The following is a 103,925-nucleotide window of genomic DNA, read 5'->3' as shown; positions in this document are numbered from 1 at the left end:
GTTCTGTTCCTTTCTATCTACTTTGGTGTTATAAGAGAAGAATTGAGTGTAACTCTGCATTCAGTTATTCAGAAAATTGCAGTCATTCTATTAATACTTTATGACATTCTTTATGCTAAAGTTCCCAGAGTGCTTTACAAAAAGACTGCACAGGAATTAATTAATCTATAATTAAAATGCAGCTACCTCTGGGGAAGAAACACAGCAGCTATTCTGGGCCAGAAATATACTTTAACTGTTACTTTGGAGAATAGTGAAGAATATCTTGTCCAGTCGGAAATCGCAATGAAAATATAAGTAGACAGATTGTAAATATCGGTATCTGATTTGGAGTTTAGCCAGAACAATGACATGTCCTGCACAAGGTGGAACTTTTCAGAGAAAAGTTAGTTTTTAAAAATTGATAAATCTAAGGTTACTTCTATATCATGTTAACTAACAGATGATTACATCAGTGTAACACACTCAAGCATTTAAATCTTTAGGTCAGATATTCCAGAAAGGGGAAGAGCTATTTCCTAAGCATGCTCACTGATCTTTACTGTTATGCAGGATGTTGGTAAGAAACATCAGGTAACTCATTGCAAAACTCTTACATTCTTAATATAAAGATCTGTGTATAATGGAAGACAAACAGATGAAGACAAAAGCAGTGTAAAATATTTTATTTTCAATCATTTTTGCATGTCATAAAGGATGTTATGCAGCACCCTGTGACATGTTTTCACTCTTATTCATGATTACATATGGCCACATTCTCAGATGGTGTAAAAGGATTTAAATGGAGCTATGCAAATATTTAGTAGTCAAGGAGTTGGTGCATAGATTTTAAAGACAGGAGGGTCCATTATAATAATCTAATCTTATCTACTGCATAAAACAGGGCATAAAATTTTACTGGTGACTTTTGTTCCATCTAGCCCAAGAAATTGTGGTTGCACTCCGTTATAGATTTTACAAGGATGTAGTCTTATTTTAACAAATTCATGCACTGAAGAATTTACCTCATCATTAGTCCACTATTCCAGTGCTTAATTATCTTCAACGTTAAAATATTTATCTTATCTGCAGTTTGAACTTTGACTTCAACTTCCACTGTTGGACCATGTTATGCCTATGTCTGTACGATGAAGATACTCTTTAATAGCTGATAACCTACAAAAGAGAACATATCAGCAAATGGACTCAATGTTGTCTTTAACTAAAATACGTTAATTGAATAGCTTAGTCTCTGACCATAGATGTGTTTTTTTTCAGATTTCAAAAAATTCCTGTAGCTCCTGTAAGGATGGCCTGAGTTCATTCTGCTTATGATTGTACCTTGCATTTGGGTGTAGTAAGAAGCCTGTATCAGATGTGTATCTGTTAGTCTGTATCCACAATAGCAATGAGAAGTCCTGTGGCACTTTAAAGACCAATAGATTTATTTGGACATAAGCTTTTGTGGGGCAAAAGCCACTTCATCGAATGCGCTTATACGCAAATAAATCTGTTAATCTTTAAAGTGCCACAGAAGTCCTTGTTAGAAAGCATATTGAATGACTGCACCCAGCTTAACATATGATGAACTTATTGTTCATAAGTGATCCTTTCACTGATTTCATTTACTACCCAGCCGATCTTTGTGTTGCCTATTATCAATAATGATTTTGTATTTTTTTTTCCAGTTGATAAAAACGGCTTCTTCTGCCTCTATTTAAAAATAAGTATTGTATGGCCGTGGCTACACTGGCACCCGCCTTTCGAAAGGGGGATGGTAATGAGCCACTTTGGCAGATGCTAATGAGATACTTCCATGCATATGCAGAGCCTCATTAGCATAATGGTTTTGGGAAGAAGGGGCTTTTGAAATCCAGGGGGTCCTTTTGAAAGGTCCCTGTCTACAGCAGGGGTGTGCATTTCAAAAGCAGCACTTTCAAAATGCACGTGGCTGCCATTATGCTAATGAGGCGCTGCATATGCATCCCTCTTGCAAAAGGCGGGTGCTAGTGTAGCCCTGGCCTACCTGTTTTTTTGCTGTGTGCACCTATGCCTTTTTAAATCTTTGAAAAACATGCTTGACACTTATCATTTGTCCCACCAAATAATAAACAGGCACTAAGTCATTTAGGCTTTGGGAAGATATCTAATGGGATAATTACAGGACTTGTATAAGGTCCACTACCTTTTTTGTTTTAAAGATGCTGGTACTCTGCCAGCTCCTCCCCCCAGTTCCTCCTAGCCAATCCCATGGCTGGGGCTGCCAAGGTGCTGGTATTTGGTACCAGCAAATACTGGCACAAAAAAAGCACTGATAAGGTCCAATCTTATTTAATATCTTCACTGATTACAAAGAGAAAAAGTCAAAAGCACATTACACTTGCAGATGATTCTAAGTTTGAGGATTTGACAAACACTAGAGAAGATGTTGCCCACAAAGAAAGGGAAGCAGAGAAAGGTTTAAAAAAGAAAAAGGCAGAAAGTAACAATGAGATTCAACATGGAAAAATGTAAGCTAAACCCCAGAGAAAAATGACCTGAAACCTAGATATTCAATGGGAAATACTGAGGCCATGTCCGCCCTACAATCTTTAGTTGATCAGGTTAAATCAGCATCGAGCCACCACAGTGAGTATGCATACATGGATGCTTGTGCTGTGTGTACTCATACCAGGACCACCAGTGGTGAAGCAGTGTGGGGCAGCATGGGTAGGTATCCCAGTGAGCAGCTTGCCATTGTTGAATGCATAGTCCTTTGTGTGTTGGGGCATGGATGACTGAGAGTGAGAGATCAAATTCCCATCAGGCACCTTTCTCCATCCCATAAGTCCATCCCTATGCCAGGATGTCCTAGCACCTCCTTCCTGCACTCTTATCCCTTTATTTTTTGCTTCAAGAGAGAGCCCTGGTGGCCTCCATGAAATCTACTAGCCCTGGACCTAGAAGAGTTAATCTGGCCCTGAGTGTAAGACCTACACCTTGGCACCTCCCCTATCTTCCCTGCCCTGGGGCTGGAGGTTGAGGGGAGTGAGGTGATTGTCTTTTTTAACCCTGCCTCTCAGTTGGGGGCCACATGTGTAAGGTTTTTTTTTCCATCTCTCTTGAGGGCCAGGTCAGTGAGAGGATTTTTTTCTTCTCACTTGTGTGTGGTCCCAACTGATCTTTCTGAGGGTCAGTGCATCCCCCCCACCCCAAAAAGTTTCCCCAGACCTGTTTTAGATGATATCTGATTTCTAGGGGTAGCAAAGGCACAGAGATCACAGCTGCTGCTACAGTCCAAAAGCCATTCAGGCCTGTACACTGCTACCCCAAGGGTTCTCAAAATTCATTGCACAGACACCCTTCCAACAACAAAAAATACCCCATGCCCCCCTGAAGGGGCACCAAAGCCTACGCCAGATTGAGCTCCACTGCCCCAGATGTGTGTGGAGCAAAACACTGAGGGAAGAGGGCAAAGCCCAAAGGCTTCAGCTCCAGCCCTGATTCAGATGGGCCCGTGATCTGAGCCCTGCCACCCAGGGCTGAAACCCTTGGGCCATGGAGCTCAGGCTTTGGTTTTAGCCACAGACTCCAGCAAGTCTAGGCCAGCCATGGTCTCTCAACCCACAGTTTGAGAACTGCTGTGCTAGCCTGTTTATTGCAGTAGAGCCTCCAGAGAAAGAAATAAGGCTGTCATCCTTAGAAACTTTCAGAAGAGGACTGCGGTGAACCTTTGTGAAAGTTTCATTGAGCTCTCTCAGGAGGATTCAATGTTCACCTCCATGCACGTAAACAAACTGCTCCACATTCCAACCTCCTGCCTAAATGGAAATGAAAAGCAGATGACTACTCAACCTCTCACTGTAGTACTGTGACATCCCCTAGTACTAGAAAATGAGTGAAAAATCAATAGCTATGTGTGTCCTACCTACTACAGGTTGTACCTACTTTGCTTAGCATGGTTGGGACCGACAGGAGAATTTGCCAGACCAGGGGAGGTCCAGGGCTTCTGACCCCAGACAGCCCTGTACTCCCAGGGCTGCTGCAGCCCTAGCCTCCAATCTACCTCCTTCAGGACTCTGGCTCCAGCTCAGTCTTCCTGGTGCTGCCACAGAGCTCCAGCCCCTGCCTCCCCGGCTGCTGCAGAGCACCCTGGGGACTCCAGTTCTGTGCTCTGGTCCTGCAGGCAGGCAGAGGGCTCCTTCTCCTCCTCAGATCCATTGCCACAGAGTGGGCGGGGGGCTCTGGCTCCCACCCCATGTTGCCATAGGGCCAGCAAAAGCTCTGGTTCCCGTTCCCCACACTGCCACAGGGCAGGGGAGAGCCCCAGCTCCCGGCTCCGCTGCTGAGGTGTAAGCAGAGGCATAACTTGACCCCATCCACACACTTAGTTCCATGTCCCCCATCCCCTCTTCAGTGTTCATGGCAGGGGTCTATGGCTTGGGATCCATGGAATAATCTAGGGCAGTCTGTGGGGTACTGTAGTAAAAGCAGCAGTTCAGTGGCTCAGCACCAGAGTGGTGGCTGGCCTCCCAGGTCTTCTGGAATGCCTGCCGAAAGTCCTCCACTTTCTCACAGCCCAGCTGCTGATTCCTGTCACACCCTTTCCCTTGCATCCCTCCACGCAATCTGCTTGTAGATGCCAGTGATTTTATGACTGCTTAAGCCTCGTCCCTCCACGTGCCTGGATATTCAATACCCTGTCTACTCCAGCCATAACTGCATCTGGAGTGTGTAACTGGCCTGATCAGGTTGGCACTTGCACTAAACAGAGGACAGCTGCTAAGTGTGCTTCCCACACTGGGCAATCAGGGAAAGGCTTCCAGTCTCTGTAACCTCTAGGTAGTGGAGTTCACAACTGTGACTGTGTTGGGCATTGTGGGATAGCTGCAGGAGCACTGTTAGGATCAACACAGGTCATGCATTGTCTACATTTGCATAGCATTGACATCACTGTGTCAACCATGGCTCAATGCCTGTTGGTGAAGTGGTGTTACTGGATCACTGTAACAGGGCAGTTATGTCAGTGAGAGACTCATTTAAGTGTACACAGATGTACAATTAAGTACATGCAAGGCATCTTACATCACCCTAACTTTGGAGTGTAGACCTGGCCTTCAAAAGGAATAGTTATGCTGCTTCAAAAGGAATAGTTATGCTGAGCCATATATGTAACTTTGTAAAGTAAAGTTAGCAACAAAATAGGCTAATGCAGTTTTGTGGCATACATGCAGAGGTATCACAGTCATGCAGAAACAATCGTATAAAGTCTCTGCTCAGTCCAGTACAATGCAGGTGTTAATTCTGTAACTTTCAGTCATTGATGTTTGTAACAGTAGCTTTGCTTTGTAGATGTAGCTTTGTTCTATAGGGTTGTATTTTGTTTCATGAGCTGATTTCTTTCTCTGAAGTGAGCTTTCCTTTGTGTGAGTGAGGAAATTGTGAATGTGGGTGTGTGCAAAACGGAATCAGTCCCTGAAGCCAGACTGTCTGGATGACCTGCTGCCAGCAGAACCTTGATGGCCAGAGTATAACAGGAGCTGAGTCCTGCAAAAGAATCCACCCAAGAACGAGAAAGAAAAGATCAAGAAACGATCAAAGCCCCATCTGCTGTTAGCTAATGACTTATGGTAATAGAAACCTGGGCAGTGGTAATGGCTCATGTTCATACAACATTCTGGGGCAGTGGGACTGGAAAACTGCTATGGGACTGAAACTTATAAAAGATGGATGGAAAGCTATAGGAACCCCCTTTGTTTTGCTTCTTGAAATCAGCACGCAGCTGTTAGTCTTGGCTGGCTGGGGAGGCAAGAGGAGGCCCAAGATTGGGTCTGTAAGAAAGAGAAAAATCTCAGAGCTAAATTGTACCCCAGACTGCACAGCCACATAAGGGCCTGAGACCTTCCCCAGCACCTGTGTGCAGCCATGAGCACTTGGAACTGGGAGTGTAAAAGTAAGCACTAATGGTGTTCCTCCTCCTCCTCCTCCCACTCATTCAGGTGAGACGGGTGGGAAAAGGATAGAGCCGGTGATCCCCTTACCCTCTAGCCCCCAGGGTGTTGACCCACATAGCTAAGGAGACGTGGCAGGGTAGCTGAAACGGGGTCTATAGCAGATTGTTACCTCTCTAAAGCAATATAGGAAAGAGGTATGTGGTGGAGTGTTCATCCTACACTTACCCTGAGGGGGTAAATGCAGGCTAAAGGAAGGGGGGATATTTATCACATAGGCCACATTTGAGGGGAACATGTGGTTCCACTAATTCCCTGACTGAACAAGGAGGGATCCCTGTTGCAGAGGAATGACTTGGACGGAATTCATAAAGACAGGAAGTTGGCATGAGAAAAGGGATAACTGTAATGCGAAGTATTTGTGGTACCTATATGGAAGGAGGGAGGGAAGGGTGTTTGGGTCCTGTAGAACCAAAGTAGCCTACAGTAACCCCTCCTGCCAGGAGGAGGAAATTTGTGGGTATGTAAACATGAGGGGGGACCCAACCAGATAGGAAAGGCTTAGGGGAAAGGTAGTAAGATACAGAATGGAACAAACTGCAGCTGCTGATTAGAGGACCCCTGAGCAAGAAGCTGGAGTAGCAGGTGAGCCCAGGTGCCTCTACCAGCCACCGGGGAAGTGGTACCAGTTGAGCAGTGAAGGGAAAGACTACCTGAGCCTGTTTGGAAGAAGAGGTTTTGACAGCCTGGAAGGGAAGAATATAGGAGACTTTGGTAAGCCACAAACACACAGCATCTTGCCTTGCTGAGAGTTAGAAGGAAAAAGGAAGGCATGTGGCAAGAGGTCTCAGACCCCAACTCAACTAATCTCCAAATAAGCCAGGAGGAAATGCACTGGGAGAGAGTAAACCTCCTGACAAATTGCTGCTCATATATAAGGCAGATTGGAAAACAGCAGCGGAGAACTATGTAAATATCAGCTGGAATATTTACATTAAAGAAGAAATTCACAAATAAGAAACAAGAATTTGGACTACAGAGAAGTTGACCTTGAAATAAATTATTTTTCAGTGTATGAATATCAAACACAAGCAAAATAAAAAAAAAAAAGTATTTCTGTTAAAAAAATGTAAAAATTAACTTCAAGCAATAAAGATATGTATTAAATTACTAACTCAGATAGGGAAACAGCCGTGGACAATTAACCAAAGTACCCATGATGAAAATTTGGCAGTCCTCTGATAACATTAGGTTAAAGGACTTACTTGAAGATTTTAAATACCTGATGAAAACCTTTCCCCAGAGGTTATAATCTAGAGGGCTCTTGTTCAAGAAATACAATAATGCTAGTAAGCGTGCACCAACCAAGCATTTTAGCATTTTGTGTCTGAATAAAAATTCTGACCCTAAGGAAAATAGCAATTAATGGAGGAAGTAGACTTGAAAGGATATGTGTATGTTTGCACAAAGGAAGCCTTTTTATTGGCTGACTGAATCTGAACTGTGTAGTCTTTGTAGACTTTGAAACAATGAGAACGCAGATGCAGGCTGTTGTATAGATTTGCCAACAATTGGCCATTAACAAGGTCTTCGTTTTCATGACTATAATCAAACCTTTTCCTCTGAACAGAACAACTTTAGACTGAGTGCCCTAATATATTAAGCCTGCTATACTGAATTTATTAAAACAGATGTCTGTAATTTAATTGGTGGCTACTTCATTAGAAAACATCTGGTGTATCTCAAATTTCTTTTACATCCAGAATTTAAATTAGATGCCGGTGTTTGAATATGGAACTGCAATCACTTTCCAACATAACTGATTTCATCTACTATATTTGCTTAATTAAGTCCACTACTTGAGTAACTTCAATGAAATAATAGATAGATCGCTCTTGTTTCACAATGTAAGAACACAAATTAGAACCAGCATTATTTGCTCAAGTAACATAGATTTTTTTCAATCCTTGGGTAGACAAAGTTTGTTATTTACTATATTTCTGAGTATGCAGTTTCTGGTGGATGACTGTAGAGAGCTTATATTCTTCCTGAAATCTTCCATGCTGTTAGTGCCACACTAGCTTTCAGCCTATGGCCAAAGCACACTGCACTCTGAGCAGCCCAGGACCAAGTGTAAATTTTTCTTTTAAAGCAATTAAATCAGCTTTGGGTTGTTTTAAAAGTTCAGGTAATTTTAAATTATGTTGGGTGCCTAAAAAGTTGGTGTACTCATGACCCTAGATGTGCATACTGTGCTAGTGCACCAATCTAATTTTACAAAACCCCTATTTTTCTTTGGATATGACCCTGAATTCAATGGGCAAAGTTCAAGATTGACATAAATGGTGGGGAAAGTTACATATTGGGCGTAAGTAGTAAAGCAGTGTAACTTGTATTGTTCTTGTGAAACAGGTAACGTGCACAAATTGCAGAGCAGAAGGATGCATAATCAGGAAGAATAAACAAACAGCAGCAGGGAAGGGAGGGATTCTGGTTTTGTGCTGCAACTTTTTGGATTTTCCTGCTGTGTTCCCTCCCTTTCCATTCTTTCAGAACATTGCATTCATTTTGTACTTGCACTGTAGGCCACATGAGAAAAAGCTGCATCTCTGCTATTTCTAAATTGTTCTGGAGATGCCATGGGAATCGCAGCCGTGTACACACTACTGAATTTGGCCAACTGTATTTAAAATATAGCTTTGAAACACCATGGCAGCATTGGGGGATGATTGCCACTGGCCCCACCCCTTCTGGTGTGTGGAGGTGGGCCCCCCCCTCCCACCTTCCCTCAGGGCCTGAGGTGGCTGTCTCCGCCTTTTCCCTCCCTGCTAACTCCCGCTCTGGCCCCACTCCACTTCTTCCCCTGCCCTTCCCCTATTGCACCTGTTCCTCCAAGACCTCTCCCCAAGTGACATGACCTAGAAGATTACTGGGGGGTGGGAGATCTTCATGCAGTAGCAGGGTTTGGACCCCACCCTCGCCTCTTGTTGTGGTGAAAAATGGAGCAATGTGGCCCAGCCAGTTATGCTCCCCCAAGCCTGGCTCCCAGCCACATCACTTGAGGGAGTGGAGCAGGCTGGGGACAGGGTGTTCTAATTCCGCTGCTTCAGCAAAGTAGAGTGACCCAGCTGTGAAACCGACAGAAAAGAGAAACAAGTGGTTGCTGGGGTGCAAGTGATGATAAAAACTAATGGAGAAGCAAAGATGCTCAAGTCTTTAATAATGCTGCAGAGTGAGCAGGTCTGGGCTTGACCTCCAGAGCAGCACGTACACAATTCTTTACGAGTCCCCACTCATTCCTTTCCATCTTCTGGGACTCCTCAGTTTCCCCTGCACTCTACTCATTCAGCAGCTAAATGCTCTGCCTCAGTGCTCCATTACTGAGCAAACATTTTACTTCTACATTCAAGAGATAAAGCAAAGTGCAGAATGTGGCTATGACTGTGAGACTATAATCTAATTAAGGTCTAACTTGCCATGAAGACACCTACAGGACACATTTAATCTGCCAAAGGCACATTTGACCATCATTTGCACCTACTTCGCTTGTTGAAACATTCCTTACTGCTGTCCAGGTATGCTATGTTTCTTGAGCCAGGGCTGTAACGTTTAAGCTGGGTCTCTTAAGAATACTATGGGTATTTCCACATTCCCTCACTATAATCTTGTAGTCTGGCAAGAAAGTCCCCAGTTGCAGCTTTCTGTAAAGGCCAGTGTCACTGAAGATGTGTGTGTCATGCACTCTTTCAGACTATCCCACTTTCAGACTATCCCACATGGGTGATCTCTGTGTCTCATTCTGGTGTCAGCTCTGCACACAGTTCCAGGAAATGGCTTTATGCATCTGAAAGTTCTGTAGTCACTGTTCTTCATCCCATGCCTGCATAAGAATGTGATCTCACCTTGGGTTTTAGGCTGTTGCTTTTGGTCTGGTTTCCCTAGCCCAAAAGTGACAGTCTGCCTTATCAAGTTGCTCTGTGAGTGCTACAAGCAATGTAAAATTGCTGCTATCCATATCACACAGAATGTAGTCTTAATCTTTCTTAACGATTAACTGCACTGATAGCTGATAACCATGATTACAATTTTTCTGATTTGTCAACCTTGATAACAATTTTTGGATCTCTGTCCTTTATATATTGAGTCTGTTCTGGTAAGGAGATGATCTGAAGAAGTGGGTCTGTCCCATGAAAGCTCATCACCTAATAAATTATTTTGTTAGTCTTTAAAGTGCTACCTGGCTACTTTTTTGTTTTGATGGAATACAGACTAACACAGCTATCTCTGTGTCACTATTCAACATGCAAAGCACTACATTCAGCCATTTGGAATGGAGATCTGTCAATTACATGAAGAAACTTGTCCACATCCAGACAGACATCATCTTTGTCTCCAAATGCAAGAAAATGGACATCGTACCCAAGGGACTGACAGTGAAAAACGCATTACAATCAATGTAATACACCAACAACAGTGAGAATCTACGGCACACACTCTCTAAGAAACTGAGGAACTACTTTATCAAAATCCTTTACAATAAACAGAAGATTAAGAATGAACTTTCTGAACTTGAAACTCTCATCAATAATTAGGCATCCATGCAAGATCCCACAGAACAAGATTTTACCTATACAAGACAAGAAATCTACAAAACACACTTCCACCCCCCGCAAAAAAGAAAGGACAATAAACTATCTAAATTACTTCATACCTCAGGATACTACAGCTACAACAACCACAGCTCAATAAACAATACTGTTAACCTTTCCAGCTACAAACTCAGCCCAGAAGAAGAGTCTCTCTTATCCTGGGGTCTTTCTTTCTGCCCCACTTCCTCCAAAAACTTAACACAATTCTGTGTGTGGTGACCTCGAAGCCTTCTTTTGCTGTCTCTGTCTAAAGGAATTCTTCCAACACACCTATGAACATCAGTCTGACTCGTTTGATCCCTTCCCCCACCAACACCAAAAGAAGAACTCTGTGTGGACTCCTTTCAGTTCCATCCCCACACTATAACTGGGCTAGAGTAAATAAAAGAGTAGAAGTGATGCAGAAAGCAGAGATAGCTATCTGGACCTGTTGCAATAGGAAGAGAAGAAAAGAACCCCCTCACTTCAGAATTGTTGATTATTGTTAAAGCCTGGATTGTTTTAGGAGTTGTCAGATGTTGTTCATGAATTATCAAGGCTTCACTTCACAGTAGGTCCTTCTGTGACTATGTTATTCCAAAAGTGTTCATGCAATGGCCCTGGGCCTTAAAATGTAAGACACTTTAAATGCGGCACAATTTTCTACATCTTTACAGTTTCACAGCCAGCTATAGTCATAGTATTGAGGGATAGCTCAGTGATTTGTGCATAAGCCTAATAAACTCAAGGTTGTGTGTTCAATCCTTCAGGAGGCTATTTAGGGATGGGGAACAAATAGATGTTGGGGATGGTGCTTGATCCTGCTACAAGAGCAAGGGACTGGACTAGATAACCTCCCAAGGTCTGTTCCAGGAGATGTATATCTCCAATTTTTCTAATTGAGTGGCAATCTAGTCTAGGGGGGAGGGCACTAGACTGGGAGGCAGGAGACCTAAGTTCTAATTTTTAGTAGGAAAAATAGAAGTGGGTGGAAACCTGGGCTGCAGCAACCATAAGATCATAGATTTCAGGATCTGGACAAAAGGAAGGAAGGTGAGCAGTAACATCCAGACCCTTGATTTCAAAAGAGCAGACTTTGACTCTCTGAGAGAACTGATGAGGAGGATCCCTTGGGGAACAAAGATGAAGGGGAAAAGAGTTCAAGAGAACTGACAGTATTTTAAAGTCTTACTGAAGGCACAGGAACAAACCATCCCGCTGCATAGTAAGAAATGCAAACATGGTGGGCAACTGGCTTGGCTTCACAGGAAAATCCTTAGTCAGCTTAAACTCAAAAAGGATGAATATTAGAAATGGAAATGTGGACAGTTGACTAAGGAGGAGTATACACATATGGCTGGATAGTAATAGAGAGGAAGCCGTGCTAGTCTATACACTATCAAAACAAAAAGCAGTCAAGTAGCACTTTAAAGACTAGCAAAATGGTTTATTAGGTGAGCTTTCGTGGGACAGACCCACTTCTTCAGACCATAGCCAGACCAGAAATATTGAGTCCATTTTTGGTTCTCTGTGCCTTAAATATTGAGTCTGTTCTGTTCTGGCTATGGTCTGAAGAAGTGGGTCTGTCCCACGAAAGCTCACCTAATAAACCATTTTGCTAGTCTTTAAAGTGCTACTTGACTGCTTTTTGTTTTGATATGGCTGGAGAATGCCTGGCAGTAATCAGGAAAACAAAAGCAAAATTGGAACTGCAGCTGGCAAGGGATGTGAAGAGTAACATGAAGGGTTTCTACAGGCATGTTAACAATAAATGGGTTATCAGAGAAGGTGTGGGGCTGTTACTGGAAGAGGGAGGTAACCTAGGGACAGATGATGTATGAAAACCTGAAGTACTCAATGCTGTTTTTGCCTCAGTCTTCACGGACAGAGTCAACTTCCACATGACAGTCCTAGACAATGCAGTATGGGAAGGTAGAGGGCAGCCATCTGTGGGGAAAGAACAAGTTCTGAGCCACCTAGAAAAACTAGATGTACACAGATCCATGGGTCTGGATTTAATGCACTCAAGGGTACTGCGGGAATTGGCAGAGGTGAATGCTGAACCTTTGGCCATTATCTTTGAAGACTCTTGGAGATCAGGGAAGATACCGAATGACTGGAAAAAAGCAAATGTGGTGCCCATCTTTAAAAAAGGAAAGAAGGACAATCCACGAAACTATAGACCAGTCAGCCCTGGGAAAATAATGGAGAGAAGCCTCAAGGAATCCATTTTGGAGCACTTGGAAGAGGGGAAAGTGATCAAAAGTAGCCAGCATGGATTCACCAGGGGCAAGTCCTGCCTGACCAGTCTGATTAGCTTCTATGATGAGGTAACAGGCTCTGTGGACATGGGGAAGTCAGTGGATGTGATATACCTTGACTTCAGCAAAGCTTTTGATATGGTCTCCCACAACATTCTTGTCCCTAAGTTAAGGAAATATGGATTGGATCCTTGGACTATAAGATGGATAGAAAGCTGGCTTGATGGCCGGGCCCAAGGGGTAGTGGTCAATGGCTCAATATCTGGATGGCAGTTGGTTTCAAGCAGAGTGCCGCAAGGCTCAGTTCTGGGGCCAGTGTTGTTCAACATCTTTATTAATGACCTGTATGATGGACTGGATTGCACCCTCAGCAAGTTTGCGGATGACACAAAACTAGGGGGAGAGGTAGATACGTTGCAGCGTAGAGAGAAAATCCAGAGTGACCTGGATAAATTGGAGGACTGGGCCAAAAGAAATCTGATGTGGTTCAACAAGGAGAAGTGTAGAGTCCTGCATCTGGGGTGGAAGAATCCCAAGCATTGTTATAGGCTGGGGATGGACTGGCTAAGCAGCAGTACAGTGGAAAGTGACCTAGGGATTATGGTGGATGAAAGGCTGGATATGAGTAAACAGTGTGCCCTTCCAGCCAAGAAGGCTAACGGCATACTTGGGTGCATTTGGAGGAGCATTTTGAGCAGATCTAGAGAAGTAGTTATTCCCCTCTATTCGGTACTGGTGAAGCCACATCTGGAATATTGTGTCCAGTTTTGGGCCCCCCCAGTATAAAAAGATGTGGATTTGCTGGAGCAGGTTCATCGGAGGGCAACAAAAATGATTAAGGGGCTGAAGCACAAGACCTTTGAGGATAGGCTGAAGGATTTGGGCTTGTTTAGTTTGCAGAAGAGAAGACTTAGGGGTGATTTAATAGCAGCCCTCAACTTCCTGAAGGGGAGCTCTAAAGAGGTGGGTGAGAAAGTTCTCGGTGGTGTCAGATGGCAGAACAAGGAGTAATGGTCTGAAGCTGAAGAGGGAAAGGTGTAGGTTAGATGTTAGGAAAAAATACTTCACCAGGAGGGTGGTGAAGCATTGGAATGTGTTGCCTACAGAGGTGGTAGATTCTCCATCCCTCAAGGTTTTTATGTCCCGGCTTGACAAGGTCCTGGCTGGGATGACTTGGTGGGGGTTGATTCTGCTTGAAGCAGGGGGCTGGACTAGATGACCTCCTGAGGTCCCTTCCAGCCCAATGATTTTGTGATTCTATGGTTTCCAGACTCATTTCTTTCTTTAAAAGTTTCTGCCACGCAACCGTTACTTAGAAGCTCAGCCTAAAATTGTTCTTCATCTTCAGTTTAATCAGAACAGCCTTCCATAAGCAGTGTAATAATATTTGATAGGTATATGTAACCCCTCTAACAGTGGCAATTGACAGCAAGCAGGGCTGGTTCAATATCTAAGGGGTTCTTTCAATAGTATAACCAAACTGTCTAGAGCCAAACTTCCCCTCTGGCAAGCACAGTCTGAGATAGAAATAGCCTGTTTAATAACAATAACCTAGCATTTATCTAAGAACGCAACATACACAGTATTTATATACAAAGAAAAACCCATAAACAGACACCCTCCCCAAAGTCTATTGCACAGAGTCCTTTGCTTCAAGTTCTTTAGCTCAGCCACCCAACTCATAGTCTAACCACAAGAAATTTCAGCATCTACTGGAATAAGTTTAAAATAATAAAAAGAGTTTCTTTATGGAACCTATTTTAGCTCTATCATTGAGACAGTGGGGAAAATATACTGAACCAGTCTTATATCCAACACTCAGCAGGGATGTAGCCTGCTGATTCAGAGTCCTGCCCTCCTCACTTAACCTCACAGAAGTTTGGTAGTGGAGCCCTCATCCATTAGAGGTTCCTTAAACTGACTGTGTCTCTCTCCTTTTAATATGGGTTATACACAGCAAAAGTGTCTTTTCTGTGTTCCCACAATGACTGCAAGCATTGGTCATCATATTTCACAATTCCTGCATTTAGTATTAACATAATATGTGAGCACACAATAACCAAATTGATTATAATGGGAAAAACACCACTGCATCAGTTGACTATCTAGTAAACCTAGGCAAATAGGAATGAACTGTATTAAAAAGCACATGCTCAGAGTCTCATACGTTAAACTGAGAGCGTCTCCCTCTTTTGAGCTAGGTTAAGCACAGTCTTTTTTTTTATTTGCACAATAATTACAAACATTAAAATTAGTATTAACGCAACTTTTAAAACTAGTAATAACACCTCAACCACGGGATGCTATTTCAGGAAGGACTGCTTGGCAGAGATGGCGTTCACCTTTTGAGGAGGGGAAAGACCATATTTGGACACAGACTGGCTAACCTAGTGAGGAAGGCTTTAAACTAGGTTCGACAGGGGCAGGGGAGCAAAGCCCACAAGTAAGTGGAGAACATAGAAACCTGGGAGATGGGTCAGAAATGGGAGGCAGCATGGGGAACAATGTCAGAGTGAAAAGAGGGTCAGGGCAAAACAGGGAGGTAAGATCAAATCAATATCTTAGATGCCTATATACAAATGCAAGAAGTATGGGTAATAAGCAGGAAGAACTGGAAGTGCTAATAAATAAATACAACTATGACATCTTTGGGATCATGGAAACTTGGTGGGATAACACACATGATTGGAATGTTGGTATTGAAGGGTACAGCCTGCTTAGGAAGGACAGACAGGGAAGAAAGCGGGGAGGTGTTGCCTTATATATTAAAAATGTACACACTTGGACTGAGGTGGAGATGGATGAAGGAGATGGATGTATTGAGAGTCTCTGGGTTAGACTAAGAGGAGTAAAAAAACAAGGTTGATGTCCTGCTAGGAGTCTGCTACAGGCCGCCTACCCAGATGAAAGAGGTGGATGAGGCTTTTTTTAAACAACTAACAAAGTCATGCAGGGCCCCGGATTTGGTGGTGACGGAGAACTTCAACTATCCAGATATATGTTGGGGAACTAATACAGCAGAGCACAGACTATCCAGTAAATTCTTGGATTGCATTGGAGACAATTTTTTATTCCAAAAGGTTGAATAAGCTACTGGGGGGGAAGCTGTTCTAGATTTGATTTTAACAATAGGGAGGAATTGGTAGAGAACTTGAAAGTGGAAGGCAGCTGAGGTGAAAGTGATCATGAAATCTTAGAGTTCACAATTCTAAGGAAGGGAAGAAGGGAAAACAGCAAAATAGAGATAATGGATTTCAGGAGGGCAGATTTTGGTAAACTCAGAGAGCTGGTAGATAAGGTCCCATGGGAAGCAAAACTGAGGGGAAAAATAGCTGAGGAGAGTAGGCAGTTTTTCAAAGGGACATTATTAAGGGCCCAAAAGGAAGCTATCCTGCTGTGTAGGAAAGACAGAAAATATGGAATAAGACCGCCTTGGCTTAACCAGGAGATCTTGCATGATCTCAAAATAAAAAAGGAATCACATAAAAAATGGAAACAAGGACAAATTACAAAGGATGAATATAGGCAAACAACACAAGAATGCAGGAGCAAGATTAGAAAGGCTAAGGCACAAAATGAGCTCAAACTAGCTACAGGCATAAAGAGAAACAAGAAGGCTTTTTATAAATATATTAGAAACAAGAAGACCAGGGACAGGGTAGGGCCACTGCTCAGTGAGGAGGGAGAAACAGTAACAGGGAACTTGGAAATGGCAGAGATGCTTAATGACTTCTTTGTTTTGGTCTTCACTGAGAAGTCTGATGAAGGAATGCCCAACATAGTGAATGCTAGTGGGAAAGGGGTAGGGTGAGAAGCTGAAATAAAAAAAGAACAAGTTAACAATCACTTAGAAAAATTAGATGTCTGCAAGTCACCAGGGCCTGATAAAATGCATCCTAGAATACTCAAGGAGCTGATAGAGGAGGTATATGAGCCTTTATCTATCATCTTTGGAAAATCATGGGAGACAGGAGAGATTCCAGAAGACTGGAAAAGGGCAAATATAGTGCCCATCTATAAAAAGGGGAATAAGAATAACCCAGGAAACCACAGGCCAGTCATCTTAACTACTGTGCCAGGAAAGATAATGGAGCAGGTAATTAAAGAAATCATCTGCAAGCACTTGGAAGGTGGTAAAGTGACAGGGAACAGCCAGCATGGATTTGTAAAGAACAAATCATGTCAACGCAATTTGATAGCTTTCTTTGATAGGATAATGAGCCTTGTGGATAGGAGAGAAGCGGTATATGTGGTATACCTAGACTTTAGTAAAGCATTTGATACGGTCTCGCACGATATTCTTATCAAAAAACTAGGCAAATACAATTTAGATGAGGCTACTATAAAGTGGGTGCATAACTGGCTGGATAACTGTACTCAGAGAGTAGTTCTTAATGGTTCTCAATCCTGCTGGAAAAGTATAACAAGTGGGGTTCCGCAGGGGTCTGTTTTAGGACTGGTTCTGTTTTATATCTTCTTCAACAATTTAGGTATTAGCATAGAAAGTATGCTTATTATGTTTGCAGATGATACCAAGCTGGGAGGGGTTGCAACTGCTTTGGAGGATAGGGTCATAATTCAAAATGATCTGGATAAATTGGAGAAATGGTCTGAGGTAAACAGGATGAAATTTAATAAGGACAAATGCAAAGTGCTCCACTTGGGAAGGAACAATCAGTTTCACACATACAGAATGGGGAGAGACTGTCTAGGAATGACTACAGCAGAAAGGGATCTAGGGCTTATAGTGGACCACAAGCTAAATATGAGGCAACAGTGTGATGCTGTTGCAAAAAAAGCAAACATGATTCTAGGATGCATGAACAGGTGTGTTGTGAACAAGACAGGAGAAGTCATTCTTCCACTCTACTCTGTGCTGGTTAGGCCTCAGCTGGAGTACTGTGTCCAGTTCTGGGCACCACAATTCAAGAAAGATGTGGAGAAATTAGAGAGGGTCCAGAAAAGAGTGACAAGAATGATTAAAGGTCTAGAGAATGTGGCCTATGAACAAAGGCTGAAAGAATTGGGCTTGTCTAGTTTGGAAAAGAGAAGATTGAGGGGTGACATGATAGTGGTTTTCAGGTATCTAAAAGGGTGTCATAAGGAGGACAGAGAAAACTTGTTCTTTTTGGCCTCTGAGGCTAGAATAAGAGGCAATGGACTTAAACTGCAGCAAGGGAGGTTTAGGTTGGACATTTGGAAAAAGTTCCTAAGTGTCAGGGTGGTCAAATAGTGGAATAAATTGCCAAGGGAGCTTGTGGAATCTCCATCGCTGGACGTATTTAAGAACAGCTTACATAGATGTCTACGAGGGATGGTTTAGACAGTACTTGGTCCTGCCATTGGGGCAGCGGGCTGGACTCGATGGCCTCTCGAGGTCCCTTCCAGTCCTAGTATTCTATGATTCTATGAACTTGTGATCCAGCACTAGTCAAGTTGATTACAATGAGCAAAATGCCACTCCATAAGTTGAATATTTAACAAACTTAAGCAAACCAGGAACAAATTGTATTTACATGGGCATACCCAGGGTCTATCCTCACTTCTAGCTAGTTGCACAGGACACATTCCTTCAGCTCATGCTTACACATAGAATGCTTTTCATGCATACATCTCAAAGCCCTTGATTGTTAAAGGTATTTAGGCTTTGTTGTGCTCAGTGCTGCACTATTTAATGGATTTAGGAGCCTAATTCTCATTTTCAAAAGGGATTTAGGCACTCAGGAATCCAAATCCCACAGACAGTGAGTGGTATTTAGGCTCAGGCATGTACTGATATATGATCACATGGAAGAACCTACTAACCTGGAGATCTCTGAGATACTGTGGGGAAAGAACTGCTTCATGGGAAACCCCTGGAGATCTGTGGGTTGGACAAAAGGTATGCTCCTGATCAAGGGGAGCTCTGAGTCTCCCATTGGGGATCTGCAGCCTAGAGTTGCCCACCTTACTGGGAATAGCAAAGACTATTTTGGGAGGAAGTGGGGAGACTATAACCACGTTAGGTTTTACAGAGACTCTCCCATTTAAAATCTCATCCTAAAACTGAGAAGGTGCTGGTTGTTCCAGCAGGGAGGTGGTTGATAGTGATAGATGTGAGTGGTAAAGCGGTGGAGAACCAGCCCAAATGTCAGAAGGAACATAGTGCCAGCCAGGCACATCCCAGGACAGGACACAAGAGGAGTACCCTGCCAGGAAGGAATCACTGGGAAAGGACAACTGAAGCTGGAGCTACTATAATCATTTCCCAGAACTATATGGATCTTGGAGTGTTGAGGGTGTGACTTTGCACTAGAAATTCAGGAGGAAAGCTGTACCTAGTTAAGTGAGGTTGTTGCGGTGTGGACTTGCAGTGAACAGCATGAGAGAGTATTGGAAAGCTTTGTTGGGGTATGTTTTCTGGTGATAAAGACAACCAGAATCACACAAAAGTACCCACCAGACCAGAACTCTGCCAAGGCTTCTTGAGCTCTGAATCTAGATGGATTGCTCAGAGTCTATCCTTTTATATTACGGTATCATTGAGCTCAGAGGTCCTTATGTTGGATGTAACCCTGCTTTACTGCTCCCTTCCCTCTCTTGTTTTCCTCCATTCGTCCCTCTGTAAATAAGTATTTCCTTTGCCTGTGTGTACAGGACACATTCTTTCTCTGTGAAGTTGTGTAGGTACTACTACATGGGGCAGTTAACCACACATAGGTGTGTGGGTTACATATGTATGTCTTAAGTTGGTGAGATAAGGAAGAAGGGAAATTGTCTGCTGTGTTCCTGCATGTGCATTGTCTTGACCAGAGTTGCCCCCCAGAGCAGACTCCATCTTGGCTATGAGGGTAAGGCAGACAAGTGTCTCTTTTCTGGCCAGAAACTCCTGTTGCAAAGGGGACCTGACTCTGTCCACTCAGATGTACTTTACACCCAAAGTCTGGTTCCTCTGAGCAGCAGAGGTGGGGAAGGTGCTGGGTCATCACCTGCTCCAACCTCTACTCAGCCAAGGCACCTTCTACCTGCATTGGGTGGCTGCTCCTTCCAGCCCAGCTCTGCGGGTAATTCGCCGCCCCGGCCTGGGCGGGAGAGGAAAAGCAGCAAGAACTGGGGGCGGGGGAGTAGTAGGTGTGGGTGGCGGGGGGGTGAGGGTTCAGAGGCCGAGACTGGCAGGGGAGGTGCTGCCTGTCCTTGCTGGGGTGTCTGGGTGCGGGCCGTGGTGCTACGGGTGGGGTAGGTGACCCCCCCCAGAGAGCCGTTGCCAGAGCTAATCACTGCGCCTGGCCTTGGGGCTGGTGTGGGGCGCAGCTGGTTGGGGCCTCGCGCGCCACAGAGGATGTGCGAGCGCCTCGCCGACGTTCGGGGAAGCTGCGCGCCCAGCACCCGCCTGTCTCGCGGGGCCAGGGGTGGGACTGTGGGGGCTCCAACTTTCCCTTTAAGCCGAGGAGGCGGAGCGGCGGGTCCGTGTCGGCCGAGGCGCTGGTCGGGCCTCTCTTTAAGGCTCGGCGCTGAGGGGCAGGGGAGACGCAGCCTGTACCCGCGATTTCTATCCCGCGGGCCGCAGCGGCCTCCACCCCAGCGCTTCTCCCGGCGCCGCGGCGCGAGCGGAGGGGGCCGGGCGGGAGGGGAAGCGCTGCCTCCGCTCCGCCTCTGCGCGCAGCCCGCTGCGGGGATGTGCCATTGCCATGGCGAGGCGGCTCTTCCCCGGGGCCTGGCTCAGGAAGCCCAACTACGCTCAGGTAGGCCGGGGCCGGCCGGCCTGAGGGCGCGGTAGCGGGCGGGCGCAGCTAGAGGCCAGGCGTGCTCCTGGGGGTACATGAGTGGCGCCTAGCGGGACAGGCGCGCCGGTGGGTGTTCCGGCCGCTCTTGCCTGTGTAGTGCCGGGTGCGGGGTACGTGGACCTTCCCGCGAACCAGACGGGGCTGTAGCCGCCTGAGGCGGCGGCTTGGCAGGTTAGAGATCCCAGGAGTGAGGGCGCGGGCGGGCCTGGCTGCGAGACTTCATTAGGAAGGGCTGAAACTGGAGCCTAAGCCGCCAGGCGCTAAGCCTGAAGTACCAGCGGCAGCACACCTGTCCCGGGCTAATGCGGGCATAGCTCACCCCATCCTGTCTCGGGACCGAGGTGGAGAGGTTTTGCGGGTAGTGCCCAACGATGTTGGCTGGGCTCATTGATTCTTCATCAGGCCTCCTACCACACTGCCCTGGATCTCTAATCAACGCTGTCCGCCGCCTTAACCAGCTCTCTTAGCACTGCATTGTTGATGGTCATGTAGTGTGTAATGCCATCTCTGCGCACAGGGATCATCAGACGCCAGGGAAAGGGGCTGGCGTGTGGCTTAATATGTGTAACAGGTCCCACTGCTGTTCCAATGGGTAGTGACATGCATAATAGTAGCGATGATTTTGAGCCATCTTGTATTCATGTGAAATAATTTTTTAAATCTTCTATTCAATTGAGAAGAAAGTGTCAGGGTTTGATAACAGTTTAGATTTAATGTAATTATTTTGATATGTAGGCAGCAAAAGGGTTCATTTCTGCAACATCTGTTCTAAAGGCAACCCATTTTATTGTATTTTATTGAGAAGAACTCTATCTCGTATAGATAGCATATGCATGTCTGCGTGCATAATTTTTGTACGTAGTGTAGGCAGCATAAATGTGTGTTATGGCTATATATATATATATTACATAAATTGAACATATTCTTTCCTCATCTGTAAAACTTGAGTAATAATCACTATTCTTGAACTCAAGATCAATTGTTAGAAATGGTCTCTGCCTTAAAAATACCTTGTGACATGGAGTCTCTCATTGAAATCCACAGGCTAACTATGAGCTCAGTCTAGGAATGTCTTTAGACATATAGGAGATTTCAGTTCAGTGGGTGGCTTTTGCTTTTTCTGTTTTGAGAGAGAGTGAATAGAGCACTGGGTTAACCTTCTCTGTGCTGTTATATTCTTTCCTCATTTTTAAACCTCTCAGTCCTAAACCATCTTCTTAATCTCATTGTACTGAAGTTTTTTCAGTCTCTGGTCACTTTAATTGCCTTTCTTGGATCTTTATATTGTAGTTTCATTGTCTCTCCATAAAATACAATGATTAAACCTGAACATAGTATTGATTTCTCTAATGATGTTCTTTTGGTTTCCAGTATTGTCAATAGCCTTTTCATCTAAAATGGGAAAGAGTTGTCTTTAAACTGTTTCATTATGTGCTAGTAATAAAAAAAAAACCTGGACTGTAAAATACATGTATAAATAAAATCAGACACTTCTACAGGCTTCCAAACTGGGACCTTCCAAGCTAGTAGCCTCCTCTGCACTAATATAACTCAGTCTGATCACCATTAAAGCTCTGTGTACCCCTGCTCCTTGGGATGGAAAAACTTTGGCTTTTGAAACCACGTTGGCCAAAAACATAGTTTTGAAATATATAGAAAATGTAAGGGTCAGAATGTTGATTGTAGAGTCTGCAAGACAGTTCTATGGCTCTGTTCTGAGCAGGTTAATGAGAAGGGATTTTTTACTGTGAATGTATTTTGCTATGTTAAGATATGTGCCTTCTGCCATTTGATGCATGTGTAGAATTGGCAGGAAGCTATCATTATATTGGCTTTTACTTATGATTATGTGATGGCATTTCCACATTATATAGCTTGTCCTTCTGAAGAGCCCAAATATCTCATCAGACTTTACATAAATGATTAATTTAATCCATTACTGAAATGTAGTTATGTCTGGAATGGAGATTAAAAGATTCTAAACCAGTGATGTCCAATAGTAATTCAAGGACTGTCACACTTGTGGTTGTCCTCCTCCTTGTCACCATGCCCTCCACTCCCCACTCCAAATGCCCTCCCCATAGAGTCAGTCTCCCTTAGCCCCACTCCAAATAAATGTCCCGTTAACTCTCTCTCTCTCTGGCTGGGTTTTTACAGAATCAGAAAATGTCTGGGATTTTGCTCAGCTCCTGCAAACTCTTTCTGCAACCCCAGAGGAAGCCCCCTCCACCCATGTATGCCTCAGCTCGAGTTACACCTGTTCCAGCTAGTCGGCAGGGAGCAAAGTCAGAAATGGAGTGAACAGGAGCAGAGCTAGGAGGTAGTAGGAGGGCTCCCCATCCATTTGTTTAGGGAAATAAGATCTGTCAGGGCAGGTTCAGGCTGGCAGCTCAGCCCCTCCAGCCAGCAGTGTGTTTGCTGCCCAGCTGTGAATTGGGTGGCCAGCCCCAGCCACTGTTCTCTCTGGCATGGTAAACGCCCTTCTTTAGAGGGGTGGGGGTGGGGGCCACATTCAGGCTGGGAGCTCAACCCCTCCAGCCAGCAGCGTGTTTGCAGCTAGGCAGCCCATTCGCCCAGGTATTGCCACTCACTGGCAAGGTAAACATTCTCCTTGTGGGAGCTGGTTGAGGTAGAGTGCTTGCAGCCCAGCTGTGAATGAAGCCAGCCTAGGGTTGGGGAGAAGTATCTCCCAGGGAGACTGCATTGCTTCAGTTACCACATAGAGCTGCTGTGGCCTGGTCGCTGTGCAGTTACTGTCAGGGTTTTGGACATTGTGGTCAAATTAATACTGAGATTTTTCCTAAGCGATGGATTCCAGGAAGCAGGAGGGAAGAAAAAAAGTGTCCACTTTGGATGGTAGAAGAGTGCTCACATTCACTATGGGCAATTGGATTCTTTTCCACCTACTTCCCTAGGTCTATGATGATCTAAGGCTCAGACTCTGCCCACCACTGGTGGGCTTTCAGCTTCTCTTCCCAGCAACTAGGATGCTTCAAGAGCAAGTTTGCCATAGGCTGCTAGTGGGGATCAGCCAGGTATGTTTTGGTTCATTCTCCTAATATCTCTGTGAGATGGGAATTATTATTAAATTTATTTCACAGATGGGGCAACTAAGACTGAGAGAGAGCCAGGCCTCACAAGTGCTGCAAACCTGTGTCTGAAAAATATGTCTTGGCTAACTCCATTTTGCTGCCAGTGTCCTTTGAAAGCCACTCTCAGTCTTGGTGTGCTGTTTATGGACTTCTGGTTCAGTTGAAAGAACTAAATGCTTGGAATAGAATTCATCTCCAGATGCCTCAGCTTCTGCTCTAAGCACCAGGCAGGGAGCATGAAATTTCATAATGGGGGCACAGTGCAATCAGCCTCCCCACTGCGACTTCTGCTGGCTCCCTTCTTTGCTCCTTCCGTTGCCAATGGAGCATGGCGCATAACTTATGGGAGACTGAAGCTCACTTCTGGGGCATTGGACAAGCTGGGGTAGAGACCCTGCTAATTGCAGGGACAAAAAGTGGAGCCCAACATAAAAGAAGTTTCCTTACCCTCCTAAACTGTATGCTCCTAAATTGACCCCCTTTGGATTGCCAATTAATTTCTGATAGTCATTGCCAATAGATAGACTTGATCTTGGAGCTTACTAGGCCTCAGAGAAGGGTTAAATATTTACATGGAGTGGATTACAAATCATTGTCTGTGCGTGGTTTTTAAAATAGGGGTTACAAAAAGAACGGTTTGATATTTTTTAAGGACTGTCTCATATCCATGTGCATTGTGGCTCTTTAAGTACTGATTTTTTTATCCGAATTTGACAAAATGACTCATCTTGCTATTTTGGTTGCAGACCCCTGCATTAGATAGATTGCGGGGGGGTGGGAGGTGGGAAGCTGCTAATTGCAGGGACGAAAAGTGGGACCTGAAATAAAAAGTTTGGTCACCCCTGCTGTAGAGCTTCAGATTTAAAGTCTCTTATCCTTTTAAAAAAATCCCTAGTTATGGTTGTGAAGTAAAACTTGACCGGTGTGTTATACTACGTAGCTGATGAAGCAGTGTCTACCTGAGTCTGCAGGAGGTCTGAAACAATGGCTCTGAAATATGAAGAATCCCATTAATTTCCATGGATGCTAACTTGGAAGCCAATAAGTAATTTAAATGTTAACACTTTGGGCTATGGCCAGGTCTACATTAGGGAATTAAGTAGAATTTAAGGGTCTTGGATTGATTTAAGAAACCGTCAGTCTTCACCACAGCGTTCAACAGAACAGTCTCTAAGGTCGTTCTTTATTTTTTTTTTTTTTGTAATGCCAAATTCAGCAGGAGTAACTGTTAAAAGTTGATTTTTTACAATGTTGACCTATACAAGTGCAGAAGGAAGCATTATTAAAATCAATTTTATTAGCCTCTGAAACTATCCCACAATGTCCCTCTGTTTGTTTCCTTTCTGGACGTGGCTTTCTCTCCTCTGCTCTCCAGAGCCGTGTCTACACGTGCACGCTACTTCGAAGTAGTGGCACTAACTTCGAAATAGCGCCCGTCACGGCTACACGTGCCGGGCGCTATTTCGAAGTTAACTTTGACGTTAGGCGGCGAGATGTCGAAGTCGCTAACCCCATGAGGGGATAGGAATAGCGCCCTACTTCGACGTTCAACGTCGAAGTAGGGACCGTGTAGTCGTTGCGCGTCCCGCAACTTCGAAATAGCGGGGTCCGCCATGGCGGCCATCAGCTGAGGGGTTGAGAGATGCTCTCTCTCCAGCCCCTGCGGGGCTCTATGGTCACCGTGGGCAGCAGCCCTTAGCCCAGGGCTTCTGGCTGCTGCTGCGGCAGCTGGGGATCCATGCTGCAGGCACAGGGTCTGCAGCCAGTTGTCGGCTCTGTGTATCTTGTGTTGTTTAGTGCAACTGTGTCTGGGAGGGGCCCTTTAAGGGAGCGGCTTGCTGTTGAGTCCGCCCTGTGACCCTGTCTGCAGCTGTGCCTGGTACCCTTATTTCGATGTGTGCTACTTTGGCATGTAGACGTTCCCTCGCAGCGCCTATTTCGATGTGGTGCCACGCAACGTCGAAGTTGAACATCGACGTTGCCAGCCCTGGAGGACGTGTAGACGTTACTCATCGAAATAGCCTATTTCGATGTTGCTACATCGAAATAAGCTATTTCGATGTTGGCTTCACGTGTAGACGTAGCCCAGGTGAGCAGGAAATAAGTGACAGGAAGCAGTGGTCATCAACCTGAGAATTTTGATTTGATTTCCTTTCTTCTCTGACCATTGTGGTGAGCAGATGTCAGGAGCACACCTAGTAGCCATGAGTTTACAGGGTCGCAAAAGAGCCCCAGCATGGAGCCATCAGGAGATCCTGGACCTCATTGCTGTGGTTGGGGGTGGGGAGGAGCTATCTTCATGTAGCTCAAAGCTAGTACAAGGAATGCCAATATTTATGTGAAGATATTGCAAGGGTACACCAGGGACTTTCAGCACTGCCATGTTAAAATCAAGGCGCTAAGGCAAAATTTCAAAAGTCCAAAGAAGCTAATGGTCAGTCTGAGGCATCTCACCAGAAATGCTGCTATTGTGATGAGCTGCATGCTATTCTGGGGACACAGGCAACCTCTTGTCCCAGAAGATGCATGGATTCCTCAGCATGTGTTGCTTGACAGGATGATGATGAAGTGGGTTCTGCATTGTTGGATGAGGAAGAGAGAGACTACAGCAGGGTGCAGTCAAGTGCAGAAGCTGACCCTGAAAGCCTGTTTCTCTAGTTGAAGCCCATCCCCTTATCTCAGGAGGAGGCTTCAGAGGCAAACCAGGATGCTATGGGGGCACTTCAGGTGGGTATGTTTTTAACTAATGATAATAGTATGGTGCATTTGTGTCTCTGGAGGAGAGAAGGGTCTATGCCTGTTTCTCTTAGAACAGCTTGTTAATATTTCTGGTGATGGAGCGCTGATCCTGTTTGAACATCTCATTGAAGATCTTAGACAAGCACTTTTTGGATTCTCCTTATGACATTTTTATGGAGACCTGAGCTGGTTCTGCTTCCACAGTAAGAAACCTTACCACACCAAGCCACCAGTAAGTAATCCAGAATCATGGCCCCACAGAGCATTCTTGCAAATTTTCCAGCATGGTACCCAGACAGAATGAGCAATCTTTCCTTATCCCATTTTCTTAGTCAGAGGAGGCTGATGTCTCAACTGGCAATCTAGAACTCATGGGAAGTTTCATGAGTCACTAATGATTTTTTACCTATGACCCACCCAGTGCAGGACAAAACTCTCATGCAGCCTGACTGGCTTTTAAAGCATGGTGTGGCAGCTGCCATGCCTCTCCCCTCACCTTCCCTCCCGGGCCCAGACCAGTGGGTGATCGGACCTGGCCCTGTTTCATGTGCATACATGCGTTTGACTTTTAATTATATATAATTTTTTTTTTAAAACTCCTGGTGTAACCTGCTTTTAAAATCCAGGCACTCCTTTAAGAAGCCCATGCGGCAGCTCCTACCCCAGGTCAGCATCCAATCAGACATGTGGCAACCCAGCTCTGCCCTGGGCCAGGGGGCAATTGGACCCTACCCTGTTTCACATGTGTGCCTTCAGTGATTTTTCTTTTAAATCGTGGCACAGCCTGCTTTAAGACCCCCACCACAAGTCAGTGGCATGCTGCATATAAACAGTGGAAGGGGCGCTTCCACATTATTTTTCCCGTGAATTGAAGATGGCTTACCATTGTGTTAAAGATAAACATCAGCTGCAGAAGAGCTTAAATTGTTCTGCTTGTGATCATGCATTCTTCAGCCTGAAGAGTCCACAGGGTGACCTTGCTGTTGCAGTATGTTCTTCCATAGAGACAGGCAGCCGTTCATTCTGTCAGTATGCTCGTGGTTCTAAGTAAAGATAAAAATGTTGCTATTGACAATGCCCTTAATATTTCAACATGTTTTTTTCCCTACTATATGCAGGAAACAATCTTCCAAACAAGAGTTGGATGAATAGAGGCACCAGTCCCCCTGAATTTAGATTGTTCCAAATGCAGAGGAGAGAGAAGACACATCAGGAAATGATGGTAGATTATTTTGAAGCAGCAGGAAAAGAAAAGAGGAACTGAGAGAATGGAGGAGAACCATGTTGGACAATCAGACTAAAATGCATGCTTCGGTTCTGTCAGTAATGAAGAGGCAGATGGAGATCATGGAAGCACTGCTACAAAAGTTGAACTCTATACCCTCTGTGCAATACGTGCCCCATAACCTGCCACACTATCCATATTCATTCCCCTCACCTGGTTGGGGCTTTGTTTCTCTGGCCACTTCAGGCACCCCTATTACATGCCACCCTTTTTACATTTATTCTCCTTTCCTGCTCAGGCCTCTGCATGCTGTGTCCAGTCTATGTCCCACCCCTTGCATACCACCTCCCTCCCCACATTCTACCCTATCCCCTCGTTGGGACCCCAGAATGAAGGTGTGGGTGGAAGGTCACAGAGATCCTGCACTCTACTCCTAGGACATCACCCACTAGCAGAAGGCTAACATTCCAGAAACCATAAGTTTATTCTTTTGTTTTCCCTATACCGACCACTCTGCCATTAGGGCTCCCTAAATAAAAATGTTTTAGGCTGGAAAAAGAAAGTTCAGTTTATTAGTTAATATGCTGTGGGGTCCATGCTTTGTGGTTGGGTGTAGGGGTGAAGAGTGATATGCAGTTGGAGGCAGTTTCATAAAGGGGAAGGAAACAGCAGGGATGTGGCAGGGAATGCTAGTTAACAGCAGGAGTTCAGGACCCTTCACACTCTTTCATAAACTTGATTTTCGAGGCATCCCTGATTTGCATTGGCTCTTTCTGTGCTTTACTGTTTGCCCTTGTGGACGGTTGCTGATAATTACCAGCCAGGAGATCTGCCTTGCCCCCCACAAGAAATCTTCCCCTTTCACCTCACAAATGTTATGAAAATACAACAGGCCCTAATAACAAGGGTAATATTTTCTTCCCTGAGATCTAAACAGGTCAGAAGGCACCAGAACCTGCCTTTTAAATGGTCAAAAGCACATTCTACCTCCATTCTGCACCTGCTCGGCCTGTAGTTGAAGAGCTCCTCACTGGGGTACAGGGTGCCTGTGTATGGCTTCATGAACCAAGGGAACAAAAGGTAATTAGGGTAATCACAAATCAATATGGGCATGTTGATTTACTGGTCTGGGAAGAAAGTACCGCTCTAGAGCTTTCTAAACAGACCAGAATTCCTAAAGATTCATGCACCCTTCCCAACCACCCCACCTTGATGTCAGCGAAATGACCTTTGTGATCCACCAATGCCTGCACCACGATATAGAAGTACCTCTTGTGTTTAATGTACTCTGAGGCCTGGTGTTCAGGTACCAGGCTGGGGATGTACATTCCATCCATGGTCCAACCGCAGTTAGGGAATCCCATGGCAGCAAATCCATCCACTATGTTCTGCCTATTCCTCAGAATTGCTGTCTTTCACAGGAAAAGCTTAGTGATTGTTGTGGCTACTTGCGTGACAAGCACCAGTGTAGATTTGCCCACTCCAAATTGATTTTGCGCTGACTGGTAGCTGTGTAGCATTGTAAACTTCCACAGAGCAATTGCCACACGCTTTTCAACTGTCAAAGCAGGTCTCATTTTAGTATCGCTGCACTTCAGGGTGGGGGACCGTACTTCACAAACTTCTATGAAAGTGGACTTTTGCATGCAGAAGTTTGGCAGTCAGTGCTGATTGTCCCATGCCTGCAAAATGATACAGTCCCACCAGTTTGAGCTGGTGTTCTGGGTCCAGAACCTGCACTCCATAATGTACAATGACTCAAGTGGTGTAAACAACTCAGTGGTCTTACTCTCCAGATCTTGACGTCCATCAGTTTACCCGCATCAGTCAACTCATTCTCCGTGGGCATTATGTTCGGAATGTACTGTATTGCAGTGTGGGAAGTCATCACAAAACACTGCATCAAACATTGAAGCAGCTTGGGATTCATGTTATTCTTGGTAATGGTGTGTGGCAGTCAATGTAAAGGCAGCCTGAAAATTCCCTTATCTGTCTCTTTTCAGCAGGTAGTCAGAGAAATGCAGTCTGGAATGATGACATCAGAAACCCAGAACCACTTGCAGTGACTTTTTTTTTCCACACAAGGCACTGACACATAATCCCAAAATGCAACAGGTCTGCAGGAACTGTGGGATAGGTGTCCACAGTGCACTGCTTCCACAGTCGAATTTAGGCAATCTGACAGGGATGCACTAAGTCAACTTTGTGAACAGTTTTGGCCACTCAACTTTGACTTTATAAAATCTAGTGTTAAAAAATCGACTTTAATAACTTTGACTTTATTCCTAAATGTAGACGTACCCTATTTCACAGCTTGTCAAATGCTCCTGCATGTTTGTAATTTATTTTTAAAGGAAGTGTACTTAGTTTTCAAAAACTTCAGGGAATGCTGATCTTTATTTTTCCCTAAAACTGGCCCATTTACCTGCAAATCTTCTAACTGCAATAACTGTATTGCGAAGGTGAAGAGAATGTCAGTCATGACCCTACTAGTTTGTCAGCAATAGTGTAGGGAAGAGCTTTTCTCACTTGGATATTTATCAGTTACCAAGAGAAATACTTTGAAAATTCTTCAATCATATCACGTGCAGTTCTAAATAATACTGTATGTGGCAAATTTTGCCTGCTGTCTTTTTAAAAATCTTAAATGCAAGCAATCAAAAATCAATGTGGTAGCAGAAAATTACTGTATGTTATTAATCTGTTTTTAATCCTTGATTTATTTTCAGTCTTCTTTATTTACCAGAGAACATCCTGTTTTTCTATCTTTTCTTGTAGCACAGTGTCCATCTCTCACTTGTTCCCCATTGGTAATAATTCAAGAGATAAATAGTTCAAGACTCATCATCATAGAGTCTAAAGCAAATGTTCACCATTTTTAGAGAAAATGTGAATGCCTCCATGCCCTGTCAACTAAAATTCTCCATTATTCATAATGTTATGTGTCCACACTAACCTAGCTGAAACAGACTTTGTCTTATAAATCAGTTACTGCAGAAATGAGCAAAGAACAAAGGAAATTCTTAGTGTGGTCAAATATCTATATTCATGAGTTGGAAGCAAAACAGCTGGAGACTGCAATACACAACTGTGACCTGTGTTCTATGTAGTCTATTTAAAGAAGATTATATAGTGTGGTGGTAAAATGCTTTGTAGAATTAACTAAAGTGGCTACTTAAAACCTTACAGCAGAAGACTATAAAGTAGTTACAGGAAAACAAGCTAGTAATTCTTCCAGATAGCTTTGTTTGCTACTACCCATGTCCTCGGGAATGCATCCAGCCTTGAATTTTGCCAGACGTGGTTTTGCCAGATCTGCATCGCAGGGGATTACTATAATTACCATAGCACACACAATGCAGGGAAATGTAAAAATGATGGCAAGATATGTGTGTATGCCTTTTTAGGTCACAAATGTTTTCTTTTGTGTTTATGTTCTTTTGGACAAGAGCCAGGGGATTGTGGTGTGGAAGAAAGAAACAGTGTTTGCTAACTCAGAATTACTTTCTTCCTTTCTGGCTCATGTAAAAATTCTTGCCTGCCAAGAGTCCAAATCATGTAATGGTTATTCAGAGTTTTCTAGGATATTGCTACCTGTCCATATGAAACCTGAACAATCATCCGGGCAGTGAACATATTCAGACAAACTTTCTGCAAGACCTACATTTTTTTTCTTTCCCTCAGTCACTACCAGATTTCCTAAAACTATGTTCTGGCTTGGTTCTGTTTTCTGTTTTACTGTTGATTGGCCATTATGCTAAAACATTTAAACAAACAAAACAAAACAAAACCCCAAACACGTAGCTGTTTGCTGGAATAAGTTTTGCTTAGAAAAGTAAGGCAATAAGGGTTTTTTTTCTTTGTTTGCATTCACTTGCATTTCCAGTCAGTTGTGCCATTCTGATTTCCACAGTTGGTGTGAGGAAAAATACTGAGGAAAGCATGTTACATATGCCTTGCAAGAATTTGTCAGTATAATTCAGAAATTATAGAACTTCTCTGTATAGGGGAGTTTTGCAGTAAAGAAACCTTTAACAGTCCTCAAGAAAGCAGATTTTAGGATTGCCATGGTTCACGGGTGAGGAACTGTTTTTGGAATGGAGTCCACTGATCTGCAGACAAATCAGTTAGGAGCCAAAGAAGTGAGAAGCAAAAGAAAAAACAGGCCCTGGCTATATAGGGGCCAGGGCTATGGGGTCTGGGCATGAGGGAGGGTGCAGGGGTGGGCTGGGGATGAGTGATCTGGGCTGGGTGTGTGTGCAAGAGCAGGCTGGGTGTGTGGTCCAGGTGAGAGGAAGGGAGTAGGAGGGTTTGGGGTGTGGGGTCTAAGAGGGAGGGGGAGGAGCAGAGTGGGGAGTCTGGGAAGGAGGGTTCAGATTGGTGGGAAAGGGTAGGAGTGAGGGTCTGTATGGCAGGGGACACAGGAGCTGTCTGGGGGCATGTTCTGGGTGACGGGTGCAGCTTACTTTTGCAGCACGATGAGATGCACATGCCTCTGTACCTCCTCCTCTGATCTCAGGTACTGCCCTCTGCTGCTCTCGTTGACTGGAATTCTGGCTAATCAGAGTAGTGGTAGGAAACCTCCAGGCAGGCCACCCAACCCACTGCTGCTCCTCCCTGGCTGGGAGAATAGCAGCAACTGTTTCCCAAGCCGAGAGCTGCTTCCTGCCCCTGAGTTCCCATAAGACACTGCAGTCTGGATCCAGATGGTGGCTTGCCTGATCCAGTGAGACTCGGGGTCCAAACTTTCTACCCTGCTGTGGGCCAGATGTTATGGATGAAAGCCCTGAGCCTCAGAGTCCAGATCCAGACAAGCTGGACTGAGGTTCAAGGGTTCCCCACCTTTGCCTTGCATTGTAAGGATCTATTGAAATCATTCTTAGCTGCTTTTTCCAGTAGTGTTACATAATTACCTCAAGAGCAGGGTAAATAAACAAGTTGCAAAGCAGCAAATGATTCAGTATTTAAAAATTCAAGGAAAGAAAGGGTCTTTCTGTAGCTGAACCACAGAATACTTTTCTTCCCAGACAAACAGTGCATCCAGCATCCTATTAGTTGCCGACTTGTTGCTCAGCAACTGTATGCCTTCCCATGAGAATCCTTCAGCTTTTGTTTAACCACTGTAAATTACTCTGGCATCCTGCCTAAAGTTCCTTGTTTAAAAAAAGTTTGCAAACTGTATTGATCCTAAAGTTGTGTGAGCTGTTGTTTTTGTACAGATGTGCTACCATGGAAGACATTCAGTCTGTTAAAGTCATTCTTCCTAAAATATACTTCTAACGTGAAAGATTAAGTTAAAGATGGACAGCAAAACTGAAGCTGAGAATGGAATTAAGTCTAAAGTGCATGTTGAACAGCTCGTACTAAGCAGGTATGGGAGTGTTTATGTGGTAGCACTTTGAAATAATTAAGTCGTGGTGTACACTAGACCTTACAGTCGACTGCAGATATGCAGTTCTAGCTATGGTAATTGTGTAGCTAGAATCTATCTGTCTGCAGTCGACTATAAGTTCTCTCCTCACTGTGGGGCGTTGAGAGGAGAAACACTCCCGTTGACCTCCCTTACTCCTCGCAAGAGGATTGTGAACCCCAGAGAGATTGATTTTTTTTGTACAACTTTTCCATGTGCACATAATTGAACTCCAGGAGATTGACTCTGAATGGATCGATCTCCCATTAAGTGTAGACATCTTAGGAGTTTATTTTCTGGCCAACCTGGGAAGTAGAATTCACAGGGAGTAACTGAAATCCAGTCTTAGGCTGATCTGAATTGTTGTTGTGTATAAAATATCTGGGTTATACAGAGAAACTTTGCCCTAGGTGGTACCCTGAAGGAACTCATTGTATACCTAGTATTATTATACATAGCCTTATACTGAATAGTTTTTCACCTGATTTAGTTCTGTGAACATCAGTACATTCCAAGGCTGGGTCTACACTAGTGAGTTTTGTTGACTGAAGGGTCCTTCTGTCAACAGAACTCAGGGTGCATCCACACACTTGAAGCATTCTGTCAACAAAGTCTTGACAGAACTCCGCATTTTCTTCGACAGTATTATCCTTCAAAAATTTGAGGCATAATGATCTCTGGACTGAGTTGTGTTGACAAAACTGCGGTACAGACACATCTGTCGACAGAGAGGACTTCCGGTTGCCGGGCAGCCCTCTTTGCAGAACTGCCATTCTGCTTTCTGGCGCTAGAGGGCAGTGCAGTGTCGAGCAAGTTGTGTGCAGATGCAGTCTGTTGACAGAGGTTTTGATGAGATTACCCTGTCAACAGTAACGTGTGTCAACAGATGCTTCTAGTGTAGACATCGTAGGCATCCTTCAGTCTGCATAGACTATGGATTGCGCCCTTTAAAGTTTCAATTGAGGTCTTCATTTACAGCATCTGTTGTGACTATAAAGACCCACACGAGAGTGACAGTCCTTGCTGCATCTCTTGCAGATGTAGTGGGTGTCTGGCAAGTCCTTATTGTGCTTTCTGTGCGCTTGCTTCTCCTCTGCTAGCTGTCTGATCTTCAGCTCGCCCTTCTGAAGGCCCTTGTGTAACCCCTGCCTCCATCTGCTGCGGTCGTCTGCTAGATCTTCCCAGTTGTCCAGCTCGATGTCTACCTCTCTGAGGTCTCTCTTGCAGACATCTTTGTAACGCAACTGGGGGCGTCCGGGAGAAAGCTGAAGAGTTCAGGAGACCCTCCAGGAAAATCTGTGCAGCAGCCCTGGGGGCGTCGATGCGACATCCAAATGGCAACATCTGAGGGATACAGTTTACAACACGGTCTTGTCAGTGTTTGGAAGAAGAGCTAGAAACACGAACGACTGGTTCGAAGCTAACTCTGATCAGATGATTCCAGTCATTGAAAAGAAGTGTGCTGCACTCCTGGAGTACAAACGCTCACCGAGCCAGAGTACCCAGCAAGCACTTAGAGGCCAGAAGAACAGTACAGCAGACAGCCAGGCGCTGTGCCAACAACCACTGGCTCCAGCTATGCAGCAGCATTCAGACCTGTGCCGACTTTGGTAATCTCAGAGGAATGTACGAGGGTATGAAGAAGGTATTAGGACCCACCCAGAACAAGATGGCACCTCTGAAATCCAAATCTGGTGAAGTCATCGCTGACAAAGCCAAACAGATGGAGCGCTGGGTTGAGCACTACTCCGAGCTGTACTCACGCGAGAATGTTGTGGTTGACGCAGCCCTCGATGCCGTCGAGCTCCTACCAGTAATGGACGAACTGGACCAAGAGCCGACTGTGTATGAACTGAAGACAGCCATCGACAGCATTGCAGCTGGAAAGGCCCCTGGTCAGGATGGTATACCACCAGAGGTAATCAAATGTGCCGCAGACACACTCCTGGAACCCCTGCATGAGCTACTGTGTCTGTGCTGGAAAGAGGGTGAGGTTCCACAGGATATGTGTGACGCTAACATTGTAACGTTGTATAAGAACAAAGGAGACAGAAGCGACTGCAACAACTACCGTGGAATCTCCCTCCTAAGTGTCACTGGTAAACTGTTCACTCGCATCATCCTTGGCAGACTCCAGAAGATTGCTGAGAGGGTGTACCCCGAATCGCAGTGCAGATTCCGCGCAGAGAGGTCTACCGTTGATATGGTCTTCTCTCTAAGGCAGCTGCAGGAGAAGTGCAGGGAGCAGAGAAAGCCACTCTACATAGCCTTCATCGACTTGACCAAGGCTTTTGACTTGGTCAGCAGGGATGGTCTGTTCAAACTGCTCCACAGGATAGGCTGTCCTCCACGGTTACTCAAGATGATCCAGTCGTTCCACGGAAACATGAGAGGAACCATCCAATATGACGGCGCATTATCGGATGCTTTCAGAATCAGGAGCGGCGTCAAACAAGGATGCGTGCTTGCTCTGACATTGTTCGGGATCTTCTTCACACTCCTCCTGAAGCATGCCTTTGGATCTTCAACAGAGGGCATCTTGCTGCACACAAGATCTGATGGGAAACTGTTTAACCTTGCAAGGCTGAAAGCGAAGTCTAAGGTGCGAGAAGTCCTCATCAGGGACATGCTGTTCGCAGACGATGCTGCTGTAGTGTCTCATACAGAAGACCAGCTTCAAAAACTGCTGGATCGGTTCTCCAAAGCGTGCAAGGACTTTGGGCTTACCATCAGCCTAAAGAAGACGAACGTACTCGGTCAGGATGTTGCTGAATCCCCATCAATCAGCATTCACAACTATACGTTAGAGGTCGTCCACGAGTTCATTTACCTCGGATCCACCATCACTGACACCCTGTCGTTGGACACTGAGCTAAATAGGAGGACTGGAAAAGCAGCCACAACTCTGTCCAGACTCAGCAAGAGAGTGTGGAATAACAACAAGCTGTACACTCACACCAAAATGCAAGTCTACAGAGGCTGCATCCTCAGCGCCCTCCTTTATGGCAGCGAGACTTGGACCCTGTATGCCCTCCAGGAAAAGAGGCTGAACGTCTTCCACTTGCGCTGCCTCAGGCGCATCCTTGGAATATCATGGAAGGACAGAGTGACCAGCACACCCTCCTCAGGCAGCGTCGACTCCGCTGGCTTGGCCACGTCCACAGGATGAACGATGGAAGGATTCCAAAAGACATCCTGTACGGTGAGCTAGCCTCTGGCAAAAGTGTAGACATAGCCCAATTGTATTTAGATATCTAGCAAATGAATGTTAATATTGCTGAATTCTAGTTTAAAAACAAAAGAAAGGGCTTGTCTTCACAGCATTGTTGTCTTTGGAATAATTTGAGTGTTGTCTCTTACCTGACTCAGATCTAAACACATGCATCTCTAGCTGAAGTCACATGGCACTTTAAGTGTGCTGTACATGGTCTGTTAGGAGGCAGGGAGGGGTTGATGCTAGAGTGAAGCTGAAGTTTGTGCTCCTAATGAAATGAGGACTTAGCTTACAGCCCATTCAAATCACGGGAGGTCCCCCAGGCCTTCCTGAAACTCCTGCACAGGTTAATTGTTGTCTATCCTCCCTAATGTCTGATCAAAATGTTATCTCCATCCTGTATTAACACCCACTTTGACACACGGTCCTTTGCACCTGTAGCATTTGTTCTAGCTCAGCTATTCAGTCTCTGAAGACATTATACTGCTGGGAAGTGACTCTGTGAAACTCTGGCAAGCTCATTCTGCTACAGTTGAGGTGATGTCCAGCCTGCAGCTCTACACTGGGCAGCTTGATTGCCTCTTGGGAAGTTCATGAGTGACCATGGAGGACCAGGAGGAGGACCCAGAGCTGAGCTTGTTGCTAGCCACGGAGTTCTCAGGTAAAACAGAACCAATGGGAGAAGCCACAGTCACTCCATTCTTGACCAAGATTCTAGGGAGGACATACTGAAACAGCATTACATCAGCCAGGTCAGGCCTGGATTTACCATTTTTATGGCTGGGGGGATATGATATAAAGGACCTGTTTTTATGTTTGTGGAACCAATATATACAAAGGTATGTTATACGGTAGAAGACAGACTTTAAAAGATGCCATTTATAGCTTCCCTTTGGGGTTTGGGTATCATCATTATCTTACTCATATCTTGTGTCCTGAGTGTAGGTTTCAGGTAATGCTGCCTCATTGTTTCTTTCCGGACATTGGAAAACACCCCACTGTGAACTGGCATCCAGTAAAGCCCACCCAGTAGGGAATGTAGAGATAACAATTGCCATTTCCCCACATTCCTTTGGTCTCTAACGTAGCTTCACATCAGCATGGGATCCCAGATGGATTCCAAGCATTTATTTGCTTTTCAGGCTGGACATCTTCCAGTGCCATCATACCTTGAAATAATAATATTAGCATCTCTAGCACTTTACTCATGGCCCAGGCTTCTCTCCCTGAAAGCTCCCCAAACAGTTTTTAATTTAACTTTATGTGAAAACTAAACTTGTTAGTGCGGTCTAGAATTCTGGAATTTAGCAGCTACTAAGTGAAGAGCCTTACTTACAGCCTTCGCTTGCTCTCCATGAGGTAAGTTTTCAAATAGTATCCTAATGTAACAAAGAAGGGTAAGAGACTTTTTTTCTTCCTTTTTAGACCTTAATCAGGAAACTGATGCATTGTTTCTTTGCTTCACAGGCCCATGTGCATCCCAGCAGGTCACTGACCATCAGTACCTGAGCCTAGAATCAGAGATACAGAAGGTAGCTGTCATAGGACAACTTTTTGATGGAGATGCATAAGAATTTTGCTTTCTGAGCTTCAGAGTGATGCTGGAGCAGGAACAGCTATTCAGGCTACAGCTAAGATGATGCTGGATTGAAAGGAATGCAAGGTGGCAGAATGTGTTGCCCATAACTGTGCCATGTGTGAGCAAGACTGCCAAGGTGAACCACCACAAAAGGTTGAATGCCTTCTTAACATTATGGTCAGTAAATGTCACTGCATTTGTCCAGGTTCATCTTCAGCCTAATCTTGCAGCCATGAACACCAGGGCTTTTCCCAGTGAGTTCTGGGTGGGAGGGGTTAGTGAAATAAATGTCCCTGGTCAGTTTAACCTTTTTAGGCTACTTCTGTGCCCTGTACCCTGACTACGTGCACTTCCTGTACCAGTGACATGACCCTGTACCTGTGATGTGACCTTGTGGACATCACATTTGCTTAAGGCAGCTGGATCGATAGTATAGTGCATTGTTAGAGTAATAAAGTTAAATTAGCTCCACTGACTGTGAAATTTATTATTAAATGCTTGAAGTAAATGTACTGATAGTATTGTTTAGTTTGAATAAATTCTTTGTTCAGTCCCTTTGTTTCTGACTTTTGATTGTGCTAGGAAGAGAAGGGTACTTAACAAGACAATTTTATTTTGACATCATAATAATAAAGGCAAATTTAGAGAAGGCAGTCCCATGTAGAAACAGTGACAGCAAACCAGCTGCCACCTAGCACTCTAAAACCAGCAGCTGGTTAGGTATGAACCATTTATTATGGTATTGATCATTCTAAGTGGAATCCATTGCTTTCCATCAGAATGCAGACAATGAGCATTGGCAGAAGCGGCATAGTAAGTTGCTTGGTGAATACTAATTTCATCCATTTGACCAAAATAGATAGCTTTCTGACATACACAACAGCTGTTTGAAAAGAGCTTCCAAGAATAGCACAGTTTTGAGAACCAAGGGTATATCCTAAGTGGTTAACTGCCTTCATTTGAACCATTGTGGTATAAATTTCTCCCAACTCGGAGGTGGCTCAAGTCAGCTTCTGCAATATGTCTGCTCTCACTTGAGATAGGCCAGCTCAAGTGGATTATTTCTTGTGTACCAATTTAAGTTAACAATGCAGTGAAGACAAGTCTTTATAAACTATTTTTGAAAGGAGCAATAGAAAAAATTATACACCAAAGCTGAATACTATTTGTTACAAATATTGAGACTCTAGCAGATTTACCTGGTGTCGCTTGGGTCCTTAATTCAGTGAGGTTTTTTTTATTTTGGATTTCTTCTTTCTTTCTTTTTTTTTTTTTCAAAAAAAGTGTTAAAATTTGTTTTTTTTATTTTTAGTACATTTTTTTAAAATGAGAATTGCATCAAGGATTTTTTTTCATCTCTATAAACTCTTATCACTGCTGTGTTTTTACTTTCGTTTTTACTTTGCTTTAGTCAGTTTGGTTTCCAGTAACGGTTTTTTCTAGTTTTCAAACCTTTAAGCATTGATTTTCAAACCTTTAAGCATTGAGACAAAAGAGAGCACTACTCCAGATTTCTCCATTTTTTTTCTGTAAAGTTTATTGAGAAGCTATCCTGTTCATAGTTACACTGTTTTTCTGGGTCATCTTGCTTCAGTCTCTTACAACATTGCTGATCATTTTTGAGGAATATACTTGATTTGGTGATTCTGTCTCTTTTTTCTTTTTGTTTTCTTGAGAAGCAGTCCTGTTCCAGGCACACACCAGTTTCCTAGCATAACCAAACTTTTATGTTGCTTTATCCTATGATAAGAGGAAGCTGAATACTGAACTTGGTGGTGCTAGCTCTTATCGCTTAGGAGTTCGTGGTTGAACAGACAAACTCTTTAAAATATATAGTAGATATTTAGCAGAATGAATTTTGTAGTGGAAGGAAATGCTCCCTTAAATACATATTTGTGTAACTTGGTGACAATGGTGAAATTTATTCCTGTAAAATAAACTGTTGATGACCATAACTGAGTGTAGCCTCAATATCCAAATACCACACTTTTCTGAAATTTAGTTTTTGTACCGTTTCTCTGATGTGACTGTACCTTTTACTTTGATTGAATTTCTGTTTAATATTCTAGCTAGTTACAGAAAAATTAGGTCAAAGATGATGATTCTATGGATAATCTCAGGAAATTGTGTTGTGAGTGGTGCCTTAAACTGCACTGCAGACCCTTTGTTGGCATTGTTAAGCAAACAAACAAACAAAAAAAACCATAAAAAACAAAACAGACCAACATTGTCATGTTTAAATGCTTAACTGTAGGCATCTCAGGCCATATTTAGATATCTTAATAAAATATGGCCTGAGTTCCAAAGAGGCTAAGCTCTGACCCAAGTCTGTGGGAGATGTAAAAGTTCAGCATGATCAAAACTTAAGCCACCTTTATTTAGATGCCTGTCTTTGAAAACAATAGATATAGTATTGACTTGAGGTAGGCTTGGCAAAACGATGAATTCTCTGGTCAAATAGCATTAACAAACCACTTATTTGACTACAGTCAAATATTGTCAATTACAGTAAACCCCAGATACGTGTGATTTTGACTTGCGCTTAATTTGCGTTAACATGAGTTAAGTGCAAGTGAAATCCTGGGGTTCCCAGTGGCTGGGGACTGATGGGAGCACAGCTCCTTTGCCAGCTCCCTGCTCCATCCTCCAGCTCCCCCAGCTGGGGGAAGCTGGGGAGAGGCTGTTCTGCTACAGCTGTCCGTTCACTCGACTCCCCCAGCTGGGGAAGCCGGGCAGGTAGACAGCTGTGCTGCACCAGTTTCTCCCTGGCTTCCCTCAGCTGGGGGAAGCTGGGTGGGCAGCTGTGGTGCTGTGTTTCTCCCTGGCTTCCCCCAGCTGGGATAAGCTTTGGTGCTGCAGGTGTCTTCTGGCCTGGCTTCCCCCAACTGGGGGGAAGCTGGGGACAATCTGTGCCTGTTTCCCAGAGGGGTGGGGAGCCTTGAGCCAGGCTCCTGCCTGGTTCCTGACTTCCTCCTGGTTCCTGGCTCCCTGCAACTCTGGGAGCCAGGAAACTGACCAGCACTAGGGTGCTGGTCGGTTTCCCAGCTCCCATAAGCCCAGGGGAGCTGGGATCCAGGTTGCTGTCTGGGTTCCTGGCTCCCCCGGCTCCCAACTTACACAAAATTTGAGTTATGTGAGAGTGTGCAGGAGTGCAACCCTCACATAATGCAGGGGTCTACTGTACACAAACAAGAAAGCCCTAAAGTGGTCAGTAACTTAAATTTTGGATTGCATCCTCATGCCCTTTTTTCTTTTCTTCGGAATGCCATTTCATTGTTGCACTTTTCTGAGTTAAAATAATTCTGTTAAATAGCATGTATGGGTTTTTTTTGTTTAATTAAGCATAAATATCCACCTAAGGATAAGCTTAATGGTGATCATAAGGTCTTTTTGTTACTGTTCTAATACATTAGTGCTTTAGCACAGCAACAAAACAGGATGGTTCAAATTTGTTTGCCAAAACCATGTTGTATGTCACCAATGCTCTTCTGCTTCCATAAAGTGCAAATATCAGAGGTGATGGGACTCTCTTGACGGACAGGTTATTAATATGGGTATTTAAATGAGTCCCTGAACAAGGAGGTGCGTGAACCTCCTATGCACAGATCCCAGGACCCGAACAGAACCCTGCTGGAACCCCAAGACAAGAGAGTGCCACCCCAGTACGCTTTGCTCCCCGCTAAGGCCTCCTGGAAAGAAGTGGCTGGCAGAGACAAGGAGACCAGGACAAGGGTAAAAGTTGAAACAAAGTAACTAAAATTTTATTAAGCAACACAACAAGATCAAACTATAATTAGTAACGTTGCTAAAGGGCAAACTTAACTAAACACTACTAATAATAGCCATGACTTACAATTGAAACAGTATCCATTATGTTTCCTGTATTGTAGTCCTTACATTTGTTTTATTGATCCGCAAGGCAAAGAATTGATTATTTGAATGGGGATGAAAAGGGCGGATGGGATTAGGAACAAGGGTTAAAGGGTTTTAAAAATCCCCTCTGTCTCCCTCCAAGGCCAGGGGTGGGGGTGGTAAGGGGTCGATACCTGAGAGCCGGTTGGGGCTGTCCCTCTTCTGGGGCCCCCCGGTACTCCCTGGTGGGTTCAACTGAGTGTACCTGGGAGGCCTATGCTCTTCCTCAGGTCACTAAGGGAAGATGGACAACTAGGGGAGGCAGGGAGGCAGTGCCTTCTCCAGCAATTTATTTTAATAGAGATGGGTAGATAAAAAGAGATAAAGGAGGTTAAACCTTCACTTTATTTTAAAACAACAATTACAATAACTAGGAACCTAATGATTACTATTAATACTAAGTATTCAAGAAATGTGTACCTAATACTTATTAACAAAATTATTAATTAAATGTGCTTCTAGAGAATTTGGAATAGTATCCCAGCCTGGGCTTACAGGCCCGGCCTCAGGGGGTCAGGCCCCCAGGTACTTCCCCTTCCCCATCAGGGAGGGTGAACAACGGAGGAGCAACCCCCTGCTCCCTCACAGGGGGTCCCGGTGTCCCAGGTGGGTATGTATTAAGAAGTGTGTGTATGTTAAGGTAGGTTTACGTGTCTTGTCCGGTAGTAGTCACAATCAGGTGAGTTGATGTCCAGTCCGGTGTGTGAGTTCAATCCAGTGGTGACGTGGTAGGTAAGTTGTCTCAACGTATGAAGCGGCATGGACAATGTTAAGGCTGGAGCAACGACGGTGGTGTTGGCAGACGCCTGATTGCGCCTCTGGGTACGCAGTACCCCCCACCGAAGTCGGGGGCCAGTTCGCCACCCGGCGGCCTGGCTGAAGGGTCTGGTTGTCGCTCCTAGATGCAAACGTGAGCTAGCGAGCGATGGGGTGTGCTGGCGTGATGACGCCGCTTCGGGCCGCAGGGCGGCCCGGGCTCCAGCTAGAGATGGCCGGCGCTGCTAAGTATGGCAGGCACGGCAGTGATTTAGCTCACTGCCGCAAGTGCGGCTGTGATTCAGCTCAGTGCCGCAAGTGCAGCTGTGATTCAGCTCTTCTTCAGCTTTGCGCCTGGCCTCGGGATTAGAAGACGCCTATTGGTCACGCTCTCCCATGTAGGGGCTGCAGAATCCTTGCCTGCAGTACCCAAGGGCCCTCCCTGAATGCCAGGACCAGCCTGACTTATATAGACAGAGTTCATGCATGATTCATGAGGTGATTATCATATGAAAATTCCGAACACCTGTTTTCAACCAGGTCCTCCGGGCCGGGGAAGTTTCCAGAAACTGCCCACCTGTGCCCAGTCAGGAACCCGGAATTCAAATCCATGATCATGAATTATTCATGAGTTCAAGTTACTGGGGAAACCAACTGACACAGAGTGACCGTTGCAGGGGGCTGCTAAATGGCAGACTACGTATCTTTAGATTCTACCTGTACCTGCATTGATGTTTAATGGCCAAAGGCTTGTTTCCCCTGGCCCACAGGGACGATAATGCCCAAGGGATAAAAATCCCTGACAAGAGGGTCTTCCAAGAATGTTCAGTGTTACCTGCTCTGCAGGAAAATATGGTTTTACCTCTACTTTCTGTGTGACTTTATACTATATTCTTTTGTAGCAAACTACTCTGGGTTATGTTTCGTTGCTGAGTGTGGAGCTACGAGAGTACTGCAAAAACTTTCTGTTAATGTTTGAATTTGAGTGTTTTAGGGTCCTTCTTATGTTTGTGGAAGATAGTGCAGAATTACTGATACAAAAGGTTGAAGAAGCAAGTAGTGTAAACTGATAAAGTCATCAAAAATAAAAGCTAGATTTTTGAAGTTAGGTCATACAGAACACTGAATTTTGAATATTAAATGGGCACAATTTGCCACTGACAAATTTCAGGCAGGATTTGATTTCTGAATTTGTACAATGAATAATTTAAAGTTAATACACATGAGAGAACTGATTTATTCCTGTATAATCTGTTGCTGTGACGTGACATCCCAGGAAGTATGCTGCCTGGCAGGGGCCAGTATCTCAGACATTTTGGACTGATTGTCGAGGACCTCTGATTACAACCATCCATGTGGGCACTAATGATTCTGCAAGGTATGACCCTGAGCAGATCAAAAGTGTCATACGTTGTTGGGCTCTCGGTGTATGGGTGAGGGAGTTTGTAGTGTAGGTGGTGGTCTCTTTAGTTCTTCCATTCTAAGGCAGGGGGCTAGGCAGAGACAGATGAATCCTAGAGGTGAATGCCTGGTTGTAAAGGGGTTGTCACTAGGAGACCTTTGGGTTCCTTGACCACAGGATGCTATTCCAGGAAGAAGGACTGCTACGGAGAGATGAGGCCCATCTATCAAGGAGGAGGAAGACAATATTTAGACACAGAATGGCTAAGATAGGTTTGACAGGGACAGGTGACCAAAGTCCACAGGTAAGTCATAGATGTGGAGACCTGGGAGATAGGTCAGAAATTGCAGGGCACATGGGTTGTAATATCAGGTATAAAGGAGAGAGAGGGCAGAACTGGGGGGAGCAAAATCTAATCACTATCTTAGTTGTCTGTATAGTGGTGTGAGAGGTATGTGGAATAAGCAGGAAAAACTTGAAATGCTAGAAATAAACACAACTTGGCATCATAGTTGGTGGGGTAGTACGCGTGGCTTAAATACTGGCATAGAAGAGTACAGCTTGCTCAGGAAGGGTAGGCAAGGGGGAAGAAGAGAGAGGGTATTGCTTTGTATAATAAAAATGTATACCGTGGGACTGAGGTTGAGATGGAATAGGAGACGGATTTATTGAGAGTCTGTGGGTAAGAATAAAAGGGTTAAAAAACAAGGGTGATGTCCTGGTTGGATTCTACTATAGACCACCTAACCAGGAAGTAGAGGTGGATGAGGCTTTTTTTTTTTTTAAATAACTAACAAAATAATGCAAAGTTCATGACTTCATAGTGATAGGGGACTTCAACTATCCAGATATCTGTTGGGGAAAATAACAGAGCAGGGCCCAGATTACCCAAAAGCTTTTGGAACATACTGGAGACCTTTTTCGTAACAGAGGGTAGAGAAAGGAATGAGGGAGTTGGCTGCTCTAGTTTTGATTCTAACAAATAGGGAGGAACAGGTTGAGTAGAAGAAAGGTTGGGTGAAAGTGATCATGAAATGATAAGAGTTTAGGATTCAAAAGCATGGTAGGAGGGAGGAGAGTAAACTAAAGACAGTGGATGTCAAGAAAGCAGGCATTAGCAAATTTGGGGAGCTGATAAGGAAGGGCCCTTAGGATGCAAGATGAAGAGGAAAAACAACTAAAGACAGCTGGCAGTTTTTCAAAGAGACATTATTAAGAGGAACAAGAAGTCCTGACTCATGCAGCTGATGAAGCAGGTCTTTCCCCACGGAAGCTTATGCTCTAAAATATCTGTTAGTCTATAAGGTGCCACAGGGCTTCTTATTGTTCTCGCAGATACAAACTAATACGGCTACCTCTCTGATAGTTATTAAGAGCGTAAGAGCAAACTATTCCACCGTACATAAAAGATAGGAAGTATGGCAAGAGATCACCCTGGCTTAATCAGGAGATCTTCAATGATCCAAAAATCAAAATGGAGTCCTAAAAAAATTGGAAACAAGTTCAAATTACAAAGGATGATTATAAACAAAACAAGTGTGTAAGAGCAACATTAGAAAGGTGAAGTCACAAAATGAGCTCAGTCTAGCTGGTGACGTAAAGGGCAAAAAGAAAACATTCTACAAATACGTTAAAAACAAAAGGAAGACTAACAACCTTGTAGGACCATTACTCAATGAAGAGGGGAAAAACAATGACATAAAATGTAGAAATTAATTCTTTTTCAGTTTTCCTCAAGAGATTTGGTGGTGATTGGATGCCTAGCATAGTGAATGCAGCAGAAAATGAGGTAGGTTCAGAAGTTAAAATAGGAGAAGGACAAGTTTCAAAACTTAGGAAAGTTAGGTGTCTTCAAATCACCAGGGTCTGGTGAAATGCATCCTAGAATACCTCTTCAATCAGCTTGAGTATTTGAGCCATTAGTTCTTATGTTTGAAAAGTCATGGAAGACAGAGAAGATTCCAAAAGACTGGAAAAGGGCAAATGCAGTGTTCATCTATAAAAAGGGAAATAAGGATAACCCAGCAAACTTCTGTGCCAGGAATGAAAATGGAACACACAATTAGAGAATTCATTTGCAAACATCTGGAAGATAACAAGGTGATAAGTGACAGTAAACATGGATTTGTGAAGAACAAATCATGTCACACCAACCTGATAGCTTTCTTTGATAGGATCCACAAGACTTCTTAAAAGGGGGAAGCAGTAGACGGTGTATACGTTGACTTCAGTGAAGCATTTGTTACAGCCTTGAATGACCTTATAAATAAGCTAGGGAAATACAGCACAGACAGGCTACTATAAGGTTGGTGCAAAACTGGTTAGATGACCGTTCGCAGGGAATAGTTATCAGTGGTTCCCAGTCATGCTGCAAGGGCATAACAAGTGGGGTTCTGCAGAGATCAGTTTGGGACAAGTTCTGTTCAATATCATCATCGATTTAGATAATGGCATAGAGAATATGCTTATAAAGTTTGCAGATGATACCAAGCTAGGAGGAGTTGCAAGTACTGTGGTAGGATTATACGCTTGAAACTCTGTAAGACAAGTGTCCCTAATTCAGGCACACTTGTGTTTTGGACCCTGGCAGGAGGAGGAGGAAGTGGCTCCCCCTTATCCCTAGCTTCTCTGGGAAAAGGAAGTGCAATGACTTCTCTGGAGGCTTTTCCTCTGCTGCTCTCATAGCACTGTGGGGTGGTGCCTAGGAGCAGCAGGGGTCACAGAGCTATGTGTGCATACCTGGGAACAGAGAGCCAGGTAAGCATCCCACCCTCTACCCCTCATGCTCTGACACCATACCTCCATCCCCCTCATGCACTCTCCCTCCGAGATCCTGCACTTACACCCCAAATACCCTCAGGGTCCAGAAAATTCCATAAAACGGTATACCCTATTTCCAAGGGGTTTTCGGAATACAGAAGTTCAAGTGCAATTCAGAAGGATTTGGAAAAATGGCCTTAAGTAAATAGGATGAAATTCAGTGAGGCCAAATGCAAAGTACCCCACTTAGGGAGGAACAATTAGTTTCACACATACACAATTGGAAGTGACTTGGATGGAGAACTGCAGAGAGAGATCTAGAGGTCATAGCGGACACCATGCTAAATATAGGTCAACAATATGACGTTGCAAAAAAAGGAAACATCTTTCTGGGATGCATAAATAGGAGTGTTGTAAGCAAGACATTGTGCAGATTAAGGCCCCTACTGAAGCATTGTGTCCAGTTCTGGGTGACACATTTCAGAAAGATGTGGACAAATTCCAGAAGGTCCAGAGAAAATCAACAAAAATTATTAAAGATCTAGAAAATATGACCTATGAGGGATGATTGAAAGGATTTGGTTTGTTTGTTCTGGATAAGAGAAGACACAGAGAGGACATAATAGCCGTGTCTACACGTGCACGCTACTTCGAAGTAGCGGCACTAACTTCGAAATAGCGCCTGTCACGGCTACACGCGCCGGGCGCTATTTCGAAGTTAACTTCGACTTTAGGCGGCGAGATGTCGAAGTCGCTAACCCCATGAGGGGATAGGAATAGCGCCCTACTTTGACGTTCAGCGTCGAAGTAGGGACCGTGTAGTCGTTGCGCGTCCCGCAACTTCGAAATAGCGGGGTCCGCCACGGCGACCATCAGCTGAGGGGTTGAGAGACGCGCTCTCTCGAGCCCCTGCGGGGCTCTATGGTCACCGTGGGCAGCAGCCCTTAGCCCAGGGCTTTTGGCTGCTGCTGCGGCAGCTGGGGATCCATGCTGCAGGCACAGGGTCTGCAACCAGTTGTCAGCTCTGTGTATTTTGTGGTGTTTAGTGCAACTGTGTCTGGGAGGGGCCCTTTAAGGGAGCGGCTTGCTGTTGAGTCCGCCCTGTGATCCTGTCTGCAGCTCTGCCTGGCACCCTTATTTCGATGTGTGCTACTTTGGCATGTAGATGTTCCCTCGCAGCGCCTATTTCGATGTGGTGCCGCACAACGTCGAAGTTGAACATCGACGTTGCCAGCCCTGGAGGACGTGTAGACGTTAGCCTATTTCGATGTAGGCTTCACGTGTAGACGTAGCCAATAGCTCTCAAGTGCCTAAAAGGGGGAGGAGGAAAATTGTTCTACTTAACCTCTGAAGGTAGGACAAGCTGCAATGGGGTTAAATTGCAGCAAGGGGAGGTTTAGGCTGGACATTAGGAAAACTTCCTAGTAGTCAGGATGGTTAAACACTGGAATGAATTGCCTAGGGAGGTTGTGGAATCTCCATCAGTGGAGATTTTTAAGAGCAGGTTAAATAAACATCTGTCAGGGATAATCCAGCTCACTGGTGTCTTCATCTACCACATGTGGTGAGCAGGGCAGTGCAATGTGGTGAAGTGCAGCTCAGGAGAGCCGCACATGTGGGGCACCCCTCCAGTCACTCTGTGCACATGCCCCACCACATGGTGGGACAAGTGCATGGTGGCAGCAGCAGAGGTGGCTCCTCCTGCTCCGGTGGGCTGCAGCTGCATTCTGGAGCAGTTCATGTGGTGGTGGCTGCAGCTGCGTTCCAGGGCGGCCTGCGTAGCGGTGCCTGCAGTTGCATTCCGGAGCAACTTCCATGAGTAATCTGGGGCAGCAATGCCTTACATCCCTTTTGGACACCCCGATCTAGATGGTGCTTAGGCCAGCTCTGAGTTCAGGGGACTCTGCTTGGTGATCTCTCAAGGTCCCTTCCAGTTTTAGTATTCTTTGATTCTATATTATGTGCACTGAAAAATCAAATAATTTGATGAACTTCCCATTTTATCCATTATCTGTCCAGTTTCAGTTGAGGATGTGGAATTTGCTGACTGCTTGTCTTGGCTTAGCAGAATTTATGTTATAGTGACCTAATAATTCCCTGGCAGAGTTATCTTGGCTTTTAATGTGAATGCATTTTTAAAATATTCAGTATTCAATGAATACATGGTGCATACACATTAAAAATTTTGGAGTGGACCGTGAATGATGAGGAATTTGAGATTAATTAAATCCTTCAGCCTGAGTATAGTGTATTAACAAAGAATTCATTTTCCCAAGCATATTCTCAAGAGATAATCTGGACTCCAAATATGAAATGATCTTATGGTGTTCCAGGGTCTACCATTCTCAGTATCAAGAAAACCAAATTGTAAGGAACATTGGGAGAAGCTCTTTGGAGGAGCAATGTGAGATACGTTACGAAGGCCTCGAGTAAACTTTCTAAAGAGCTGATATTTAATTTGAAGCATTTGATTTTTTTTTGATCCAGTGTAAGGGCAGGGGGCTAAATGGGATAATTGCTCTGGTGTCCGGTGATTTAAGGGGGCCTGGGGCTCTGTCTGCTGCCACTCTGGCAGCTGTGCCACACTCCAAGCAGTGCTGGGGCAGGAGGGAGCCACACTGCTGGCAGCACTGAAGGCCAGCTGCCTTCAGTCTTGCCCCTTTTGGGAGCTGTGGCTCCCACTCCACCCCACAATGCCTAACGGTCTGAAGGCTGTCGGCTCCGCTGGGTACTCATGTTTCTGCAGTGTCGCTTCTTTATCGTGTCGCGTAACATTGAGTAGAAATTGTTACGTTTTCCTTAGGTAACTCCGTGTTGTTCAGAGCCTACCACTGTTGAGGAGGAAAGCATTAAATTAGACTAAACCATCTTAAAGTGTCCATGTTTTAAAATAATTCCATAAACTTTTAAAAGAACATTAAGGTTAAATAAACAAATATCAGTAAACACCAAATTAAGATGCATGTGCAACTTTAACAATGACCCCTTGCAGTATGTATTATATTTATAGTTGCACTATTTTAATTACATTCAAGCATTATATCTAAAGTAGCGTAGTATCTTGCAGTTTTTTTTCTACAACCATGGTTGTTGTTGTTCAGAACAAGTGAAGATGGACCTTTTCAGTTAGATGTACATATTTTATGCCAAATTGCAATTATCAGTCCACAGCTAATTTGTGGATTTATGTTCATACTTTAATAAAATTGCAAGTATATTTTTATAATGGGAAAAGTGTGCTTTATTTTTCTACCTTTCTACTTGGTCAATAGGGGTCAACTGATCTTATTCAAACTTTTCAAAATAAATTCATATCTGGCCAGAGGCCAGGCTAGGAAAGTTTCTTAAATCGTGTTGTTAGGCTAGTGACCAGTTCTGCAAAATCAGCTGTAGCCACTACTGTTCCCAGTACAATAACATTGTATTTTAATGAAGCAGCGGTCATTATGACCATCTAATTTGGTTTAAAGTTCAGAATCCCTCAGATGATTCTTTTTTGAAACTTTGCTACACTTAGGATGCAGATGTTTTTTAAAAAAAAAAAACAAAAAATATAGGTCCAAAGTTCTTAAGCCCCAACTGTTTTCTCTAGCAAGGACTCTAGCCTCCAGGCTTAAAATTAAGATAATGATTTAAAATCAATCATTTTCAATTTTTTGACAGTTCTAATGCTCATTAAGGTTGAGGGAACTGGCTGTTCTGGAAACTGAAATCCTCTGTTTATTCACAGGTCAGATACGATGCAGGCAGATAAAGTGTGAGCTTTCTTACACTGGCCTATTGCTGACCTGAGCCCTGATTTGGAAGGACCACCTTCTATAAGGGTAAGAGGCAGTTCAGTATCCTTACTACAGGTAGTTCTCTCCTAAGCCTTTTTGTGAGAGATTTCTAATAGTGATTTACTTTGAATTTTGTATGTGGTGAGCTATTATAGTGTTAATGACTCTTCTAGTTTAGAGAATATATATGACTTAAAATATAAACCCATGGTATGAATTTATCTCAGCCCGTTGACTTGGGTTATAGAATTTAAAATCTTTTCTGGAAAAATGATATTCATTATGTGGTTTCTTGAACCATCCTTTGAAGCTCTTGGTGCTGTGTAATTAACTAGATGGACCATTTTTCTGATCTGATTTGACAGTTTTTGTTGCTTCTGTTGTAAGCTGCAGTTTTCTCTATTTATTTTGAGGAGGCAGAGAGGGAGAGAAACTAGATGCAAGTAAAAGGAGTCTGGAGTATTTGAGTTGTTCTAGGCTACCTGAATCTTTAAAAGTCAGCTGTATTAAGAGTTGATTTGGTTAATGTTATGCCATGCTCCTTTCCACTATTTATATTAGAGGTGTGTAACATTTTGCTAAACTATAGGATGAGCATCCATACTACCCCAAAAACAATTTTAAAAAACTCCCAGCATTTTTTCAAGCATCATAAGCAACAGTTTTTTTAGTCACTATAAACCATGGTATTTACCCTTTTTGTAGAAAATTTCAGAGACTCCAGTACAGGTTGAATCTCTGTGGTCCAGTAACATCTGTGGTCTAACAGGATTATGGATATTGCTGGAGCAAAGAGCTCCTGGATCAGAGAGCCTAGGCAGCTGTGGCAGGATCAAGGTGGGGCTCAGCAGCAGAGGCTGGCCAGTGGCTAGAAGGGGAGCCACACTGGTGGCCTGGTCTGGCAGTAGAGCTGGGCTGGGAGCACTGCGCCCATAGAGGACCCCAGCCTAATTTGTTGATAGACCATGGGAATGCCTGAAGTCCATGACTATAGGGTCTGGAATTGACCTCTCCTGATCTGGCAATTCCCTTATTGAGGATCAGTCAAGTCTCCAGGGTGCTGGACCATGAGGTCCAATCTGTAGTTACAAATACTCTGAAAGCATGTTTATATTTTTAACAACCATTTGTAGATACATATTCTCTTTGTATTTAAAGAAAAACTGCACCTATTTTATTCTTTCCAGTCATCTTGAAGTGTAAAGTGTAGAAAATGATTCTCATAATAAATAAAGCATGTTTCATGAGTGACTGTCCCATTGAAGTGATTTTGTTTGCAGCACTGGCAGTTTACTAATAAACAGTTGGACTCTAAGCGGGTTTTTAACTGTAATATTTCAAATAACTTAAAAATGAGATTTTGTGAACAAACAAGTTTTGTCCTGTGTTTGCAACATTTGTGACAATACCGCAGAGCTATGAGATTGCTCACTGTAACAAGGGCATAGCTTCCTGGGTTTGTGGAACTTAAACAAAAGACATGAAAATGGTGGGATATCAATGGCATTGTGGGATAAAGAAAGTTGCAAGTTGAGAACTTGTTCCATTTCTCCCTCACATCTGCGTGTAACTGCTTTCTACTCTACAATGGCCATGTCTACACTAGCAAGTTCTTTCAGAAAATCAAGCCCTTTTTCAAAAGAATATGCGGAGCGTCCACACACATAATGCGCTTTTTCGATCTGAAATCCAAAAATGTGGCTTTTGTTCTAGAAACCATCTTCTGCTCCGGGATCAGGAAGAGCACCTCTCCTTTTGAAAGCTTCTTTCGGAAAGAGTATGTTAGACACTCCGCAGGCCCTTTTTTTCAAAAGAGCAGTCCTCATGGCACCAGATTTTTTGATCCCAGGTCTGTTCTTTTGAAAGATTGGGGGCTGTGTGGATGCTCTCTATCAAAAGAGTAGATCGATCTTTCGATCTGCTTTTTTGAGTGTGGACACACTCTTTGGAAAGAAGTTTTTTTGGAGGAGATCTTCCAGAAGAACTTCTTTTGAGAGATTGCTATAGCGTAGATGTAGCCAATGTTTTTTGAAAATTTCCCAAAAGCCAGCATGCCTGTCAGTCGCTAATGGCACACTGGGATACATATTGACAGTACACTGTACTTTGCATTAACACAACTACTCCTGGAGAGTATAGGCAATACTGTCACAAGTAGCCTTGTATGTACAAGCAACATGCTAGCTGCAGTGGACTTACGTTGAAGTAAGTTGCATTGACTTAAGTTGGTTGTGAAGACACAGCCTGATCTATTTTAGGTTCTTTTGACAATTTTATCCAATATCTTGTGGGCCACCTTCTGTCTCCATTTGCAATCTAAAAGTCACCTGCTTTTCCATTCATTATGCTATAAAATCCTGTTGGTTGTTATAACAGTTATTTTTATGGAAAAGTAATAACAGCAGAATACAAAAGTAAGGACTGGCACTCCTCCAAATGACAGGAGAGGTGTCATTATGAGAGTGGTTTCTGTACTGCATCTTGCATTCATGCTCCTTTGGGGACATGATACTTCCTTACATCGACTACTGACAGATGTGTGTGGGTGTCAAAATACGTTTTCTAATAATCTTTAGATCTGTATGGAGTGAGTGTGTCAGAGCACCTGAGGGAATGTGTACTCTGAAGCTTGAAGCAAGTTACCATGAAGAAAGGCGGGGTGGAACTGAAGGTGGAGTCTTTTAAGAGTGGCCTCTTCATGTGTAGAGGCTGAAATGTATTCCTTCTAATATGTAAGAAATACAATAGCTACATTTTGAAAAGTTATTTGTGTGAATGTGTGTCTGTAAAAATCATAGTGTTTGTCTGTTTCTTTGTTGCTATTGAGTATTCTAGAAAACGGTGTTTTAGAGTGGGGGAAATACATCTTTAAGAGCCAATAAACAACTTCAGATGGAATCTTTGAGACATAAATATTGAGTTGCTTCTCTGGAGCTCTTATTCTGAAAAAGGGAAGTGGGACCAGGTTTTGGGCATTTGTGGAATATGTCATTCTTGTGGCATAGTGAGTGTTGTTTAGGTGATCATACAGCTTCAATGGCATATTGTCATGGTGATGAATGAAAGCAGCAAATGTGTTCTTGGCTCCTATTTAATTGTCAGATATGAGGTGAACAAGACTTCATCACAGGGGTCAGCAACCCCAGCATGGACAGTCAAAACCAAAAGGGATTGTGAAGAACTACAAAAAGATCTCAGAAAACTGAGTGATTGGGCAGCAAAATGGCAAATGAAATTTAATGTGGGTAAGTGTAAGGTAACGCACGTTGGAAAAAATAACCCAAATTACACGTACAACATGATGGGGTCAAATTTAGCTACGACAGATCAGGAAAGGGATCTTGGAGTTATAGTGGATAGTTCTCTGAAGACATCCATGCAGTATGCAGCGGCAGTTAGTAAAGCAAATAGGATGTTAGGAATTATTAAAAAAGGGACAGATAATAAGACAAAAGATATCATACTTCCCCTATATAAAACTATGGTACGCCCACATCTTGAGTACTGCGTGCAGATGTGGTCTCCTCACCTCAAAAAAGATATATTGGCATTAGAAAAGGTTCAGAAAAGGGCGACTAAGATGATTAGGGGTTTGGAACGGGTCCCATATGGGGAGAGGCTAGAGAGACTGGGACTTTTCAGTCTGGAAAAGAGGCGATTGAGGGGCGATATGATAGAGGTATATAAAATCATGAATGGTGTGGAGAAAGTGAATATAGAAAAATTATTTACCTTTTCCCATAATACAAGAACTAGGGGACACCAAATGAAATTGATGGGTAGTAGGTTCAAAACTAATAAAAGGAAATTTTTCTTCACACAGCGCACAGTCAACCTGTGGAACTCCTTGCCCGAGGAGGCTGTGAAGGCCAGGACACTATTAGGGTTTAAAAAAGAGCTCGATAAATTTTTGCAGGTTAGGTCCATAAATGGCTATTAGCCAGGGGTAAAGTATGGTGCCCTAGCCTTCAGTACAAGGGCAGGAGATGGATGGCAGGAGATAAATCACTTGATCATTGTCTTCTGTTCTCCTTCTCTGGGGCACCTGGCATTGGCCACTGTCGGCAGACGGGATACTGGGCTTGATGGACCTTTAGTCTGACCCAGTATGGCCATTCTTATGTTCTTATGTTCATGCGTGCCAAGAATGGCATGCAAGCCGATCTTCATTGGCACATGAGATGGGATTTCAGCCCCAGCCCTACTCCCCCATGCAGCTGGGAGCTTGCTCAAAGCCATGCCACCTGTGGATTAACAAAAGACCAGCTGATGTTGCCAACAGCACCTGAATGGTGAAATTCTGCATCTTTGTTTGTTTATTAATGAAGCTGTTGTAAGTGGGATTATTAGTATCACTTGCACTTGGACAATGCATAGAGGTCAGAAGATTAAATTTTGGCGCTCCACCTCAGAAAGGTTGCTGACCACTGCTTCATCATCAGACTGAAATTTCAGGGAGAAATAAGTCATCAGAATGTAACTGTGCAAACTACAAGTTGGTTAGAACACTTTGGATAACAACCCATGATATGGGTTCTGTGGGTAATGACTGCAAACCACTGAGGCCCCCAGGTCTTTCATCTGCAAAACTGAACCTTCTTTGGCACGCTGAGCTCTTCAACACTATGTCATGGTATTGGTTCAATACCTGGAAAAAAACATCTTCTAAAGAGTCCTCATTGACTTCTGCAGCACACTGAGCTTTCCTTTGCAGTCTTGTATCCTAGCTATGAACTGAAGAAAATTTTTTCTAGCTGGAGACAGTACTGCTCCATAACAGTTAAATTATATTTACCTTTCACTCTCATCTCCCTCATCCTCCAATTTTGTAATGGGAACCTTTTGAAATCACTGAGTTGTACATCTAGTTACTGTTATTGTCTTAAATAGCTAATCAAACTGTGGGACCCTGTGCGAGAGTAGAGAGTGATACTGGACTCTCTTTTTTTTTTCTTCGACCATAGTCTTGTTTATTTATATGGCATTTACAAAGTCCTCTTTCTCTGATGAACACAGCAGAAACCTAACCAAAGGAGATCCTTCATTGGTTACATCAGGAAGCCTCTTTAATTAGCAGCAGATTCCAAAATTCCCTCTCTAGCTCCTTCCACAGTGTAACCAGGTGCAACTCACCACCTTGATGCCTCCTGCTGGTCACATGGGGATTAGTCTGTCCAGCCTCCAGAGTGCCTTCTTCTGGCTGGTGTCTCACTCGCTGTGGCCTATAAGCCTGTTCTCTACATTATATCCAGACCCACATCCTTCTTTGACCACAGAGCCCTTCCCTCAGGCAACTGCCCTACTGCAGTGCTCCATACTCTGAGGGCCTCCTCTTCTTGGGAACCCTTAGGCCCCTATACCCACCTTGCGTCAGTCACCCACTGCCTGTCTTCATCTAATCCCTTACGCAGGGGCAAACTGCAGTCTGAAATGGATGCTCATGATTGGCAAGGGTTTGGACTGCTGCCTGCCACTGCCCTTGCTGCCTCTCTGCCATCTTAGTACCCTCAGGCCTTGCCTCAGGCCCTGCAGCCTGGGGCTTGCCTGGCTAGAGCTTTAAATATAAGCTCATGATATAAAAAGTGAGGAATGTGAGAGTTACAGGGTGCTCCCTCAAAGTATAGAATGTCACAGTGTGTTCACATCAATCAGTGTTGATGAGATTTAATCCAACCCATAACAACTTCAAAATGTTTGGCATTATTTCTTCTTGTGGAGTTTATTCAGCGACAAAACTATTAACTAAATTGACATTTAAACGATCACTAGGTTTCAGAGCTAACACCTAATAATAGTTTAAATATCAATTTAGTTAACAGACTTCACTTCATTAGTTTTTACTAGGTTCACAAATTTTCCTGATAACTGTAGGGCTTAATGATTTAGGTTTTAAGCAAAATTAAAATTTTAGATTTGAAGGGGAATATAGCAGCCACCACAGACAAGTACCAATTAACTCTTGCCTTTTCAGAGGTATAAATGAATGTCAGAACATAGTAAAATAGTACTTGTTTCTACTCAAAATGCTGCCATAAAGTGTCTTGGTTGCTCTTCTGAGCATGATGTAATGCACATTCAACTGACCTTTCCAAGTTCCCATCCCACTAGAGACAGAACAACATACTTTTGCCCAGAGTCTCAATTCCTAAAGTCAAGTGGTAAGATCAGCTTTAATTTCTCATAGATTGAAAAAGGAAATAAAGTTTTCCTGCTTTTTCAACTTCCACTCATTTCTTAATGTTGAATGAACTAGTAATTGAATTGAACAGCACTGAATAAACTGAAATTAAGACAATATTTTAATCTGTCATGGAGGAAGAGACTACTGCTGTTTTCAAAGTTGGTTTAGCACTGCATCAGTCTCTTTTGTTCCAGGGGATTAGCCACTAGATTCTACCAATTCATTAGAATATGTCACTAGCAAATATTTCCTAGTTTAAAATAATTTAGGTTCTTCTTTGAGTGGTCCCCGTGGGTGCTCCACAATAGGTGTCGGGCTCGCCCGGCGCCGCAGATGGGAAATCTTCCAGCAGTTTCTCCTGGATTGCGCATGCGCCGGCACGCGCCGCCCCCCTGCACGCCCCCAGCCGCGTGTGCGATCCGGTCCCCGCCAGTTCCTTCTCAACCACCATCGGCTGCAGACGGAATCCACTCAGGCTAAGGCCAGAGTCAGATTAAATACTGGGTTTTTTCTACGTGTCATTTGTTGTTTTTGGTTATTAAACAAAAAAAAAAAAGAGAGAAAGCAAAGACAAAGAGAATATCAGCAAAAAAAAAGAAAGAGAGAAGCGGAGAAGAGAAGAGCAGGCGTGAAGGCCATTTAGGCCGCCCGCTGCCCCGCAGGCCAGTGATCACTATTTGGGGTGGAAAGGCACGGATTAAGTGCTAAGTACGCTATTAACAGTAAAGGACTCACCGCAATGGCCTCTTCAGGTTTTAAAAAGTGTGAGTCATGCCGTGAAGCTATGCTGGCCTCCGTGGGGCATAGCGAATGCATCCGATGCCTGGCGGAATCACAGGCTACCCAGAAGTGTTCTCATTGTGTTAAGCTCACAGCCAGGGCCAGGAAGGACAGAGCAACGAGGCGTAAAATGCTCTTGTTGATAAGGCTCTCCAGCCGGACTTGCCGGAGAAGCCTCACCCAGAAGGGCCCTCTGGGTTGCATAAGAGGAGGGCAGTTTTCTCTGACCCCCTCAGTGCAGAAACGGAGGAAACTCTCCCTGGCTCAATCCTTGCCAGTGTTTGCAGCGAGCAGGACGAGCGGAGCACACAGCCCCCAGCCACATACTCAGGCAAGTGGCAGCGCGGCAGTGCACATGGCAGAGGCTGAGCCTCCGGTTATACAACAGCCGGCACGCATGGCGCCTAGAGCGTCAGCGAGGCAGGCACTGGCCCCCACGGCATCAACGGTGCAGGGGTGCCAGGCACGGAGTCTGCAGGCACTGGAGGAGGATACCCACGCGGCACCGCAGCTGACGGTGCTGAGCACGGCACTGACAGTGGGGCCGAGATCCCTGGCACGGGAGGGGGTGGTGCCGGCCCCGCAGGGGAGGGGCAAGGCAAAATCAAAAGCCCGGCACTGCAGTCCATCTCCGGACAGGGCTGCGCTGCTGTTAGCACGAAGCCCTCCCCCTGTGATACATACGCCGCACCGAAGGCCTGTGTCTCCACCAGCCCATCCGGAACCTCCTTCTCCGTTCCTCCAACCAATGTCACCCTGGCTTGGGCCACCTTCACCATTTCTGGGATTAGATCCCCTGGAGTACTATCACAAGCCAGTTTCACCTCTATCTGTGTCGTCGCGGAGGTCTCGCTCTCCCAGACATCAGGGGTACGCACCCCGTGAGTGGTCTAGCTCTCCATCCCTGGACCCTTGCCCATGCTGCCATGGTCGTCCTTATCATGCTGGACACAGACACCACATGCCTACACCCAGGGGCAGGTCCCCCCTGGCCGCTCAATACCCCTGTGGGCACTCCCGATCGGGGACGGAAACACAGTTGTCTCAAGGGGAGTTAATTTTAGAACCCCGAGACTTTCCTTCACAATCCTCCAGCGAGCAAGTGTATCATCGACCTCAGGAGCCCGAGGGTTCGAGGGAGGTTTACCCTAGTGGTTCCTCCTCATCCTCCCCAGATGAGGCCATGGCCCCCGGGGATGTCTCTCCCCTGGATGACCTTAAACAGTTTCAGGAGCTGTTTAAAAGGGTGGCTTTCACGCAAGACATTCAAACGGCAGAGGTGCAGGAGAAACATCACAAACTCCTGAAAAATTTGAGACCCCCGGCGTCATCCAAAATTGCTATTCCGCTGGACGAAGCCATTTTGGAGTCAGCCACTACTATATGGCAGACTCCGGCCTCTGTTCCGCCTACGAACAAGAGAGCGGATAAGAAGTACTTCGTCCCGGCAAAGGGCATGGAGTTCCTCTTCAGTCACCCACAACCAAATTCTTTGGTGGTCAAGTTGTCCCAGCAGAGGTCAAAGGCTTCTCAATACAAATCGGGGGGATCGGACAAAGATGCTAAGAAGCTAGAGCTGTTTGGCGGGAAGGTATATTCCTCTCCTACCCTGCTTTTGAGAATGGCAAATTATGGGCACACCTAGCAAACCATAATTTTGATAATTACTCCAGGCTTACTCCCCTCATGGATTCACTTCCAGAAGACAAAAAGACTGTGTTAAAGGCGATTATTCAAGAGGGCTACGCAGCATCGCGGATGGGAGTCCAGATTGCCCTGGACGTGGTGGACACGGCGGCACGTTCAATGGCTACAGCAGTGGTTATGTGTAGAGAATCCTGGCCCCAGACGTCGGGTATCCCGAGGGACCTACAGGCAAAGATCGTGGACCTTCCCTTTGATACACACAAGCTGTTTGCAGACTCAACCGACTCGGTCCCTCACTCCAGTAAGGACTTGAGAGCTACACTTAGAGCCTTGGGCATTTTTCTCCCCCATACAGGAGGGAAAAATTTTATCCTCAGCAAAGATGCTACGCTTACAACCACAGCGTGCTCAATATCAACGGGGCTACGGCCAAGGGCGCTATCAACAGCAGCAACAGTACAGAACTCGTAGGTCACGTTCTCAACAAAGCCGTACACCCTTGGGTCAGGCCCAAAGGCAACAAGTTTGACGGGTATGTCGGGGGCTACACTATCAATACCCTCGCTCAATGCCACTCTCATCTCATGTTCCATCATCGCCTCAGACCGTTCCACTCCCAATGGCAAAAGATCACCACAGACAAATGGGTGCTGGAGATCATAGCCACGGGTTGCGCGATCCCCTCCCAGTCGCTTCCACCGACGAAGCCTCCCACCAGGCCTCACCTCAGGGATGCTGCCATGAGGCGAGGCTCAAGCAGAAGGTGAATCACCTTATGTTCATAGGGGCGGTGGAAAGAGTGCCGGAATAATTCCAGGGGAATGTTTTTATTCACACTACTTCCTACCAGAGAAGAAAACAGGAGACTGGAGGCCCATCTTAGATCTTCGGGGCCTCAACCATTACTTGAGCAAGCAACGTTTTCAGATGATCACAGTCGCCTTGATACTCACGGCACTGGACGATGGAGACTGGGTTGCAGCACTCGACTTACAAGATGCTTACTTTCATATAACAATCCACCCGGCACACAGACGCTTCCTCCGCTTCACGATTGGCCAGGAGCACTTCCAGCACAGGGTTCTTCCGTTCGGCCTCTCCTCGGCCCCCAGAGTCTTTACCAAAACCCTGGCAGTGGTGTCAGCCTACCTGCACAGACAGGGGGTGTTTATTTTTCCCATATCTGGGCGACTGCCTGCAAAAAGGGGCCTCGAAGGCAGAGGTCTCGTGCATGATACGCATCACAGTGGACACGTTTTCTTCACTGGGCCTAGTCATCAACCTCGCAAAGTCAAAGTCTGAACCCACACAACATATAGAGTTCATAGGGGCACGCATAAACTCTATCACAGCAAGGGTGTACCTACCCGACGCCTGCTTCCACGCCATCAGTTCGCTGGTGCAAGTCATCACATACAGCCCCACGGCGCCGGTCTTAACGTGCTTACAGCTGCTGGGCCACATGGCGGCAGCGACGTTTGTGGTACAGAATGCCAGGTTGCACATGTGAAGCCTGCAGCATTGGCTGGCGAGCCTTTACAAACCGGCATCCCACAGTGTCCACAGGGTGGTGTCGCCCACAACAGAGGTGCGCAGATCCCTGGCGTGGTGGGAAAACCCCGAGAATCTGCTAGTGGGGGTGCCTTTTCACCAACCTCAAATTTCTATTTTTCTTACTACCGACGCCTTCCACATATGATGGGGAGCACACATCGGCGACAAGGAAACGCAAGGGCTATGGTCCCCTGCGGAACAGACACTGCACATAACCATACTGGAGCTCAGAGCAGTGTTCAACGCCTGCAAACATTTTCGAGATTACCTACATGGCAAAGTAGTCGGGATTCAATACTGACAATACCTCCACTATGTTTTACATCAATTGACAAGGAGGAGCACGATCCCGTGCCCTATGTGCGGAAGCAGTCCGATTGTAGAATTGGTGCATTGCCAACAACATAACGTTGAAAGCCTCGTACTTGCTGGGTGCTCACACCGTGAAAGCAGATCAGCTGAGCAGGCGCTTCACAATCACGCACGAATGGCAGATCCGCTCCGATCTGCTACGGCGCATTTTTCATACATGGGGGTTTCCCCAGATCGATCTGTTTGCCACCCAGTACAATAAAAAGTGTCCCCAGTACTGCTCCAGGGCAGGAGTGGGGGCAGGGGGTCCCTGGGGGACGCATTCATGTTTTCATGGAGGGGCTCCCTACTTTACGCGTTTCCCCCGCAGTGCTTATCCACAAGGTCTTGCACAAAGCCAGAAGGGAGAGAGCTCGCATGATACTCATAATCCCGCTTGGGATTGGCAGCAATGGTTTCCCTTGCTTCTGCACATGTTGGACCTCCCACCTCTCCCTCTACTGGTGGCGCCAGACTTACTCACGCAGGCTCAGGGGTCCATAGTGCACCCGCACCCTCAGGGTCTGCACCTACAAGCATGGCTAATCCATGGCTCAGCTCCTTAAAGAGCACGTGTATGGAGGGAGTACAACAAGTCCTGGAACGTAGCCGAAGGACCTCCACCAGGAAGACCTACAAGCAGAAATGGACTCGATTCACAGCCTGGTGTTCCGCCAAGCAGTTAGCTCCCCTTGACGTTCCTATACCTGTAATACTAGGATACTTATTGGACCTCAAGAGAGGCAGACTTTCTCTATCCTCGCTAAAAGTCCACCTCGCCGCTATATCAGCCTTTCGGCATACAGAGGAAGGGCCCACGGTATTCGCCCATCCTATTGTTACCAGGTTCTTGAAGGGGCTGGTAAACCTGTACCCCCCTCGGAAACCGTTTCCACCATTGTGGAATTTGGACTTGGTGCTCAGCACACTATCGGGTCTACCTTTTGAACCATTAGCCACAGTTCCCATATGTCTCCTTATGATAAAAACAACCTTCCTCCTTGCAACTACGTCAGCCTGCAGGGTGAGTGAGCTCGTGGCAGTCATGGCAATGCCGCACTGCACAGTATTCTCAAAGGAGGCGGTAAGCTTAAGGCTGCACCCAGCCTTTGTTCCAAAAGTCTCTTCAGAGTCCAATCTTAATGAGCCAATAGTTTTACCCTCGTTTTACCTGAAGTCTCACAGCTCCGGCAAGGAGGCATGCCTGCATCTCCTGGATGGGAGGAGAGCGTTGGCCTTCTACATAGACAGAACTAAGTCCTTCCGTAAAACGGAGAGGCTCCTAGTCTGTCTCGCTCCCAGGTCAAAAGGAGAAGGTCTCTCTTCACAGAGAATCTCAAAGCACATTGTGTCCTGTATAAAAATGTGTTACGACCTTCAAAATGCTCGTTTGCTGGCCCCACCCAGGGCTCACTCCACCAGGGCGGTGGCAGTGTCAACAGCCTTCTTCAAGGGCATTGCGTTAAAAAACATCTGTAGAGCGGCGACCTGGTCATCTTACGACACCTTCACTGAGCATTATGCCCTGCCTCAGGTATTCGAAGAGGATACCCGTCTGTCGACAGTAGTCCTCTCGGGGGCAAGCTGCACATAAACCGATTATCCACCTCCTTACTTGGGTTACTGCTGGGTAGTCACCTATTGTGGAGCACCCACGGGGACCACTCGAAGAAGAAAGAGAAGTTACTCACCTGTAGTAATGATGGTTCTTCGAGATGTGTCCCTGTGGGTGCTCCGCCACCCGCCCATCCTCCCCGCTTCGGATCTTTGTCTAGTGTTTTTCAGGAGCATCCGAGGCGGTTGGTCAAGGAGCTGGTGGGGACCGGATCGCGCACGTGGCCGGGGGTGCGCAGGGGGGCGGCGCGCGCCGGCGCATGCGCGATCCAGGAGAAACTGCTGGAAGATTTCCGATCTGCAGCACCAGGCGAGCCCGACACCTATTGTGGAGCACCCACGGGGACACATCTCGAAGAACCATCGTTACTACAGGTGAGTAACTTCTCTTTATAATTTCTAATTTAATTTTAAATGGGTTAGCATTAAAAGAAAATTATTTAATTTAAATTAAAAATTCCATTTAAATAAATCTTATTTAAAATGTTATTTCTAGATTTTTACAAATGAAGATAAATTTAGAAGTGTGACTTGAGTGTACCAGATGATAGCCTGCATGTTCAGACAGCCTGAAGCAATAACTTAAAGAGGTATGAACTGACAAATACTAACAAAGGCACATGAAATACACAAACAAAAAGCCCAAACTAAACCAATAGGAAGACTTGCTTACTTACCATATCCACAGTTATGGGTCACCAGTGTAGTAAAGATGAACTTTGGTTGTATGTGTGTGGTCCCTCTACTGCTCCAGACTGCTGGCCAAGCATACCTCGAATGCACTTCACTGTGACCACAAGATCCATTAAGGGACAAAGTCACCAGGGTAGGTTTATTATCAATGAAGCAAGGGAGTACCACCTAGCAGACCTTGAGGCTACTAAGATGTGTGCATATGACAATGGGTGCAACTCAGTGAATGGTGTGACTTTCCATTCCCCCCTCGGCTGTACAAAGCTACTCCCTCTGAGATGCATATTGATACCCTGATGTAAACAACTTAATATCGCTCCCAGTGTCACCTTGTACATGAGGTGGGTTGATCAAATCATCTACTACAGGTTGAACCTCTCTAATCTGGCTCTCTTGGAACCTGATCAGTGCCAGACGAGAGAATTTGCCAGACCGTGGAAGGTCAGTATCGTCTATCAGCATTACTAACACTTTCACTGGGTTCTAAGAAGAAATTTAGGGCTAAATTACAGTTAAATAACACTATAGAACACTGAGAGCCACAGCGGGTGGCTGGAAACAAATTTTAGGGGACCATGGGAAACTTGGCCATGTGCATGATAGATGTTCATCCAGTTAACTAATATCGTGCCAGATTAGGGATATTGCCATATGAGAGAGTGCTGGATTAGAGAGGTTCAACCTGTACATACTCTCATCTTGACCTTTTAGAGAGGTCAGTGTATTCCTGTTACCTTTGGGGAACATTTTTGTTCCATCCTTGTTATTGAGGTGTTCTGATACCAGGGTGTGTCTGCGTAAGTACTTTGTAACTAGCACATCCCAGGAATATGTATTTCTGCAATATCCACCCTGTTCTTGACAGATTCTTTGAGCAGCTCTTGCCTCATAAAAGGCCTTTAATACAAGGGCTTATGTCTCAGGCCATCATCCTTGTCCATACTTTGTTTCTAAGCTTCTAACAAGTAAAAATAAAACTAAATAGATTACTGATTGGAAGATACTTAGAAAAAAAATGTTATAGCAATGTTTGTTTTGCTTAAAGGAAAAATGCACTGGAATGTAATTATGAAAGCTAATGATCTTTAAAGTAAAATTAGTACTAAAAGCAGAGGGGTATTTTGAATGCTTATTATAAAAATATATAATCTACTTGTTTACATTTCCAGCAAATTCTGCCTTTGTTCTCTTTTCTAAGATCACTTTTTAGATTGGGGTAATTTATAGTAAGATGCTTTAAACAGTTTTGTAATATCCTCTTTCAGTGGTTTAAATTAAAGATACAATCGTTTACAGCCATCCAATATTACAATGCTCTTTCTCCTGGAATTGCTATCTGCAGCCAAAACTGGTATTCGTATTTGATGTGGGTGGACTTTGAAGGTGTCTGGTTATGAGAACAAGAACCTCCAGAAGCAGAATCTCATGTCCTTTTCTACCTCTCATTGCCATGCTTATGTTTTCCCACCTCTTTTCCTTGCATGTCTGCCTAGTTTTACTGTTTTGCTATACAGTACGGATTTCTTGTGGCTAAAGAATCAATAGGCATTTTAACATTTACATAATGTGAAGGTTCATTCTTCATGTTGCCAAGACTGGTCTTTGCTGCTCTGTTCTTTGCAACACTTTTTGTGGTTCCTGAGCGCAAGGTCAGATCATGAGCACTCCAGATTGGAAGGAAAAAAGTAAATGGCCAAATAGCCAGATCAGCATCTCCTGTTTTTTTGTTGATATGGTGGAAGCAGCTAAGAAATGAAAACATGGCGACGTAGAAGACAGTCGGAGATCAGAATAACATCTAGAACTTTCCATCAACCTCCTTTGAATGCAATTGTTTAGCCATGTAATGAAAAGTATTCATAATGCATGGGAATTAATTCCTTCTACACCCACCATCTTCCATATACTGATGATGTAATATTTATTTTTAATCTAGGTTAGGTTCTATTTGTCATCCACTTCTGTTCTGTTGAAACTGATTTTGCCAGAAGCAGTGACTTACAAGAAACCTTTTTTTTTTTTTTTTTGCAGGTGGACTGATGTAGGAGGAAATAGTAGAAATTTGACACTATAAATTTTTTTAGAATTTGTTAAACATTTACCAATTCTGGTCTAATTTCTCCAATTTCTGTGGTCAGAGTCTTTATTTTCCTCCTATATCTGGCATGCAGCACCAGTTCTGTTTGATGCTGAAACTCAATATTTTAAAATAAAAAAGATGACTGGATTTGAGTTTTCGTACAGACTGAATGGCAAATGATGCGAGGATGCTAGAAGCAGTTCATTTTGTTCCTGAGTTAATTACCTTTTATGTCTTTGTCTTTTACATCTTCAGGCTCGCTTCTCATATATGCGAACAAAATATCTCTTCATTTCTTGGTTAGTAGTATTTATTGGCAGCTGGATTTTATACGTTCAGTATTCCACTTATACAGAGCTATGCAGAGGTCATAACTGTAAGAAAATTATAGTAAGTATATCTGTATGTCATTTGTTAAGCTTTTTAATCACCTGTGAATCTACTTTTGAATTATTCAGTAGTTACCATCAAAAGTAGTACTGACTATTATATTTCACAATACAATAATCTTAATTTCAGTTACCTATATCTGAAACCAATTATTTTTGTGTTTTATTTTCTTATCAGTTAAATCTCCTGAACCACTCTGTGATCCAACTCATTTGGGGCAGTTTTGTTAAGGGAGCATCTATCATAATTGACATGTTAATTTTAAGTGAGTGATTCCCCTGGCCTTTTGTGCATTTTAAGGAGTTAAGAAAATTATGTGTGCTTCTTGGGAATCCGCAAAACATTCTGGTGGAACCCTGGTTATATAAAAGAGGAGCATCTGGCAGTGTGTTCACCACAGGGACCCTGCAGATTTGGAACTTTCTCCTTCACAATCCAGCATAATTTTAGTTTTATTAGACTTTTTAGTGCATGCTCTCCATTTGTTTTTTTCCAGGTGCCAAGGATTGGGAGGATTTAGGTGAATGACTGTAACAATCTCAAATAAGATTTTGGTTGCTGGTGTATTCTACCTTAATTATTAGTCCAAAGGGAGTTGCTAGAATACTCTAATCTTATCTTTATACTTGAATTTTTAAAATGTTGGTGTGCCTACAGCAAACAATAAATATCCCTTTATACCGAAGGAATGTATAGATTAAATGAAATTATCTCAGAACGGTAAAATTTGAGGATTCCATGTAAAAGTTGAGTTACATGTTAGCATATCCCTTAACCAAAGGCATTTGCAGTGTGCTTCTGATATTTTTGTCCTTCCCCCACCCTCCCAGGGGGGTCAGGCACATTATCTGATGCTATCTAGTGTGTAGTTTTTGTTTTTGTTTTTGATAAATCTTTTATGATTGAGAGTAAAAAGTCCATTTATCCAAAGTTTCCTTTTATTCAAATCTGCGTCCCAGTTTGAATCGTTTACCCAGTAAGTCCATGATCTTGCAAACTGCTCTATGTGGGCAGACGTCTGAACCTGCAGAGAGTGCATTAGCTGCAATGTTCTGCTGTATTCTAGCCTATATATAGTGTCTTTATGCAGATGTAGAGGTTCGCCTTTGTGGAGCAGCTTGCAGAATTGGGGCATATCTGAATACTTTTGGACCCCCAGAAATAATTCAGAGTTTATATGGCTTTTTTTCATTTTACAGGACAAAAGCCTAGGTACTGGAAAAGATAGCAGATGTTTTGTTTCCTTTTTCTGTTCTTCAGCTCTTTTTAGAAATTATTTACTCTGTCTTTCAGTGTGATAAATATAAGACTGGAGTTATTGATGGATCAGCATGTAGTAGCCTTTGTGCTAGAGAAACTCTGTATTTTGGAAAATGTTTGTCAACAAAACCCAGTAACCAGGTATGACTTTTTATGACCTAATATATGATTCTTTATCTAAACTAGGTTTGGGCTTTTTTGGGAAGGTGGGGGTGGGGTGGGGAAGGGCAAAATGTTAAATAAGCCTTATTGTAAATGACTTGACTTGAGTTACATTTTATTTATTAAAAATTTTGCTCACTGATCTGTTAAAGGGATGGCAAATTTAAACTATGGATCCTGTGGCACAGAACTCATAGAATCCCATTCGAAAAGAAAGAAATCTGAGTAGTCAACCAGTATAGAACTCTTATCTTAGAAACAGCAATTCAGAATAGTAACAGAGAGAAAACCGTGCTAGTCTATATACTATCAAAACAAAAAAGTAGTAAAGTAGCACTTTAAAGACGAACAAAATAATTTATCGGGTGAGCTTTCATGGGACAGACCCACTTCTTCAGACCATAGCCATACCAGAACAGACTCAATATTTAAGGCATAGAGAACCAAAAATAGTAATCAAGGTTGACAAATCGGAAAAAAATTATCAAGGTGAGCAAATCAGAGAGCAGGGGGTGGCAGAGGAGTTAAGAATTAGATTAAGCCAAGTATGCAAAAGAGCCCCTATAATGACTGAGAAAATTCACATCCTGGTTCAAACCACATGTTAATGTGTCGAATTTGAATATAAAAGAGAGTTCAGCAGCCTCTCTTTCAAGACTGTTGTGAAAATTCCTCTTCAGTAAGACGCAGACTTTTAAGTCATTAACAGAATGGCCCACTGCATTAAAATGTTGGCTGACTGGTTTGTGGGTCAGGAGTTTTTATGTCTGTTTTGTGCCCATTAACTCTCTGTCTGAGAGAGTTTGAAGTCTGTCCAATATAGAAAGCATCTGGGCATTGTTGGCACATGATGGCATATATGATGTTAGTTGAGGAACATGAGAATGTGCCTGTGCTTCTGTGAATAACCTGGTTAGGTCCAGTGATGGTATCTCCAGTATAGGTATGTGGACAAAGCTGGCAGCGGGCTTTGTTGCAAGGAGAAGTTCCAGGACAAGTGTTCCTGCAGTATAGACTGTGGCTGTTGGTGAGAATCCTCATAAGGTTGGGAGGTTGTCTGTAGGAGAAAACAGGCTTGTCACCTAGGGCCTTCTGGAGTGTGGCATCCTGATTAAGGATAGGTTGTAGGTCTTTAGTTATGAGTTGCAGCGGTTTGAGTTGGGGGCTGTACGTAATGACCAATGGTGTTCTGTTCTCGGCTTTTTTGGGCCTATCTTGGAGTAGTTGGTCTCTGGGTATTCGTCTGGCCTGTTTGATTTTTATTTTTACAATACTTTGTGTGAATTTGGGGTTTAATTCACATTTCTGTTTCAATTAAATATGATGATTGTCACTCAATCTTTTTTAACGCTAGGTGTATTTGCTTAGGTCAGCAAATCTGATATGAATTTTGTGTGAGGTGGAATGGGGATATCAATTTAGATAAATAGTGTAGTCCAATAAATGTATAAATTTAGTATTTCTTAGAGTGATGATTGGCATATCATATGCTCTTCATAATAACTGTGCGACACTCTACTTCTCTAATTTTACAATTGCCACTTTTAAAATCCTGAAACTTTAAATGTACGATAAACCTGCACTTGTTGTGGACCCTGCACGAAAGCAGCCCTGAAACTCCACTACATTAGGGATCTGCAACCGAAATAGCTAGAAGTCATATTTTTTCAATTACAACTTCAATCCTTCAAAAGCTGCAATGCTTGTGAATATGAGACATTCCTTAATAAATAACATCAAACCGTGCTTTTTAATCACCCTATTTTAATGAAAGCGCACACTGAATTATTTCTACCAGTTAGAAAGTTGAAACCCCCCCTCTCCAAGCTCTACCTGCCTCAGCCCCCAATCTGCCCTCAATCCCCAGGCTTTACCCCTGCCCTTCCCACAACCTCTTCCTCCGTCCCCAGGCTTAAACCCTCTGAACCCCAGCCATCCCTGCGCTGCCCCCAGGCTTAACTCACTTCAGCACACAGTACAGCTGCAGCCTGCTGCTGGTGCCACCTCCACCTTCTTGATGGGCTGCATGGCTCTGGCAGGGGCAGGTTTGACCGTCCCTCCCCCTCCTCTCCCGCCGGCTGACTTCCAGCCACATGGGGCGGCTCCCTGTGCAGCCGGCTTTCACTCCCGGGCTCCCTGCTGCTCCGACTGCTGAGCGGCTCTGGAGCTGCCACCACTTACGCAGAATTTATTTTTAAATCAGTAAATTTCCTTTAAACGGTGCCGCAAGAGGAGTCAGCAGCGGCAGGGCTTGGAGCCATACAGGGCTGTTTAAAGAGCCGCTTGTGACTCCGGAGCCGCAGGTTGCTGACCCCTGGTTTAAGTGATGGTTGGTAGCATTAGCTGGTGTTTTGTTAATTCACGGGCAGCACGGCTTTGAACAAGCCCCCAGTTGCATGGTGGAGGAGGATGGGGCTGAGCTCCTGCCTCATGTGCTGATGAAAATCAGTGCACATGCTGCTCTTGGCACCCTTGCCCTGGAGTTGCTGATGCCTGCTTTATAGTTGTACAAGATTTCATGTCTTCTGCTATCATGAGTTGGAACGCTGGGCTTTCTCAGGGGAACTGTAAGCAGTCGGCATCCAGACAGCTCCCTGTACAATGTGCTACTTTAAAACATGTTTAAGAGGTAGAGCACTACCTCTCAAAGAGATTTTAAAAAGCAACAAGCCCAGGATCATCTCCACTGGTGCTAGTGCCCTGTGTAGCTCCACACTGGCATTTCCCGTTACCCTTCAAGGGGAACAGCCACTCACTGAAGGTGGTGGGCGGGGAGAAGCTGTGGGAGGTCCAGGTTGCCAGCTTTCCATGCCTGGATGCCATTTGTTGCAATGGTTTCTGGTCCAGGAAACTTGGCAAACCTGGAGCATCAGAACAGCAGGTGAGAGATGCAAGTAGCACAAACGAGGGCTGGGGGACCAGAGGGTAGCTGGTGAGAAGTGCCACTTTGAAAGGAAAAGTGTGCTTCCGTCCAGCTGCCGGCTGAACAGATGCCCTCTGCTCCTCTGGAGTCCTCCAGTCTGTGCTCTCATACCACTTCCGCCCCTGCTGACTGCGAACTGGATGCAGCCCCCAGGGGAGGCAGGCAGAATTGGCTGAGGGATGGATGAGGGCTGCCAGAGCGAGTGCTGCCTGGCAGCCATCTCCAGGCAGATTCAGCACACGGCACCACTAAATTTGGGGCACCAGCTTGATGACCCAAATGTAGTGGTGCCCTACACAGCTGTGTATGATGCATATGCCTAGGGATGGCTCTGAACGGGCTGATGCTCCATAAAAGCATCCTATGCACAGTGTCAGCAGCTCCTCCATTAAAGCTGAAAAGGGGCATTTTTGGTTTAGTGCTGCAGGAAGGCAGAGATAAGCATGTGGTACTGGAACACAGGCACTCCGTCAAAACCTGTAACGGATCTGGAGTGTCAGCAATTTTGGAGGGAGCCCTTTCGCCACTGACTCCTCTTGCGGCTCTGGAGGCAGCCGCCGCTTAAAGGAAATTTATTGATTTTAAAACTAAATTCTGTGTAAGGAGTGGCAGCTCTGGAGCTGCTCAGAAGTTGGGGCAGCAGGAAGCCTGTGAGTGAAAGCTAGCTGGGCAGGGAGCCGGCCCATGTGGCCAGAAGTCAGTTGGCAGGAGAGGAGGGGAAGGGGCCAGAGCAGCGCAGCCCATCAAGAAGGCAGAGGTGGCAGCAGGGAGCAGCGGGGGAGGCCGTGGCCAAACTGCACTGAGGTGAGTTAAGTCTAGTGGTGAGGGGAGAGGTTGGGAAGGAAGGAGGTTGGAGCTCAGAGGTGTTAAGTTCAGGGGTGGGGGGAAGTTGTGGGATGGGTTGGTAAAGCCTGGGGATTGGGGGTGGATTTGGGGGCTGAGGTGGATAAAGCCTGGAGAGGTGGGTAACTTAACTTTCTAACTGGTAGAAATAATTATCTGTGTGCTGTTCTTACAACTAGGGTGATTAAAAAATGCAGTGTGATTAAGGGCTGTCTCATATTCTCATGCACTGCGTTCCTTGAAGGACTGATTTCATAACTGAATTTGAAAAAATGGCTCTTCTCGGGATTTTGGTTGCATGCCCCTGACCTAAACAGTAAAGCTCTGCTTCTTAATTTATTTATTAATGAAGGTGTTGTAAGAAGGACTGTTACTGACTTTAAAAAATTATCATCAGGTCTTGGCCTGTACGTAGCGGTCAAAAGGTCAAATCTCAGCACTTTGTTTCAGAAAGGTAGCTGATCCCTGCTATAGAATCTCATTGCCTTTTTGTTTTTCCTACATAGATGTATTTAGGAATCTGGGATAATCTACAAGGTGTCATAAAATGCCAGATGGAAGACACTGTTCATTTTGATCTTGGAACTGAACTAGAACCAAGAAAAGAAATAGTTCTGTTTGATAAACCAACTAGAGGAACTACTGTTCAGAAATTCAAAGAAATGGTATATGGTCTTTTTAAGGTAAGTATATGTCAAAGAAGAGAAAATAAGCATAGATGCTGATTCTCACAATGTTTTTATTTAATTTTTTCCTGACTCTTTTTTTGTATGTTTGTTTTTTCATCAGGAAGGCTACATCAACACTTGCCCCCTTCTTCGAATGGGGACATGATAATCAGGGTGATGGGAGATTACTCATGAAGCACTGTGATGCATATGCAGCACTTTATTAGGCAAATTCCCCCCCTGGCATGCCCCTTTGGGGAAGCACTTCAAAGTTGCCGTGCGGGAGAATTAGCCTACTCACAGCACTTCATTAGTAATCTTCCATCAGCCTGATTACCATGCCCCCGTTCAAAGAAGGGAGCAAGGGTAGACGTAGCTGAAGAGTACATAAATTAAACACAAGGTCAAAACTTCTTCTTCGAGTGTCCCCGTGGGTGCTCCACATTAGGTGTCGGGCTCGCCCGGCGCCGCAGATCGGATCTTCCAAGCAGTTTCTGCTGGACCGCGCATGCGCCGGTGCGCGCCACTCCCCCGCGCTCCCCGCCACGTGCGCGATCTGGTCCCCGCCAGTTCCTCTTAACCGCCGTCGGCTGCAGACGGAATCCGAACTAGGCTAAGGCCAAGTAGCGTATTCAACGACTTTATCTGTTTTTCTTTAAAGTTTTTCAAGTACTTAGGCTACTGCAAGTTAGCCGGTTGTTATTTTTGCAAAAAAACAAAAGCAACAAACAAACTACAAGCGGGACAGCTTCAATCCAGTCCCAGTAACAAGAGCCGGAGGCCAGGAGCATCGGGCCATCAGCCCTCCTGCTGAGGCAGGCCATCGGACGGGGAAAACAGCACAGGGAAGGTGCTAAGTACCCGCTTAACAACTGAAAGACTCACCAACAATGTCCTCTTCAGGCTTTAAAAAAAAATGTGAGTCCTGCCGAGAGGCGATTAAGGAGAGACAGGGAGATGCGGCTTAAAATGCTGCTTTTGATAAGGCCCTCCAGCCAGACGTGCCGGAGCGGCCGCAGCAGGAGGGACCCTCCGGGGCCCATAAAAGGAAAGCTGCCTCCCTCACTCCATCAGCGCAGAAACGGAGGAAAGTCTCCCCAACCCGATCCCTGCCGGCAGCAACAGCGAGCGGGACGGGAGGAGCACACAGCCCCCAGCCGCAGCAACAGCTGATGGGCGGCGGCAGGGAGAGCCACGTGGAAGCGGCTCAGCCTCCGATGATCAGCCAGCCGCCCGGCACCGCAAGCAGGGCAGCGGCTTAAAACTGCTTTTCATAAGGCCCTCCAGCCAGACGTGCCGGAGCGGCCGCAGCAGGAGGGACCCTGCGGGGCCCATAAAAGGAAAGCTGCCAAAAACGGAGGAAAGCCTCCCCAGCCCGATCCCTGCCGGCAACAATTGCGAGCGGGACGGGAGGAGCGAGCAGCCCCCAGCCGCAGCAACAGCTGATCGGCGGCGGCACGGAGAGCCACGTGGAAGCGGCTCAGCCTCCAATAATCAGCCAGCCGCCCGGCACTGCAGGCAGGGCGGCGGCTAAACAAGCGCCGGTACCGGCGGCACCGACCCCCGGGGAACCGGCGGTGCAGAGCGCGCAGGCACGCAGCCTGCAGGCACCGGAGCACACCGCACCTGCGGCACCGCCCTCGAGCGTGCCGAGCTCGGTGCGCACGGGGCCGGGATCCCCTGTACGTCAGGGGGCGGAGTTACCTCCTCAAGGGAGGGGGAAGGCTGCACACAAGAGGAGGCATTGCAGCCCCTCTCCGCACAGGGCTGTGGAGTTGCTTTCTCACAGCCCTCCGCTTATGTTACAGACTCCAACCAGAAGGTAGGGGTCCCCCCTAGCCTACCCGGAGCCCCCTTCTCCATTTTTTGCAACCAGCCTCACCCTGGCTGGGACCACCTTCACCCTTCCTGGGGTTTGAACTGCTGGACTATTATGCAAAATCGCTCTCTCCAGCCCTCCCCCAGACGCAGAGGGTAGGCACCAAGGGAGTGGTCTAGGTCACCTTCCCAAGAACAGTGCCTATACTGCCATGGTCGCCCCTACCACGCGGGGCATAGACACCATCGGCTATCTACCAGGGAAAGATCCCCACAAACGATCTCGTACCCCCGAGGGCAATTGCGACCGGGGACAGAGACTCAAGCATCTCAGGGGGGACTGGTTATGGAACCCCGAGATTTTCCTTCGCAAACCTCTAGTGAGAGGGTGTACCATCACCAGCAGGAACCGGAAGGGTCCACAGAGACGTATCCCAGTGGTTCCTCGCTCTCCTCCCCGGATGAGGCTACGGCCCCGGGGGACGTCCATCCTCCGGACGATCTCAAACAGTTCCAAGAGCTGTTTTACGAGGGTGGCCTTCACGCAAGGCATCCAGACAGCTAAGGTGCAAGAGAAACACCATAAGCTCCTCAAAAATCTGAGACCTCCGGCCTCCTCCAAAATAGCAATACCGCTTAATGACGCAATCTTGGAGTCTGCCACTATGATATGGCAGACTCCTGCGACTATTCCGCCTGTCCACAAGTGAGCGAGGAAAAAAAAAAAAACTTCGTGCCGACAAAGGGCACGGAGTTCCTGTTCAGCCACCCACAACCAAATTCCTTGATGGTGGAGTCGTCGCAATGTGGGGGAACAGACAAACATGCCAAAAAGCTAGAGCTGTTGGGCAGAAAGGTCTACTCCTCCTCCACTCTACTGTTGCGAATGGCAAATTACGCAGCGCATCTAGCGAACCATAATTTCGATAACCACGTTAGGTTAACCTCCCTCATGGACTCGCTTCCAGAGGGCAAGAAACCAGTGCTCAAGGCCATCATGCAAGAAGGCTACGCGGCCTCGAGGACGGGAGTTCAGATCGCCCTGGATGTTGCGGACTCAGCAACAGCGTCCCCAGTACCACAGGGGTTACGAGCAAGGGCGACATCAACAGCACCAGCAGTACAGAACTCCCAGGCGTCGTTCCCAACACAGCCGTGCGTCCTCGGGGCAGGGCCAAAGGCCACAAGTTTGACACACAGATCCAGGGCTGCGCCATCACTACCGTCGCAAGGTCATCCGAAGTGGTTATTCCACCATCGCCTCCGACCATTCTATAACCAGTGGCGAAGGATCACCACAGACAAATGGGTGCTGGAGATCATAGCCACGGGGTACGCCATCCCCTTCCAGTCGCTCCCACCACCATGACCTCCACCCAGGCCCCACCTCCAGGAGGCCTCCCACGTGGCGAGGCTCAAGCAGGAGGTAGACCATCTCATGCTCATAGGGGCAGTGGAAAGAGTGCCGGAGCAACTGCAAGGGAGAGGGTTCTACTCCAGGTACTTCCTCACGGGGAAAAAGACAGGAGGCGGGAGGTCCATCTTAGATTTTCGAGGCCTCAACCGGTACCTGCGCAAGCAACACTTTCGGATGATCACAATCGCCTCCATCCTTACGGCACTAGACGATGGAGATTGGTTCGCAGCCCTCGACTTATAAGACGCATATTTTCACATAACTATTCATCCGGCTCACCTACGATTCCTCTGGTTTCTCATGGTAGGCAAAGAACATTTTCAATACAAGATCCTACCGTTGGCCTCTCCTCGGTCCCCAGAGTCTTCACCAAGCCCTTGGCAGTGGTGTCAGCCTACCTGCACAGACAGGGGGTATTTATATTCCAGTATCCGGATGACTGCCTACTCAAAGGGGCCTCAAAGGAGGAGGTACTACGCATAATATGCGTCACAACAGGCACGTTCTCTCGCTCGGCCTGGTTATCAATCTGACAAAATCAAAGATAGACCCCACGCAGGACATAGAGTTCGTAGGGGCACGCATAAATTCTATTACAGCGAGGGCGTATCTACCAGAGACTCCCTTTCGGGCCGTTGGCTCCCTCGTGCAAGTCTTCACCTTCAGCCCTACGGTGCTGGTTCTGACGTGCTTACAGCTGCTGGGCCACATGGCAGCAGCAGCGTTCGTACAACAGAACGCCAGGTTACACATGCGCAGCATGCAGCACTGGCTGGCGAGCGTATACGACCCGGCAGCACACACTGTTCACAGGGTGGCGTCGCTCACAACAGAGGTGCGCAAATCCCTGCAATGGTGGGTAAACCCTGAGAACCTGCTAACAGGGGTACCCTTCCACCAACCACACATATTGGTTTTTCTTACTACAGACGCCTCCCTCATAGGGTGGGGAGCACACATGGGCGAAGAGGTGACGCAAGGGCTGTGGTCCTCCACGGAGCAGTCACTGCACACAAATATACTGGAGCTCAGAGCAGTGTTCAACGCCTGCAGACACTTTCGAGACCATATAAAAGGCAAAGTAGTCGGGATCAGTATAGACAATACCTCCACCATGTTTTATATGAATCGGCAAGGAGGAACTCGGTCCCGTGCCTTATGTGCAGAAGCAGTCTGGTCGTGAAACTGCTGCATCGCCAACAATATAACCCTGGAAGCCTCGTACTTCCCAGGCGTTCACAATGTGAAGGCAGACCAGCTGAGCAGGCGTTTCGCACTCACGCACGAGTGGCAGATCCGTCCCGATCTGCTGCAACCGATTTTTCATGCATGGGGTTTTTCCCCAGATAGACCTGTTTGCTACTCAGCACAACAAGAAGTGCCCACGAGTCTGCTCCAGGGCAGGACTGGGACGGGGGTCCCTGAGGGACGCCTTCGCGATCTCTTGGAGGGGCCCCCTGCTTTACGCTTTCCCTCCCACAGTGCTCATCCACAAGGTGTTGCAGAAAGCCAGGAGGGAAGGAGCCTGAATGATCCCGATAGTCCCAACGTGGGATCAACAGCAATGGTTCCCCCTACTCCTGCGCATGTCGGACCGGCCACCGATGCCCCTTCCGGTGGCGCCGGATCTGCTCACGCAAGCCCAGGGGTCCATAGTGCATCCGCACCCCCAAGGCCTGCGACTACAAACATGGTTAATCCATGGCTCAGCTCCCTAGAGAGCACATGTATGGAGGAAGTGCAGCAAGTCCTAGAAAGTAGCAGGAGGACTTCCACCAGGAAGACCTACAAGCAGAAATGGACTCGCTTTACGGCATGGTGTTCTACCAAACAGGTAGCCCCCCTTTCTGTGCCTATGGCTGTGATATTAGAGTATTTACTGGACCTCAAGAGAGGAGGACTCTTGCTATCCTCGTTTAAGGTCCACCTTGCCGCCGTTTTGGCATTCAGACACGGAGAGACAGGGCACACGGTGTTCGCCCATCCCATGGTTACCAGGTTCCTTAAAGGGCTGGTAAACCTATACCCCCCCCTCGGAAACCGCTTCCACCTTCGTGGAACTTGGACCTGGTGCTTAATGCGAAAAGGGGACCACCGTTCGAGCCTTTGGCCACGGTTTCCCTCTGCCTCCTTATGATAAAGACGACCTCTCTTCTCGCAATCACGTCAGCTCGCAGGGTGAGCGAGCTTGCGGCAGTTATGGCAACGCCACCCTGCGCTGTTTTTTCCAAGGAGGCGGTAACCATACGGCTGCATCCAGCCTTTGTTCCTAAAGTTTCTTCTGAGTTTCATACTAACGAACCTATTGTTTACCCTCGTTTTATCCAAAGCCTCATAACTCTGAGAAAGACGCGCGCCTACACCTCCTGGACGTGAGGAGGCGCTAGCTTTCTATATAGACAGGACCAAGTCCTTCCAAAGAATGGATAGACTCCTAGTCTCTATCGCTCCCAAATCAAAAGGAGAATGTCTCTCTTCGCAGAGAATCTCGAAGCACATCGTATCTTGCATTAAAAAGTGCTACAAACTCAAAAAGACTCCTTTCCTGGCCATGCCCAGGGCTCATTCCACTAGGGCGGTGGCAGCATCAACAGCCCTTTTTCAAGGGCGTTGCGCTAAAAGACATTTGCAGAGTGGCGACCTGGTCATCCTGTGACACCTTCGCCAAACATTACGCCCTTCACAGGGTATTCCAAGAGGATACCCGTCTCTCGACAGCGGTCCTCTCGGGGAAAAGCTGCACATACTCCGATTACCCACCTCCTATCTTGGGTTACTGCTGGGTAGTCACCTAATGTGGAGCACCCACGGGGACACTCGAAGAAGAAAGAAAGGTTACTCACCGTAGTAATGGTGGTTCTTCAAGATGTGTCCCCGTGGGTGCTCCACTACCCGCCCATCCTCCCCGCTTCGGATCTCTGTTTAGTGTTTTGCAGGAGCATCCGAGGCGGTTGGTCAAGGAACTGGCGGGGACCGGATCGCGCACGTGGCCGGGAGCGCGCGGGGGAGTGGCGCGCACCGGCGCATGCGCAGTCCAGCAGAAACTGCTTGGAAGATCCGATCTGCGGCGCCGGGCGAGCCCGACACCTAATGTGGAGCACCCACGGGGACACATCTCGAAGAACCACCGTTACTACGGTGAGTAACCTTTCTTTTCTAAGCTACAGTTCCACTTACATTAGCAATGAACTTTTATACTAGTTTTGAGAATAATTTTCATATTTGCTTACTTTTAGCTGCTGCCCCCTCCCCCACCGCTGCTGCCCAAAACGGCCAGTTGCTGGGACCAGCGTAGGTGTGTCTGGCTGTGGCATGTCCCTTTGGCAAGCTGCATGTTTCTTCATGTTTCAGGTGCCTGCAATTACAGCCTTTGCAGCTCCCATTGGCTGGTTTCTGGTCTGTGAGGATGATGCTGGGTATGGAGGCAGCCACAGAGACTTCCCCTTCCCCCCAAAAGACACATGTCTGCGCCAAGCAGAGACACATGCCTGCCTTAGCAACTGGCTGCTTTGTTAAGCACATGCAGCTGTGGTAGGCAGAGCTTGCCCGAGGGTCCTGCTGGGCCATGGTGGGCCAGATCCAAATGTTTGGTGTGCTGGTGTTTCTAAGGCCCTGTTCACACTGTGATTCCCATATGGTTTTTCTAGAACTCTCTTAGCATCAATTTTGCTAACAGTTGTAACCGTAGATATAGGTATTTCTTCATCTGTGTTTTTTTTCTGTACCATACTAAAAATGATTCCTGTCCTCCTGAGTAGTCTACAGCTGAGTTTTCACAATGAAGAAGCATTATCCAAGGATATGTTTACATTGAAGGTTTTGGAAATTCTTCCTCTGTTGCTCTATCACATATGCAACTCTAGTAATGGTAGCAGTGGTAGCTGTATGAGTGTTTAGAAACCAAACAGAGCACCTGACAGGTGATCTGTGTCGACTAGTCCTGCTCAGAGCAGGTCTATGAAATATGATGGTAAGAATGTTGGTGCCTGGTTACAGTTGTGCTTTCCCTTATAATTAACACTGGTAGAACTGCGGAGATGCCAGAGTAATTGCAAGAGAATATTAGAAAATGTTCAGTGTAGATAAGGCCTCAGAAATAAAATACAATAAAAATCCCTGTCTGAACTGAAAACAACAAGAAGTCCTGTGGCGCCTCATAGACTAACAGATATTTTGGAGCATAAGCTTTTGTGAGCAAAGACGCATCAGTGGGTCTTTGCTCACAAAAGCTTATGCTCCAAAATATCTGTTAGTCTATGAGGCGCCACAGGACTTCTTGTTGTTCTCGAAGATACAGACTAACATGGCTGCCTCTGTGATACCTGTCTGTCTGTACTGGTCATAGATGGGTGTAACAGTTCTGATTCCAGCAAAGATAGAACTTTCCTATTCAAAAGCACAGAAGTCCTTCTAGTTTGTTAAACCAGCAGAATGAGGGTTGTGACAAAACAAAATATGAAAGTACATGATTTAATTTAGGAGTAGTACTGAATAAGTTTTCAATATCTCTTATGGATGGTTTGAAATTATTATATTCCTTGTACTCGCTCACACTATTGCAAGATGCAAACTTTAATCAGATGATTCGTAGCAAGGCAAGCTCTGGATGTTATTAAATGTTGTTTGAACTCTCAAAACTTATATATCAAATGAAACACAAAATGTCTTTGTTACAAGATACCTGACGTAATTTATTAAAGACTCTCTTACTGAGGACAAGGTGTGAATTCTGAGGACTTCAGAAAGGAAAGTCACATACTTTCAGCGCATCATACATATGAAAGGAACACTCAGTGTAGTCCTACCACTGCATGTGTATCTTTTAGTGAAACCAGTAAAAACAGAGCATGATCATAGATGCTGCTCTTCTATGCTCTTCTGAGAAGAATTGGTAAAATACTTAATTGAATATTAAAACGCAGAACAAGTAACCAGTTTAATAGTTTTTTATAAGAAAAAGGAATATGAAATTAAATGTATATATATATATATATTTGTTATTTCTAGAGAAAGTTGGGTGAACAGGGAAATCTTTCTGAACTGGTTAATCTCATCCTGTCAGTTGCCGATGGAAACAGAGACGGTCGAGTTTCCTTACCAGAAGCAAAGTCAGCATGGGCTCTTCTGCAGCTAAATGAATTTCTGCTAATGGTGATCCTCCAGGATAAAGAACACACTCCAAAACTGATGGGGTTTTGCGGGGATCTCTATGTGATGCAAAGAGTTGAATATACCTCTCTCTATGGAATAAGCCTTCCATGGATCTTAGAATTTTTCATTCCCTCTAGTTTCAGAAGAAGCATGGATCAGTGGTTTACTCCTTCATGGCCTAGAAAGGCAAAAATAGCCATAGGGCTTTTAGAATTTGTGGAAGATATTTTCCATGGACCTTATGGGAATTTTCTTATGTGTGATACCAGTGCCAAAAACTTGGGTTATAATGATAAATACGACTTGAAAATGGTGGATATGAGAAAAATTGTGCCAGAAATTAATTTGAAGGAATTAATTAAAGATCGTCACTGTGAATCAGACTTGGACTGTGTTTATGGTACAGACTGTAGAACTCTATGTGACCGAAATACAATGAAATGTTCCTCAGAAGTAATTCAGCCCAATTTGGCTAAAGTATGCCATTTACTTAAGGACTATCTGCTTCGCGGTGCTCCTTCAGAAATACATGACGAGTTAGAGAAACAACTGTATTCTTGTATTGCCCTTAAAGTCACAGCAAACCAGATGGAAATGGAACATTCTTTAATACTAAACAATTTAAAAACTTTATTGTGGAAGAAAATATCCCATACAAATGATTCTTAGTATTTTTAACCACAGAAGAAAACATTGTTGCCACTATTGGAGGTTTACCACTTATCATCAAATGCATTTTTGAAATAATTTCTTCTTAGTTCAGACTTCATTAACTTTTGTAATTCTTACTCCAGCAAACACTATGACTACAGTGCTTCACAGAGACAAAATGTGCCACTTAACAAATTGTTTGGCTGAAGTTAGCATGAGCCTTGCAGTTAGAATGTTCCATGGTGGAAATCAAGAAGAAAAAACAAAACAAAACACGTGCTTGCCTTCCCCTTGCACTTGGAAGATCTTAAGCTGGAGTCTCCGGTTGTCAGTATTCACTGTGCTACCATACGGACAAATTTAACTCTATTTTTCTAATGCTGGGACTAGCACCATTCATTTGTAAATGTCCATTTAGAATTATTTTTTTCTCAGTAGTGTCACAAATGCTAGCCAAAAGACCCACCGTTATTAGAAATAATGTGCTTGAATCCAAAAGACTCTTTTGAATGAATTGAACATTTTGTGGATGAAGTTCACTAATAATTTAGCATGGCAGAATTTGCACAATGGAGAATTTTTAAATTGTTAAACTCAGAGTGACAATTAAAATTTGAAAACTGGGTATTTTAGTACGATAGTCTGTATATACCTTTTTTACCTCATACTTTCTTACATCTTGAAAGTTGCAACATACACTGAAAGTTCTTAATTAAAGGTCTTGTGTACAGCACACAAAGTCATGCAGGTTGCACTTCCTAAAGTTGGGACTCTCTGGTTTGGAAATATTCCATATCTGGTAGGACCAGGGATGTTCTTGGACCTGAGAGCAAGGGCAAGAGGAGCCAGCCTCCCAACAGCCTTGTGGGAGGCAGCAAGGCTGAGGCTGGCTTGGCAGCATCTCCTGGCAGCCGGAGCTGGAGCAGCGGTGTTCCTGGCAGCTGGGGCCAGAGTGCCAGGTAGCTGGGGCCAGAGGGCCAGCAGGGGATGGCCAGGGATCAGGGGGCATTAATTTCCCCAGCAAAATCTCTCCTTCAGGACCACTGAAGTCCTGAGGGCTCTGGACCAGGGAGGTGCAACCTGTATATTCTGGTATACTATATAACACAATGTTACGCAGGGGGTAACAGGAGCTACAAACCCCGAGTCTTGAAATGTCAGTAAAATATAAGAAAGGTTAAGCAGTAAATTAATATTGAAGCCATGGATTTTATGGGTTAGGTGATTCTAAAAGGGACAGAACTCTAATTGTTCTGGTAGTAGCAGTGTGGTGGCCTTAATAATGGAGGGCCTTGTAGTAAAGGTTTAGAGTCCTTAAATCAAACTAAGTAAGTACAGTAGAGTCTCACGATTCACAAATTTAATGTTTGTGAATTCAGTTATTCACTGGCTGCTTCCCAAGGGCCCCAGGCAGGAGCACCGGCAGCTACCGCTGCCCCCGGGATACCCGCCACACCCTCGTATCTGTGAAAAATGAACATTTGCAAGGGTTTTAAACACAGAACCCTTGCAAATGTTGAGAGCCTTCTATATCTGAAACTATGTTTCTAAACATCAGTCCAGTTTAAATTAATGCTTTGATTTTTTTTTTTTTTTTAAAAAGCTCAGGCTATGTGGCAAGATGAGTCTTGCACTTACTCTTCCTGGTTTATTTTAACAAATGTCTAACGCAGACCTAGGCCCAAACCACATAATAGAATCTAGAGCCTGATCTGGATTTCCCTAAACTTTGGAGGTGTTCAAATACAGAATTTTGTTTCTAGTTGGGCCCTTCTTTGCTGTAAGCACTAAACCAATAATTTATTTATTTGAATTATTCTTCTTGGCATGTACTTGTGTTTTTTAAAAAATATTTGCTGGGCATTATGTTTATTCTTGTTGCTTCAGAGCTGCAGAGTAAATACTGAGGCTTGACTCAGGAAGGAAAGAACTTGTGATCTCATCTTTGCTCCCATTTGTCCACATTCCATTCCCCAATCCTCCCTTCCCTCACCAATTTAAGCCTGCCAATTCTTGACTTTGCTGAGGAGTGGCTCAGGTCACATGACACTTTTAGAGGAGGGAGGGAGAGAGAGAGAGAGAGAGAGTGTGTGTGTGTGTGTGTGTGTAAAGCACCTATGATGACCATGCTTAGTATTCATCCATTACTAACACTTCATGAGCACTTAATTCACTTCTCCTTTTCTGTTCAAGGGTGATGAAGAAAAAACATTTTATTTAAAAAGTATTATTTAAAATGTGTTAATTCTTCTTGCTGCTTTGCAGCTCATTTGTGTTAAACACGTTTCTTAAATTAGTATCTGAACTGAAAAAAATTCTGGTTCATGAAGGCATATGAAGAACATACTTAGGCTTGGTCTACTCTAGAGATCAAAGTTGATCCAAGATACAGTTCTAGCCATGCCATTAGTATAGCTAGAATCGATGTATCAGGATCAGCTTTGTTCCCTGGTGTAGATCAGGGCTCTTCCGGCAATATCCCTCACTCCACACAGCAGCATTTAGTATCAGGCTCAATGGCTGAGCCCAGAGAGCTGAATTTTGCCATGTCTTTACCAATATGGCTAAATTGAACTCTGGCAGATCAATCACAGTGTATCCATCCTGCAGTAAGTATAGACATACCTGTAGAGAATGTATAATCATCTATCTTCCTTCTGTATACACTGTAGGAAGGAAGTATGAAGTCTCTTGTTTTAGGTATTGTTTTGCTTTTTTGTAAACATTCAATTACTGTTTGATTCTTACACAGAGTCTAGCATTCTGCTGTCTACTTAAAGGTGACTCATCTGCCCTCCAGTGGGAGGCACTAATATGTCTGCAACTAGAAAAGAAACCAAGCATTAAGTCTATAATTTTCTTAAGAGGTAAGTCTGAATGTGAATATTATTATGGCTATTGGGCAGTGAAAACTATTGAGCCCAATTTTATGAATATTTTAAATGTTTTTGGATAACTCGAAACTTGTCCACAATGCAGTTTAATGTACATTTTGATGGCTACTGCACTACCTTCCGGAGTTTTCATTTAGAATTTTGTTTACAATAAATCAAAGAAATACTTCCTTTTTTTACAGCAGTATTTATTTATAAACTAACACTGGATGTTTTGGAAGCAACTTTAATTCTTAAAGTGAAAGTTAATCTTAAAATAACTTGATCTCCAGCGTCATTTTGATGAGTATTTTAAATTTGTCTACACTTGCATTTATTTTGGGGAAAAAAGGTTTTCTGAAAAAAAATACAGAGCATTTACATTGCCATGCATGAAAAGTTGAGTTAAAAGGGCTTTTCTCTCAAAATAGTAACTCTAGTTCTGTGAGCAACTTTCATTAACCTCCCCTCTCCAGCGCCCTTCAAGGTCAAAAATGAATGCCTGTGAACAAAGCACAACTATTATCAGCTTATGTGAACACTCAGAATGCTCTATTTCAGAATGCTCTATTTCACAGTGTGAGTGCAATTTTTCAACTTTACTTATTTCCACCTTGGGAACTGCAAAAAAACATGCAGTGTAGACACAGGTTTAGACGAGGAGCAAGGCACTTAAGTGAACCATAGTGAAACACTTTAGCCTTAGTCTAAACTATCAATTGAGTGATGGTCATTGGTTCTTGACTCCACCCACCACCAAAACTTTTGCCTCAGCAAGTGCGAGTGTAAACAGTGCTTTGTTGGAAGTAGTGCTCACAGCCAACACTGCTCATGTGAGCAACAGAAGCATTTTTATGTACTGACAGTATTCATGCAGCCTGCCTTTTAGCCACATTTCCATGTCTCTAAAAGTTGTGTGTTGTGGACAAAGCCTTAGGGTATGTAACTACACAGCTTTTAGTGATATGGCTGTTGATGGAGCACTGCCCCAAACGTCAGAGCATGTGAACATATTTGGTGAGCACTTCTGCTGACAAAATATTCATACCCCTAGCTACAGGGTGTTTCTGCGCTTCATGACAACTTTTTTTGTTCACAGGTGCTTAACATCCCTCCCCCCAACAACAGTATTTTGCCATGGCAGGTACCCTTGAAGTACTGCTTTGTTGGCAGGACTCTTACTACAAAGAAACCAAAGCCTGCTGGTTGGGGATCTAAGTATTTTGTCTGCAAAAGTGCTAACAAATAGCATTCACACAGGCAGACTTTTTACAAGACTGTCAACAGAAGGCTCTGCCTTCACTAAAAGCTGCCAAGTGCACACATACCATCAGAATGAATGCATGAATCTTATTTTGTCCATTGTCAGTGGCAGAAAAATTGTCAAGTTAATGGATATCCTTTTTCTTAATAGTAATGTAATCCAGGAATGAATTCAAGCTTCAGCCCTTCACTGTAATGCTTGCCTTTTCATAACATTTGAGTTACTATACTTTACTACCTGTAAGATCAAGCATAAACAGAACACAATGCTTCTGAAGCATTCAGGCTCTCTTCAAGATAGATAAACAAGTGCAATCAGGGAGACTAAAATACCTAAAATTAGCACATGCTTTCAAGTACTATTACAATTTCATTTCATTTAATAATAATGCTGTCTAAAATGCTACTGGCAGATAAGTGTAGTAGTGGTCCTGGACTAAACTATTCTCCCATGTACAAATTTACATAGTTTCCAGTGAAAGACTAAATGGGAAGAGTGGAAAGCATGGTGGATGTTTTTCAATCCCTGCCCTCTAGTTGGGGCAGCTAGGGGAATTTAATTGCCTGCCAACAATGGGCAGTCTAGGCTAGTAAGTGAGCTGCAGGTGTGGTTCTCCTTTACCTGTCAACCACAAGATTGTCATAATCATGGTCTCTGCGATAGGGTAGTCTTACTAACTTTGGTTGCAAACGTAGGATTTGTGGGGTGTGCTCACTGAACAGTAGCAGTGCTTTGAGGGGGATGCAGAGGGAGTGCCTGGCTCTCAGTGAGTGCAATCAGCAAACATGACAGCACTTCATATGCCTCTGCTTTACATGTATGTCCCTTTAATACCTGTAGTAAAAAACCTTAAAGCAGATGGAAACCAGCAGAATTTGGCAGTCTCTCCAGCTTGAGCAATGATAAAATATCTTGCAGGCCACCTGTACAACCCCTATGGGCTGCATGTGAGCTGGTGGTTGTCCACCACTTAGTTGCAGAATCCTGTTCCAGAGCTTTTGTTTAAAAAGTTCCAACTCCTATGACTGGGTACAAAGCCCAGCATGAGTGGAAACCTGTATAACACCACAAATCTGTAGCTAGCCTGAAGTAAGTCTATTCGCACTCCAAAAATTGGACTTTAAAAGCCAAAATTATAGGGACAGCATAAATGAACTTATACCACCTGCTATACCCGTGAGTCATTTACTTATCACTAATGCTACTGCCAAATTTAAGTCCAAATTCTGCAGAGTACAAAATTCGTGCATCAGCTTAACAGATATTTGGGATAAACTTCCATTAAGCCAAACAGTTATAAGGCAAGCTGTCTTTTTTCCCCCCTACAGGGGAATAGTTTTGAGAGGCTGTAGCTTCTCTTGTCTGATGCACACATTCACTATAAAACCATAGACTGCTAGTGGAGGGAATGGTGGCACCTAGTGGTAATAAAATTTTGTTTCAGTTGTAGAATTCAAGTTTTATTTTGAGCATTAATACTCATACATTTTAGACCCATTTCCTATTGTAGTTGGCTTCAATATTAGAACTATAACTAGACCCATCTTTCCTTTTGCAAGGGACAACGAATTCTTAGATGTGCCTACAGGGATTTCCAGATAACAATGCAAGTTTTCAAACAGGAGAATGAATATGTAAGTGATAATCAATGAGTAGGTTAAAAACAAGCTACAACTGTACCATTATTTCTCCCCACATACCCACCAGACCTGTAAAACTTAGAATTTCATGTATATAAAGCATCTTTAAATCAAATCTTAATAAGTCAATGCTTCACACTTGCTGGTTGAATAAATTTATTGTATTTTTCAAAGTCTTCATAGAAAATGGTGGAAGAGGTCTTAGCTATCAGCTGCACGCTCCTGGGCTCTGAGGAAGCTAGCCTTCTTCTGAGCAACACGATTTTTCTTCTGGGCAAGGGACAACTTGGGACGGTTCCACCTGCAATGCAAACATAGTTTAAGTGCACAGGCAGTAACAGCAACTCTAGCAAATAACTTTATCCAGAACACCAGGAGTTACACATGACTATATGGCAAAAATGCAAATTTTATATTATCTTGCCTAGGAAATGGGCCATGTCTACACTAAATTTCTCTTTAGGAGGAGGAATGCAAATGAGGGACAGCAAAAATGCAACCGAAGCGCCGATTTACGAATCTCATACTTCATTTGAGGGGAAGGGGAAAAAACAGCTGTGTAGATGGGTTCCTTACCACCCCCTTCCCCTTTTTGAAAAGCCCTTATTCCTTGACAACGATGACGAAGAAGAGGGGGGAAAAAAGAAATCAGGAATAAGGGTTCTTTTGAAAATGGGCTTAGTTTCCCCCGGAGGGAACCCCATTTACACTGCTAGGGTTTTTTTTCCTGGGAAACACAATTATGTGCAAGTATGCAAATGAAGTGCAGCATTTGCGAATCAGCACTTCGTTTGCATTTTCCCTCTACCTCATTTGCATTTCTCCCCTGAAAAGGGAATGTAGTGTAGATGCAGCTGTGGTGTTTCAGAGAGTACATTCTATAGAACTCTAAAGAGGGTTGTAAAAAATAGTATAACGCCAACAGTGCAACTGATCAAAATCCTATCAGTTATACAATTGTTTACCCAGGGGGCACAGACTGCCATTCCTACGTCTCAGATTCTGCTGCTGACCAGGCCTCTGGGCATGGACCCTACAAGCTCAGCGGAACCCCAGCTGTGCTGCAGTGCTGGGTAGAAGCAGAGCCCCATACAAGGTAGCAGCAGAGTCCTGGACACAGGGCCAGCAGTAGGACCCACAGTCCAGAGAGGTCCTGATGTGGCAGCAAAGTCCTGGTGTTCCAGGCAGCCGTAGATCATTAGGCTGCCAGCAAGGAGGAACCCCAGGGTGCAGAGACAGCAGGCAGAACTGTAGCCTTTTTCCAGTTAACAGAAACAGATAAGCATCAGCTTATTGGTTAACCAGTTAAAAACCTCTTATATCCATAACTAACTTTGTGGTTGAGACAACAGATTAGTTGGTGTGTCACAACAAGGTTTAGTCAGATTGTAGTAGTACACCATGTTTTTCACTGTAGTATCCTGTTTACTGCCAAGGAAAATAATTCTAAGATAGGCACTTGTGGCACTGTCTAACAGGCTACTGATCTTGATGGACCTCAAGACTGACCAGTTATGTTCCTAGATAATTTCTGAATCCTTCAGTTAGTTTCAATGCTAAACAGGGACTAGAGGAATTACTAACATTAATTCCATTCCACAGTTCCAGAAATTTGCTTTGTAATAGGCATATCTAACTCAAAGGAGGAAACATTTTACCTCTTCTTTTTGACTTCTCTCTTGGGTTTCTTTTCATGGACTGGATTCTCTCGTATAGCAGCGTGGGCTTTTTTATACATCTCCTCCATCTGCAAGAAACAAGATGTAGACTATTAACGCATATACTGAAGTTCTAAACAATCTGGGAGTTACCCCGCTCCCAAGAGTATACCAGTGAGTAGACAAGGAATGCCGACTGAGGTCAAAAGTTCTCTTCCAACATCTGCAACAGTCCTAGAGGGAGAGGTCTAATGCAAGCCAGAAACTGGGAACAGAACACAGCCTAAGCCATGTTTCCACCCTGTCCACCTTGCTCTACTTTAAGCTGAATCTACACTGTATCTTACACTTGCACAGCTGTGGTGTTGTAAGGTGCACTGTATCACCCTTCAGTTGCTGAGAGAGAATTCTACCAGCGACAAAACAAAACCACCTGCAACCAGGGTTGGTACCTTCATTGCCAGGAGCATGGCTCCCCACGATGATGCACTGGTCACACATCAGCGTTGTTCAATGCTAAAACTTAAGTGCCAGAGTAGACGAAGCCTAAGATGCAGTTCAAAGGTGTGCCTTAGCATGGCAATAACCCTGCATCTCCTGCAAGAACTGTGCACACAGACGTGCTACACATTTCATGCTAGCAATTTTCTTCTAAAAATAATGCCAAATTCTAGGAAAGTGAAATGCCACGCTTCAACCAGGAGTGCGCTCTTGTGATCTGGAGACAGACTTCACCACGAAAAAAGTTATCCTGCAGCATGGTTGCCTGTGAAATCCACAGTCTTTACCTCTTCTTTACAGAGATCAATGACACTATCTCCTATCTTTGGTATTTAGATGGTCCCACCAGTTACTACAACCCAACACCCACTGTAAGTAGCAAACAGAGGCAAAGACAGGCTAAGTGAATTGGCCAAGGTGCCAAAATGGCTACAAGGAATGGCCATTTGCAGTCTCATGAATCCCAGGACAAACATCCTACCCACTAGATCATCCCCCCTCTGCAGTGTATCCCCATGTTATGTACCTCCTTTTTGCAAAACGTTGCCCTTCCGCAGCCTAAATAAAGAACTAGCATAGGAAATTCTCTCAATGAAACTAGACTGTTCAGCATTCCCTAGGCATGGGGGGGGGAAACAACTGGTGCCAAGTTCTCCAGATTACAGATGTCTCAGGGAACATTTAGTTAAGTTTTGATTCAAATTAGTGGTTATTAACCATGGCTGTGCAAATGAAGTTATCAACCAAAAACATGATTTTTCACAACAGAATGTTTTGTACACCTATTGCTTTATAAAGATAGAAATTTTATTGTTAATACGAGGACAAGAGAATGGCACATTAAATGGCTAATTCTTAAGCCACACAAGTGATAGATTTATTAGGTATGTATTTAGCGCATCCCATTGTAAATATCTTAGTTGTGCGAGGTAATGGAAAACATACAGGAATAAGTGCACTAAAGCCTCTTTCTAAACACAGTACCTCCACTGATTCTTAGCAAATCTGGAAATACATAATTCAAGGCTACTTCTATTATGATTCCTATTTCTTAAAAACCAGCTTGTAGCTGTAGATTTCAAAGTGGTTAAGAAAGGAGAATGAAGAATCTTCATTCCCATTTTATAGATGGATAAATGGAGGCACAGAATGGCAGAAATTGCCTCAAGTCCACACAGCATACCAGTAGACAGCCAGAAATAGAACCCAGCTTCCTAACCTCCAATGCAATACTCTATGCACAAGACGAGGCCTCTAGCGAAGAACAGTTATGACTAGTTTCGGATAAGTTTTCTTGTGTAATCTAAGCCAAATTTCAGGAACATTTCCCCTCCATTTAGCACTGCACTATATCCATGGCATCTGCACACATGGACATGTACCAGTAGTATTGTTTAATGTAGCTTAGGACCAGCCTGGACAGTGCTATGTCAGCAAGAGTGTCTCCCCCACTGACACAGCTATCACTGCTCACTGGGGGTGGTTTATTTATGCCAGCAGGAGAGATCTCTCCTACCAGCATAGAGCAGCCATATAAAGAAACCTTCCAATGGCCAGCTGGAGCAGCCCTCCTATGCCAATGTTATGTCCTTAGCATAGACATAGCTAAAATTATTTCAGTGAAATAATGTAGGTCAGCCCTGAAAGAACTGTATAAACTCGTAGGTCACTGGCATATTGACTGTATGGGCAATAAGAAAGGATTCTTGCTGTAAGACCTGACTACAGACTTCATGGCAATATAAACAGCATCAGAGAATAAAGTTAGATTATAAATGCCAAAATGTTTCACTGTAATTTTAGTGGAATTTCTTCAATATTTAGTATACTAAATTTTACATTGAGTTATTTTAAGAGAAGTTGTTTGGACATATCACCAAAATGATTTTACAAGATACTTGCATGCTACCAACTAAAAACTGACAAGTAAGGGACTGCATGTAGCGTTCTCACATTGTACGGCTATTTGATCAGCCTTTTCAGTGATTCATTTTTTCCTTGTTACTCTTGAGCATCTGAGAACCTGTTTGTAACAGTGGAACAGGCAAGAAACCACTGGTAAGGAAATTAATAGGACAATGACTTGTGGTGGCAGAACACAGCATCATGGAAAGGAGTAGCTATTTCCCTGGTTTGATATTTGTGCAGAAAGACATTCAACAAGCTGTTAAGATTTTGGATAGGTCTACTTTCAGTATCTTTTTGGTGGATGAAGCAAGTAGTACAAGGAAGACTACATGTTTGGCCTTTGTGACCAGCTGTTCTGGGTTCCAGGAATGTGTCTGCATTTTAAGAATCTCAGCACTAGGTTTGCAGAGGCCTGGCATTGGAGTACCCCTCTGGTCTGACAGCATGCTGCCTACATGGACCATGTAATTATTTTGCGATGACAAGTGTTTGAATTAGCAGCATCAGCTGTAAACAATATATACGATCTTTTAGTGCCACTACTAATATGCAATTAATTTACAAACAATATCTTACCATGTCAGGTGTTACATTGTTCTTTATATACTGGGAGAACTGTTTTTTGTAAGCATCTTCATCCTCCTCCATCAGGTAACGCATGTAACCCGCAACATTCTGCCCCATGATGTGCTTGCGATGAACCTCTGCATTAAATTCTTTGGCTTCTGAGTCATAACCAGGGAAACGCTTAGTACTGCAAAACATGAGTTACAGGTTAGTGGTTAGAATACATCACTTAATCAAAGCTGAGTTAAGAAATCCCTTAAGATTCAAGTTATTCTATTAGTCTTGAGCAACTGATACAAGATAGCTTCCTTACAGGTAGCTGGAACATGACAGAAGGAAAAATTTAGCCTAATTTGTCAACTGGCTTTTCTATAAACTAAATTAAGAAACATATTTGCAAGTTGGTATCTTGAGCTGCCATCAGTCCCGTCTTGAAACAATGACATGCATCACACACAGACTGAGGACCAACTACAGACTGCTCAGTCATTGGGGTATCATCATATAGCAGCCAAATGAAAGAACAGACAGAAGGTGGACTGTCCAAAAAAGAAAGTAACATACTGAACTACCTACTTTTCCATTAAGCTATCCCAGCTACTGTTTATGGACTAACGTGCACAACTGCATTCATAAAAGCAATCAGCAAACACCAAAATTTAGTAATGCAGACAACAACTGAGTCACAGTCATCTACTGATCCAGCTTAAAGCAGAAGTTGCCAGGACTTCTACAGAAACCTGTGCCACCAGTGTACATGGATTTTAGATTCTGACCCAAGTTTCCACTAAGTTGTATAGAGAGTCAAATAATGATCATTTTGAATCTAGTGTACAAAATAGAAATTTCAAAATACAAGTCTGACAATAGGAGCTATGACAGAATTAAAAAGGACTACGTTCCAGTTTCCATGGCAATATGAACGTAAGAAGTGTTTAGCTTGCTTAACTGCCGCCACTAGATATTCAAAGTGAAATTTGATTATATTGGTGTAATTTAGTAACCTCCTTGGAAATAAGCATTCATCTTTCTCCCATAACTTCAAAAGTCCTTGGGAGGAATGTCAATATCATTTACTGAGAATAAGTAAACAACTTGAATTAAAACTAATTACACCACATTAACAGGGTTTCTTCACACTGAATTAAAGTAACCTAGGGTAAAGGTAAACTATCACTACAGCACATATAAAGTGTGAACTCTGTTTTCAAAATTCCTTTTTGACCAGTTTATCTGAGATTAAGTTACCTATGAGGGATGGACAGGCCGCCATCCACAGCACCCTTTAGCGCACCGAAGACTTTGTTTCCAGTGGTAGTTCTGGCAAGACCTGCATCCAGGTAGCATGTAAAAGCACCAGGCTGTCCATCCACACTTTCCACATTATATTCATCACCAGTCACTTCAACTTGGCCTTCATAAATCTTATCAAGACCAAATTTGTTCAAGAGCTGTAACAGGAACGATGCAGTGTAAATATGTCTTCCTCCTGAGTTCTCTCCATATTTAGGTTCTTTGACATAAGAACTAAAAAGAAGTATTTTCATGTTGCAAGGCAAATGTCATAAACTTGAGTCTGTATTTGTGGCAGTACCAATGTATTCTACAATGGTGCTTTCTCCGTAAAAATGCATTAGTGTTACCTTCTGAAGTTTTTAACTGCAGCTACTAAATAAATCTGTGCCTACTTTACCCAATATGGCCATCATGGTTGGGCTAATCACGTCTGTCTACAAATTCAGGGTCATTTTTACGACAATGAATATTTGGAATATGTTCTAAATAAGTCAGTGGTACATCCTTGCTAGTTAAGGGAGACCCTCCACTTTGTAAGACAGACTCCTTTATTTTCCGCCCTTCTACAGAAGCAAACCCTTTAACATTTAAATACAAATTTAGTGGGTACATACCCTACGTGCCAGCAGCAGACCCGTACAATAGGCTGCAGCATAATTGGTCAAACCAACTTTCACACCATATTTTGGCAGCTCATGAGCGTATGCAGCACAAACTATCATATCGCCTTCGATCCTGGCATATGCAATCTGACAACAAAATAAATGTTAGCATTCTCACACCAGTTATAATATTGTGGGCTCAAACCTGCCTCCTGTCTTCATGTGGAAAGTCTGCTATAATCAATGGGAGAACTGAAAACCTTCAGAAATACAGAAGTATAGTTCTAAATTCTTTCTGTTTTATCTCATTTAAGATGTATTCCTGACTATAAATTTTAAAAAGTAGACCTCAAAATTGTAAAAAGCATAGAAATCAGTCTTCCTGATCAGACTAGATCATATTCATTTCACTGTTTTATTTTATTCCACTTCATATAAGTGACAGTAAACAGCATCTTAGCCAAAAATTACTTAGCTCTCACTTTGTATGGAGAGGCTTGAGATGACAGGTAACAAGGTATTTTAAGAGGACATCTGCTGTAGTCTAGCTAAGACCCCTTTACTGTAAGCCACAGCTGGGACAAGGATTCACTGATGCAGACAACACCATATGTTCTTGATGGATTCCAAAGCATAATACACTCTCTAATTATGCAAAAAGTCTCTCTAATGTAAAAAGCTCAAGTAGAGGTCTGTGATTATGTTATCTCAATACTACTTTTTCTGTTGCATCAGAGCTAAACTGACAAATAGAAACAAAGTCACCTGTATCTTGAACCACCCCCAACCTACCATTACCATGGTCAAGATGACAACTTATTTTCTTAGTTTCACATTTTTGCATGTGACAGCAAATACATCTAATTCAATTGCACGCTCCTGCATTCACATAGTTTTCCTGTTTATATGGTACTTTCAGACAGCAAAAGGAGGACTTTTTTTTTTTAAAAAGGGCAGAGGACTAAGGGGCACATGAAACATTCTACATTTCTACTGTAGTTCTCTGTTGTCCTGTTTTCTTCAAACTTGGACTGTGGCATAGCTTCATTAAGGGCCATTAAACATATAACCTGTATGACATTTCCAAGCTCAAAGTGTTCTATTTGCACAGATGAGAAGCCTCTTGACACAGGACCGAAAAGGTGTCTGTGATTCAGGATTTTATGCACTAAGTGTTAAAAACACATTTGCTTTGGAATTCAACAGCAGGTTCAGAAGCAAGACGCGATAACAGAAAACAGAAGAGTGCAGAAGTAGGAAATATCTGACATGATCACATGGTCAGTCTTGCTTCTTTCTGCCCAAAAAAATGTGGCTCTCTCGCAGTGTGCCTCATTCTGAACTGAAAAATAGCACTCGATATTAAGAAAAACCCTCTATTTCTGTTTCACCACTGACAGTTTGAACTATCAGTTCAACTGTATTTGTACCATGAGAATTTACAGCTGTATAACTGCATCTGATGTAACAGGGTCTTAGACAACTATCATGATAATGATAAAAATCACACTAACAGATTTTGCTATACCAGTACAAAAGTTGCAATCAGAATGCAGAGGTGTTTTTTTCCCCTCTTTAAAGACAATACTTTGAAAAGTCACTACACAAGTAATTTAGCCAAATAAGCAAAGAATCCTTACCTGGCAGATAATATCTCTGTTGGTAACCCGTACTATCATCCTGTACTTAGGGGTGTTATACTTGTTTTTATCTTGAATCACCAAACGCTTTCGAGCATAATAATCAGTTTTTCCCTCTGAAAACACGAAAGTTTTCATACAGACATCAGAAACAAATAGCAAGGACACACATCTATATTTTAATGTGAACTATGGAAAAATGAACTGTACCTCTCCTCCTCCTGAATTTCACTTGGTACCTCTTGAAGTATGCCTTATTCTTGACAACTTTCACAAACCCCTTAAATAACGAGAAAATAATTACACGTGGACACGTTTACCATTGCACCGATAAATGTATGTATGGCTATCATAAAATAATGTCAGTTGCAGAGGAACACAATGATGGGACATACAGTATTTTCTTAAACACATTAAAAACGAGAAGTTATCCTAAGAAATGAAAGGAAAACAAAACTGAATAGTCTATCTTAAAGGCATAGTTTATTGTCTCCTTTCATGTGGATTCAAGTGAAGTACAGAAATAAAGCAGAGCAAGATGTCAGCTGTAGACACATTCATTACCTAGATACCACTTAAAACTGTTCGCCAAATAAATAAATATACTTACTTCTCACAATCAAACTTGCTCTTTCCATAACCTCTTACACCAAGTAATAATGTCAAAAGGACAATTTCCAGCTTTAATAACAACCAGTCTCCAATACTTATCACTAACCAGACGAAGTTAACACAAAGTTGGCGCGGTCGCACCAAAAGCCAGAAGTGAGGATGAGGGGAGGGAATGCTGGTATGAAACTGGCCCTGTCGAATTTGAAGCCAACAGCCAGATGAGGGGGTCGGCATTTCCGCAGCAACCCAGAGGTCGGAGAACGCAAGTGCTTTGCTTCTCCCCAGTATAATGTACCCCATGTCCTACTTGCCCCCGCCGCCGTCTCACTCGGGGGGGAGGGGGAGAGCAGGGCTGGGGGTGCACCTAGAGGCAGCGCCAAGCACGGCTCTATCTATACTCCAAGTCGGGGCCATGCACGCGCGGCTCCAGCCTGCCACGAGGAGCTCGCAGAGAGAGCCCCGCGCCTTGCACGGCGGCGGCCGCCCGAAGGAGACATGGCGGAGACAACAACCCGCTGCTCCCTGCAGCTCGCCCGGACGACAGGCGCGAGCGGGCCGATGACAAGAGGCCGAAGCGGGCCTGGAACTACCCGAGGAGCCAGCAGCTGAAGCGCCGCGCCAGCAGCTACAGTCCCCGGGGAGCCGCCAGCCCTGCCGGGCAGCCATTAAGCCACGCTGGAAGCTGCGGCAGCCGGGCCAGGCACCTCCCCAATCGGAGTCCATCGGGCCGGCCGGGGCCGCGCTGGAGCCTGCAGCGGGCGGGAGACACCGGCCCGAGTAGCCCGAGCCCCGCGGGATCCCCTGTGCCTGGTACTGACCATGGCGCCGCGTTCTGTCCCGTCTCGGCCTAGGCCGGGGCCCACTCAGCGCAACGTCCACACTCCGTAGCACTGGGGGAAAAGGCCGTGCTCACTGCGCAGCCGCAGCACCTAGCCCAGCTGACGAGGCGTAGCCGCCGCCGCGCGCACGCGCTAGAGAGAGAGGCGCCCTGCACGCCGGCGGCGGGGAGCAGAAGTTGGCGCCCCCTCCCGCGAGGCAGAGAAATCGCACGCCTGAGCCCTGAGCGCTCAGGAAGCCCCGCCCCACACAGCGATGGTCCAGGTTGTCCCTCTCGGCTCTCCCCCACCTCCATCTATTCGTTAATTCACCCAGGGGTCCCCAAGGACACATCTAGACATCCTCTGGCTGGTTCCCCACTTTTCAGGCTTCAGTCTTGCCTCTGCCAGGTTTCTCCAGGACTTCCCGCACTACCAGGCAACTTTAACGCTGTGTGGAGGCTGGTTGTGTCAGGTAGTATTACAGTATGTAAACCAGGCATTTAGGGTTGCCAACTCTCTAGCCTGGGAGAGGTGGCAACAAAGAAGATGCACAGTTGTGACACAGCAAGAGGGATGCCCACAAGGACACCTTTGCTCTTAAGAAAAGAGCCGCTGTTGGCAAAAGGTATATTTTAAGGGGAAGGCGGAGCTTGAGTGATCCGGGAAGAGGGAAGTAGCTAGCGGGTGCAGCGTCTCAACTATTTACTTATGTACATGAGAGCATTTTAAACCCTGACCCACCTTCTTTTATGAAAGAAGAACACGCATAACAGTACTTTTGTGGTAGTGCTCCCAAAAGACATCAGGAGAAACGCCAACCCAAAACAAGTCAATGGGGTTTTTCTATGCGCTTCAACAGGGCTAGGATTTCATCCAGGGAATCTAGGATCTTCCACCATTTTCATGAGCCTGATGATGCCTCCTTTTCTCTTACAGCAGTTTTGTTGCCATATGGAAAGATCATACCACCAGTCACCCCAGCAGGTGTGAAAATTACACTAATGCCCTGTTGAAGAATGTGAAAATTTTGTCACTTATTATTCTGGGTGAAGTCATGCTCCACTGAAGTCTTTTGGAGTTTTGCTATAGACTTCACTGGCCTTCCTCATGCAGAGGTGGTGGCTGGTGTGGTGAAAATTCCGCCTCTGCCTGTATATGAGGGCCTGAAGTTTATGTAACCATGTGTCCCCTGAAGGAAAGGGAATGAAGATTCTAGTACTGGGCAAGTATTTTAGCATAAGTGGGGCTGACAGTCTTGCTAGGCCCCTTGGCAAGGCAGCGGGGGCCTCCTCTGTGTCCCCTGGAAGGGACAGGTCCTCAGGTGGAAAGGGCGGGCTGGGACTAGGCAGTCTTCCCCCGCCCCCGCCCCCCCCGCCAGAGCTTTGCGGTGGTCCTGCAGTGATTTAAAGAACCAGGAACTCCGGCTGCCACCACTGCTGTAGTAGTGGTGGCCAGGATCCCCAGGCCATTTTGTATCACCGGGTCTTTGGGCAGCTGCCCCCTTTGTCCCTGCCCTCCACCCCTTCCATTGGTGGCCCTGATTAGCATATGCCCAAGACATATTTGAGAGACCCTACTAAGGCAATGCTTCTGTGAGGGGCAGGTGGGGTATGACCGTAAGATCCCTGTAGTGGCTAATCCTCTGGTCACTCCCTCAATAAAATCTGAATGTGGGCTGTCAGTAAACAGACTGTGCTCACATGGAATCAGGCCAAGAGTTAACAGTGTTAGGTCGCAGCTCAGTAAATGAGATTGCTCAGTCACTTTCATCCCAAAGCCCTCTGACAGGGAGGGCAAAGGGGACAGCTGCTCTGGGGCTTGGAGATTCAAAGGAGTGTGGGGTTTCCAGTTGTGAGCTCTGCTCCTGTGTCATCCGGAGCCCTGGCCCCTTTAAATCAGCTCTGATGGCTGGAAGCAGATGCAGTGCTCTGGGCATTGCTGAGGTCTGGCTGCTCTGGCCCCACCCTGCCTGGGGGCATGGAGCAGCCCCTCCCTTGACATGGTGCCTGCAAGCTCACAACAGCTGTCAACCTCCTGCCTGCCCCCATTAATCTGAGTCAATGCCTTCAGTGAACATTTCAACCTGCATACCTCCAACCAAATTGGGGCTCTTAACTGGGAATTTCAAGCTAGTCTCTAGCATCGGTTTTACTAATGACACTCAATTTAGTACAGTTCAGCATGGCTACCTCTCTTTCTCCTATCTATATATGCAGACATTGACCTCGATGTTAAGCCATGGACAGTCTGTGGAAGATATTGCAGCCAGCTGATGCCCACTTGCAAGGCAGAAGTGGCTTTGAGGAAGGTTGCAAGTGAAACAAGTATAACAGAAGCACCAGGTAGCTTCCTGAAGAGTGACTCTGTTTCAGAGAAACTGGAGAGGTTTGGAGCCAGTGAGCAAGCGTTTGATTTGGATGTCACTAACAGCAGGTCAGGAGGGGAGTCTGAAATTAAGGAGGAGGAACTGAGCAAAGCAGAACCAAAAGAGCATCATGTACCACTATGAGCAATGTTGAAAGTTTGCCTACTTCTGCTGGGGTGAGGGGGCACAGCAAGAAAGGAGAGAAAAGTGCACCATCTGTAGTTTGAAAAATCAGTTTTGATATTTCAGACTATTTCATAGATGGAAGAGGCAGTATTAGAATGTGTGAAGTTTGGCTTTCTTGAATTGTATAATTCTGTCTCAATTATTTCAGGAGCTGTGTTTTATGATATATTTCTATAATGCACAACTGTATCTACAGTATTACATGACAGTGGTTCTCAACCAGGGTGTGATGGGGTTCAGGGGTCCCCCTGCACTGCACCCCGTCTGCTGGCAGGGGTGACTCTCACTCAGCAGGTACAACAGGAGGTTTATTAGGCAACAGATGCCCAGTTTCTCACAGAAGTGTCAGTACAGCAGTCAGAGACAGTCCTTCCAACCCGTCCTGGGGAGAAGACCCCGAGGGGTGCCCCTCTGGGGTGTAGCTTTCCCCCCTCCTCAGGCTGGCTGCCTTCCCTCTCTCTTCCCCTAGCCTCTAACTGCCGCCCCCGATTCTAAAAAACCAGCTTGGTTCCTCCCTGCTCTTTGTTCAGGGCAGAGGTGTTACCTGCCAGTTGTAGCCCCAGGGTCATCCTTAGCCACTGGGAGCTGTTCTGCTTGTCTCTCACATCCAGCCTGAGTCTCGCATTTGCACTCCCCCCACTCCATCACACAGGGGTATGTGTACAATTGGGCGAGTGCAGAGATCTTGCAAGGGGTACATCAACTCATCCAGATGTAAGCCTAATTTTACAAAAGGCTACATGAAAAGCACTACCAAAGACAGTAGACGCTGGACCTCTCTAATCTGGAACTCTCTTGTCCAGCAACATCCATAATCCGGCATGATTTTAGTTAGCTGGATGACCACTTATCATGGGTGTGGCCAAGTTTCCCCTGGTCCTATAAAGTTTGTTTCTAATCACCAGTCCTGGCTGTCAGTGTTATGTGATGTTATTTAGCTGGAATTTAACACTTAATGTCTTCTAAGAGCCCAGTAAGTAGTGGAAGGGTTGCTAATGCTGCAAGACAATTTTGACTTCCTGTAGTCTGGCAAATTCTCTCATCCAGCACCAATCAGGTCCCAAGGGTGGTGCCTTAGAGAGGTTCAACCTGTACCAACTAAAATTTCATACAGAAAATGGCTGGGTCTACACTACAAAAATAACTTTGAAGTTGCTTACTTTGAAGTACAACTTCCAAGTAACAGACTTCAACATTGAGCTTCTACACACACCCTACTTGGAAGTTAAATTCTGGGAATGGAGTATGAACTTCGAAATTGGGGAAACACATGTAGACTCAAACTCAAACATGTGTAACTTCAACTAAGGGAAAACGTGTAGACTCTGTGTAGGCTAGTTCAAAGTAGTGCCTAAATTTCACGTTAACCTCGAACTTAGTGCCTAGTTCAGATGCACCCAATGACTTTTTTATATTGCTGTATGTACTATATCAATATTAGAGGGGGTAGCTGTGTTAGTCTGTATCCACAAAATCAAGAAGTCCTGTGGCACCTTATAGACTAACAGATTTATTGGAGCATAAGCTTTCGTGGGCTTGCATCTGATGAAGTGGGTCTTTTCCCACGAAAAATTATGTTCCAATAAATTTGTTAATCTATAAGGTGCCGCAGGACTTCTTGTACCATATCAGCATTTTTCAACCTGGGAATTATTATTTATTTTACAATTATACGGTAAAAATGAGAAAGTAAGCCATTTTTCATTAATAGCATGTTGTGACATTTTTGTATTTTTATGTCTGATTTCATAAGGACTTTTTAAGTGAAATGATACCTTTGGTATGCAAGACAAATCAGCCTCCTGAAAGGGATACAGTCCTTTGGAAAGGTTGAGAACTACTGATAACTGGGATCTAATCTCAGGCTGCTTCATGAATTTATGGAAGTTGGATGGGTTATTTAGAGCATACGTACTTCAAATCCAGTACTGCAGTCTGTGGGTTTTTTGTTGTGTTTTGTTTTGTTTTTCGGAGCTAAAATTGCTCTTCAGTTGATCTGCTCCTTCAAACTTAAATGTTCTACTGTGGCAATGGAGGTCTCTCTTCAAATTCTTAGACAGTAGCTTGTAAAAGAGCACCTGGATGGTGTAGTTAGGTATCTGGCCTAGCATGTTCAGGTTCCTCAGAATCTGTTTGGTTTTTTTTTCCATAAAGAAAAGCATTTAGCCTTGAAAGTATAATGTGAAAAGTGTAAACTGATGCTTTGTTGTAGAAAGCCCCAAGCAATAGCTCTCAGAGCTCTGAACTCTGTATGTTAATCTTGTGGGCTGTCAGCATGTTATCAGGCTGTATATAATAACAGAGAGTAAGCTGTGCTAGTCTATATACTATCAAAACAAAAAGCAGTCAAGTAGCACTTTAAAGACTAGCAAAATAGTTTATTAGGTGAGCTTTCGTGGGACAGACCCACTTCTTCACACCATAGCCAGACCAGAACAGACTCAATATTTAAATATTTAATGAAGTGGGTCTGTCCCACGAAAGCTCACCTAATAAATTATTTTGCTAGTCTTTAAAGTGCTACTTGACTGCCTTTTGTTTTGATGAATTAGATGTGCAAAAAATCATTTTGAGCTACTATTTTTCTTTGTTCCATAAAAGAAAACAGTGCCGGGACCAAATAACACCATGGATCTCTCAGGATATGTCTACACTAGCAGAATAGGTTGAATTTAGAAAGGTTGAGCTTATACCACCTGACTTATCAAAGTTGAAGGAGCTTGTCCTTACTGGGAACATTAGGTCGATGTAGTGCATCCTCAGTAGCATGGGTGCACTATGGGTAGCCATCCCACAGTTCCTGAGCCCCTTTGCATTCTGGGTTTTGCTCCCAGTGCCTGATGGGACCCAGACATTGTAATGGCTGGTTCTGGTTTCATGTTATCGGCCTCCCATAATGCAATTATCTCCTCCCTCCCTCCCTGCTTGAAAGCAATGGCAGACAATCTTTTGGTGTGCTTTCTTCCCTGGTTATCCATGCAGATGCCATAATATGTCAAGCATGTACCCTGCTGAGCTGCAAACTGCTGTGGCAGGTATTGCAAGCACCTTGCACATTTTGCTGCTCTTTTTCTGGAGCCAAGCAGGAGCCGCCAGAGCAAGGAAAAATGTGAGGTGACCACAAACACAGACATGCAGGAACCCATTGAGTGGAGCAACTGATATATGCTGGCAGTAGTTGGTACAGTGGAATGTTGATTCTGCTCCTGTAAGACAGGCACAGATTGATGGGACTCCATAATTAACCAAGTTCATGACAATGACCAGTGGCTGCAAAACTTCACAAACACAGGGAACAGACAGAAGAGGAGTTGCTGGCTGGAGCTCTGACAGGTCGGTGGGGGTGGTGTTAGGATGCAAGGGCAAGTGTTTAATTACAATCCCAATTCCCAGGAGTTGAGTGAAGGGCTGTCTGTGACTCCCACTCTCTGCCTCCTGCCCCCAACCCTGTGCATTTTAGAGCACCTGGGAGAGGAGGCTATGAAAATTGGTGAGGAGGGCAGGTAGTGTATCACAGGGTGCAGGGGGACTCTGTGCTTTAGGTGCTTTTCCTGCCCTTCTACCAGGGTCCTCGTCAGCTCTGTTTGCTGCCCCATGAGCCCCAATACCTCATCCTGCATTTTACACTTGAATTCCCTCTAGATTGGGGCACATGATCTGTGACATTGTTCTCCTCTGTGCATTGAATCGTGCCCTGTCAGTGCAGTCACATTGCATTTTCATCCCATGTACATTTCTTAAGCCTCCTGATCTGTGATAGCTGAAGTGATGGAGGATCTGGGGGAGTGGGTAGCAGAGCAACTGTTGCAGCTGCATTGGGAAAAAGAACAAGAGTAGACAGTCTTTAGAGAAGATACATTGTAAAACACAGACGGTTAATTCTTTTACAGTGAATGAAGTCGTGTTCTTCACAAAACAAGAGTTCTTCACAAAAGGCATATGTTTATGTACAAGGCCAAATATATCATTTAAGTGCCTAACAGGCAGGTAAGAAGATACAACACAGCACAGGCCAGCTGGACTCGGTTTGGTGGCAGGCATGGTAAGCAACAGGTTGGGGCTCTGGCTCTTTTGTCTCTGCTTTCAAAATGTGCGTGACAGAGTGCTTTCAAAGTACAGCCCTCATGGCTGTCTTTAGATCTGTGCATTTGCAAAGCAGGGACTGCATTCATGAGGGGCCCTGCAAGGAGGTGGGGGCAAGCAGGTTTGCAAGGGCTCACATGAACAGTGTGTGGTGGCCACCTGCCTGCGGCTGGCAGACTGCAACACAAGGACCTGTGAGGTGTGAGGAGGACCTGTTCTCTAGGATAACCTCTTTAAACTGTTTGCAAGCACAGCAGCAAACCTGAGGTCATAATTTGTTGGTGTGATGGGGTTCAGGGGTCCCCAAGCACTGCACCCTGTCCGCAGGCAGGAGTGATGACAGAGGCACAGTTTCTCACAGAAGAGCCAGTGCAGCCATCAGAGACAGTCATTCCAACCGATCCTGGGGAGAGGAGCCCGAGGGGTGCCCCTCTGGGCTGTAGCTTCCCCATCACCAAGCTGGCTGCCTTCCAGCTCCCTCTCCTCCCAGCTTCTAACTGCCGCCCTGGATTCAAAACCCTGCTCGGCTCCTCTCTGCTCTTTGTTCAGGGCAGAGGTGTTACCTGCCAGCTTAGGTTACAGCCCAGGGGTCATCCTTAGCTGCTGGGAGCTGCTCTGCCTGTCTCACACATATCCAGCCTGAGTCTCACACATGCACTACCCCCACTCCATCACAGTGGGGATGAGAAAACAGAGATGGATTGCCTCAGAGTTATCAGAAAGGTACCACTATTTCATCCAGGTTGCCACCTGTATCACCAGCCTTCTCTGAATCACAGAGCATAAGGAGAGGATGCTGACTGAATGGGCCCAGAAACCTGGACCTTGTGCTGCAATGATGTCAGATCACTTTCTGCTGCCGTGGCATGGAAAGATGTCCTACTGCGGAAGACAGAATAAGGTAGGCTTCCCCAGAAACCTTTTGAGCAGAGTAAGTCTGAGAAATTTGTAGAAATGTGTATGGAAGATTCCTGCTCTTTCTCCAGACACGTTAAAAAACTTTTCTGGGAAGCCCCTGCTCTGTTGGCAGAGTGACCACCATGATACCCTTAGGGCAGATAAAACAAATAAAACCCAATTCCATTTACCCACTACAGCATGACTACAGTGAACTCAACAGAAATGGCCTCCTTGCTATCAGGGTCTGGCAGCAATAAGTCCTGGGATGCGATTGGCTCCACAGTTAAGAAAAGCTCCTGTCAATGACATCAGCTCCTCTGCTTGCCTGCTGAGCATTTTCTTCCTCCTCCTCCTCCTCCTCCACATCTACAATTTCCTCCTTATTGTTGCCCTTGCCTAC

The 103,925-nt window shown here is 44.8% G+C and overlaps 2 protein-coding genes and 1 non-coding gene across 7 annotated transcripts; 1 reads left to right on the top strand and 2 right to left on the bottom strand.

The window, feature by feature from the left end:
• Positions 1-20,300: 20,300 nt before the first annotated feature.
• DIPK1A (divergent protein kinase domain 1A) lies at positions 20,301-83,504 on the top strand. Of its 5 annotated transcripts, none has more exons than XM_075003551.1 (6): positions 20,301-20,519; positions 50,381-50,474; positions 65,585-65,719; positions 67,013-67,120; positions 71,414-71,590; positions 79,818-83,504. In XM_075003551.1, the coding sequence occupies exons 3-6, from the start codon at positions 65,600-65,602 to the stop codon at positions 80,628-80,630; spliced, it is 1,218 nt and encodes a 405-aa protein (XP_074859652.1). In that variant the 5' UTR covers positions 20,301-20,519; positions 50,381-50,474; positions 65,585-65,599; the 3' UTR covers positions 80,631-83,504. The 5 variants fall into 5 exon arrangements, with proteins under 5 accessions (XP_074859652.1, XP_074859651.1, XP_074859654.1 ...); XM_075003552.1 differs by lacking the exons at positions 20,301-20,519; positions 50,381-50,474 and adding exons at positions 53,576-53,674; positions 63,053-63,146; XM_075003550.1 differs by lacking the exon at positions 50,381-50,474.
• Positions 83,505-86,528: 3,024 nt separating this feature from the next.
• RPL5 (ribosomal protein L5) lies at positions 86,529-96,106 on the bottom strand. The gene is made up of 8 exons (XM_075003554.1): positions 95,992-96,106; positions 94,772-94,841; positions 94,562-94,677; positions 92,934-93,068; positions 92,272-92,474; positions 91,033-91,210; positions 88,048-88,136; positions 86,529-86,690 (listed from the first exon to the last, which is right to left on the bottom strand). The coding sequence occupies exons 1-8, from the start codon at positions 95,992-95,994 to the stop codon at positions 86,591-86,593; spliced, it is 894 nt and encodes a 297-aa protein (XP_074859655.1). The 5' UTR covers positions 95,995-96,106; the 3' UTR covers positions 86,529-86,590.
• On the bottom strand, positions 91,437-91,532 carry LOC142018138 (small nucleolar RNA SNORD21). The gene has a single exon (XR_012646736.1). It is a non-coding gene; the product is annotated as a small nucleolar RNA SNORD21 (small nucleolar RNA).
• Positions 96,107-103,925: the final 7,819 nt, after the last annotated feature.

Source organism: Carettochelys insculpta, chromosome 9 (genome assembly GCF_033958435.1).
Source record: "Carettochelys insculpta isolate YL-2023 chromosome 9, ASM3395843v1, whole genome shotgun sequence".
Classification (NCBI taxonomy): domain Eukaryota; kingdom Metazoa; phylum Chordata; order Testudines; family Carettochelyidae; genus Carettochelys; species Carettochelys insculpta.
The sequence above is the reverse complement of the archived record's forward strand: the minus strand, read 5'-3'. Positions and strand labels throughout refer to the sequence as shown.

Coding starts and splice junctions, on each gene's coding strand:
- DIPK1A (XM_075003549.1), top strand. CDS start 28,584: ATGGTCAAAAGCACATTCTACCTCCATTCTGCACCTGCTCGGCCTGTA. Junction 65,720..67,012: donor ATAACTGTAAGAAAATTATA/GTAAGTATATCT, acceptor TCTGTCTTTCAG/TGTGATAAATATAAGACTGG. Junction 71,591..79,817: donor TGGTATATGGTCTTTTTAAG/GTAAGTATATGT, acceptor TGTTATTTCTAG/AGAAAGTTGGGTGAACAGGG.
- RPL5 (XM_075003554.1), bottom strand. Junction 93,069..94,561: donor ACAGAGATATTATCTGCCAG/GTAAGGATTCTT, acceptor TTTTGTTGTCAG/ATTGCATATGCCAGGATCGA. Junction 88,137..91,032: donor ACAATGTAACACCTGACATG/GTAAGATATTGT, acceptor TGTTTCTTGCAG/ATGGAGGAGATGTATAAAAA.